The sequence below is a fragment of a genome, unplaced genomic scaffold (genome assembly GCF_019419815.1).
Source record: "Pyrus x bretschneideri cultivar Hongxiangsu unplaced genomic scaffold, Pyrus_bretschneideri_v1 Contig14, whole genome shotgun sequence".
NCBI classification, from domain to species: domain Eukaryota; kingdom Viridiplantae; phylum Streptophyta; class Magnoliopsida; order Rosales; family Rosaceae; genus Pyrus; species Pyrus x bretschneideri.
In genome coordinates, this window is record NW_025999435.1 from 5,472,915 (window position 1) to 5,616,557 (window position 143,643).

At 36.0% G+C, this 143,643-nt stretch overlaps 12 protein-coding genes and 1 long non-coding RNA gene across 18 annotated transcripts; 5 read left to right on the plus strand and 8 right to left on the minus strand.

The window, feature by feature from the left end:
* Window positions 1-27,571: 27,571 nt before the first annotated feature.
* Window positions 27,572-28,716, minus strand: LOC103936081 (ethylene-responsive transcription factor ERF039-like). The gene has a single exon (XM_009345914.3). The coding sequence runs from the start codon at window positions 28,689-28,691 to the stop codon at window positions 27,816-27,818; it is 876 nt and encodes a 291-aa protein (XP_009344189.2). The 5' UTR covers window positions 28,692-28,716; the 3' UTR covers window positions 27,572-27,815.
* Window positions 28,717-37,311: 8,595 nt separating this feature from the next.
* LOC103936085 (peroxisomal acyl-coenzyme A oxidase 1) lies at window positions 37,312-42,062 on the minus strand. Its single transcript, XM_009345916.3, is given in 15 exon segments — window positions 37,312-37,755; window positions 37,845-38,028; window positions 38,237-38,306; window positions 38,603-38,713; window positions 38,857-38,977; window positions 39,197-39,328; window positions 39,505-39,702; window positions 39,823-40,021; window positions 40,143-40,305; window positions 40,390-40,477; window positions 40,704-40,913; window positions 41,064-41,125; window positions 41,217-41,325; window positions 41,909-42,001; window positions 42,003-42,062. Coding segments are annotated over 15 exon segments (1,995 nt in total). The 5' UTR covers window positions 42,048-42,062; the 3' UTR covers window positions 37,312-37,545.
* Window positions 42,063-49,394: 7,332 nt separating this feature from the next.
* LOC103936087 (O-fucosyltransferase 30) lies at window positions 49,395-52,052 on the plus strand. Of its 2 annotated transcripts, XM_048579920.1 has the most exons (3): window positions 49,395-50,088; window positions 50,206-50,279; window positions 50,555-52,052. In XM_048579920.1, exons 1-3 carry the CDS (start codon window positions 49,661-49,663, stop codon window positions 51,496-51,498), a joined length of 1,446 nt encoding a protein of 481 aa, XP_048435877.1. In that variant the 5' UTR covers window positions 49,395-49,660; the 3' UTR covers window positions 51,499-52,052. The 2 variants fall into 2 exon arrangements, with proteins under 2 accessions (XP_048435877.1, XP_009344192.2); XM_009345917.3 differs by lacking the exon at window positions 50,206-50,279 and having other exon boundaries at window positions 49,400-50,088; window positions 50,445-52,052.
* Window positions 52,053-61,154: 9,102 nt separating this feature from the next.
* Window positions 61,155-63,918, minus strand: LOC103936088 (transcription factor KUA1-like). Its single transcript, XM_048579921.1, has 3 exons — window positions 63,477-63,918; window positions 62,199-62,407; window positions 61,155-61,851 (listed from the first exon to the last, which is right to left on the minus strand). Exons 1-3 carry the CDS (start codon window positions 63,751-63,753, stop codon window positions 61,351-61,353), a joined length of 987 nt encoding a protein of 328 aa, XP_048435878.1. The 5' UTR covers window positions 63,754-63,918; the 3' UTR covers window positions 61,155-61,350.
* A 2,387-nt stretch (window positions 63,919-66,305) lies between these two features.
* LOC103936076 (2-oxoglutarate-Fe(II) type oxidoreductase hxnY) lies at window positions 66,306-70,502 on the minus strand. Its single transcript, XM_048579927.1, has 11 exons — window positions 70,317-70,502; window positions 69,979-70,171; window positions 69,392-69,469; window positions 69,220-69,271; window positions 68,769-68,890; window positions 68,521-68,621; window positions 68,356-68,414; window positions 67,923-67,979; window positions 67,762-67,807; window positions 67,541-67,620; window positions 66,306-66,640 (listed from the first exon to the last, which is right to left on the minus strand). The coding sequence occupies exons 1-11, from the start codon at window positions 70,395-70,397 to the stop codon at window positions 66,577-66,579; spliced, it is 933 nt and encodes a 310-aa protein (XP_048435884.1). The 5' UTR covers window positions 70,398-70,502; the 3' UTR covers window positions 66,306-66,576.
* A 2,581-nt stretch (window positions 70,503-73,083) lies between these two features.
* Window positions 73,084-76,630, minus strand: LOC103936075 (2-oxoglutarate-Fe(II) type oxidoreductase hxnY-like). 3 transcript variants are annotated; one of them, XM_048579924.1, is made up of 11 exons: window positions 76,469-76,630; window positions 76,121-76,313; window positions 75,554-75,631; window positions 75,374-75,425; window positions 74,954-75,075; window positions 74,702-74,802; window positions 74,537-74,595; window positions 74,098-74,154; window positions 73,936-73,981; window positions 73,771-73,850; window positions 73,084-73,438 (listed from the first exon to the last, which is right to left on the minus strand). In XM_048579924.1, the coding sequence occupies exons 1-11, from the start codon at window positions 76,547-76,549 to the stop codon at window positions 73,375-73,377; spliced, it is 933 nt and encodes a 310-aa protein (XP_048435881.1). In that variant the 5' UTR covers window positions 76,550-76,630; the 3' UTR covers window positions 73,084-73,374. The 3 variants fall into 3 exon arrangements, with proteins under 3 accessions (XP_048435881.1, XP_048435882.1, XP_048435883.1); XM_048579925.1 differs by lacking the exon at window positions 73,936-73,981; XM_048579926.1 differs by lacking the exons at window positions 73,084-73,438; window positions 73,771-73,850 and having other exon boundaries at window positions 73,959-74,010.
* Window positions 76,631-79,108: 2,478 nt separating this feature from the next.
* Window positions 79,109-82,603, minus strand: LOC125475270 (1-aminocyclopropane-1-carboxylate oxidase-like). Of its 3 annotated transcripts, none has more exons than XM_048579922.1 (11): window positions 82,444-82,603; window positions 82,184-82,379; window positions 81,634-81,711; window positions 81,457-81,508; window positions 81,010-81,131; window positions 80,754-80,854; window positions 80,589-80,647; window positions 80,139-80,195; window positions 79,977-80,022; window positions 79,757-79,836; window positions 79,109-79,417 (listed from the first exon to the last, which is right to left on the minus strand). In XM_048579922.1, the coding sequence occupies exons 1-11, from the start codon at window positions 82,522-82,524 to the stop codon at window positions 79,354-79,356; spliced, it is 936 nt and encodes a 311-aa protein (XP_048435879.1). In that variant the 5' UTR covers window positions 82,525-82,603; the 3' UTR covers window positions 79,109-79,353. The 3 variants fall into 3 exon arrangements, 2 of the variants coding, with proteins under 2 accessions (XP_048435879.1, XP_048435880.1); XR_007256679.1 differs by having other exon boundaries at window positions 79,356-79,417; window positions 79,977-80,051; XM_048579923.1 differs by lacking the exons at window positions 81,010-81,131; window positions 81,457-81,508.
* Window positions 82,604-85,651: 3,048 nt separating this feature from the next.
* LOC103958398 (E3 ubiquitin-protein ligase HOS1) lies at window positions 85,652-92,559 on the minus strand. Its single transcript, XM_009370654.3, has 10 exons — window positions 92,313-92,559; window positions 91,298-91,688; window positions 90,807-90,941; window positions 90,518-90,693; window positions 89,634-90,038; window positions 89,358-89,516; window positions 88,289-88,789; window positions 87,564-87,701; window positions 86,471-87,195; window positions 85,652-86,336 (listed from the first exon to the last, which is right to left on the minus strand). The coding sequence occupies exons 1-10, from the start codon at window positions 92,424-92,426 to the stop codon at window positions 86,162-86,164; spliced, it is 2,919 nt and encodes a 972-aa protein (XP_009368929.3). The 5' UTR covers window positions 92,427-92,559; the 3' UTR covers window positions 85,652-86,161.
* A 3,272-nt stretch (window positions 92,560-95,831) lies between these two features.
* Window positions 95,832-97,153, plus strand: LOC103942426. The gene is made up of 3 exons (XM_048580035.1): window positions 95,832-96,452; window positions 96,595-96,666; window positions 96,751-97,153. Exons 1-3 carry the CDS (start codon window positions 95,832-95,834, stop codon window positions 96,754-96,756), a joined length of 699 nt encoding a protein of 232 aa, XP_048435992.1. The 3' UTR covers window positions 96,757-97,153.
* A 778-nt stretch (window positions 97,154-97,931) lies between these two features.
* Window positions 97,932-98,786, plus strand: LOC125475271. The gene is made up of 2 exons (XR_007256680.1): window positions 97,932-98,417; window positions 98,540-98,786. It is a non-coding gene; the product is annotated as an uncharacterized LOC125475271 (long non-coding RNA).
* A 23,506-nt stretch (window positions 98,787-122,292) lies between these two features.
* Window positions 122,293-124,302, plus strand: LOC103942427 (homeobox-leucine zipper protein HAT4-like). The gene is made up of 4 exons (XM_048579928.1): window positions 122,293-122,601; window positions 122,960-123,276; window positions 123,409-123,488; window positions 123,590-124,302. Exons 1-4 carry the CDS (start codon window positions 122,409-122,411, stop codon window positions 123,933-123,935), a joined length of 936 nt encoding a protein of 311 aa, XP_048435885.1. The 5' UTR covers window positions 122,293-122,408; the 3' UTR covers window positions 123,936-124,302.
* Window positions 124,303-129,301: 4,999 nt separating this feature from the next.
* Window positions 129,302-131,038, minus strand: LOC103927361 (serine/arginine repetitive matrix protein 1). The gene has a single exon (XM_009336278.2). The coding sequence runs from the start codon at window positions 131,036-131,038 to the stop codon at window positions 129,302-129,304; it is 1,737 nt and encodes a 578-aa protein (XP_009334553.2).
* A 3,528-nt stretch (window positions 131,039-134,566) lies between these two features.
* LOC103934114 (pentatricopeptide repeat-containing protein At5g47360-like) lies at window positions 134,567-137,694 on the plus strand. Its single transcript, XM_009343818.3, has 2 exons — window positions 134,567-136,475; window positions 137,266-137,694. The coding sequence occupies exon 1, from the start codon at window positions 134,886-134,888 to the stop codon at window positions 136,314-136,316; it is 1,431 nt and encodes a 476-aa protein (XP_009342093.2). The 5' UTR covers window positions 134,567-134,885; the 3' UTR covers window positions 136,317-136,475; window positions 137,266-137,694.
* Window positions 137,695-143,643: the final 5,949 nt, after the last annotated feature.

Below are 143,643 nucleotides of genomic sequence, written 5' to 3' on the forward strand. Positions count from 1 at the left end.
ATCTTAACATATCTAGGATATTCTTATGGGATTTTGCTATATCTAGACTAGATATTATCCTATTAGAGTTGTAATTCTATTAGGGTAAGGATTTAACATTCCCTACAACTATAAATAAAGGCATAATGGGGTGGAATATAACACACCTCACAATTACGCATTTCTCTCTTCTCTCTCTACGTGTCGCACCCCCTTTCTTTCTAGCCTCCATAATTGTTCAGTAAATTATGCCTACAACAAGTTATCAGCACGCTCTTGACGCTGCACTAAAAAGAGTTTGTTATTCAATCAGGGGAGTATTGCGTTTTAATCATTTTTTTTTATAATTAATTTATTATTTTATTGAATTGATTTACATGCTATTGATTCAATTTAATTTTTTTGTGTTGAACATGATACAACGTATTGAAGATGCAATTATAGCTTTCTGAGATGGATTTTCTACAAATTCAAAGACTTTTGTTGTTTTCAGCCGGTCAGGTATGCTTAAAATAAAGAAGATATTTGAAACGACCATGAAGCAAGAAAACATTGAACCCCCTAAATTATATATATATATATATATATATAGTATATGTTTCATATACTTGTCAATATATATACGTTTCATGCATTACGCAATTTTTGCTATGTAGAATTTGTGAGTGAAAGAATCAAAAGAAATTAGAAGCAATTAAGGTTTTTCAAACCCTAGAATTCGAAAAAAATAAAATAAAAAATTTGGGAATTTATGCCAAACCTGTGAGCCAAGTTGTGCCTAGCTGGCCTGAAGTCAAGCCGAGCCGCGTACCAAACTAAACCACAAATAGCAGCCTTCTTTTGGGCTTTGCTATGTACGAAATCCAAAGCCCAAACATTGGGCTTATGTCATTTGACAAGCCAAAAGTTGAATTGGCTCACCTCGCGTTCCATCTACAAAGCTTTGGCTTTCTATTCTCGTTTTGGACCTGGTCTGATTGCTTGAGTCTTTGGTGATAGGCTTCACACCCGCGTCTTATTCCAAAAGCTAGCGCATCACTAGACTTCTCGCGCACCAGCCCAAAGCCAGATAATGCTGGGCTTTTATTCTCCCACTCTAGTGGTCTGTCTACAGCAGCATATGACCTACTAGGCTTTTCCCATCCATTTGGCCCAAAACTGCAGCAAGTCTGCATCTTGGGTTACCTTGCAACCATGTCCCCAAGCCCAATGGCCTACATTTTTTTTTAATTTGTTGTAGGGTTGTATGTTGCAGCCAGCCAACACGTACTAGGTTGCATTATTTTTTCGACCTGATGCCATATTTTGACATCCCTTACTTCTTAACCATACCTAAATATTTTTGGGACGTTTTTTGTTAACACTAATTAAGTTATAATTCACTTGTCACTTGGCTCGCCCCTAGTTGAAGCTAATAAGACCTGCATGTCATTATTTTGCTTCCACGATCAACCCCATATGGTCCAAATCTATTGAATTAATTAAAAGTGACCAGCAATCCATTAATTTGACAAGACATCCAAAATTATTGGCCTGACGATTACTTTTGGACATTAATGATTCAATAATTTATTTCTCTTCTTTGAACTGTTAACATCCTTTTGTAGTCCCGAAACGCTCACAATTGAGTTCCCGAAGCAACTCAAATCCACTGCACTTAAATCAGCATATTGTATTATGTGTTCTTGTAGGAACCTTTCTCTTACGAACTAAACATTCATAAACTAAATTGAACCTGTAGTTTCAAACTTAGTGCCCATGAACCTAAAGTTTTCATAAAACAATACACCCATTAAAAACCCAAAATTTTCATTTATACCATGTCTTAGAACCCGAATGTTCTAACTTTGATGCTTATTGATATGTTATTTCCTATAGCATTATTCAAAATCTTGTTCCCTTCATTCAATGGATTGTCAAACCGTCACAAGTTTGATCTCACGAATTTGGACGTTTCTAACAAAAACCACTTCATGTGGGTACATGACTTGAATCTCCACTTGACTATCAAGAAGTTGAGAAACCATTGTAGCCAACAATGGCATCGAAGAGTTGAATAAACCTCCGCCATGATCTTCATTCAAAGACTTATGCCGAAGCATTACCCACGGAAGTACCTCCCGAACAAGGATTCCATGGTTCTTTGGCTCGCTCTTATGGACCATCTAATCATGAAAGACATTGCCTGAAGCAAACCATGATTACGTCCATGAATGAGTACGATTATGAAGTTTATAAATCTGATAGAATTCCAACTCGAGAATACTTTTTCTTGTCCTTCCATGTTTTTAACTCGTTCCTGAGACACCAATGTAGAAAGCAGAAGTTTACCAAATTCTTGGTTCTGATTACTACCATAAATATAAGAAAACGGTATAGACTCAGTTTCGGCTAGAGTCTGCTATATAGTGGTGTCCTGCTTCAGCAAAGGTGCAACGAACAGTATTGCTCTCCAACTTCGCCTGGAGCCTACTAAATCCAATTTCGAGTCTATCTCTCTCACAATCTAATTTCGAGTTTGTTTTTACAACGTATGGTAGAATCATGGCTTGTTAAGGTGTGGCATCACATTGAAAGGGTGATCCTTGGCACCTAAGACCTAAAACTTCAAGAATAAGGGATAATATTTCAAACCTTAACCTGCAGAATCTACTTCCGTGTTGATGGAATATATAATTGGTTATGCACCTTTTTGTGCCCTTACCAATGTCGTTAAAGACTACCATTCTCGTAGTCAATATGTGAGACTAATTTTGCTCCACCGAACATCGTTGGAAGAGCATAGTTTTGACATAGAAGGCCTTGTTAGCCAAATCCCCTTAGTAAACCATTTACTTTGTGAACATTTTTCCATGTTCTTGGATTCAAGTTTGGTGTTCGTTTTTCATTATGGATAATCTTATTGATATTGTCCTCGAATATGAGTTAATTGAATCATGTTTCTTAATACATATAACAAAATTCAATTAAACACGTGATCAGGTAAGAATGTGGGAAAGTTAGTTGTCTGGATGAATGCGATAATACACACACTAACTTTATACCTACATCACATCTCTAGCAACGACTGCAGGTCCATCCAACCTAATTAAGAGCATTGTCACGCTCCTTGTTGAATGAATGGTACTAAATTACCATTTAAGAGACCTTATATTCTCCTCGTTCCAAAAGAATGTCGTTGAGTTTTAACGACATTCGAGATGACAATGATCATGAATGAAACCACTAAAGAAAATAAAGTGAAATATTTTTGCACCACCTCCAAAAATGAGCCTGAAGCTTTGCTTCGAGGCCAATGGGCTGTTTCCCAATCAATGTATTAAAAGACGGGGGCGTGGTCGAGGAATCCAATGGATAGCCCATCCTAGGCGTGAGGCTAACCTAAAATTTTAATTTATATTATATATATAAGCAATGTTCTAAAAAATGGACTAGGCGCTAGGCGCTGGACGGTGGTGAGCCGAGGTTTTTTCTTGCAAATTGGTGGGAAAAATTAGATGGGCTCTAGGTCATCGCCTAGGTGGGCTAGGTGGTGCTAGGTGGTTTTTTTTTTTAATGAAATTAAAAAATAAAATAAAAAATCCTATCTAAGTCTAAGTGGTTTAAAATTGTGAACTTGTTGTACATGTGTCATCCTACAATACTCCTCACTATGGTTATATGGCATTTATGCTTAATGTGTTTTTAAGTTTTGGACTTGTTGGATACTCTTTTTTTATTTTATCATTTTTTTATTATCTTATCCATGGATTTCATACAAGTATAATTTTTTGTAAGTGTCAATATGCACTTATTTTCAAGATATACAAAAAATTTACCTAAATCTGCCTAGCCACCAGCCCGCCGCCAACTAGCGCCTAGCGTTTTTTAGAACCTTGTATATAAGTATATTTATAACAATATAATACTTGGTAAAAACAAATATAACTATAACTAAATCAAAGATAATATCATCTTCTTTATTACTAAGTCTAGTTGTACTTGGAAACTATGTCATATAGTCTTAAAATGTTATAATTATTTATTTTCAAGGAAAATAAGGATGAATGGTCACAATTATAGGAAAGTTTCAAGCATAATAAAGGTTGAATGTTGCAATTATAAGTAATTTAAAAGTAAATAAAGGTTGAGTGGAGTAGTTATAGGATATTTAAAATGATATAAAGCAATAATTATCAGAATTTAAAGGAAAATAAAGAGTTGAGTGGAGTATTTATAGGGTACTTAAAATGAAATAAATGGGTGGAACATTTATATGGTATTTAAAATGAAATAAAGGCTAAGGGGGGCAATTATTATGGAAATTTATGGGATTTAGAGAGAGAAAGTCTCTTATTCTTCTTCATTGAAACTAGAACGACAGAAAACATTTCACAAAACCTGGATTTTGAAAGAAAAAAAAACGCCCAGATGAATGCCCGGGACGCCCTGAGGCATGCCTCCACCACCCAGACACACTCCAGCGACGCCTCCACCCACTCCCATGAAACTGAAGCTGCAACTCTCACGCCCAGCCTTGGAGGCGCCCTAGGTGCACCCTGAGGCTAGTTTTTTAAAACACTACTCCCGATTGGGAATAGGCCACATGTGGCACGCCTGGAGCCTAGTGATTAAGCAATTTATTTGCCTTAACATGACCGTTTGGGACACTTAGGTCGAATAATGATGCCATGACGTATCTCCTTACCCGAAGTAAGATATTATGCTTATAAGCACACTTTACCAAAGCCCGCTCGTTTGGAAAATTTGATTTTTATATCATCCCTCGCAAAGATACAAAATCACTTTTTTTCACAGTGGATTCAAGGGAATATATGTGGACTTATCCAATGAAAATGCGGACCATATAAATACTTATGGTTTTGGTTGATGAATCAACAAAATGGTCACATATTTGTCCACACACATTGCTGCTAAACCTCACGGCAGATTTTAAGGGTTCACCACCCTACTTATCCCATAAAGTCTGGAAGACTCGATAATGCCTGAGAGTTTATATCGACGGTTTTCGATAAGTATTGCATATCTTTTGGGTTTATAATTGAACATCGAATTCCCATGTTTACCCCAAAGAGCCTTGCAGAGTGATCATAAAGCACAATTTCAATGATCACCCAGACCTTGGTGAACGCACTACGCTTTCAGTTTCTACCTAGGGCTATGCAATCTTGTACACAGTTATGTTGGTTCGCCCATTGCCACCCAACCTATTCGACGTTATAGTTGGTTACTGGGTACAAACCTAACATTTCTACTATCGCATTTTGGGTGTGCATTCCATGTGCCAAGTTATGCTCCCACAACATACCAATATAGGTCTTCACAAAAAGATATGAATCTTTGTCGATTACGATTCTCCTTCACAATAGCCCTCTTAGAGCCCTTGCATGCGATCTTTTTACCCATAATTTACGGATTGTCACTTTAATGAGATAGTCTTCCCACCGTTAGGAGAAGATAAGAACATCAATGTTCCTGTAAAACGGCGCAAATTTGTGTGGATGTTACCCACTATATCTCATCTCGATCCATGTACCACACAAGTGTGATAAGCAAATGCGATGTATTCTAGCTTTCAAAATGTTGCTCCATACACATTCCTCTGATCTAGCTAAAGTGATGATATCATATATCAGCTGCAAACATGCCCATAAGGATAGGCCTACTTAACGGATGTCAAGTCAACATCCCCGAAGGGTGTGCCATCCTTGTTAGATAGTCTGGTACACCAACGGATAGCTAATCAATATGTCTTAGCCTGAAGCATGATAGATCACTCAGTTAATAGGATTAATTTCCTTAGAAAAGGAAGATCATGGCACAACAATGAATCCATACTCGATTGTTGTCACAAATCATTTTCATCTCATGAGATTAATTTGGATTACTCCTGAGACTTAAAGTTCTTGGTCCGGTATACTAGTTTGGATGAGATAATGGAATTGGACTAAGATTATTATCGATAATGTTTTCACTTATATGTAGCTACTGACATAAATGAAAAACAACGATATAGAACCGTGTTCCGTTGATTAGTGACAACGTAGAACTGATTGGGCAACCAAAATTACAATCCAAGTTAAATTCCTTACCAGAGTGTGTTTGGACATATCATTCCTACACTACCCAAGGTAACCTTATTATGTTATAAGAAGGAAAGGAAGCGTAATTAGATGAATGAAATAGTGCAATATGATGCACGCCTTACAGCGCAAGGTTTCTCTCAAACGCCCTGTGATTAACTACAGCATTACGAATGTGGTTAGTGTTTCTACATGGGGATATTGATATGGAGATTTATATGTAAGTTCCCGAAGAATTACATGGATTGGTTCAAATAGTTTCAAACCACGGAACACCCTCTCAACTCGTTTGAGGCGTTCACTTACGGATTGAAGCAATCTGACGGCTATAGTATACCCGTTTAAGTGATTATTTGATCAGTTAGGAATATGAATTATGCCCTTGCATGTTAAACTATGAAGTCTTATTCTGAATTGCTGGAGTTGGAGTTTATGTCAGTGACATGAAACTCACTAAGACTCTGGAAGAGCTTGAGAAAATTGCCTCGCACCTAAAGACAAAATTTGAGATGAAGAATCTTGGAAAACTTATTTATACCTTGATTTGAAGTTCATGCGTTGTTTTGACGGTACTTTGGCCTACCAGTCAAACTACACCCCGAAGATGTTACTTTTGAGTATACCTATGATCTTCCAACGCTATATGCAAAATGAAACCCTTGAATAGGTTATGAAACTCGAAGTTCCATATCTGAGTTTAACTTTGCGCTTTGTTGTACTTAGCTCATTGCGTTAGATAGGACATCTCCTTTGATTTTGATCTGTTTGTAAAGATGCGGCACCACGCTTACACACAGCCACTAAAATGGTATTAAAGACGTTTTTCCACTACTCTGAAATGTACTACGGATTTAGGCTAATCCCAACACATCTTAAGCGGATTCGACCCCCTGATCCTTAGAATGATGCTTGCCTTGTTGTTATGCTGACGATGGTTACTTATTAAACCCACATAAGGCACATCCCTAAATGGTTATGTCTTTACCATTAGGGATATCGCAATATCTTGGAGGTCCACGATATGACCTTTGTTGCGAAATCGTTGAATCATTCCAAGACTCAATTCACTTCACTACGCCACAAGTGAGACATGGTTAAAAGTTCTTGTTGAGTATATTCTAAGTACTTGTTTTCATCCATCGTTGAGTCCCAACGACGATCCAGGAAGATTATGCTGCATGTATCAACCCGACCAAGACATGATACATCAACGTAGTCAACACCAAGACATATTGCGTCTACATCAGCAAAGCATCAGAAGATTGAAGTCATGCAAGCTTATCCCAGTTACCCTCGCCGACCTCTACACGACGTCACTGCCAAAGTTAACCTTCCAGAAGCTTGTTCAAGGAATTGGTATGTCTAACTATTCATATGCAAATGCTTGTAGTTCTCATTTGGAAGTTCTGTCAAACTTAAGGGGAGAATCCAAAAGTATACTCACTTGATCTTAATGTATTATTTTTCCCTACGATTATGGGCATTTTGGCCTTGGGGCCTTTGTTACCTAACTAGGTTTTGACGAGGCACCCATCCTGGACTGATCATACCCTTGTGAGTTCTTCTACTTATGTCCAGAAGACATTTAGTTTTGACATAATGCAACTTCTCACTTTTCTTCTTAGTATATTGGTTTTTATCCCACCTTGGGTTTTACCATAGCGAGATTTTGTGAGTTTTACCTTTTATGCATTCTTCCATTGATCTGAGACTCACATTCGCTCATTGTGCCGACAACTTCATCAATTGTACTTGCTTCATCACTGAATACCTGATGCACCATTTAGTTAAGTATTTACACACTCAAAGGGTAGTGTTGCATTCCTATTACATTAGGAATGTGATTATGTAAATCCTAACATATCTAGGATATCCTTATGCGATTCTACCATATCTCTTAGACTAGATATTATCCTATCAGAGTTGTAATCCTATTAGGGTAAGGATTTAACCTTCCCTACCACTATAAATAAAGGTACAATGGGGGTGGAATAGAACACACCTCACAATTACACATCTCTCACTTCTCTCTCTATGTGTCGCATCCTCTGTCTCTCTGGCCTCCATACTTGTTCAGTAAATTATGTGTACAACAATGCAAAGTTTGTAGTTCTAATTGGCTAAAAGTCTACAATAAAATTCTTGTCTCTATAAATATGCATGATTTGAGAGTATTCAAATTCGTTTGGGACTAATTGTAGATTTAGTATTGGCCAAAAGTTCAAAATCTCTTGAAGTTGGCTGCAATGGTTAGAAAGTCTAGTATTTTGAATAAGATGAATCATAATGGCCAACTCGTCATAATTACCAAAATACCCCTATTGGATGTAAAAGTTGGGTGTTTTGGTAGAAAGTTGATGTTTTGTCAAATAATATGGCAGGCAGGTTGATCGATTATATATGACATATGAAAAAGGCCCATATTTTAGCAATGCTTTGTAGCCTATAAAAATGTGTAGGGTTTGACGATATGTGCTCCATATAGGGGTGGATTTGTTTGCCAAATTGATGTGCCAACTATGCCATATCGATTTTGTGCCAAATTTTTTGTGTCGATCGGTAATGGTATGGTATTGTACCGTATCAAAATTTTATGGTACAATATTGGTAATAGATATCATTACCACAGTATTACCGTATCCTACCAAAAATATAATATAATATATCATTTATAAATTATATAATATATAATTATACAACACATATTTATAATGGGAAGTGTTATTGGCACTCCAAAAATTTCATTCTACACTCCTCAGAAGTGTATTTTTCTTTCTAAATATAGAAAGTTTGGAATATAGAATGAGAATTTTGGAGTGCCAATAACAATTCCCTTTATAATATATATATATATATATATATATATATATATATATATATATATATATAGGAAGCCTGTAAAGGAAGGGATCCCCATTTTTCAAAAACAAATAGAGGCATCTTCTTAACCGTTAGATTTGGCTTTAATGAAATTCTGTGGTTGAGATTCTGTTGCCTGTGATTTAATCTCAGCTATAGAATTTCATTAAAGTCAAATTTAATAGTCAAGAGGGTGTCCCCTTTTTTCTAAAGAAAATGGGGATTCCTTCCCTTAAAGGGCCAGTATATTTATAATATTCCAATAATTTGAGAATAAAACTCTATGTTATAAACTTTCCTAGTTTAATTGTGATTGTGTAAATCCTGTATTAGATTTGATTCTAGTTATTATTTCCTATATGGACTCATATTCCTTGGGGATGAAGGATTTCTTCTCCCTCTTCTTACTATAAATAAAGGCACTATATATGGGAGAATAACACACACATCCTTCTACACAATTCTACAAACATATATCTCTTCTCTCTTTCTCTGTCACCAGCCCCCTTCCCCCAGAACACACTTTCAATTTGGTTGAGACGTTCACTCTATGGTTTGAAGCAATCTAGAAGAATATGGTATAACCGTCTGAGTGAGTATTTGACTAGTCAGGGCTCTATGAACAACAAACTATGCCCTTCTGTGTTCATTAAGAAGTCACATTCTGGTTTGCGATAGTCACAGTATATGTCGATGACATGAACCTTATTGGAACTTCTGAAGAATTCGCGAAAACTGATGCGCACCTGAAGTCGGAATTTGAGATGAAAGATCTAGGAAAGACACGATACTATCTCAGTTTTGAGATAGAGCACCGTTTGGATGAAATCTTAATATATTAAATGAACTACACCTAGAAGGTGTTGCACCACTTTAACAAGGATAAAGCGAAGCCTTCAAGTACTCATATGGTCGTTTGATCGCTAGATGCAAAACAAGATCCCTTCTGTCTAAAGAACGATAATGAATAGATTTTGGAGTCTGAAGTTCCTAATCTAATTATGATAGGCGCTTTATTGTACTTAGCTCAATGCACTAGACTCGACATCTCCTTCATTGTTAATCTTTGGGCAAGATACAGTAATGCACCAACACGCAAACACTGGATTGGTGTTAAAGACATTTTCTGCTACCATAAGGGTACTACGGATTTTGGCTTGTTTTATCCCTAAGGATCCTCAAGTGATGCCACACGCTACACTTCTCGAGTCAATACTCGCCTTGTTGGTTATGCCGATGTATGATACTTATTTGATCCGCACATAGCGCGTTCTCAAACGGGTTATGTCTTTACCGTTGGAGGAACCACAATCTCTTGGAGGTCAACTAAACAGACCTTAGTTGCCACTTCGTTTAACCATGCTAAAATTCTCGCCTTACATGAAGCAACTCAGGATTGCTTTTGGTTTAGAGCAGTTTGGGCCATATTCGAAGCTCTTACGATCTTTACCTCGTCATTGATGTCCTAACGATGATCTATGAAGGAAATGGAACATGCGTCAAATAGCTCAAGAAGGGTTACATCAAAGGAGACAGCACCACACATATTACGCTGAAGTTCTTCTTCTCATATCAACAACAAAAGCATTAGAAGATTAAAGTCACACAAATCCGTTCACAAAACAATCTAGTCGACCTCTTCACCAAATCACTATCAAAGGCGACGTTTTAGAAGCTTGTTCATGGAATTGGTATGCGTAAACTTTCTGAGTTGTAACATCGTATATAAGATCACGACTGCATTTAGGAGGAGTATCCCGAAGAATACTTGCTTGATCTTAATGTACTCTTTTTCCCTACGATTAGGAGCATTCCCATTGGGTTTTTGCTACCTAACTAGGTTTTAACAAGGCACCTACCTTGGGTTGATTATATCTCTGATAACGTCTCGTAGACTTTTTATTTGACTTTGCATTACTCATGCATTTTTCCTTAGACTATGGATTTTGTCCTTACTCGGGTTTTTGCCATAGCCTTAAGGTTTTTTAGTGAGACTTACTTCTTTATGCAAGTTCCTACCTTATTGAGAATAGTTTTGTTCCCAGAATCAGTGCCAACGAGTCGACTTTCTCAACTTCTACATAATGCTGAATCTACCTTGAGTATTTACACACTCAAGGATGAGTATTGAAAACTTTCCTAGTTTAAGTGTGATTATGTAAATCCTAGATTAGATTTGATTGTAGTTATTTTTTCCTATATGAACTTGTATTCCTTAGGGATGAAGGATTTCTTCTCCATCTTCTTACTATAAATAAAGGAACTATGTAGGGGAGAATAGCACACACATCCCTCCTCTACACAATTCTACAAACACATCTCTCTTCTTTCTCTCTATGTCGCCGGCCCCCTTCCCCTTGTCTTAAAATGGGCTACAACAGTCTACTTATATTAGCATTGTTGTTGGTGACTTTGATCTCTTGAGTTGGTGGAAATCAAACACAAAAGAGTTCCCAATTCTTTCACAAATAGCCAATGATATCTTTGCAATCCCTACTTCTACTGTTACTAATGAAAATGCATTTAGCCTAGGGATGAGGGTTGTGGACCCTTTTAGGGCATCCTTGACTCCCAAAATAGTAGAGGTACTAGTGTGTACCAGTGATTGGCCTAAGGCGGATGAAGTAAACTTCTACAAAGAACCAACGGAAGATATACTACATTTACAAGGAAATGGAAAATGTGGAAACAAGTAAGATGTGCTTTAATTTTGAGAATTGTTATTAGCACTCCAAAAATCTCATTCTACACTCCTCACAAATGCATTTTTCTTACTAATTATAGAAAGTTTGGAGTGCTAAATGAGATTTTTAGAGTGCTAATAACAATTCCAATAAATTTTTTAATAAATTCGTTATTAAATGGTTTTTAACTTTAATTCTCTTGCTACTAATATGTTTTATTTGTTTGTAATGTAGGCTTGACACAAACTCAATCTTCTAGAAGTTCAATGTCTCCTCCAAAAGTTTCGACATCTCAAGCTTGAAGAATTGATCAATGAATTTTACTTTTTGAAGTTTAGTTCCAATTTTCATTTGGTTTGAAACTTCAACTTCTATTTGGATTGTTAATTTCTATTTGGATTGTTAACTTCTATTTGTTTTGGTTCGTAACTTCTATTGGGATTGTAAGCTTAATTTTCATCATGAATCTTGATGCATCATTTGAATTATTTTGTGTGTGAATTGTGAATGATAAATAATAGATGAATTTAGGTTACAATGTATGAGATAAAGGTACAAAAAAAGTTTTTCCATTGAATTGGGTTAAAAAACAAAAACAAATTTTCTCCCAAAACAAAGTGGCAATTACCATTGTCATACCATGCCAACCAAACTATTTGGCAATACCAAACTTCGATATACCAAAAGTTTGGTACAGTAATAGTAATAGATTTTGTCAAATCAAAGGTTTGGTACGGTAATTGGTACGAGGTTTTGGTACGGCATCTGTACTAAACCCACCCCTAGCTCCATATGCCTCCAATGTTAAAGTAGACAGCGACGGAGTCAGATGGTTTCAACAAAGTGGCAGCCGATCTGTAAAATTGTCACTCACAATAGCATATGTGATGTATCGAAAGGTGTTTTACTAAATGAAAAGTCATTGGCTTTTATAAACCATGTCAAAACCACAGACATTATTTGTAGCCTTTATAACTTATGGTCACACGTAATACCAAGTAACCATCACTCAGTACTACGGTCTGGTGGTATTCCTCTTTACTTGGAAGTGAGATGTCTTAGGTTCAAATCTCGTGGATGGCAAATTCGATGCCAAATTAGGTTGCCCGTTGTATGGCTTAACTGAACTCCCCCTCCTCTTAATATAAAAATATCAATGTATTAAAAAAAAAAAAAAAAAACGGGTAGCCCACCTCCCAAAACCTTATTAGACAATCAGAGGCAAAGGGGAAAGGCACTGCTATAAGCTTTGGATTGATGTGGTAATAATGGGATTGCATTCCTGGACTTGTGTCCTCAACTAGAGAGGTTGTTTAGGATTTGTAGAATAATTTAAATTAAAATTAATAAAAAGCCAATTTGGTTCAAATAGTATACACATGTAATAAATAAGAGAATACTAAATATTTGAGCTCTATAATTTCTCAATTTTGACACAAAATACTTACTAGATCTAACAAGTACATTAGATCTAATAGAATTATTTTATTGTATTAGCCTAATACCAACCCAACCAATTTCATAAATAAAATGTGACCAATTAAACAACCAACAAAACTACTTGTTACAAATAACATCTTGTTGTTGCATCGAAACATATAAAATGTTGACTAATCTGACTAACATTGAACTTGGTAAAATGAAATGGTTGAATACTTAAAAAATGAGATTATTCATGAATAACCAATGAATGCTAAGATTGCGCATTAAATTTCTAGTAGTAGATCCATAATCAAATTATTCACATCATTATTTCCTTACTATAGCCTTCATCATTAAGTTGATGGGGTTTCGTCATCTCGCCATGAGGTCACATTGTCAACTTGGTGTTGGCCAGCGCAACGGCCCCATAGCTAGCCGGTCATCGTGTTGGGGTGTGTCACGACCAAACCCCATCCATCTTCACCCTCCGACACCCAATTTCCAGCGGCTCTCCCAACTCCGTTTCCACGGCCAAAAGTTCTCCTCTCTTCGTCTTTCTTTCTCTTATGTCCTCCTCGCGCTGTCGACATGGGAGGTCGTCTAGGTCGTCAACCCTCAAATTCTAGATATGCGACGTCAGATTTAGTAGCCCAGATAAAATTGGATGAGGAATGGGGTCACCGCTGACAAGATTATGGGGAAGCTTCGGTGCTCCAAGAAGCTGAACAAAAATCAAATTGATAAACGCAGCGGAGAAGATGAACGAAAATCAAACAGATACGAGCTTCAATTTCAATTTCCAGTGTAACAAAAATCAACATTCAGATATAGAATGCGATGGAAAAGCCCATATAATTTTTCAAACACAAATAAAAAATTAGTTATGTTCAAATCTGTAAATAAGAGTGGTAGGAGTGCCCAATTTAAATAAAACTATATTTGTTAATTTGCCCTTGAACCTGTATATTTGAAATTGCCAATTTCCCTCTAGAATTTAATTTTCGCCGATTGCCCTTCTAAACTTTTATAATTAACCAATTCTCTTATTGAACTTTATGTTTCACCGAATGCCTCTAAACTTTTGTAAATAGCTAATTTCTCCCATGATGTTAGATTATTTTTCATCCATCTTGATCATGCAAATAATACATGACAATTTTATGAGGGCAAAAAGAATGGAAAATTGGATGGAAGAAAAACTTTAAAACCTAAAGTTAGAGGAAAATTAGCTATTCAGAAAAGTTTATGAGAGTAATCGGCTAAAATTAAAATTCATGAGAGAATTGATTAATTATAAAAATTTAAAAGGATAATTGGCTAAAATTAAAACTCAGGAGGGAATTGACAAGTTTGGAGCGCAAATTGACTAATACCACTTAAATAAAGGGATGATTGACGAGTTTGTGAATATGAACTTCAAACGAAAAAGAATTGAGGTACTGAAGCAAATGGTTTGATTGTCTTTATCTTTTGTTTTTTCTTTAAGTTTTGTCAATTAATTAAAACTCTTTTATTATATTCTAATTAAAAAAATTATAATAATTAGAATTTTTTATTGGTTATGTCCACAAAACATAATTTAACTATCACATCAATCAATTTTTTAACAGATGTATGACATTTCAATTAAAACATAAATTTATGTGGCCACATTGTAATAATTTTAAGGGTAAAGTACAAAAAACTACCTCAACTATTGGGGTTACGACAGTTTCATACCTCATCTTTTAAAATTGATAATGTCATACCACATCTTACGAATTTGTGACAATGTCATACCTCCATCAATTTTTCTGTTAAGTGCTGACGTGACTTAATTCGGGACCTACTTTCTATTAAAAAATTATTAAAAACTAAAAAACAATTATTTAATATTTTTTAAATATTAAAATAATAATAAAAAGTAGGGAAAAAAAACCCTGATTTCGTCCCTCCCTTCCCCCTCCTCCCTCCTCTCTCCTCTCCCCATTTTCATCTTCTTCCCCCTACCTACAAATCCCAAAAAAGAAAAAAAAATATAATTTGTCTTCCCCCACACCCACACTCTTCTCCCTCCAACAACCCAGAAAAAAAAAAAAAAAAAAAAAAAACCCATATCCCGTCGGCGGGAAGATGGGTGTTCAAAGAAGGTAGAGGATGGGTGCGGAAGAGGATGTGGAGAATGGATGAGAGTCGTGAATTTGGGGTTTTATGGGTTTTGAAAAAAAACAAAATTTATTTTTTTTCCTCTTCTTCTTCTTCCGTAGGGAGTTGATGGTTTTCAAATTTTTTTTTTTTTTCCTTCCTCCTTTTTTTCCTATTCTTCTTCTTCTTCCTCCTTCTCCTTCTCCTTCTTCTTCTTCCGCAGGGGGTGTTGATGGGTTTTCAAATTTTTTTTTTTTCTTCCTCTTTTTCTTCTTCCTCCTTCTCCCTTCTTCTTCTTCCGCGCCGACGTGGGGGGGGGGGAATTTTTTTTTTTCCTTCCTCCTATTTTTCCTCTTCTTCTTCTTCCTCCTCCTCCTCCTCCTCCTTCTCCTTCTTGTTCTTTCGCAGGGGGGGGTTGTTGGGTTTTCAAATTTTTTTTGTTTTTTTTTTTTTGGGTTTGCAGGTGGGTGGAATAAAATGAAGATGGGGAGAAGAGAGAGGAGGGGGGAGTGGGAGGGGAGGGACGAACTGATGGTTTTTTTTTTTTTTAACTTTTTATTATTATTTTAATATTTAAATAATATAAAATAATTTTTTTTTAGTTTTTAATAATATTTTAATGATTTTTTAATAGAAAGTGGACCCCGAATCAAGCCACGTCAGCATTTAACTGAAAAGTAAATGGCCAAGTAACGAAAGGTATAATATTGGACCAAATTCTAAAAATGAGGTATGACATTGTCAATTTTAAAAGATGAGGTATGAAAGTATTGTAACACCAATAATTGAGGTAGTTTTTTGTACTTTAATCTAATTTTAAGATAATAGATGCGGTACAAGTGCATTCGAACTTATGAGTGCAAAATGTGTCTTCTTTATGGAAAAAGAGGTTTGGGCTTAACGAAATAAAGTGACATTAACCAATTTCAGAGGTAGCTAGCATCAGCCCAATTAATTGTCAACAAGGGCCCAAAAACTGAGCCCAAGAGTAAGGCTTCATAATGCGAGAGAGAGAGAGAGAGAGAGAGAGAGAGAGAGAGAGCCCTCAAATTCCAGTATTCAAATGTCTCTCTCTGAAATAATATAAAGGATTCTACCTTGTCTTCCAAGTTTGTCTTTGAGAGAGAGAGAGAGAGAGAGAGAGAGAGAGCGACCCCTCAAATTTCAGTATTCAAATGTCTCTCTCTGAAATAATCTAAAGGATTCTACCTTGTCTTCCAAGTTTGTCTTTGACTTTATTTTTCTTGGGTGCCCCTTCCTCCTTCTTTACCCAAATGAATTTTTTTTCCTTTTGTTTTGTCTTTTACCTTTTTTTTTTTTTCCTCTGGTAGGAAGATAAATAGAAGTCATACACCATACCCTATTACCAAGTTTATCTGTGTTTGGAACTGAAAGATTAGAGAATTCAATCCACTTAATTTAAATCTTGTTGCTCTCATTAGTCCATTATATTGTCCCGCTTCACAAAAACAAAGCCCTTAAACAACTTGGATCACTTTTTTTCTCTCTTGAATGGTTTGGATTCTCATATCTATCAACTCCGAACACAGAGATCCATCTGAATTCCCTATTACCTAGGTCTCCATTATAAAAGTATTATTATTTTCTTCTTTCGGATAATTATTGAAGCATCAAACTTTTTTAGGTCAATAAATATTGAAGCATTACTAATGAGGGAGAAGGACATTGCATATACCCTACTTGGTACTTGTCCTTACCCTTCCATATCTACTAAACCACGACAACATTGTTGATCATCATCATTAGCCACCAATTTTGTTCCCACCTAATCCAATAAATCTTTAATCTACAGTTATTTTGTTCCACACACACATAAATATATAGTCACTTAGTGGTTATCCACGAACCAACTTGATAAACTTTAATCATGCTATGATGTTGATTATATATTCATGCAGGATCGTCATTAGAGTCATGATCGATGATCAGTTTGTCTTCGTTGAATGTAGCTTTATTCCATCTGATCCATGAGAATGTAAAGTTACTCTCTTTCGCTCCCTTTCCAGCTAACAGAGATCGCTGTTTCTCTCTTTCGATTGCTTACTATATATGCATGCACGCTTCACGTTTGCAATACAGTGAATTCCAAGAATAGGCACATACCATTTGTGGTGGTGATGATTTCATTGGTAAAAGCCAAAAGGTGTAGGTAAATTTGTAAGTGTGCCAATGCAGCCGAACTTTAGAAACCTAAAATTGATCTGGTTAAAATATTCACGTAGACTTACACACACGAACCTTTTTGGAGCAGAAATTTCATACTGTAGCAGTAAAGTGACGATAGAGCCCTTATAGAGATCGTGTATTTACGGTATAAGACCATTTTTTATAGTAACAAAGAGAAAAACATTGAAATGTATAAGCAGTCCCGTATGGTGAATACATAATCTCTATAATGGTCCTATATATTACACATTTCATTTTCAGTTACAAGACAATTATATCCTTTGGTAACATACTATAAAAACTAAAAAGAAAATAGTTTAGTAGTATTTAGAATTCTTATGTGTAATAGAAACTTAACTCGTACCATCTGCTAGCTGTCACAAAATTATAGTATGTAAATTAAATTTTGAGTGAATTTTATTAGACTCCAAAGTAGAGGGGGTGTGCAAAGGGTAAAGTGGCATAGGTTCTTAATTCCTGAAGGGCCCCAATATTTTTGGCCCTCCTATATATTACATATGAGTATAAATTTTCTAACAAAAAAATTAACTGAAAAGAAAAATCATCATCATATGATTTTATCTATATTACAATTAGTTAAGTGGAGCTTATACATAATATATTAATTTTCCACTTTTCTCTAGCAATAAAAAAAACTTGTGTATTACTTTCTTCTACTTTTCTTTTCAATAAAAAAACTAACTTGTGTGTTACTTTCTTCCACAAACAGAAGCGTATTTCCGTTTATCTCTTTTAGTCGTGCTCCACTTTTTCATGAATGAACCCTAATGGCAATTGCAGATTATTCAATTAGTAAGAGTGAGAAGCTGATTTCAATTGAGTTTAGATACTGGTTGTTGAATTCTATATGAATATAGTGTCCAAAAAATTATTATTCATTAAATAAGGAGGACCTTTTATTAAAATCGCACATGGTCTCCAAAATGTCAGAGACGGCCCTGCTCCAACGCAATTCTTTAAGTGTATATAAAATGTTTTTGTTGTGATATAATTCTGAATATTTTATTCTTAACTAACATCTATTAAATTCCACAAATTCTAAAACCTTTTTGTGAAATAGTGGTAACGAGTAGAGAAGAAGTAGAAACATCAAAAATGAAATGGAACCTGTTCTAACTCTTATTCACTCCCCATTCACCTTTTCTAGCCAAACAGAACCTGACATATACAAAGATTACTTGTGAGTCTATACTTTGTCGAAAGAAAGGAGTTTTCTGCCTTTGCCACCAAGTTTAGATGTTCCATCCGTAATTTGTTTTGATAGACCCGAAATATCTTTGATCTTTGCTTTGTTATTTCTTTCTTGTGGAAATCGAAAGTGAAGCAAAACTTACACTGGAATAATCATTATGCTAAATGATAGTTTGGTATGCCTTATGAAATCTGAGGAAATAAAGGGCTTACCCTACCTAGCTAATATGCATTGGCAATGTCAAAATATTCCTTTAGAAAATCAGACGGACACAACACCATGTCTTTTATGCATATTATGCTAATTGTACCTTCCTAACTAAGCTTTAACTATGTCTTTGTCTCTCACACACAACCGTAAAAGGAAAATATAGAGGGGTAATTTAGAAGCTAATGCATGAATAAACGCAATTGATATATTTACTTGGATTTCAAGTTATCAATCGTAAAAGGAAAATAGTTGATTCTTTAGTTAGTTCTTCTTCGGAGTTGGCGATACTTGTTGTTAAACAGTGTCTTCATGTTCGTTATATTGCTATTTTTGTGCATAGAATTTCTCAAGTTTCAAAACGGTAAGTGTTTTGACTCTTTCACCCATAATAAAGTTAAATTTATTTTGGAGTGTTTTCTCAGTCTTCTAAGTTTGGGTGTAGATGATTTTAAGACTTAGATGCTTTTTAGGTGTAGATGATTTTAAGACTTGGATGATTTCCTTTGCTTATTCTCAGGCATGTCTAGCCCTCAAATCCACTAGTACAGTGGCAACTAGTTTGGCCAAGTTGGTGTTTTATATCTTGTTGAAGTTTCTTTGGATTCAGGTCAACGATGGAGCCACAATTTTGGTTAAGGATGGTCATTTTAAGTGACTATAAAATTATGATAAATTGAACTTATATATGAAAATTATTTAAGAAATGATTGTAAGTAACTTATTTAGCATAAAAAAAATACTAAGTTTCCAACCTTGATATCATTATGAATTAATTATTTACACTATAACAAAATAGGCTTTACAACAATGGTGAAAAGCAGTCATAACTAATGCACATTGGTGCAGATCGAATCAAAGTGAATGGATATGAGTATAAGGACGAAATTAAATATCTTTTATTTGATTAAGAAGCAAGGAATGAATTTGAAATTAAGTGTTGGACCCTCAACTATGTACAAATTACATTTGTATAAGGAGGGTTAACTATAATATAAAAGCCAAGCAATATCAATATAGCATATATAAACACTACAAGAAAACATGGAATAGGTGACCAAATTCTATGTGACGCCCAAAAATTTGTCACATATAAGAAAATTATGTGACGAAATGTTAAACGCGTCACGCATAATTGGTTTGCTAGGTACAAAATTTGGACCAACTTATGTGACGATAAATACGTGACATATTCCAAAATTAAGTGGTGAATACGACAAGCGTCACCTATAATTATTTTATATCTTTTAAGATGAAGAAGTAGTGCCACAAAATTTTCGAAGTCCTTAATAAAATATATGACGGGACAAAATGGCGCCATATGAAATAGGGTATGCGAGGAATTTCAAAGTGGGTTGCATATTTGAATCTTTTGTGAGGAAAGTGGTCATCACATTACAAAGGAGGAATAAAGTTCCAACAAAAAAAAAAAAGAGTGAATCAAAAATTAAATTTTTTTGAGAATTCTCCCCGTCTCTCATTCACTTTCCTCTTTTCCCCTCTCTCCATCACCGTGACCTGTAATCCGTCGGCTGTCTCATCCCTCAATTTTCTTCTGCCTTTACTACAACAGTACCATGATCTTCCGAGCCAATAGCTCAAATCCTCTCTCATCCTTTTGCTGTCTATCACTCTCCATAACCAAAAACCCTAGAGACCCATTCAACCAACAAGCCAAATTCATGCCCCGCACCAACTAGACTACCTCGATATGTCGTCCAATGGTTCTTTTTTTGTTCAATTGTGATTTTTGTGCTGGATTCACAGGTATTTGTCTCCAATATTAAGCTTTGAGTAGCCCTTCACTTCCGCATCCACGGATTCACCCTCCCAGGTCTCTGTTTGGATAAGCAACCTTACCTTGGCAAATCCTACTAATCCCAGTAAACCCTAAAGCTGTGACTCCTTAAATTAAAGGAGTGCAACAAGTAGCTAGCACACAATTATCAACAAGCCATCTAGATGTCAATCTTCTTCAAATTAAGAGATTAGACTTAATAGAGAATCTCATGGAAAGAGGGAACATAAAATCCTGGCAGCATCAGTCACCTTATATCGTCTAATATCCATATGCAACATCAATGGGGTGACTTATGCAGCATTAATCATCCCATATCAATGACTTATGCAGCATCAGTCACCCCATATCAGTGACTTATGCAACATCAGTCATATGCAGCATTAATCACCCCATATCGTCTAATAAATATTAAGACTTATGTTTTAGAATCATTTTGCTATCTAAAGCCTTGAGGACATACCTTTTAGAATCATTAGTAGTGATATCAATTTGATCTTTATAAAAGTTGAATTTTTTTAAATTACAGTGAATAAATAGTTTATGGTATGAAACTAGATATGTTTTTCTTGTTAATTAATGACCTTTTAATGTAGAATGTTTTCAAGCAAAATTTATATAATCGTAAGAAACAAAAGTATTACCACAAGGGAGGGGCAAAACCATTCCATCCAACATGCAAGGAAGGCTCACAAGGTAATGAAATTAAAGTACATATAAAACTCATTGTGTAATTTAGATAGGCTCGTCTATTATGTTTCGTTCTTCTTATTGTAACTATTTCTTCAATTCTTATTTTCGTCTCTTTTGTTGTTACTCAAATGCTCAATGCACCTGCTATTCTTTAGACACCAATGTTTATTTTCTTCTCTTTTATTATGTAAGGATAAGATAAAGAAAAAGAAGGATGGAGTTAAAGGAGAAAGTATTCAAGAAGCACCTGAGATAGTGATGGTGATCTTTCAAATGACAATGATACTTGTGTTGAACTAAAGACCATGATATGGTTGATGACTTATATTATGTATCTTGTTGTTAGTTTTGAACATGCACACGGCATACCTATTTTGTTACCTGACTCAATGCCTTAGAATCTTGTTAGCATCTCAATATGTTTAGAGGTGCTAGGATGCTTATGTTAGCTTTTGGGATATACCCTTAGTGTATGTATTGGATGTAACCTAACTTATTGATTGATCAATGAAATGTGATTAACCAAAGTATTGCCTCATATTTGTTATGAATTCTAATTCTACATGACGAAGCAGGGAATAAGTGGCAATTGGTTCGTCACAAATTGTTCCTAATAGGTATATGATTTTGACACATGTGGCACAAATTGCGCCACATGCCAAAGGAATATGTGACGCTTTCAGTCTCTTATCCTCAGCCATAGCATTCTAGGATCAGATTGGGTGATGATAAATTCCTCACTTATACATTTGTTATGTGACGAACTTATAGGTCACTGACTTTTTTGTTTTGTGATGCTTATTCTGTCACAGTTAAAGATATTAAGTGACGAAGTCGGCGTCACAAATACTAAAAATATGTGGCGAATGTAAAATTCGTCACAAAACTATAGGTGACGCTATATAGATGACAAACATAGTGACGTTGGATTTTCGTCACATATAATCAAATGTGACGAATTTTCATGTTTATGTGACGAATGTCTGTCGCCACCGAAGCCATGTTTTCTTATAGTGAAATACAACATTTCTAAATTGTGAGATGGGTTATATGACCCTCCTAGGCTTTAACTGGCTCCGCCAGTCATTCAAGACCTCTTGGATTTATCCTAAATATCCTAATTAAAGTCTCAAGTTCCAATCATCCTTTATACATATATTTAAAATTTGAAGTGTTTTTTCTACGTAAACAAGTATAACAAATGGTGCTAATGTGAAGTGTTGTAAAACATGAGGACAAAAGGCATTATTGATAGTTTCCACACTACGTACATGGAATAAGGAACATAATGCAAAAAAAAAATGTAAAAGTTTGGCTAACCTAGCATTACCCGGAAATAAAACCCATGACGAATCACAGATGGTTACATGGGAATTTACCTTTTTACCCCCGTCATTAAAGTCCACTATAGGCAAGAATATGGCCCATGCATGGTTTGATTGTCATAGTGATTTTAGACAGTTCATCAAGAAGTCTCTCTCTTTCAAGAGAAGGGGAAATTGAATAAGAAAGAAAGGAGATGTGCATGAAAAGCATACAAGCATCTCAATCATTAAGACAAGGAGGGTTCTTCTTCTTCCACAATTTTATGCTTTTGCTTCTGTTCAGGACTCTATAGTTCTATTCCATAATTTGGATTCTTTCTCTTTTGAACTTTGCCCGGACCAGTAATTGTCCTTTTGGGGGGTGTTTTTTTATTTACGTGGGCCTTTTGTCTCTCTTTCTTTTGGATTCTTCTATTTTTTTATTTTTTATTTTATCTGTTTTTAAGTAAACATGCATTACTATCATAACCTAAGGCTTATCTACTCTCGATTAAACATTTGGGGTTATGGGTGATAGATTCGGCCTAAGATTTCAAAGCGAGAGAGTGAAGTCGCTCACGTTTATTGGTTTCCTACGCAAGTTACAAGGGAGCATCACCGGTTAGAATGAGTGTGCACAAGAGAGATTAAAACTTAGAACTCGTTTGAAAATACATTTAAAATGATTTAAAGTGTTTTTTTTTTTTGTGGTTCAATTGGATTTTTACTAATAAAGAGTGATTTCAAAATATTTTTACAAAAAATACTTCAAAACGAGCCCTTAGATTTTGATAGGGAAAATTTCTTCAAGGTATCACCAAATTGTTGGCATGATTGACCGAACCACAATTTTTTTTTTTTTTTTTTTTGAAACAAAGAAGTAATTTATTGAAGAGGGAAACCCAAATATAATCATTCCCTACATAATCAAACCAAAGAGCATCTAAAGCAAAGGAGGAGGACAGTGATCCTAATTATGACAATCAGTAATAAGGTCATGGCGAGCAAATGCATCGGTGACAAAGTTCGCCTATTTGAAGATATGGCTCCTATTGTGTGTTATTTTTACTTGTGTTTTTGTTTATGGTATGTGTATATATGGCTCCTATTGTGTTGTTATTTTTACTTGTTCTTTTTCTTTAAGATATATGTGTGTGCACACACACACACACACACACCCCAGCATTATGAGAAAAAAGTCAATAATTAGATAATTAACTCAAACACATTTGTTTCTGGCAAATCCAATTTGCTAGTGAATTGCAACATAGGATGCTGCCATCAACATGGCACCCGTCATTTTCAATTGGACATTAAATTTTACAACTTTATAATCAATTGCACAAATTTTTTACTGTTCTGCTATAACATGTCTACTTTTGTAATTTTATCTCTAGATTCTCTACCACTCATTCTTTTCCACAGGAAAAAAAATGCGCCATTTATTTGCTAAGCTAGGGTACACACATAATTGAAGTGGAAGATTCCTATCTCTACCACTCATTCTTTTGGGAACGGATCCACTCCTAAGCTTAGGAGGTTGAGCCTCCTGAGCAAATCACACGAACCGTTGGATTTTGATCCAACGGCTACAATTATTAAATTTTAGATAAGCCTCCTATTTGTAGTCGTTGGAGCCTCCTATTTGTAGTCGTTGGATTAAAATCCAACGTCGTGTGTAATTTGCTCAAAAGGCTCAGCCTCTTAAGCTCAAGAGGGGATCCGTTCCCATTCTTTTTCACTCTTAAAATAGCTTTTCCAGGATTTGTCTAGTGGATGTAAATGGGAGGATAGGGCAATCATCTATGTCATAATTTACAGAAACCTTACTAGGCTTGGCATGTCACTTGTGCGTATTAGTAAATTAAGATGAAATATCAAGTTGAACACAGGTTCTAAGGAATTTGTATCCTCTCCGGGCTTTAGTGTCCGGATCTCAAAGAACATTGGTTTGTGTGAAAGAGAAATAAGAGTTATTGGTTTGTGTTAGGTGAGTCAGCAGAATAAGTTAATGGGAACTATTTGATTTGATTTGAGTGGTCTGGATTGTCTGGTCTCTGAGTTCTAGACAATGAGATTCGGAGTAGGTATCTATCCAGTTCTAGGAATTAAAAAATATCATGTTTATGAAAAAAATACCAAGTTCATCTTGTCTTCAAGTATTATTATTATTATTATTATTGTTGTTGTTGTTGTTGTTTTAGGATTTTAATCTCGGGGTTGACATTGAGGTTTTAAGTTTTAGATGTCCGTCAAGGTTTGGTGTTAATCATTTTGGATTTTAGGTTTTAGAATGTCCTTGAATGAGCTTAGGGTTTAGGTGTAGGTCACTGATTTTGGGCGAATTAGACCTATGCCCTAAGCGATTAACGTGGTGATTTTTTTATGGGCGTTTTCATACAGTTGCCTAACTTTTGAAATTTTGAGATTAAACATTAATGTTTTAGGCGTTTGATTAAATATTTTTCCTACAATTTCGGTGCCTCAATATTAGATATGGCCTTTTTTGTAATGAGAAATTACCCAACTTGCCATTATATTTAGGGTAATAAAAGGGGGACCAATTATTTAGACCAAATTTTGTAAACCATATAACATAGTTATTAATGATTGAATTATCACTTAAATATTGTTTAATGTGCTTATTTATTATTAGTGACACATCACACGATTTACAAATTTGGTCTAAAAGGTCGATCTTTCTAACATTACTGTTATATTTAATATACCTTTTAAAACCTGGATAATATATAAAAACTTCTAAAATCAGGTAGATATATGTTGTAGTATTCAATCTTGAGATAAAAAAAAAAAAAAAAAAAAAAAAAAAACAAACTGAATGATATCTTGAAGAACTGAATTTGTTTACTCAACTCAATGAATAGAATGACTGATGTACATTAGAGTGAGTGGCAAAGAAATCATGAATAATTCTACTTTTGAGAGAGTCTAGCTTGATATGTTTCTTTATATGCAACATCCATCGGCCCTCAAATTGTATTATTATATTCCAAAAGTAGTAATTGTGAAAAGCATACATTGGTAAGAGAGTAGAGAAGGCTTTGATATATGCTATACCAAGAGCAAGTTTAGGGGCTTGCAGAAAGCCAGGGCAAGGGCTGCCCAATTGCGCTTTATACTGAAAAAGCACTTTCATCGGTTCATTTTGTGGACGGCAATTGGTGGGCAAATATATATTCGTATAAAAACCCCAAGCAATTTGAGTTCAACCTTACGCTAGCAGTCAAGATTGATGCCAGCATGACGTTAGTCACATTTTCCTTTTTTTTTTTTTTTTTTTTTTTTTTTTTTTTTTGTGTCTGGCGTGTGTAACACACGAGCAGCTTGAGTGAGTTGGTCGACAGCGTTTGCTGTCGTAAGTAGGGATGGGTCGGTTTCATTTGGTTCGATTTTTTACCAAAATCAAGACCAAACCGAAATTTCTGTTTGGTTCGATTTGATTTTCTTTCACTTCATTTTTTTGTTTGATTTTGTTTGGTTCGGTCTTGGTTTAGTTTCAATTTTTCTATTTTATCAATGTCGCACACTTAAACAACTGACCTTACTAATCCTCTAGAGTCTTGATAGTAATAAAAGCAAACCAACTTTTATCTTATCTCTTCTGTAATTGGGAACGCTGGAATGACTTTTATCTTGTCTTCACTGTACATTAAGGTAGTCTTGTGTAATCTGCCATTCAAATGGGGAATTTTAGCAGAAAGCGTCAGAAGGAAGTTAGATATTATCTACCAATTTCAAGGCCACATGATTGCACATGGTGGCATTTACTTATTATTTAAGAAGAATGTTAAGATCAGTTTAGAGACTTAGGCTTAGGTTTAAATACTAACATAAAACGACATCATTTTAAGTGTAAATGCATTTGGATTGGATCGGTTTTCAGACCTCTAAAACTGAAACTGAACTAATAATTTTTGGCTTGGTTCAGTTTTTCTTTTTTCGGTTTTTGGTTTTTCAGTTTCGGTTTGATGTTCAGTCCAGATTTTTTCAGTTTTCGATTTTTTGAACCCAACCCTAGTTGTGAGCCCTGCTGCTACAGAGCCAAATCACGAGTCACTTGCTAAATGATATGGCACAACAATAGTCGTTGGACTTCCAATAGACTAGTCATCTAGACCGTTGGATTTTAAATAGTAAACGAAAATTGAAATAGTTATTGTTGTGCCACGTGGCACTAGAAAAAATGAATATATATATATATATATATATATATTTCATCCTATAAATATCAAATCATCTTTTTGGTTTGCCTTTTATTTTTAATTAATTATGTTTATTGTAATGCTATGCTTTGTTCTGCATTTGAAATTAAATTATCCGGGTTAAACAAAGAGTTTTCTTTTCAAAGAACAAACTACAAAGTTCACACTTAAATATTCTTACAAGTTATAAAAAAGAAAAATATATATATTTATGTATAGTAGTAACTCTTGTCCTTGCCAAACAGATTGAGTTGCACAAAGGCAATTACTTTTCAAAAGGCGATTAACATGCCCTTGCCCTTGCCTTCAACGAGTGAACTTGCTCTAAATTATCATCATGCTTCACAAAAGCTGCATATATGCTATTTCCCCTTGAAGTTTTATAACAATGAGTGTCCAAATTTTCCACAATGGGAAAATTTAGAGTCAAATATCTCAAGTACCCTTTCTCTTTACTTGTAAGTGATAGGACTTGGTTTTGATCCTCGCCAATAGCGAATTTGAACCACATTATTGCTAGGTCATTATGAGGCTCAGCCCACTCATCCACCCCTTATTATAGATAATATCGTTTATTTAATAAAAAAAAAATAAAAAAACCTCTCAAGTACCCTAACCGAAAACAGAGTAACTTTATAGCATATATGGAACAAGGTCAAGTAACCTTATTATTGTAATTATGAGAGACCCCCAACATTTTTATTTACCTCATATATATTTACATTGTAATATTGACACATTAATTAAAAGGGTACATTATTCATTTTTTTAACAAAAACTAGAAGGCATGGCCAATATTCCATACCCATACAGTAGTAAATTTATTAATTAAGCTGAACTTTTAGCAACATAATCCCAAACCAAACCTGTGGAAATTGAAAAGTTGCGCTTCCTGATTTGAGTAACTACTTGGACTTTGGAGCAGCAGCAAAAGCAAGCAACATATATCAACTTTAAACAATTAAAACTTGCCAATTAAGCCGCTGATTTCTTCAATCCTTCGATGCATGTTTTTGACCCATTGTTTCTGACATCTGAGTCACTGCCACAAGAACTCCGGCTCTTCATCAAGCCATGGCACAGAGAAGCGAAACCCAGGATCACTGTGATGCCCAACATCTAAAAGCAGATCAGGAAGGTCAAAAAACATGTCATCGTTGTAACTGTTTGATGGGGAAGTTGATGATGAATCATGAGTACTGCTGTCATGAACAGCTTGGCTGATCAGCTCTGTTTCGGCTTCCGCTTCTGCTTCAAGGCTGCTGCTTCTGCAGCTTCTAGTTGGGTAGGTACTTGCAGCTGCCTTGGCAGCAGCAACTTGGATGTCCTTTGGCAAGGCGGAAGCCGGAACAGGAAGCTCTTGAGCCAGCTCAGGGAAGTTGAGCACCGCAGAGCGGCCTTTGATAGTAAGAGCGGCGACATCATGTGCGCGAGCGGCCATTTCGGGGGTGGGAAAAGTTCCAAGCCAAATTCTTGACTTCTTTCTTGGCTCTCGGATTTCTGAGACCCATTTGCCCCATTGACGCATTCTCACTCCCCTATACGTTGGTTTATGAGGATGCCTCTGCTGTCTCCCATCACCATTAATACCATTGTTAATCTTTGCTTTCTTCTTACTAATTTGATCATCATCATCATCATCATTAGTACTAGTAGCTTTCTCATGACCATCAAGTAGTTGTATTTGATTTGATGACGACGATGATGATGATCTCTCGCTAATTTTTCGTGCCGGAGATTCTGCAGAAGGAGAGGTGGTAGAATTCGAGTAAGAAGAAGATGTGGTCTGAGCCTCACAATCTATAAAATTGAATTGTTCTTCTTCCATGTTTAAGTGGGTAGAAGAAAGAAGAAGAATGTGGTAGAGAGCTCTCAAAATAGGGGTATGGGTTCTTCTCTTATGATTCTTGCACATGAGAAATGGTATATATCATATATTATATATATATATATATATATATATATATATATACTTAAAGCAGTGGCCAAAGTACAAAAGACTACGAACACTGTTCCATGCTTGACCTCTGACCATTCATTTCTGTTTGCTAACAAATTACAGATATCCATATACGCGTCAGTATGTAATTTATCAATACAAAGAAATGATTCGTAAAATATAAGCAATGCAAATCAAATGACAGAGTGAATTGAAGATCAAGTCGAAAAACAAAGAAAAAAGCTTGCAGATTCAGGCTTCGATGTCCCATTTGACCACGACCCGTCATTTTTAAGAAAACAGCGATGTGCATCAAACTCACTGTCATGATGTGGTATATGGGCATTTTCAATCAAATTACATTTTTTTCTCTTAAGTGTTATAAGATTTAAGCCCTTTCAGTATTTTGTTATTTGCTTAATAATTCTATTTTATTTGGACTCCTAAGGCTTGTAGGGTTAAGTTCCATTATTAGTAGCACGTTTTGGTATTGGGGTTGTTATCTTCTAATTTTTCAATATTGAACGTTGAAACTTTTTGATATTTTTTAAGTGAATTCCGGTGTTCTTGTGCTTTCAAACTAACGTCGTTTATCATTTTCTTCGTCAAGCTGGGTCAAAAGGAGACTGAGTGTTTTCCAAAGAGTAGATTGTTGGTAATTTTGCAGCCCCATGTTAATGTTTGAATGGTGTATGGTTTGCATCATCTTTTATAGTGGCTTTGTATCTTTGGCCTCTCTCCCACATCTTATTAACGAAAGTAGGGCATTTAGATGTGCTATTTATAATTTAATTGGTTGCAACTTTACGCTACTTAAGGAGGTGGGCCGTTCAAATAGTTGCTTATAATTGCTTCCCCAACCCCCAAGAAAACGTTTGTTTTTTATCAAGCCACGAATTTCACATGGAAGCTGGTTTGAGGTGTTTTTGGCTTCATTATTATACCATATGGAGCTTTCTTACAGTTACAATTATCTTAACTTCGATCTGGTTCACTAATTAACACTGATCTCTCTCCGTTGATGTTGAAAGTATGTCAAATTTCGTTTCCTGACCTCAATATATATAGTTCTCTTCGATACATGGAAGCCTAATTTTCCCACATAGACACGTACATATAGGGATAATTCATATATATAAGTCCCTTTCTGTTGAGGCATTCTTCAAATAATTTTATCGATAGTGGTAGAGAAACCAAATTTTTTAAACAAAATTTGCAAACCAAATGATGTGGTTGTTGATGACTGAATTATTACTTAAGCGTTGATCAACGTGCTTATTTCCTATAGATGACACATTATTTGGTTTGTAAATGTGATTTAAATTTTTGGACTCTATAGAATTACCCTAATTTTATTTGAGGGACATCTTGTGGGGCTCGTTTTACATCGTATTTCTACAATCCAACCATCCATCTTTTAGATTTTCTCTCAACGATCATCTTTACAAAAAAATCACTCAAATATAAAATTATTTTACTGTTGATTAAATTGTAGTCATATTAGTCTTTGAGTAAAAGATTTTTCACGAGTCTTAGACTTGGAGTTGGAATAAGGTGGTATTTCAATTATCACAGTGAAAATTTTTGAAAACACTAAGCTTAGAAGATAGCATTTTTTATTGCAATGTTATCAATGAGGATCTAGAACTTTGTCTCGGTCCTCCAATTGTAACTGTATTTAACTCTGCCATTCAAACTCTGAAGTTGGTCTGCTTTGAAAAAATTGTTGGACTAAAACTTTATTTCGTGATACAGGACGCAAATGATGAAAAGTCCCAAGTATTTTACTCTAATAAGTAAATGATTTGAGTAAATAATGCTTAGCAAAAATGTGCAGGCACACATTTATTAACATAGAATAATCGAAGTCTCATGAATAGGGCAAAATGAGCATGCTTTCAGGGCGCAGCTCAAGGGATCGGTGGCCTAAAGTGCAGCATATTCCTTGAACTGTTGCACACAAATCTCCACACAACTGTACATGTTAGATGTGACTAGTTAGCGATTTTGTGTCTCCACAAAGCCTTATCACATAGTGCTACGGGCTATGTAGCTGAAAGGATTAGTGACCTCATTTAATAAGTAAACACATTCCCTGAACTGTTGCTCGTGAAGTTCCATATAACTACACTCATAGTTAGCGTTTTTTCATGACTTCACCGAGCATTATCATGTTTCACTATAGGCCACGCAACTCAAAGGATTGGTGACCTCATATTACAAGTGCAATACAACTTTCTGGCAGCGTATGTGAGACTTCATCATGTCACACGATTTAGCCCTTTGTGAAGTACAAGATCTCACAAGCTCAGTGTGCACTGCCCATATAACCTTGCCTCAATCACACAAATAGGTTCTCATGTTAGAAAACTTTCGTTCGAGCAATTGAAGTCAACAACCAGCTTAGTAGTGTCAGGGCCACACGGTCGAGTGGCAATATCGCACAATGAACTCGTAGCTCTATGTCAACTAAAGTTTCATGGAAATTAAAGGATTTTTAGTCAAAATGATCCCTAAAATTCGTATAACTCCTCACTTTGGTCGTTGAGATTTGAAATCAATAGAAGTGGTTCCTGAGATTGTCCACCATTAATTATTTTGGTCATTCGGTGAAAAATTATGTTAAGTAAGGATGAAATGACAAAACTACCCTCAATTTAATAAAAAATAGGTCAAAGATTTGACAACAATTGAAGGTATTTTGGTCATTTTATCCTTAATTTATGAACATTTTATCCTTATTCAAAAACTCATTAGCGAGTAACACGCCCTTCAGCTCCTCATCCTTGGACTCAAATTCATTGGCAGTCTTCTGAAGACAATTGATCTCATTGGCAGAAGTTAAAATTTCCTATATATCCTTTGCATAACAAGCAGAACGAAGCTCATAGTTGATCTTCCCCATCTTGGATTTTCAACTGGTACAATTCTTTATCTTCTATGCAGCTTCCATTGATGATCGAAAAGTAACAAGCTTGAGCTTCGGATCCTCATTCTCTTGACAATCTGCTTCCAGCTGCGGAATTATTAGGAATTTGTTTATCAGCAGATTTGTATGCACGCTTCAGTTGGAGAATGATTTTTCTAGTATTCTTCTTGTCTCCATTCGAATAACTTTGTTCCTCCTTGGCTTCTTTGTACGCATCACTTTACCTACTTTGTCTGCATTCGAGAGATGATTTTTTATCTCATATTTACTGAGAAGGGAATATGGTTGCGAATATGTAGTTTAGCTAACATGGGTTTGTCTTCCTCAACTTTGGTGTGACATGACTCCTGACTATTGAAGGTTTTCATGTCTTTGCATTCGGATTTTCTTAGGAGCTGTCTGATAACCATTTCGTTTTCACTTTTTTGAAAACTGAAATATTGTTTAGTGACTTTTTTCAGTTTTCAAAAAAACGATAACTAAAACCTACTTTCTTGAGTTTTTAAATTTTGGTCCTTGAGTTTTTACATTTTGATTTTCAGTATTCACTTCTTTTTTTTTTAACTGAAAGTAATTATCAAATAAGATCTTAATTTAAAAAAAAAAAACAAATAAAAAATTAAAAATGAAAACGAAATAATTATCAAATGCCTCTTTAACTTCCTTAAAATCCAAATTCAAACGAGTGTGAGATGCAGCTTATTTTAATGTACCTTTCATTTTCAAGTTCTCTTTATTACGAGGGGGCATGGTTTATGTCATGGCTGACAGCGGCAGAGTTGTCTAAAGGACCAGCTAGGCTATAGTAGATAAAAATTCAAAAGGAGCAAAACAGTCATTCAGTTGGAAGGTTTTGACTCGGCATATATGTCAAAGGGAAGAAAGATTAGTTCAGCCCATCCCACTTTGTAATCCTGGTTTCATCTCTTCTGCTCTTTGGCTACCTGTAACTTTCTTACAATGGTTATTCACTTTTCTCTCTTAAAAAGTTGGTCATTTATTTTATAAGAATCAAAATTATGATAGTTTAATATATTGAACTGGAAAAAGAGAATCTCTCTCATAAAATTTAATTCAAATATTTCAGTCCAATTTGATTCCTATATGTCGGAATCAAATTTATTTTTCGACCCACTATGGAACACCTAAAAATCAATTTGAACATTTTTTTTGTCTAATTATCTTCTTTAAAACTTTTCATTGTCAGAGTTTATTAATAAAAATACATTCAAACCTTACTTTCAACATTTCATCATGAATTATTTGTTCTTGTTTGCCTAATTTGTCTATCATTTGTGTGTCTGCAATACGGTTTCTCACGTCGTTGATTTGATTACAGAGCTTGGCCTAAGTGTTCAAGATCTTGGTCAATAGTATCGGAAGGATAGATATATAAAATTAGGTATTCAACTGGTAGTAATACTGTTTTTGTTTGTAATTGATTTGATTTTTCTAAACAGTCATATTTATTCCTAGGGTTAGATGATAATATAAAGGAATATAGACTCAATTACACCCAAAACTTGAGAAATTTTATGTGTTATCACGTGCTGTATTATTTCACATGATAATTAGTAACATAATCTATATATCCTGCTGTTGGAGTATATTAATAAAAAATAAATACACGTATTATAAATTTAAATGAATTAGTAACACTATATAATAATACTTTTAGTACACCAAAACATATCTCCCCAGACCCTAATCTTGGTCAGCGCTGGCTTTGTGCCAACTTTGCCTAATGAGCGTTACTATTATTCCTGGGATATTGGATCTTCTCTTAACCCATTGTTGACTAAACAGCGGAATGATATAAAAGTATTTCATATCTGTTTATTTTTTCCAATAATATGCTGAAAATGAATGTGTTTCAACATTTTGGCAACAATGCACCTACGTTGGGACCTCTATTCGAAGTTTAAAGAATTTTTATCTAATACACAAACACACTTATATATATATATATATATGTGTGTGTGTGTGTGTGTGTGTGGATTTGGTCAGTTTGTCAGAGCATTGTGCTCGTCCCTTGCACACAAGTTAGAATTGTCCTCCTTTAACTATAATAGTTTTGTCTCGTTAAAAAAAAATTAGGCTTTTTAGCCAAAATGATCTCTGAGATTTGCATAATTTCTTACTTTGGTCCCTAAGATGTGAAATCGATAGAATTAGTTCCTGAGTTTGTCCACAATCAATCATCTTGGTCATTTCTTAAAAAATCTCAATAAAATAAGAATAAAATGACCAAAATACTCTCAATTTTTGTTAAATCATTTTGGCCTATTGTTTATTATATTAAGAGTAATTTTGTCATTGAGATCTTTATTTAACCTAATTTTGCATTGAAAAACCAAAATGATTGATTGTGGACAAACTTATAGACCACTTCTATCAATTTCAAATCTCAACAACCAAAGTGATGAATTATGCAAATCTCAGAGATCATTTTGACTAAAAAGCCAAATATTTAATACATTCAAACTACATGAGTAAATAACTACTAGGGACATTTTTTTTCTTCAGTTAAAAAACATCGAATGTATGGTTGATAACTTCTAGCTCTAAGTCTATTTTGGTTGATAGTTTGGCAGTAAATAGAACATGTTAGATGGTGGCGTGACCAAAAGAGCAGTTTTCCACGTTTCCTCCACACATGAAACATTCCATAATTAATTCGTCAGATGAGAGAGTACTGCAATCATCAAAAGTGGAATGTGAACGAATGCAAAAATTATCCCGGAAAGTGAAAGTTACCAAACATTTCAGGCTTTTAGCCATTTACTAGTTGGGTTTCAGGTTCTTGACAATTATGATTTGTTCGTTTAAGTTATAACATATGTAGATTAAATTTTAAATTCTCTTATAATTATGAAATTTTGTTCGTTCAAGTTGATCCCAAATTTTATATTAATGGGTAATAGAACTTGTCTCCTTACTCGTTAAAGAATATATATTTTACTTCAATAAAATAATCAATTGAAAAATGTTATACTAAATTAGTATCTATATACCACTTTATCACTAAAACACATTTGCCTTTCATGTGTTACATACCCCAAAATAGAAGCCTAATGAAAAAGCATTAGTACATTACTATAAAATTCAAAGAGAAAATTATAGCACTAGTCCATCAACTTTATTCCAATTGGAGTAATTGTCCCTCAACTAAAAATTTATTACCATTGGTCCCTTAACTCATCAAAACGTGCAGTTATGGTCCTTTTCGTTAAAACTCAAGTTAAACTGTGCCTGATTAATGTTTAGAAATTCTCTTTAGCACATTTTTATCACGAGCAAACGGTTAAGATTTAACTAAATGAGCTATAGTTGAATCTAAACCCTTCTTCTTCTTTTTTTTTTTTTTTTTTTCTAAAAATAAATGCAGGGAAGATTTTCTCTAATTCGGAAAGGAAGCTCAACTCTAAATCCCAAGCCTAATGTCAATAGGCCATGGCCCATGGGTTATTATGTCAAATGAGGCCTTTGGTTTTTCGTTTATTTTATTAGGTGGTTGGTGGTTCACTCTCTTCTGTTCTAATTTCGGTAGACATTATTAGCTACAAAAATAGGTTGGACAACAGTGACCATTACAATGCTACAAAAATAGGTTGGACAGTAGTTTTTATAGGGCCGGAGTCCGGACCATTGGCATTATAATGAAGACACGGGGCAGCAGTGGAAGGCCGAATCACTTAACATAGTACTGCACTGCATGTTATTAGTGTTGTACTCAATTTTTTGGCTGATTGTGGAACGTCTTAGTACTGATTTGGTATTGAAGTACTTTTATAAAAAAATAGGTATCAAAATAAATTGAGCTCAAAAAGATGTTTGGTAAACACTTAAAAACAGCTTATTTTCAAAGTTTTGGGTGAAAAAAAGCTGAAAACGTGAAGCAGCAAAGATGAGCTTATTCTCACAAAATAGCAGAAATAGTTTTTTTCAAAGCACAGCATTACCAAACCAGCCCTTAGTACTGGTTTGGTACTGAGGTGTTTTTATAAAAAGTGGGTATAAAAAAAAAAGTTGAGCTCAAAAAGGTGTTTGGTCTCTTAAAAACAACTTATTTTCACAGTTTTGGGTGAAAAAAAAATTAAAAACGGGAAGCAGCAAAAATGAGTTTATTCTCACAGCACAGCAGAAGCAGTTTTTTTTCAAAACACAATAATACCAAATTAGCCCTTAGTTTTATTGTTTGAGGATGTCTGTTGTCTCACATTGGAAAAGTAAAGGATTTTGCATGTGATTGACAATAAGTTTTGGTGCAAAAGCTCAATTTTTTTCGTATATCAGAATAGACATATGAGTTGAGTTGTTCACGTATTTAACTTAAGTTTCTTTATGCGTAAAAAAGCATATGAGGATATGAAGTGTTGTCCACGTGTTTCTAAATATCGTGTTGTCTTGTAACAAAAATAAAGGTTAAAACTCAGGTTAGACTGTGCCTGATTAATGTCTAGAAATTATCTTCCGCACATTTTTTGTCACGAGCAAACGGTTAAGATTTAACTAAATGAGCTATAGTTGAATCTAAACCCTTCTTTTTTTCTAAAATAAGTGCAGGTGAGATTTTCTCTAATTCGGAAAAAGAAGCTCAACTCTAAATCCCAAGCCCAATATCAATAGGCCATGGCCCATGGGTTATTATGTCAAATGAGGCCTTTGTTTTTTCGCTTGTTTTATTAGGTGGTTGGTGGTTCACTCTCTTCAGTTCTAATTGGTAACTTGTATTCGAAGAAAAGAGAAAAAGCAAAACCCTGTAAGTGAACTGAATGGCTTTTGGGAGAGCTCGAGCGGCATCTTCCACCCTCTTCAGTCGTCTCTTTCGCCACTCCGTCAACACCAACGTCACCACTTCCTATCGCACTATCTCCACCGACGTCACCGCCTGCTAAACTCCTCATCCATCAAGCACTAGCAAAGCCAATCAGTTTTTACTTTGACATCAATTTTCCAATTGGGACGTTGCCTGCCGCTTAGTGCTTTTGAACATTAGGACCAAAATACACAACATCGAGATGTACTCGGGGCGAGACGGAAAGTTGGTTGGACCGCCGGAAACTTATGCAACGGTTTGAAAGAACCATCCTGAGCAGGATGCCTAGTGAAGTTGCCTTCCCGTGCTGAGAAGTGGATTGATTCTAAGTTCCTGGCGACAATTGGGACGGTCCCAAGTGAGCCAAATCTAGGGAATAAGGAGAAGCAGTTGTATAATGCTGGGCCAAGCCGGTGGTTGGGGCAGCGGCCCAAGGTTCGAGGAGTTGCGATGAACCCGATTGATTATCCACACGGTGGAGGTGAGGGTAAGAGCAAGGGAAGGCCTTCTGCAACACCTTGGGGTAAGCCTTGTAAGGATGGCTACAAGAGTGGACCCCTCAGGCGAAGAAAATAGACGGCTTGTTTGGGAGAAAGTAAATGGTATGCGTGAATATATCCTTAATGTTGAAATTTGATGACAGGAAGTAACGGGACCTTTTAACAACATTCCGACTCCTCCAATTTACCAAAAACGAGGTTCGAACTCAAGTGCAAGAAGACGTAACTCCTAATGTTTGTGCCTAAAACGCCGCCCTTTTCTTATGCAAGCGACGATGGAAGAGAGGAGAATCAAACAATAAACCTCATGCACAACTAAATGCCCTTGGACCATTTTGCAATCACATATCCATCTTCAGCAGCAAAATTGCCGTCAAAACTTACAACATAACTTTTATTTATACTCTGTTAGCCACATTCATATAGTCAATAAGATTACATTGTCTCCCATATTCAGGAACAAATCATTACAATTACTTAAGAAAAGTTTCACGCTACATAAATACGAGTATTCGATGTTGATCAGCAACCACCTGCTGGTGCTTTTATTGGCGACGACAAAATCCCCCATCACACCATTAATCACAGTCTTGCGTTACGGAGCTGGTTCTTCAGCAGGGGCTGGACATATTCCCGATAGCCATCGGGCACAACTGACTCGTTAAGAGGATCTTTCCAAGCCTCCGCATAGAGACTCGGGTACACATTACCATCATAGCGGCCTAGAATTGAGCCGAGGTAGTGGTCGGTGAAATTAAATGCATCAACGAGGGCAATGGCATTGGGACGGAGCTACCATAAATAAAGATTTACGAGCTATTAGACGAGAGTCACCATTAAAGAACGAAATGTAGACTTTAAGCAAAGATGATTGGGCAAACCTGGGAATAAAGAGATCGAAGTTGATCATTTGCAAGTGAAGCTTGCTTTGCTGTGATGCTTCCAGTGGAGAGGAAATCACCCAAATGCTTGTGAATGGTGTATAAAGCATAGATGTTGCAGAGGATCTCCAGCTGTTTTTTCACCCCCTTCCCTGGTATGTCTTGTTGGACTTTATCGATGAACCTATCATGAAAGAAAAACAAGCAAGATTACCAAAGTGGAAATTAACTACGGGTCTTTCAGAATTAGATCCTGCCCGGCAGTGCCCTCGCTGTCATTTCATTGAATTAGGAAACGAAGGTACATGTGCCACAAACACAGAGGAATTCAGAGTTAAAGAAGTAAATTCAAGGCCAAAACATTTTAAACAAAATGATTGGACGAAACTTACTTGGAAACAACAATTAATTGGCAATGAGCTACTGCTGCCTCAGCTAAATTAGATGAGAGTTCTGCAAAGCCTGAAGCATTGGAAATGCATCAAAATTAATTAATATATCATAACGGAACAGCATGAGCTGTGAATGACCAAGAAGATTCATTTAAGTGAATAATTAGTATCTATCCGAGAGATTAAAATACAAACAACGAACTAAGGTCTCAGAAAGACTATAAAATGTCTACAATGTGTCCCATGTATAAAATTGTTCGTGAAATCTTTCCGTTTTCATCAGGAAAAAAAAACACATGAATAAAACAAGTAACAAACTCAGAATAGAGACAATAAATTTAAAAATAAATAAATAAAAACACAAACCTTCTTCTTGATTTGAAAACTTGCTAAGGTCTTGAGCACAGGCAATCGACATCCTAATAGCCCTTGCTTCAAATACCTCAAGTATCACACTAGGGTTCAACCAATCCTCAGCTGCATGCCAACATAAGTGTATATGCATATTACTAAAACAGAATCTGTGCTTTTATGCAATGTAAAATATAGCAAAGTTGTGCATGACAATGTGAAAGAGGTAAAGAAAGCCAACAGATTGGATATGGAAAAAAAAATACAACCTTTTTGAGCACTAGAACGACATTGGATCAAATGTTGAGCACGGCCCATATAAGTTGTGGTTCCAACAGGCTTTTTACCAGATGGTAGCTGAGCAACAGTCTTCATTAGAAACCTTGCAACCTAAAAGAGAAATTGTCAGAAATACTTCAGCACACAAAATATACATTCTGATAGCAGCATGTTGAATCCACCACTGAATAAACCAAAAGTAGATTCCCCCAAATTACTACAGAATAAGAGATCTTAAACCTATTTCCAGAAAATTCAGGATGTAAAATTTTAAAAAGATGAAAACAAAATCACAAGCACAAGCACATTAGGGTTTCTTAATTCAAGTACCTGTAGAAGTAGAACAATGTTGTCTCCTTCATATGTACATGCTGGTACATAAACGGCAAATAATTCAGGAAGCCCACTGTTAGATAGATAACCATGGCCACCACATAATTTCCGGCATTCTTCAATGCCATCCTGTCAAGAAAATGAATAAATAAATAATGAGAGAGAGAGACAGAGAGAGAGAGAGAGAGAGAGAGTCTGTCAATGAGATAAGAAAGTTCCATATTTGTTGTCAAGTTGAAAAGCTTCACAGGCCTCCCAAAGAAAAAAAAAATGGAAAGGAAGCAAGGGCAGCAATAATCACGTACAGCAGTTGCAGAAGTGGTCAATGATTTCAGACCCGCAGTGCATGCATGAGCCTCAGGCAATGTCGAGAAATCATTAGCTTGCAACTTCTCTGTCACATCCGTGTATAGCCATTTCAACCACTCACCAACAAATCTAAAAGCATAGGCAGAAGCCAGCAAAGGGAAGAGCCTACTTTGCTGAGTCTTGTAATCAATGACCTAAAGCAAAACATGAACCAAAACCAGTAAATAAAACATCTTCATAAGAAACAAATAAAACCAGCATCTCTAAACTCATGGAGAGAATAAGAAAACTAATGAAACAATTTGCCATCATACCTGTGTTTCAAGGCCACCATCTTGTGAACCAAATTGTCGACGAACGGCACTATACCTAGTAGCAATACATACTGCCCGTGATAAAGCAGAGGAAGCATCAGCTACAATCGTTTGCCGCACATAAACCATAGTTCCATACAGCAGCTGTCGTGGAACATTGGATTGTACGTATTTTCCTTCTCTTGTGACCTGTGAGACCCTGGCACATTTGAAAGAAACATCAGGATAGTCTTCCTATCTATCTAACTAAATAAGTAAAATAGGCAGTTATAAATTTAAACATCAGAATGACATTTTGTCTATCATTAAGTATTACATACCTCATCAACATTTGTTCCCTTGGTATACGGACATGATCAAGTCTAAGAACACCATTGTCCATGGAGTTGTATGCCCCACTTCCAAATTTCATCCCAATATCGCCAACTATTATGCCTGGAAGTGGTAAGTGATCATCCAAGCTCCGAAGTTGGACAATGAAACCTAAAATCAGAATTTTATAATTAAATTCAATCAATCATTCATTTCATGAAAGGAGTGTCAAAATAATATAAACTTGGTACTTACCATGCACTCCATGGTCTTGACCATCAGTAATAAGACGGGCATAAACAACAGCATGTGTAGCAGCCTTTCCTAAACCACCAGGCCACCACTATTCAAAACAATAAGGAAGAACAATAAGAACGTAACTTAGTCACTTTGATCATGTATGCATAAAGAACACTCTACATTATGGTTGAATATATAATATATCAATACTAAAGAAATGGTAACAAGAACAATTCTGCACAACAAACTTGTATTATCATAGATACTAAAATTTCACTCAATTCAAAAATAAGAAGATTAAGCAAAACACCATTATAGAAATAACTCACTTTGCTTGATGTGAGAGTAGGACTATTAATAACAAACTCGTCAGTCTTTGGATCAAAAGTTGCAGTGGTCTCCAGCCCTTGAACATTGGAGCCATGACCAAGTTCAGTCTGAGCATAGCAACCAATGATTTGCATTTTGTATGCCAGCGGCAACCACTTCTTTTGCTGCTCCTCAGTACCTGATCCTTTAATAGCAGGCACGAACATTCCCTGAAGAGAAGACAATAAAATTATGTTACACTAAAAACACATAGAGCACTTTATCATACATGAAAGTGCCCAAATCAATGTAAATAAATACCATAAAACAAATTTAATCCAAAAAGTAAAACGGCATGAAGAGGAGGAGTTGGAGCATACCCAGTGAAGATCCGTATACGCTGGTTGATCCACATAATGCCTTAACCAGTATGCCTCTTCCTCTGCAATAATGGTAGCACAGTTGAATTAATAAACCAAAACAAAAAAAAAAATAGTAGTCTACGAAACGAGAACTCCCGTGTGGAGACATACCGGATAGCCGCAGCTCTGTGATCCGTTTCCAAGCATGAGCCGCTTTTTGCAGAGTGTTTTTAAACAAATCCTTCCTACTCAGCAATGTTCTGTTATCCTTTCTAAAGACCTGACAGTACAACAATTCCAATTAAACGAATCTAAATAAATATAAAATAATATTCACGGCCGAATTGCTTTCCGTGTCTTAATCATTGACCCCAGTCCAAGAAATACAACTGAAAACAACAAATCACAATAAATTTTCAACAACTTTTTTGAAAGAAGGAAACTTTCAAACAATTCAACAAATTAACAATTTTTAACCGATCAAAAGAAAAACAATCACTCATCTGTTCATTAATTAATACACATTTACGAGCATTTTCGACGACAAAGTAGAGCTAATGACATCTTTCTCAACAGTCAATTTAGAAAAGAAGAAAAAACTTGGCCTGCTACCTGAGAAGTAACGACTGAAATGCGAAGCACAAACTCTGAACCATTCAAATAATTGAATTTACCACAAATTGGCAATTATGCCTATGCATCCTGGTGCATCCAAGCAATTATGCCTATGCATCCTTGTGCGGCTTCGATCGCCACCAATTTCCCTCTCCACTAACAACTACCAATTCAACCCACTAACGCTATCGATCTATTTAAAAAACAATTGAATTTATTAGAAATGATATGAAATTAGAACCAATTACCGGATCGCTAGCGACGAGGCGAGCAATTCGATCGGACACTTCCAAGGTGTGGCGAGAGCCGGCCCAGATGACTTTCATCTGGTCGACATCGAACATGCGCCTTGCTCCGCTCTTGCGCCAAATGATCCACCCCCTCCATTTTCACAGAAAGAGAAACCCTAGCAACCCAATCACTATGTCAATCGAAAACTCAGATTTCTGCTCTCTCTCCTTAGAGGAACCGATGAGAAGAATCGTCAACGTCCGTGAACAATCCACTGTATATATAAGAAAAACATGGGACGATTTGCTTTGGTTTCTAATTATTAATTCAATAAAAAAAAAAATTAATTTTTTAATTTATTTGTGGTCGCGGAGGATGAGGGTTTCTTGATGTCCCCACCGTTGTGTTTCCCAAAGTTCGTGTTAGAAGATTGACCACTTTCTTTTTCCTTTTCAATTTTGAATTTTTTTCTTTTCATTTTTAACGTGCAATTACATATGAAATCTCAGGTTACCCTTAACCTTGGCATTGAAGTTGATACCTTTTTTACCCAACAGCTTTCACAACCATTAGGTAATGTTTGGACCCGATGTTACGTCATCGTTATAGATAAAAATTTCTTCCTTTTTGCTTTTGAATGAAAATGCATCTACAAAAACAATTAACATTTTAGGTCAAGGCTAAGAGCCTCACGCGCTTACGATGAATGGAGGAGGGTTTTGGCCGAAGAACCTCCGATGTCAAAGTTAGAATTTTAAGAAAAAAAATATTTTGGAGAATTTAGAGAATTTTGCGGTAGGATTCAACTTAGATTTTTGGAGAAATTGAGTAGTATTTATAGGGATGTGACCGACCCCCTTTGAAGAGGTGGGAATCGGCCGCATTTAGTGGTTTTAGGGTGTAATTGCAAGATATTATGTCACCATAATATATTGCAATCAATTAGAAAATCAATTAATTAATTTAAGTAATTAATCCTATTTTGAATGAATATTTTGAGGTTACCTTGTGGTGAGGATTTGATGAGGATGGATGAAATAAATTTTGAATAAATACCTATTTTGATCATTTTTGACCTTGATTGAGTGGGCAAAGCACCTGAAACCATGGATGCAGATATGTGTTATCGCTATGGTTCAAAGGACCATTGGCCCCGTGTTTACTGAGCTCCCCAGAAAGTTGTAATTGAATATCATTCTTGTCGTAAGAAGTTTGAATCAAATTTTACGCAAGTGGACGAATCAGAGAGTACCAAGATTAGAATCTTAGACATAAACTATTTTTTCTAGTTGAAATTTAGACATTGAGGCTAAATTCCATCTAGTGGCCGAACCCTTTTGTGTTTTTGGTTAAATTTGAACAATTTTCATTTATGTTTGGATTATTTGTTGGTGATTTGTTTTTTGGATTTTAAGGTTTGGATATTTGTTTTCAAGAACTTTTATGCATGTGACCAATTCAAATTAATTTTTCATTCTAGGTATGACTAGTGGGGAAGTTAGTTGTCTGGCAAATAGTGCAACCACACACATCGTTTTGCGTGATCTATTTCACTAGCTTCATACCTAAGAATGCACCTCTAACAACCCTCTCAGGCCCATCCAACCTGATTGAAAGATACGGTAAGACACGTATAATGTTGTCCAATGGTGCAATTTTGACCACTGTTGAGGCACTTTATTCTCCAGAACGTTGTTGAATTTCAAGGACATTAGAGATAATAATTACCACGCTGAAACTTATGTAGAAAATGGAGTTGAATTTATATGCATAACTTCCTACGTATATGGTCAAAAGCATATTCTAAAGAAAATGGAGCGTATCCCGAGTGGTTTGTATACTAATGACCATTCGACTTATAGAAAGCCACTATGTGGCCGACCCTACCTCTGGGATTGTGCACGAAATTACATTTGGAATGATCATTTGGGACACCCTGGACGAACAACGATGCGTCGTATTCTTAAATCATCACCCAGGCATCCACTAACTTGCAATTTAGGTTCGATTCAAGGAATCGCATGCCAACCCTGCTCCATGGGAAAACTTATTATTAAGCCTTCTCATGACAAGATTCGCTTGAATCCTCCTATTTTTCTACAAAGGATTTAAGGGGACATTTGTGGATCGATTCACCCTTCATGCGGACCTTCACCTTTCATGCAAACCTTTTCGATATTTTATGGTTTTGGTTTACGCTTCCACTCGTTGGTCACATATGTGCTTGTTGTCCACAAGGAATGTTGTATTCTCCAAACTGTTGACTCAGGTTATCAAGCTCAGGGCTCACCATCCTAATTATCTAATTAAATTTATTTAATTAGATAATGCTAGGAGAATTACATCTAAATTTTTTATGACTATTGCATGTCGGTTGAGGTTGAAGTTAAACATCCAATACCTCATGTTCACACCCAGAACGGCCTAGAAGAGGCATTCATTAAGTGCTTACAAATGATTGCTCGATCGTTGGTCATACGTACCAAGCTCCCGATTGCTGTGTTAGGGCCATGCAATATTGCACGCAACCATGTTTATCCGTTTAAGGCCTGTTGCGACCCAACCATATAGCGTCCTTCAGTTGGTTACCAGATACGAACTCGATATATCGAATTTGTGCGTTTTTGGTTGTGTGGCCTATGTGTTGATTTCGCCGCCCTTACGTACAAAAATAGGGGCCTCAGCAAAGGATGAGAATCTATGTCAGATATGATTCTCCTTCAATCATTCATTACCTAGAACCTTGGATAGCGATATGTTTACCGCTCGTTTCACAGATTATCACCCTATGAGACAGTTTTCTTGTCGTTATGGGGAGATAAGAACGTCAACTTTCCTGATGAACAACGCGAATTATTGTGAACAACTCCTACTTTGTCTCATTTAGATCATAGCATCGCTCAGTCTGAAACTGAAGTGTAACGCATATTAGATTTTTAAAGCATAGCTCAGAGCATGCCAAATGTTTTCATCGATCTAGCAGTAAGTAACAAGATCACATATTCCAGTTGCAAATGTGCTTGCAAAGATGGATGTACTAAATGTACAACGGACTTCCTTTTTGGAGGCCCGGGACGTCACTTTGGCCGATCCACGTACATTAGCGGCTAGCCAATCATCTGCCCCTATATAAAAGCGTGGCAGACCTCTTGGTTGAAATGATTCACACCCCTGGAAGAGGAAACCTATGGCACAGGCCCCTGCTAAGTCTACCATGAATCTAACTGTCACTCACTCATTCTATCCAACTCATGAGGAAATTCTAGATTACGGAAGCGCCCTTGAAGAGACGAATTCTCTTCTTGAGAATCGTGAGATTTTGGTCTATTATGCTAGCTTAGATGATGTGTGGTGTAGAAATGAGATGATCGTCGACGATACATTAGCATATACAGTAGTTACTGAGATTATGTTAAGCGATTACATTGACCCTATTCCATTGATGAATGTCGACATAGAACCAATTGATCAAACTAGAAACAAGCAATCCAAGTTAAACTCGATTCGCTTGTAAAACATAAGGTGTTTGGACCTGTAGTTCATACTCCTCTATATAGGAAGCCCGTTGGTTACAAGTGAATTTTTGTTCGAAAGCCTAATGAGAAGAACAAAATTGTGATTTCAAAGCTCGTCTATTGCACAAGACTTCTCACAACACCCCGAGATTGACTATGATGAAATTTATTCACCTCGTTATGGATGTGATTACTTTCGCTACCTTATCAGTTTGGTAGTTTTCGAAAATTAAGTATACAGCTAATAGACGTAGTAACTGAATATCTCTATGAGGATCTTGATACAGAAATTTACATGAAAGTTCCGAACTGACTTACATTGACTGGATCAAATATTTCCAAACCCCGGAACACTGCTTTCAATTCGGCTGAGGCGTTCACTCTACATTTTGAAGCAATCGAAATAATGTGGTATAATTGTCTGAGTGAGTATTTGACTAGTCAGGGATATGTAACAACTGAACTATGCCCTTATGTGTTTGTTAAGAAGTCATATTCTGATTTTGCGATTATTGCAGTATATGTCGATGATATGAATCTTATCAGAATCCCTAAAGAGCTCGCGAGAACTATCGCGCACCTGAAGTCGAATTTGAGATGAAATATCTAGGAAATACTCGATATTGTCTTGGTTTCGAGATAGAGCACTGTTTGGATGGAATCTTAGTACATCAATCGAATTATACCTAGAAGGTGTTGCACTACTTTAATAAGGATAAACCGAAACCTTCGAGTGCTTCTATAGTCGTTCGATCGCTAGATGCAAAACGAGATCCCTTCCGTTCGAATGAGGATGATGAAGAGATTTTGGAGCCTAAAGTTCCTTATCTAAGTACAATATGTGCTTTATTGCACTTAGCTCAATGCTTTAGACCTGACATCTTAGTCGCTGTTAATCTTTTGGCAAGATACAGTAATGCACCAACACAAAGACACTGGACTGGTGTTAAAGACATCTTCCGTTACCTTAAGGGTATTATTGGGCTTGTTCTATCCCTACAAATCCTTAAGTGATGCCAAACCCCCGTATCTCAAGTCGATTCTCACCTTGTTGTTTCTGTCGACGCAAGATACTTATCTGATCTGCACAAGGAGCGTTCTCAAACGGATTATGTTTTTACCGTTAGAGGCACCACAATTTCTTGGAGGTCAACTAAACAGACCTTAGTTGCCACTTTGTCTAACCATGCTAAAATTCTTGCCTTATACGAAGCAACTTGGAAATGCTCTTGGTTGAGAGTAGTTATGGGCCATATTCGAAGCTCATGCAATCTTTACCCCGTCATTGATGTCCCGACGACGATCTATGAAGACAACACAACATGCATCGAACAGCTTAAGAAGGGTTACATCAAAGGAGACAACACCAAACACATTACGTCGAAATTCTTCTTCTCACATCAACAACAAGAGCATCAGAAGATTGAAGTCACGCAAATCCATTCACAAGACAATCTGGCCGACCTTTTCACCAAATCACTACCAAATGTGACGTTTCAGAAGCTTGTTTAAGGAATTGGTATGCGTAAACTTTCTGAGTTGTAACATTGTTAGTTCTCTTTGGAATTGTGTCAAACTCAAGGGGAGTATCCTGAAGTATACTTATTTGATCTTAATGTACTATTTTTCCCTACGATTAGGAGCATTTTCCCACTAGGTTTTAACGAGGCACCCACCTTGGGTTGATCATATCCCTAATGACGTCATGTAGACGTTTCGTTTGACTTTGCATTTCTCACGTATTTTTCCTTAAACTATGGATTTTGTCCCTACTCGAGTTTTTACCACATCCATAGGGTTTTTTGTGAGACTTACTTCCTTACGCAAGTTCCTACCTTATTTGAGAATAACGTGTTCCCAAAATCAGTGTCGACGAGTCAACTTCCTCAATTACTACATGATGCTTAATCAACTTGAGTATTTACACACTTAAGGGGAAGTGTTGTAAACTTCTAGTTTAAGTGTAATTGTGTAAATCCTAGATTATATTTTATTATAGTTATTCTTTCCTATATGGACTTGTATTCCTTGGGGATGAAGGATTTCTTTCTCTCTTATTACTATAAATAAAGGCGCTACATAGGGGTGAATAACACATACGTTCCTCTACATAATTCTATAAACACATCTTTCTCTGTGCCGCCAGCCCCCTTCCCCTGTTAGTTAAATATAGGCTACAACATTAATAACTTTATTGGTTAGACTTCAATTTTAAAATCGAAAACTGGAAACTTGTTAAGTTATTTTGGTTAAAATTCAATTTTTTTTTTGAACAAACAATATCATCTACACTAAGGGAAGGGGTGAGCTTAGCCTCACAATGGGCTAGCAATAATGTGGTTCAAATTCGCCTTTGGTAAGAATCAAATCTAAGACCTCTCACTTACAAGTGAAGATGAATACCACTAGACTGTAATACTAAGTAGCGGTTAAAATTAAATTTTAAATTTTAAATTGAAAACTAGAAACTCGTTAAGTTATTTTGGTTGGGCCATGTTGATTAGACTGATTTAAGTTGGGCTTTATCCTAACCATTAAATAAAGTTATTACATATTTTTTGTAAAAATTCAAAATTTTGAAACCCTTATCATTAATTTTCCTTTTAAATTAGGGGTTTTTTTTAGCTAAAATGGTCTCTAAGATTTGCATAACTCATCATTTTGGTCCCTGAAATTTGAAATCAATAGAAGTGGTCCTTGAGATCGTCTACTATCAATCATTTGGTCCTTCCGTGAAACTTTAATGAAAATCAAAATAACAAAAATACCCTCAATTTAATAAACAATAGACCAAAATAATTTGACAAAAATTGAGGATATTTTTATCATTTTATTCTTATTTTATGGATATTTTTCATGGAATGATAAAAAATGATGATAGATAATTTCAGGGACCAATTCTATCGATTTCAAATCTCAGGGACCAAAGTGAGGAGTTATGCAAATCAAAGTGAGGAGTTATGCAAATCTCAAAGACTATTTTGGCTAAAAGCCTAAATTGGGGTGTGCACCCTACACCCTACGGAGTTCCTGCACGCACCTAGAACATGTAATGGTGTTGCACATAGATTGGCTAGGTTTGCCCTTTTAATTGGCAATGAATTAGTTTGGTTTAAGGAGCTCCTAATATTATGGGAAGTTTTATTTGAACCCATCTAATCTATCTCTACACCCAACTTAAATTTTAAATGTGACTTGTCTTTTTATCCTAGTGCATAATTACCATTAAGTACAAAATGAAATTAACAATAAAACTAAAATTTATCAACAAGCCCATACCAATAACAAACCTATTATCACCAAATCTTTATTTTTTGTTCATTCTAGCTAAAACTCTAAGCCGTTCTCATAGAGAAAGATAAGTTCTTTTTGAATGATGGAGAATTGGAGATGATGATTTTGAAGTTTTAAATCCTCCAATTAAGGTATGAATCGATTTATTCAAATTTTTTTTTCGTTTGATTTCACAACCAACCCCCCTTTTCAAAGAATTATTACTAGCAAACATATATAGGATTTAAAATTTTAAAGTCTAGCTACTTGTGTGACTATCACGCTTTCTTATTATTTCATTCGTGAAGGGTGGAGGCTATATTTTGCTTGTAGTTCTAATAGTTGTGCATAGTAGCAATGTAGCAACTATCCTTAAATTTGAAGGTGTTCAGTTCCTTCTATCTAGTGAAACAAATGTATGTATGTAGTCTCCAAAAGCTTCCCCATCTTCTTCTTGTTTCAATCAATCATAATTGAATTCAGCTGTTGGATGTCGAAAATGTTTCAAATTCATGAAAATATGGGAACGTGATTTTCAAGTAGGTTCGTAGCATAGTAAAACATGCCTTCAATTTCAGAGTTGAATTTTTAATCTTGAGTATGATATTAAAGCATAATCTTATTTTAATTATGAGATTATTAAGTACCCTAAATTAAGTATAAAAAAAGATTGTATGAATTCAAATAAAACTTTTCTAATATTATTCAGGATCTATAGCCCAAAATTTGATGTAATCTTCCCTACTCAGTTAGCAATATATCGATTTTTCATTAAAAAAAAAAAAACAAATTATAGCAATTTTGTATTGTTTTGTTAAATACAAGAAGATCAATAACAAATGCGTAAATTGCTCTCTGTTTGATGTCACGGTGCTTCACCAAATTGTGAAGTGGCGGGGATGAGCCAGATCCAAATCGGCTTCCCCAGGAAGTGAAGAACCAACTTCCGATTTGGTAGTTATTAGTTGCAGAAAAGCAGCCATGAATCTCTTCACCAGAAACAGACCCACAACGCGACCATGGCCTCTCAGAAGACACTCCTCCTCCGCCTCCCCTCTCCTCTACCTGACCCTCCTCTTCTCCCTCCTTTTCTTCCTCTCCTACTTCTTCTCTCTCACTCCCGATTCTCTCTTCCTCAAGACCTCGCTTTCCATTTCGCCAAATTGCCCCTCCTTTGGAGGACAAAAGTTCATCTGGTACGCTCCCCACAGTGGCTTCAGCAACCAGCTTACTGAGTTCAAGAACGCCCTTCTCATGGCCGCCATTCTGAACCGGACCTTGGTCGTCCCTCCGGTTCTCGATCACCACGCGGTTGCTCTTGGCAGTTGCCCAAAGTTTCGGGTTTTGAGCCCTGATGAGATCAGGATTTCGGTCTGGAATCATACGGTTGATCTCATTCGTAGTGGGAGGTATGTGCCTGTTTCTCTTCCTTTTGGTCTAATTTGGGGCAAAATTGTAGAATTTTGGTGGAATTGGAATGTGGGTTTAATTGGGTTTCCTTTTATTTGTATGTTGATGGCTCCAAGCTTTGGATTTTGCTTGATCCATTATCTGGTTTGTAATATGATGCTGGAAAGGTATTCGATTCGATTTGATATTGGTAGGATTTCCATGTGGGTTTATTGGGTTTGGTTTAGTTTTCTGTTAATGGTTGAGCAGAGATTTTGAGACTCAAAAAATATAATGCACCTCATTTGATATACGATGGCTGGATACTTCTTATGATTTGTTAAATAATTACGACTATGTTTCTCTCTTGTTTCAGGTATGTTTCCATGGCTGACATTGTTGATATATCATCATTAGTTTCTTCTTCGTTAGTTCGAGTCGTAGATTTCAGGGTTTTCTTATCCTCATGGTGCAATGTGAATGTAGATTTTACTTGCTACAATGAGTTGGATGCACGGGCCTCTGTGTTTGATAGACTACAGCAATGTAGGTCTCTGCTATCTGGGATGGATGGCGACGCAAAGTGTTCATATGCTGTTAACGAAGACTGCAGAACTACCGTTTGGACATACCAAAATGGTAATGAGGACGGGGCATTGGATTCTTTCCAGCCGGATGAACAACTAAAGAGGAAAAAGAAAATTTCATATGTTAGGAAGCAGCGAGATGTATATAACGCTCTTGGACCTGGTTCCGAAGCTGAATCGGCTATTCTGCTGGCATTTGGGAGTCTTTTCACTGCTCCTTACAAAGGTTCGCAGTTACACATTAGTATCCCTGAAGCTTCGAGTGATCGAAGGATACAAACGTTGATTGACAAGATTGAATTCCTTCGATTTGCCCCAGAAATCATAAGTGCAGGAAAGAAGTATGCTTATGATACTATAAAGGCTCCTTTTCTTTGTGCACAGCTCAGATTGCTAGACGGGCAGTTCAAGAACCACTGGAATGCTACTTTTTTTAAGCTAAAACAAACACTGGATGCTTTGACACGGAGCCCTCCCCCTATTCATATTTTTGTGATGACTGATCTTCCTGAAAGTAACTGGACAGGAACTTATTTGGGGGAATTGGTTGAAGACTTGCGTCAGTTTAAACTGTTCTTTCTGAAAGAAAAAGACGAGTTGATAATACAAACTGCTAAACAAATTGTGTATGCAAGTCATGGCTTGAAGCTTGGGACTGTCCCAAAGAATCAAGATGGAACTGGTCAGTTTAAGAAGGTTTGCCCTCCAGGATTGCCTGATGTTCTTCTATACATAGAGCAAACAATTTGTAGTTGTGCTTCTCTTGGATTTGTTGGGACTGCAGGGTCAACTATTGCAGACATTATAGAGTCGATGAGGAAGTTTGGTGTATGTTCTAGCTAATTCTGATTACGTTGTGAAATGCCTAACGACATGAGAAATTCTAATTCAATGAGCTGTACGAAAGCAACTATGGTTCAGAAGCATGCCTGAAACTGGTCCTTTTCTTCCACTATGAAAGCTTGAATTCTGAGCATGTACCTGAATCATAACCTAACGGCACCAGCAGGCTGTCTCGACAGTCTAGGCAGGGTGCTGGAGAGCAAGGGATTTGTTGAACATGGTGGAATTCAGAAACGGTTGCAGTCTTGATGAAGGTAGTACGCATCTCACGCTTCGGTTTTGAGAAGCAATTTGGAATCGTCACATCCCTATTCAGTTCAGTTTTGACTCGATAACTTTCTTCTTTTGGCTTGTCGATTGGTGCGTGGTGGTTCTTTGAGTCCAATTTTTTGGTCATGCCATTAATTATAAAGACTCTTGTTGACTTTAGATGCATATTTGAAGTTCTTTTACCACAATTCAATTTTTCTTCTGTAATGTATAAATTTCTTGGAACATTATTGTTATCTGTATATCAACTCCAAAGTGCCAAAAAGAGCAGTACTTCTTTCTTCTCTCGTTTGTAATTTTATTTACAAACGTCCATTGCCTGATACATGTCATACATGGGGATTATAATATTTCGCGTGAGCAGCAATCCAAGTTGAAGTTGCCCATCTTTGGCAAGAGCCAAATTCGTAACAAAATATGGACAGAACTTTTCCACCCTTGACAAGTTTCAGTTGATTCAAAGGTGTGAACGCTTACCTACTGACCAGAATGTAACGCACGAAATTGTTTCTTATTCTTTTGGTTAATAATATAAAACTTTCTGGGTGCCTTGTACAAATTTCCTTGTTCTTATTATTTTGACTGAGAAGCCGTGACCTTTGGTTTATTTGGTTAATAATATAAAACTTTCTGGGTGCCTTGTACAAATTTCCTTGTTCTTATTAATTTTATTGAGAAGCTGTGACCTTTGGTTTATATTTTTTCTCTGAGGAAACACAAGAATTAACAAGTTGTAGTATACTTAAACACAATAGGCGGTTTATTTGCACATAGTTTACTAATTCATGTGCTATAATACGCACACTTAAGTAAAATTTATTTGCACGTAGTTTCACTAAATATATGCACTTACTATAGCATGAGCAGATTAATAATGCCATGCATTTTTGTGAAAGTCGCACTGAAAAATTAATCCTTCGAAGTTGCACTTTTCACCAGTTTTATATTAATAATAAAATATCCAAAACCAAATATCTAGGGTGGTGAATTTACTAAATTGTCCTTCAGCTTCAAAGTTTTATAAAATCTACATCGTAGCTCCAAATTCGATTCCTTGCGCCCATGCGTCAATAGCAACAAATACTGCAAAAATACACTAAGAGACTGGGTCAAATGTGTCACGATACGACGGTCAACGAAAGTCAAAATTCTCGCCTCTATGAGCATTTGGGTATAACTTTTTATATTAAAGTATAGTACAACAGGGACGGAGCCTAACAGACTCCAGTATACAATTTTTCTCAAAAAAAATCTTATATGATTTTGTTTTTTTTTGTTTTATGTATTTTGCATACATAATGTTAATGACCTCTGTTTTTCTTTTATATTCTTGTTTTGTGGAAAGAAATAATGAGCCGTAATAATTTGGTCTAACCTGGTAGGTCAAATTTTGACCCAAAAAAAAAGAAGGGAGTTTTAACGAAACATTTTCGGTACTATTCACTTTTAACGAAAAACCATAATTTTGTCTTTTCTAGTACTATTCACTACACCTTTATTTGTCATTTTTCATTAAAACTAAAGTTTTTTTTTAAACTTTTCGTTAGTTTTCCTAAAAAAAAAAAAAAGGCAAGTTGGATTTGCAAGATTACTGTCGAGTCTGATTCAAAGGAAACTATCCTTTGTTTGACAGGTTTCATTTTTAATGGCAGATGGGAGACTTTCCCTATTTTCCATGAAGTTATCAAAATGGAGGAAGAATTCCAAGTCTATTGCTGGTCATGGGTTTCTAGATCGGCTAATAGGGCGGCAAATTGGATGGTGTCCTTTAAAAATATGGAGATGAGCGTTTTTACTTGGGTCAACAGACATCCATCTTTGTTAGTGGATGTCCTCAACAAAGATGGCCTGCCCTGTCCACATTGAGCTTGTGTTTTACTTTGGTATTGGTGGGGTGTTGCTGCTGGAGTTGTTGCATTAACCCCTTCTCTGTATCCTCCCAAATACCTTGTTTCAGTTGTTGCTTGCCTTGTTTATGCTTTGTTAGCCTGTCGTGGGCTTTCCCTGTAATCTTTGGCTTTTGTCCTAGTAATGTTATTTCTATTTAACCAAAAAAAAAAAAAAAAAAAACAGCAGGCAGGTCAAATCGTTTCCTCTGCCACTGGTAATATTTAATATCAGCTACGACTACAAGAAAAATAACATCCCAAGGCATGGACCAAAACTTTTCGATACACTCAACTACTAATACTATGAAGAGGATTCTTTCTGGATCCACTTTATGAGAATTCTAGAGATTCTCATATCCTAATCGTTCATCGTACATTTTACGGTCAGTTTTTATTAGATATTATTTGTGTTTAATTTTAAATATCAAATAATTTATGACTGTAAGATGCACGATAAATGATTAAGATATAAGAATCTCTAAGATCCTTACAATTTGAATCCGGATGAAATTCAAATCCCAAATACTATATCTGCTAATTACTAAAGCTTGCCAAAAATCCTTGACCTTGACTAAACACAATCAACAAGTTTTGGTCAAACTTTCAAAATATGGACAAATACATTTTGGATGCCGTTTGATTCCCTAAATTAAAAAAGTTGGAAACGAATATAAAATCGTTGTTTTCATGTTGGATAAGTACATTCTTTTTAGAGAAATTGGTGAGTGCAATGTTGAGAATGTGGCACCTATTACATGAATATGCTTTTGCCATGGAGAGTGGGTGAAATAATTTGCTTTTTCTCAACCATTGAGAAAGCACTTATGACATTTCTTCATGACATACCAAACCTCATTAAAGTTGTGTTGACTCTAAAAATTACTAAATCTATATGGCGTGCATGATGAGTAACAAAGAGCTAATTACGTCTTCTGGTGAATGTAGGCGTGCCAACTTACGACTGAGCTCGGTTGGCGAATAGAATGAATGTGATGGTCGTGTTGGACGCGCTGCTAATTTATGCGTACAAATGATCACGGCCGAGAAACTTCTCGCCTTGGTATGTGTTAGACACTTTTGGTGACAACTCACTCAGTTGAAAAGACTAATGAAATGATCTCTTTAATGAGAAGACCAAAGATGCTCCTCGGCCTTGAATAGATAACGAGCCGAATTCAAACCAGTGTTGTTGCTCTAAAGTAAAAATGCTCTACGATCACTTGTAAAAATATTTGATTGCCTGATTCATTCGAATTCAACACAGTACTGTTGATTTAAATTGAAGATGTGTTAAGGAAGTTAGAATATTTAATGATTTCTTAGAATACAGGAGATTTGCGCAGAGCGAGATTTGGACGGCTTTTTTTTATTCAACAAAAAGTCTTGTATTTATAGGGTTGGATATTCACTTGGACCCGATGTTGTTCCAACCGTGGATCTTTAAATCAACTTCTGATGATAAAAGCAAAAATGGCCTTCTGACATATCACACAGGTGGTTTAAGTGAATATTCCAAAAAGATCCGCAATTGGAAGCTGTCTTTATTAATCCTTGCTTGCTGACCAACCGATTTTATCCTCCATTCAAAGGATAATCACCAAATCCCCAACGGCAGCATGCATGACCTTATGCTCCTTTTTAGGTGGCCTGACATTGCAAATGGAATTCTTGGCCGATTTGCTATCTATCCCAAACATGGAGAGGACCATTATAACCAATTCACCATGTTATCATGTTAATCCCACCTTGCTAATACAAATTCTAGTCTAGCAACGGAAGGTGAATCACAATATTATCTCTCAATAATAACCACAAATTATCCTAATCGAACGGTCTAGAACACCATTTATTCAACGGTCTCGATTACACATGATGATTGTTGAGCCAAAAATAATCAAGAAAACTATGGAGGCGATATGTGGATTTTTGGGTAAAAAATACAAGATTACCCTCAAGGCATATCAGGAACTCTTATGCGCGAGTAGCGGACAATCATCGCTTATGGGCTTTGTTTCCTCCCTTAGGTAGGCCTTGGCTTTGTTGACCTTGACAGGGTGGCTTCTGGCCACCCCTACCATGCCTATTTTGGCGTTTTGGGCGTTTGTTTGCTTCAGGCACATGAGTCACCCCAGTAGGTCAAGCTTGATGATTCTTCATCAACAGTTGATTCTGCTTTTCAGCAAGAAGTAAAATAGAGATCAAATCTGAAAACTTAGTGAACTTCTGAGCCCTATATTGTTGATGCAGGACAATATTAGTAGCAGAGAAGGTCGAATAGGTCTTCTTTAGAAGATCATCTTTGGTCAAGGTCTCGTTACAGAACTTGAGAAATGATCGGACTCAACAAACTTCAGAATTATATTCATTTACAGACTTAAAGTCTTGGAAGTGCAAATGATGCCAGTCATGTCTTGCTTCAGGCAAGAAGGTGTCATTTTGGTGATCAAAACGATCAGCCAAAGCGATCCATAATGCACGTAGATCCTCTTCAGCAAGGTACTCGGTTTCCAGGGCGTCATGAATATGTTTTCAGATGAAGATCATAGTAGTGGCTTTCTCAGCTTCGCCAACCGAGTTATCCGTCTCATCTTCAATGGCGGGATGCAAATTCTTTGTAGTGAGGTGGAGCTTCACATCTTGGACCCACTTGAGGTAGTTCCTTCCAAAGACCTCCAAAGCGGTAAAGTCGAGTTTGTTCAAATTTGACATGTTCCTATCACAAAGTAGATGGACAATATGTGGTTAGTATAATGGAGAAAAAATCAATCCATTCACATAGGAGTAGAACATTCAGGTTCTAATAGATATGTATTGGTTTAAATTTGCATGAAAAAACTTTAGGTTTTCATGGGTGATGTTTTGAAGGAAAACTTTAGGTTTTCAAACAAGACATATTTTTAGAAACTTCAGGTTTTGAAATAATTAAGCAGGTTCATATGTTCCTACAAACAAACACAAATATATATACAGAAAAATGCAACAAGAAAAATATGCAAATAGAGCTTCAGGTGTATGATTATAATTGAATTAATTATTTGGACTTAGGGCCAAATTTAAAGTGTGGGTGAAAAAATATAAAACCCAAAATTGTCTAAAAAATTAAACAATTAAACTCGAGGCCCAAAAAACATGGGGCAAAGCCCACTGGTGGGCTGAGCAAATTTGGAGCTATGCGGCCTAGGCCCTAAAATTGGGTGGAATAGGAAACGGGCCAAGTTAGGGCAAAGCCCTTATGCACATAATTGGGCTGCAAGCGCAGGCCTAGATGGCAGAGGCCCAAATAGGGCGTCAATCGTGTGCATCGTGTACACTGATGCACCAACACAGAGGCTGGGATCAAGTGTGGTATGATGTAGGGAAAACACAGCAGCCACGCGGGCTGGGTTCTGTTGCAGCGTGGGACACGGGAACATCGTGGCAAATGAGGGTTGGTGTTTGGGCCAATAAGAGCTCCAAAGCCCGAAGGGCTGATGCTTACCAAGAACAGGCCAAGCCCAAGTGGGTTGGGATTCAGACCAGACACCCTAGCACAAGCTGGGTGAATTCGCTGGAGAATGAGACAGATGTCACCGCTTCAGACGGCCGTGTTATGGTGCAAAAATCACGGCAAAGAACCTTGGGTTCGACGACGACCCCTAAAATGAAACGGAGAGTAGAAACTCTCAACGTTTTTAGAAACCTTAGGAAAATTAACTCGGATATTCGAAGAAAAATCGATGAGATTCAAACGAATCTCAGTAAAAGAAAACTTATCGAGGGATGATCTGCAGGTCGTCGTGGTGATGATTCGAGGGCAAGGGTGGACTGCAGGCCATCCTGCAAGGGAGAATACGCCATGGGAGGCGTCGGGTTTTCTGGGTTTCAGGCTAGGAGCCCATGGCTCCGGTTTTGTTGTCTTGTCGGGTCATGGGTTCGAAGAACCCAGATTGCGTTTTCATTTTTTTTTTTTTCCTTTTTTTTTTTCAATTAATTCAAGGCATAAATGATATATAATTTAATGCATAAACGGTTTTTTTTTTTTTTTAATACATCAATATTTTTACACTAAGAGGAAGGGGAGTGCGGCTAAGCCACACAAAGGGCAATCTAATTTGGCATCAAATTCGCTATCCACGAGATTCGAACCTAAGACCTCTCATTTCCAAGTGAAGAGGAATACCACCAAACTGTAGTACTAAATGGCAATGCATGAGCAGTTATTTGACTCAATTCATGGCAATATCAAATTCACATAATTCAACAATTATGAATATAATGCATACACAGTTTATGTAGAATCTAAAATTCGAAAAAGTTGGATCGTGCATTATGGTGAGTGTTCATGCTATCAGGGCTGTAAAAATATCGAGATAAAAATTATTGTTTTGGAAGAACCTGATTGCGCGATGATATGGATGAACTGGTTTGATGCAAAAAGCTTCCACGTCAAATTCCTAAGCGCAGTGGTAGGAGCGTGCTGATTACATGTTGTGGCCTATATTTAACTGACAGGGGAAAGGGGCCGGCGGCACAGAGAGAGAATAAAGAGAGATAAGTTTGTAGAATTGTGTAGAAGAATGTGTGTGTTATTCCCCCACTATGTAGTACCTTTATTTATAGTAATAAGGGAGAGAATAAATCCTTATTCCTTTATCCCTAAGAAAGGACTACAAGTCCATATAGGAAAAAATAACTAGAATCAAATCTAATCTAGGATTTACACAATCACCTTTAAACTTGAAGTTTACAACAATTACATGGTTTTCGGTTAAATTCAAAATTTTGAAACCCTTATCATTAGTTTTTCTTAATTTAAATTCAATCTTTAAACTTATATCATGATTTAGATTTGCTCCTTAAACACATATTTAGAATTTAATGTGGGACCTATATGTGTTGCATATCATCAGACTAACATAATTTTTAACAAAAGTTAACCATGGAGACCCAATGGTGCACACTTGGTTAAATTTGAGGACCTCAATTAATAAATTTTTAGTTGCAAGTGACAATTTACCAGTATTAGAATGATGTTGAATTCTTGCATAACGGCGTGAGTTCAAACTCCGTCGATCGCTAATCTAACATTTAACCTAACAAAATCTATTATTTGACAACAAAAAAAATTAATAAATTTCTAGTTCAATGATGAATCATAAATTAAGATGAAGGTTTAGTGTAACCCCGTCAAAAAATATAAATTGGGGGTGCCGCCTCCTTTTCTTAGAAACAAAATCAATTTCCGATCACAAACCAACACAAGCTTAAGAGCAAGTTCACCCATGGGCTTTTATCATGGCTAGATCCCAAATCCAACCTAATAGTCACCTTCATCCATTTCCTCAAGCCATGATTGATGGAGCCTTGGGTGCAGCCATGTCGATTCTAGCCTAAGTCTGATCCATGGCAGTTATTATTCACAACGGATGAAGAGTTGCATAACCACAACAACTTATTCTAAATTAATCTCATCCGTTGAATAATTAGTGAATAGTAACTGTTATGACAGTTAGTATTCACAATTAGTGGAGAGTGGTAAGAAAAGCCCAAACAGTTTACTATTAGGTAATGGTAACTACCACAAATCCACTCTTAGGCCCAAATCCTCCAAATTGGTGAGAATGCTTAAAAAACCATTGGACTTTATTTTGAATATTATACTCGAATCATAAATAAGAAAATAATTCAAATTAAATGGACAAGCCAAACTTAGTAGGAAGTTTCTGAAAATAAAAGTTTCAAATAAAAGGAAGGAGCCAATCTACGACACAAGTGTTGATAAGTGCAGTGGTTGTCGAGGTGTGGGTGCGGTGGTGAGACAGTTATGAAAATGCGGTGGGTTCATATGCGATGGATGCTCCCAAGTCCAATTTCTGTTTTGGCAGCTGAGTTGTACCCAATGAAAGTGGGCCTCGAGCATGCGGTGGATGCTAGTCAGGTGAGTCGCTATAATCTTAATTATCGAGATGTATCTTTTTGGAGCAATGTCATTTTCTCATGATTAATGAGTTGTTTGTCTGATGATTGTATTGTAATTATCCATTTTTTTCTAGCATGGGTGGCTGTTTTTCCTCCCTCAAGATTTTTCCTACGTGGTTTACCTGAGACGCGGTTTTGTTGGAGCCACCTTCTTTTCCATGCTCTTTGAACTAGTTCTTTTGATCTGTTATGAATGAAAGTTTTTATTACCTTAAAAAAAAGAAAGTATTATTGGCACTCCAAAAATTTCATTCTACACTCCTCACAAGTGTATTTTTCTTTCTAAATATAGAAAGTCAAAAGTGTAGAATGAGAAATTTGGAGTGCCAATTACAATTCCTAAAAAAAATTGTGACAAAATGTTAGAAGTATGCCCTTAAAGCCATCCATTCGATGTCATAGATTTTGGAATATTTATTTTGTCAAACTCTTATTTAGTTTAATGGAAAGGAAATGTTTGTTTTGAATCACTGTTTAAAGTATGGTGTGCTTAATCAATAATAGAATCTAGGGAATACAATAAACCTAAGAGAGAAGTGATCTAAGTGAGTTAGATCAGCTAGACATTATTCGTATGTTCATTCTTAAAACATTCCTAACCATAGGATTATCAACTGAGCATTAACAATCAGCTAAGTTACTATGTGTCATGTCAACTCAACCAGGAGTATGACTAGTCTCAAGTCATTATTGTTAAACACTAAGATAAACACATAAGTGCTCAAATGGTTGTTGGGTACACTGAATAACAATCAAGGAGAGTTCTCACATACATTTCGTGTAGGAACTCACAAGTTGCAATAATGCAAAGTAATATTTTGACTTGAGACAACACATTTGCTTTGTAACTACATCTTTGATCATTTGACAATGTAACCAAGTACATGCCTCATCTTGTGCATGTTCCTAGCACTGTTGGGGTCAATGGTTTACTCATAGAGACATGTAAGTGTACAACAAGGGATCTTTATCCTTTTATGGTGAAAGGAAAATACTCTAAGATATGGTTCAAGACTCCTTTGGCCCAAACATATAGATATAACTTAGGAAGAATGTTCCTAATCATGTTCACTAGAATCATAGTGTTGTAGTTATAACTGAATATAAGATATGAAATAAATTTCAACAACTCATGAGTATTGAATAGAGGGACCTAATTGTGTCATGGTTGTAACTGAATATGTCCTCTAATCACTTCTACATAGTTTGGGTGGCCATGACATACTATTAAATGTCATTCATGGTTTATGAAAGTCCTAAAGATTAGCAATCAATAACCTTCATCATAGAAAGAATTGAAAGTGAGTTTTAAATTATGATCGACTAGCAAGAGTTACAGTTGCCCATTGCCTCGCTCATTGGAATCTAATGGCTCGTACACCATGTAAGGATGAGATTGAAGAAATGTAAATGAGATGGATATATACAATTAAATAGTTTAATTGGTATGGTTGATATTAATTGTGAAACACTATGCTATACGCAAGGGTTAACTTTCGAATGTCTACATGATCAAACATTAAGAGGACGAAAACAAAATATGCCAAAGATTTAATTAATTTTGACAAAAGATAATACAGCCCTAAAACCTAAGACCAAATTATAAATTAAAATTACAAAAAAGACATTATTAAGGTAAATCCCAGACAGAGTTAGAACTCAAATCCAAACCAGACTGCACATTTCCAGTCTTGTATTAACATTAACCTGTAAAACCCCAAGGCACGGCGGCCCTCTAAACTGCGTGGATAGGGCTACTACCTGAATTCATGCTTGAATTGCCGGAACCTGGATTTGCATGGAAAGCAGACTGCCTAGACGACCCTTCAACCATTTTTAGCGTAAGCGAGGACGGACCAGAATGACCTAGAGGCTCCCCTAAACTCAGTTTTGACATGCCTACTAGCTCATCAACATTTATCGGGCTCTTTGAATGTATTGCCGTTGGCTTCAGAACCTCATGTTTATCCGTCATAGTGGTCTCGGCAGTGTATCCAGACCACAAGGGATAAGGAATCGGGAAAGGTGAGAAATAAGCAGGACATACCATTGGGTAATATGACTGTGAGGTATCAGGATTTGGAGCGGCCGGTTCTCCATCTGAGTTGGTGGAATCCATTGATTCGCATTCTTCATCCAAAGGTGGAGGAGCAGGCAATGGATTATTGCTTTGAGTTTCAGCTTCTGGATAGTTACCAGGTAAGAGGTCCAGTGGTTCCATTTGGGTTTCAACTGACTGCACAAATTTTTTCAAGATAGCATATGTAAATATCGTATCAACAAAAAACGAGAGAATTATGCATTGTGATGCAGATTAATTAAAGTATGGACCTTCTAACCAAACAAATACTGCACTCAAATATCAAGAGACTCAAGACAGAAGTATAGGTTCTTTCTACACACAATGGACATGACCTTTTAAGTGTAAAGAATCAAAATAAACAGTCAACACAAATTGGTGAGCACACCATACAGTGTTAACCATAGGATAGAAGAAGCTCAAAACAGTAAATAGTTCATGTTGCATGCTTGAATGTGAAACACATACGCTTACTGGTTATGCAAGACGGAAAAAATACTTACATCATCTGCTACAATATCAAAGAGGCTGGAACGTCTTTTTCTCCTTGACACATTAGTCTGCCTAATAAAATATTTCTGAGCATGGCTAGCCACTTGAGTAGGCGTTCTTGATATGACGTAATTGCGAGCTATTCCACGCCAATCACCTTTACCAAGCTTCTGCAGTCCGAGCAAAAACATCCTATGTTCCTCTTCAGTCCATGGAGTGCCTAAAAGAGAAAAAAGGAAAAACCAAATCAGTCAAGACAAAAAGGAAAACTTCGTTCAACTCCTTACATAAGATCCTTAGGTTTTCTTGAAAACATATAACGTTGATAATGACGCAAATATAAGAACAACTAACGAAGAATTTTTGTGTAACAAACAGACCATCTTCGAAGAAGAACAAATAAATAGTACATAAATAACCGTATGTTTAGTCAAATGCTGGTTCAGACCACATGATCGAACATTCTGGAAAATATATTGCACTAAATCTGAAAGTTTCCAACGCCCCTATTGCATATCAAGTGACCTCTCATACTGAATGAGATGATTAATCAGGCATCCTATTAAATGAAGTCCAAAATACCTGCGAAATATCTGCGAGAGGAGGGTCACGTATCTAAAGCCCTTAAACTTATGACTAACATTTGGCTATGGTAGCACCCTCGTAGTTGGGAGAACTTCTTAAAAAGATGCCCTTGGTTTCTGTTGCTGTTGCAAACTTGCACAATACTTAACTATTAACTGCCATAGTTCCTTCACCTACCAAAACTAGAATAGCTTCACCGGCGTTTGGCCCCCTCTAGAGAACCAAAATTCAGAGAGCTAATTATGCAGATGACATTTTACCGCATTGGCGGAAAGCATTAATATCTATTCAACCTGGTGCAGGTACGACCCCGATCCCCCTCCCACCTAACATTTAATAATTTAACCTACTATAATTAGCAAAAAAATTAATCCATTTTTGCTAATTGCAAAGCACCCTACTTTAAGTTAAACAGTAATAATAAAACAGTAAACTCCAAAACTATAATTACACTAATGCCAAAAATAATCAAACATAATATACAGAATCCAAATCAAATGTTTCCCCGAAAAGCATACCTTTTATGTTTAAACTAATTCAATTCCAACTCTAAACCCCATATAATTAATCAAAACATATATAAAAACAGAATCCAAGCATAAAACCACAAACCCAAATGATTTAAATCTAAAATTAAGCAAAATGAAAAAGGAAATTAATTCAAAGATTAAGATCAGAAAATAAAAGTGAAAGTGAAAAATGAACCTTTTTGCGTTCGCGGCTCGAAGACGATCCGGGCACGAAGTCCTCAGAGGCATAGCCGTCGGCAGTGGCATGGTCGTTGGTGGTGTCGCCGGGAGAATCCGGATTGTTGGGGAGGAGACCCGAACCCGACCCGGCATAGTGAGTCAGATTGCCCATACTAGCGCTCTTTCTGATGGAGCCGTCGGTCAATCGTACACCGAAGAGCTTGACCCCACGGTTCGGACACGTCCGCGAGTTGTGGCCATTGTGGCTGCAATGCGAGCACCTCCGAGTCATCGGTAATGCAGAAAATGGAATCGGATCGCGAGAGTTGGGTTGGTCGGATCGGAGGATCCGGATCACTTGATCCGAAAACAGAGAGGTGGGTTGGGGTCTGCGCGAGGATTGGGAGTTGGGTTTTGCGTCGATTTGCTGTTTCGTTTTGTGAATTCGTTTGTTTGTTCTTCTCTTTCGGACCCTCGAGTTTCGCAGAGCAGAGGAGAGAGAGAGAGAGAGAGATAGAGAGAGCAAGTAGTTTGATGAGTAAAACACTATCTATGTACCGTGGCGTGGATCGAGAGGAGACTATATGCTGTGTCGCAGGATGGTTTTGGAAAAAAATTTCGAAATATCAATGGTTAGAGATCTAACTGATTTTTTCAACCTTGAAATCTAATATAAAATTCGTACCACTGTGTTTTAAAATAATTTCTAGTTTAATTTTCAGTTTATTATTATAATTTATGATAGTATGAAATCTTATCATTTTTTTATCTTGTCATTAACATAAAATACTTACATAAAATTAATATAAATTGACGATCAGATGTTATTTATGTCTAAATTATCAACTAATACAAGATTTTACAAAAAATTATCTACCCTTACATATAGATGTTACTTTTGTCACAAAAAATTTCGACGTGTTAATACAAAACTTTACAAGAGATTGTCTACTCATGCATCTACACAAGACTTTGAAACGTGAAGTTCACACGTATATTTTACCACTTTACATTTAATATAGGACAAATTAATTGGGAGACTATTTAGGAAAGAAGAACTCCATTGAGAATCCGCCGATTGCATACATCAAATCTTGTTTTTTTCTTATCTAATCCTTTTTGTCATTGTTGGCAATTTCGATGGCCCACCCAACTTGAGATAAGTTTTTTTCAGACCAGTTTGACTTTTGACACATCAAAACGAAAGGTTCCAATGGTATCAAATCCTTTAGTTGATTTGATTTTTTCCTTTTTTTTTTTTTAATAATCGATAATATTTACATTAAAAAAATTAAGAAAAAGAATAAACATCACCATGAACAAGTCATAATAATGTTGTTTCAATTCACTTTTAGAGAGAGTCGAACCTAAAATTTATCACGTAGAAGTGAAGAACAATACCAAAGGTAAAAATCACATATATTTTGTTTTATATGTGCTAAAATGAAGCGAAAAGTCAAAAAATAAAATAATTTTTCATGGTTTAGTAATATCAAGAAAACTAATAACAAATACTATAAGTTTTTTCTTAAAGTCTCTTTTAATGTTTTTTTAGGTCTTCTTCCACCCCTTCAGCCCTGAACCTCTGTCCAAACCATCGGAGCGTCGCTAGGCATTCGTTTCACATGTCCAAACCACCGTAACTGATTTTCTTTCATCTTTCTTTCAATTTCGACTACTCCTACTTTACCTCGGATATCCTTGTTCCTAATCTTATCCTTTCTTGTAGGTCTACACATCCAACGAAACATTCTAATATCCACTATTCTCATTTTATGTACATATTGATTCGTTACCGTCCAAAATTCGATGCCATAAAACATTACCGGCCTATAAAAAATTTCCGTAAACTTCAGTGGTATATAGTACAAATTTGCCATCTTATTAGAGTAAGATACTCTTCTTTTTAACCGGATTGAAATCCTAGTAAAAAAATTATTGATGCCTGCAATAATTGGACGCTATCCTCTGTACTTTTTCATTTATCTACTTTATTGATATTTTCATTTTTCTACTTTGTCGGTGAATATCGTACTTTTTTTAACTAAAACAAAACATTAAATGAATGAATTAACGTCTTATCCTAACCATCCTACGAAGCTAGTAATGGAGCCTTGGAAGTTGGAATCAAGTGTATGCAAACGAAAAAGGACCAAGATCCAAACGCCACGTGGAACGCGAGGGAGTCGGTGTTTGGTGGCATATTCTTCTCTTGCGTCTATCGTTCATTAAAATAAAACCTTATCCAAAACCCATCATTCACAATTATCTTCGCCCACTTTTAATTCTATATAAAATAAATGGGATCCCCATTGAGTCTAAACTTTTAATCAACGGCTCTGATCTATCCCGCCGAAATGGACCATCCGGCGACCTAGCAGCATGTCATGCTCATTAGATTTCCAACCAACAAGCGCCAAAAATAGGTAGACAATTCACAAATTTTCATACTCCCCAACCATGTTCATTACCTCCAAGCTCCAACCCAATATCAGTTGAAACTTGTACTACTAAATTTAATAATAATATCAATTCGTACCAATCAGTATTGGACACTGTATCATATGAATCAAACAAATTGACAATTCATTAACGATTTTGATTATGACATTTGTCCAGTAAAATATTTTGACATAATCATATAAGAGACACCAAGTATCAGTACTCCTGTTTCTATTAATTAAAAAAGTTTTAAATTCAAATCCCCGCAAAACTACTAAAATGAAAATGAAAAGTTTCATGTTTAGCAGAACCCAACTCCTCTTTTAGAGGATATGATGGTTTTGAATTTCATCAGCTAGATGGTTGAATTACTCGAAATCACTTAACATGTTGGGATCGAAATTCAGTCTCCAAATTCCTTCAATGTATTCTTCTCAATCCATGAAAAAAAGTATAAAGAACTTCAACATGTTAATAATAAAAGCACTTCTGCCACAAGCGCTTATGAGCTGAAGTGCTTTTTAGAGATACAATCCCAATACAAACAATACCAATTTGTTTCCAGTGGAATTATAAAACCAGGATTTGTACTAGACCTATTTGATTATGAGAGCCGTTTATCATCACACAATAAAATCATCATCACGTACTGCAACTGTAAAAGACAGACCTTTTAAGTTGCATATGTAAGCCGAAAACGCTCTTCCAGGTAGTCCCCACTGCGGACGGGAGGAAATCTGCAAGCAGAATTGGTAAATATTATCTACAGGGTAACCTGATCAAAGCGAAATACGAGAAGTAAAAAAACATGAAATTTTGAGGAAAGCTTTACTCGTGTTCTAAACAAAATTTCACTCAAACATCCAAATAATACTCGTATTCGATGTTTTATGATTCTGCTCTCTAGAACATTGTTCCTTTACAGGAACATTTGCCTGAATAAAGATGGAGGACATGCCACGAGAAAATATCAGTGAGCCTTCCAACCTTTTCTACAAGGTGTTTTTATGGTATCGTGGAACCAACTCGCCCCGACACCTTTCAACCTATCCGACATTTAGTTTTTACACGGTACCATGAAATGAACTTGGTTGATATCATCACATTTCATTGCAATAGATATTTAGCATACGAAAATAAGGCATGAATTATACTTAACGGTCATACTGAAAAGGTAAAACATTGGTCTAGTATATGAGCTTGTGGATACCCTCCCCTTGCAAGTCGATCTTGTAAGCGCAAGTGTTTCCCGTGGGACATAACATTGGGAAAGCAGGTTTCACTAGGAAACTGGACTAGACTCCACAGGAGGAGTAAACAATAGGTTGGGTTAGAAAGCATTAGTAGCATGCACTCATCAAAAAGGGAAATGACTACCATCGAGCAACCAAACTAGCGTGTATAGAGTGGACCAACAAGGACATTAGACCACCGATGTTTCTTATGTATAACATACAAAATCTTGTAGTATATGAGCTGTTGGACACCCTTCCCTTTCAAAAAGATTTTCTGTTTTGTAAGGGCAAGTTCTACGTCATGACATTTAGCAAAACCAACACTATAACAGAGATAAGCTAAAGCATTGTGTTAGAAATAAAATATGAGACACGAGAGGACAGTCAAATGGGGGTTTATACCTTGGTGGTGATGCTTCACTGCAACAACTTTTCAGACATTCCACCACACAATCGGCATTGGGATCCATGAAGAAAGCCACCTGAAAATATTGAGATGCTGTTATTCAGCACTCTCAATTTGTCTTTTTCAATAGATCGTGAAGTAATAATACCATTTCATTGTGAAGTACAGTCAGTATTATGAAAAGCAAATAAAAATGGACCAATAGGCAAATGATTACAGAGTAGCGTTCTTGTCCTGTTGGCATCACTCTATGCAGTGTTGACCTACAAAAAAATGACAGAAGAGAAAATGTCTGCAGTCTCAGAGTCCTAGATTTTAAAACATGTATAACCACTGTAAGAAGAAAACAGACCTTAAAGTTAATAAATTAGAAATTACCTGAACAAACAATTAGTCCACCTCTCCATCATGTCCCCAATGTTTACAATGAATGCCCTAGAGATTCAAATTTGAACACCATCAGACGGACAAAGTTACCATCCAGTTGTACACAAATGCACTCTAGTAAACATGTAAGATGCCGGTAGGAAAACCAAAACAAAATACTGTTTCTTATGAATGGCCTAAAAGTAATAAAGCTATAACAAGCTCTGAACTTTTAACCGCATGATCTAAATGCTCCCTATCTAACAAAGTGAATGGAACTCCATATCCATAATTTGTTTTTAGGAAGCATATCCATATTTAAACATCATATTGCATTACATTGTTATATAGGGTATTCCGCATAAATGATTGAAGAACATAAGGGCACACAAATTATTTAGCAATCATACCATTATTTCATGAAAATTCAAGATCTTGAACTTACCCATCTATGTGAAGAACATCTTCCCAGATTCGAGGTTGCTTAGATTTGTCCCTACAAACCTGTTGAGTGTTAACAATAAGTCACAGAAAAGAATATCATAATTGAGCTTGAAAGGGAACCACTAGGTGTTCGGTGCTGAGAAAATCCAACAAACAAAAAGCATGCCTGAAGTCCAGGAACTCCATTGGATGCAAGGAGTGTGACCATGCCATAATCTGAATGAGCAGAAGCACCATATATTTCTTCATCGGTTGATCCCAGCTCACCTGAAATCATGCATACCGAAACCATGAAAGCAAGAGAAAAAAAAATAAAATACAGAAGACCAAACATACAAAAAATATTATTCAAAATTTTACAAAAACCAGAAAAGAAATGGAGTACTATGTTTTAGCTGAAGAGTGCTACTACACCTGGATAGTGCAAAAGTCGAAGAAAACCCCTTGGGTTATCCATTGCCCCCACTTTCTCAAAAAAGTCCTCATCCAGGTTTAAAGCCAGGGCAATAAGAGAGATTAATCTTTTTCCAGTAGACCTGAGACAGCATATCCAACAAAATTCATATATGGGTGGTGCTATCCACAACCCCATTTTTACTTCTCACACACCCCTCTCAATTTCCGGCAGTTGGATCGAATGAATTGAAGAAGATCAATAGAGAAAAATTAACAAAGGTGTGTGGGAGGTAAAAGAGGGTATGTGAATAGCACTACCCTTCATACACACACACACACACACACACATAAACGTTTATAATGAAAAGCTCCTGAACAACTATCAATTATCATTCCTGAACAACAGTTCATACTTTACTAAGTGCAGAATGCTGGGAAGTAAATCGTTACAAAGGAGAATATAACTTACATTACTTTTCTATAGTACGATTCCATTGTAGGCCTCCAAGATGGAAGGATATCTGTATATTTCCTCAACGAAAAATAGAAATGATCACACAATCAAATGTAGTACAGTACTCAACATCAAAAACTTCATTGTCAGGCAGGCTACCATAAACATTCGAAAATAGCTCCCATACCTTCTGGAGGCCATTGGTTCAAATTACTTTGAGTTGGGTCATCTAAAGGGCCGACATAAAAACTCTCTTTCGAGTCACCTATTTCACAAACAACCCAAAAGAGATAAAATCAACATCCTTTCTCGTTTTTCCATTCAGCTTTTTCCATTCAGCACAACTTGAAAACTAAAGTAACGCAAACAAGCACAACAGTTCAATAGATAGTACCTGAAACATTTTTTGAATATCACAAATATATTAACACTATTCAAAATGTTAACAAGAACATTAGCGCAACAAATTGTAACTTCAACCAAAATGTTATGTTCATTATAATGAATTCATCAATGAACTACATAATTATATTGAAAAATAAAAAAAAAACCTAGTAAATAAAAATGAAATATCCAACATATTACTTATCCTGATAATTTCAAAACAATTTCAGTACGCAGGCATGGTATGATCATTGTATACTAACCCATTTTTTAGTTTAACGTCCCTCCACTTGGTTTCTTGTATTTACACTTTAATCACCAAATTTTCAGTTTTTAACTTTCTACGCAAAAAGATTAAGGAAAAGATGAAATGGTAGGATGATTAGCAACCTTTGGCGCTGGAAGCGAAGTCGAGATTCTCCGAAAATAGTGGGGTGTAGCCTCTGTGGTGCTTGCGAGTCAATTTCAACTTATCTTCCAAAGGAAGCGAAAAGAAGTTGCTGCTCCGATCGAACACCTCTGCAAACAGCTCTTCCTTGACGCCATGATTCACCAGGTAGAAGAAACCACACTCTATGCATGCCTGTGTAAATACAAATATGCAATAATTATAGGGACATATACATACAACACAAATATAATTCAAGCTAATTAAATAAAAGAAAAACTAATTTTCAGAGAAATTTGAGGTTTTGGTGTAATATTGGAAGAAGGGAGAGAGAGAGAACCTGACGGATTGCATTGGCGGAGGAGATGGAATCTGATGAGGACAAGTCAATGATCGGCAGGTTCACCGCCGTCGTCGTCATCTGCTTCCTTACTTTTAGTCCTCCTGCTTTTCAAATCTCACGACAAAGAAAATAGTCACCGGCTCGGTCAACACTCGACCCTCGCGGCATTATATTTTGAAAGGGAAAAATTGGTGAGTACTTGGCTTTTTATTTTGTCTAATGATATTTTAATATAGGTTGTATTATTTTTGAAAATAATATACAATGTTATTTAATTTATTTTTTTTTTTTAGTTTTTGTGTCATTTCATTATTGTGCCAAATCAGAAAACGTGTACGTGTATTAGTGAGTACTAAGCATTACTCATTCTAAATTACTCTAATTGTGCTAAGGAAATTCGAATCAAATGCAGAATCTATCCGCCACATATTATTGGCAAAATAATTGTTCCATCATACAACTTTGGTACCACATATAGTGACAAATCACTTTTCGCTGGCGAATTAACAATACACAAAAACAAAATCAGGAACCTAAAAATATGTGTGTGTAACTGGTGAGTTCGAAATTAAGTTGAACGTTTCAAATCTTTGCGCTCTATTAAACCAACCACTTCATTTCTTTGTTAAATTCTCATATTTCTTTCTTGTTGTCATTTTTTCTATTTTGGCGTAAAAAAATAATGTTAGGAAGACCGTCTATTTAAACTATATTTTGTAAATTATATGAATACTCAACTATTGATTAAAATGCTTATTTATGAGTACTAGTGTTAGACAAATAAGGAATATGGTTGGAGTCCTTGTGTAATTGTATATAATATTATTATTGGAAGAATAAGCCGTCCTACAGCCGTCCTACCTTGTCCTACCTACACATTAGCCGTCCTACCTTGTCCTACCTACACACTAGGACGGCTACCTTGTCCTCTACAGCCGTCCTACCTTGTCCTACCTACACACTAGGACGGCTACCTTGTCCTACCTACACATTTGTATCATGTATATATATCCTTGTAATCTTGTAGAGAAAGATAATGAAAAAATAAGCATTCTCTTCCATTTGTATTCTCTTCCATAAGCATTCTCTTTCATTTGCATTCTCTTCCATTTTTCCACATTCATGTATCAATAACAAATATAATTTTTAGCCTACATACTTTTTTCGACAACTAGTCTCTCCAAATACTCATATAATTTTAAAATGTGATTTAAATAATTGGTCCACCTAGCATTACTTTTCTGAATACCAGATACTCAGTCGCTGATGCCTTGGTATTAGCGTCTATTAAATTAGAGAGAATACATCGAGGACAAACTAAAAATTATTTATTCTGTCAAGTGAGCATTTACAATTCAGATAAAACAAACGTATTTAATGTTAAACTAGAGCTCCAAAATGTTGAAACTACAAAGCCCTTCTTGCCTCAAGCTCTCGGCAATCGAAGTACGTCGACAAGGATTCAAAAAATCTCCCCACTCGTGCACCATGTTTTTAACTTGTATAGAATAATAATAAAATAATACATATTTAACATACAATATAGACACCATAGCTATTGTATTTTATATAAGTTTTTTAGTAGTTTAACTTTAAAATCGTCAAAATATTTTTTCTTTTTAGACCAACTTCAATGGTGGGCTAAAAGCCAAATTTTCCTTCAAATCCACTCTAACCCAAGGAGAAATTTTGGGCTAAATGCTAAATGCTAAATCAATGCCAAATTCCCCCCAAAATTTAGCCCAGAAATCGGAGCAGACTCCATCCAATATTTATCGGAATTTAAATTTTTTTAGATTAAAATGTTTATAAAATTAAATTACAATGGTCTACATATATTTTTTTTAAACATTTAATTTAACAAAAAAGCAGAAAAGCTCATCCTTTAATAATCTCGGGCTAAAATTTTAGGCTAGAACAGTTGGAGCAGAAAAGCTATTTCTGGGATAAAAGCTAAATTTTTTGGGCTAAAAAATTTGACTTTTAGCCCAACCATCGGAGATGATCTTACGTGGTCAAATCTGGTTACTCGTGTGTAAATTCGTTATTAACTAGCGATCCGATAACAACCCGATTAGTCATTGCAAGAATGTTACTTAATATTACTTAATATTATAAACATTGATTTGCTTAACAAATTTGAGTGACTAAACGATTTTGAAATTGAAAATATTTTAAACGTTGATTTGTTCGACACATCTAGGTGACTAAACAATTTTCAAATCGAATGAATATTCTAAAGATGATCTTTAAAATAATAATAAAGATAATGAACAATTCTGATGATAATGTTCATGCAGTAAAACATTGTGACATCGCCATATAAAGTATTAGTACTCCTGTTTCTACTATTGAAAAAGGTTGCATGTTCAAATCCCCGTCAAACCACTAAACAGAAAATTAATATTCATCTTTAAGTAAAAAATAATATTATCGTTTAGTACTATAGTCTAGTAGTATTCCTTTTCACTTGTAAATGAAGGGTCTTAGGTTCGATTCTCGCGAAAAGAGAATTTGAACCACATTATTACTAACTCATTGTGAGGTTTAACTCATTCCCCTACCCCTTCATGTAGATAATATTGTTTATTAAAAAAAACATATATATATATATATATATATAATATTAAATCTGATTGTGTTTCCATTGACGATTTGATCTAGCATAAACCCATCTCCTCTTTGTTAGAGGAGATGATGGTTTTAAATTTCATCTGCCACATGGTTGAATCACTCGGTATCACTAAACATGGTGCAACCAAAATTCAGTTTCCAAATTCCTAAGATATATTCTTCCCAATCCACGGAAAAAAGTACACAAAACTTTAACATGTTTATAATAAAAGCGCTTCTGCCACAAGCGCTTATGAGCTGAAGTGCTTTTTATAGATACAATCCCAAACGGGCCCTTGGTCACCAACTCAATATAAACAATAGCAATTTGTTTCCAGTGGAATTATGAAACCAGGATTTGTGAGCTATTTGATTATAAAAGCAGTTTATCATCACACCATAAAAGCATCATCATGTACTGCAACTGCAAAAGGCAAACCTTTTAAGTTGCATATGTAAGCCGAAAACGCTCTTCCAGGTAGTCGCCGCCGCGGACGGGAGGAAATCTGCAAGCAGAATTGGTAAACATTATCTACAGGGTAAATTGATCGAGCTACCAAACCAGTGTTTATAGAGTGGACCAACAAGGACGTTGGGCACGAAAAGATGGTGATTTTCAGGCACCAATGTTTCTCATGTATAACATACAAAATCTTGTAGCATGTGTGCTGGTGGACACCCTTCCCTTCCAAGAAGATTTTCGGTTTTGTAAGCACAAGTTCTACGTCATGACATTTAGCAAAACCGAAACTATGACAGAGGTAAGCTAAAGCACTGTGTTAGGGTAACTGGAAATCAAATATGACACCCAAGAGGATAGTCATATTGCGGTTTATACCTTGCCGGTGATTCTTCACTGCAACAACTTTTCAGACATTCCACCACACAATCTTCATTGGGATCCATGAAGAAAGCCACCTGAAAATATTGAGACGTTTTTATTGTGAAGTACAGTCAGTATTATGAAAACCAAATAAAAATGGAACAATAGGTAAATGATTACGGAGTAGCGTTCTTGTCCTGTTGGCATCACTCTATGCAGTGTTGACCTACAAATAAATGACAGAAGGGAAAATGTCTGCAGTCCTCAGAGTCCTAAATTTTAAAAGATGTATAACCACTGTAAGAAGAAAATAACCTCAAAGTTATTAAAATGCAAAATTACCTGAACAAACAATTAGTCCACCTCTCCATCAGGTCCCCAATGTTGACAATGAATGCCCTAGATATTCAAATTTTTGAATACCATCAGACGGACAAAGTTACCATTTGGTTATTCACAAACGCACTCTAGTAAACATGTAAGATGCCCATAGGAAAACCAAAACAAAACACTGTTTCCAATGAATGGTCTAAAAGTAACACAGCTATAACGAGCTCTGAATTTTTAACCTCATGACCTAAATGTTCTCTATCTAACAAAGTGAATGGAACTCCGTATCCATACTTTTCTTTTTTAAGGAAGCGTATCCATATTTAAACATCATATTGCATTACACTGTTGTATGGAGTATTCCGCGTAAATGATTGAAGAATATAAGGGCACAAAATTATTTTAGCAATCATATCATCGTTTTTATGAAAATTCAAGATCTTGAACTTACCCATCTATGTGAAGAACATCTTCCCAGATTCGAGGTTGCTTAGATTTGTCCCTACAAACCTGCCAAGTGTTAACAAGAAGTCACAGAAAAGAATATCATAATTGAGCTTGAAAGGGGACCACTAGGTGTTCGATGCTGACAAAATCTAACAAACAAAAACCATGCCTGAAGTCCAGGAACTCCATTGGATGCAAGGAGTGTGACCATGCCATAATCTGAATGAGCAGAAGCACCATATATTTCTTCGTCAGTTGATCCCAGCTCACCTGAAATCATGCATACCAAAACCATGAAAGCAAAAGAAAAAAAAAACAATAAAATACAGAAGATCAAACATACAAGACATATTATTCAATAAATTACAAAAACAACAAAAGAAATGGAGTGCTATATTTTAGCTGAAGAATGCTACTACACCTGGATAGTGCAAAAGTCGAAGAAGACCCCTTGGTTTATTCATTGCCCCCACTTTCTCAAAAAAGTCCTCATCCAGGTTTAAAGCCAGGGCAATCAGAGAGATTAATCTTTTTCCAGCAGACCTGAGACAGCATATCCAACACCAGAAATTCATAGATGGGTGGTGCTATCCACACACCCCTCTCAATTTCCGGCCGTTGGATCGAATGAATTGAAGAAGATCAATGGACAAAAATTGACAAGGGTATATGGGAGGTAAAAAAGGGTGTGTGAATAGCACTACCCTTCATATGTATACATATACGTTTATAATGAAAAGCTCCTAAAAAACTATCAATTATCATTCCTGAACAACAGTTCTTACTTTACTAAATGCAGAATGCTGGGAAGTAAATTGCTACAACGGAGAATAGAACTTACAGGACTTTTCTATAGTACGATTCCATTGCAGGCCTCCAAGATGGCAGGATATCTGTATATTTTCTCCTCAACGAAAAATTAAGAAATTATCACGTAATCAAATGTAATACAGTACTCAACATCAAAAATTTCATTGTCAGGCAGGCTACCACACTTAACATTTGAAAATAGCTCCCATACCTTCCGGAGGCCATTGGTTCAAATTAACCAGAGTTGGGTCATCTAAAGAACCGACATAAAAGCTCTCTTTCGAGTCACCTATTTCACAAACATCCCAAAAGAGATAAAATCAACATCCTTTCCCCTTTTCCATTCAGCACAACTTGAAAATTAAAGTAAGGCAACCGAGCACAGCAGTTTAATAGATAGTACCTGAAACATTTTTCGAATATCACAAATGAATTAATACTATTCAGAATGTTAACAAGAACATTAGCGCAACAAATTGTAACTTCGACCAACATGTTATGTACATTATAATGAATTCATCAATGAACTACATATTTTATTTATTAAAAAAAAAACCAGTAAATAAAAATGGAATATCCAACTTATTACTTATCCTGATCATTTCAAAACAATTTCAGAAACCAGGCATGGTATCATCATTGTACACTAAGCCATTTTTAGTTTAACCTCCCTCCATTTGGTTTCTTATATTTACACTTAAATCACGAAATTTTAAGTTTTCAACTTTGTAAGCCAAAAGATATAAAGAAAAGATGAAATGGTAGGATGATTAGCAACCTTTGGAGCTGGAAGCGAAGTCGAGATTCTCCATAAATAGTGGGGTGTAGCCTCTGTGGTGCTTGCGAGTCAATTTCAACTTATCTTCCAAAGGAAGCGAAAAGAAGTTGCTGCTCCGATCGAACACCTCTGCAAACAGCTCTTCCTCGACGCCATGATTCACCAGGTAGAAGAAACCATACTCTATGCATGCCTGTGCAAATACAAATAAGCAATAACTATAGGGATATATACACACACAAATATAATTCAAGCTATATTAGATGAATGAAAAATAAATTTTCAGTGAAATTTAAGGTTTTGGTGTAATATTGGAAGAAGGAGGACAGAGAGAGAGAGAGAGAGAACCTGACGGATTGAATTGGCAGAGGAGATGGAATCTGATGAGGACAAATCAATGATCGGCAGGTTCACCGCCTCCGTCGTCATCTGCTTCCCTTACTTTTAGTGCCCCTGCTTTTCAAAACTCGGTCGACACTCGACCCTAATAGCATCTTATATAATAGTAAAAAATAGCAGCAAATTCTTTCCAACCAAACTTTCAATTTCTTAGATGATGCCGAGTCATTTGATTTTGCTATCAAATTTATTAAATAATATTTTAATAGATTAATATAATATATAATAAATGTTATTATCATTGAACTCTACAAAAAGATAAAAAGTTTATTTTAAATATTTGATTGGTTACTTTAATCATTGGACTCCACGAAAAGATAAAAAGTTTATTAAATAACATTATTATTTAACATAGCGGGTGGGACAAAATATTGTATAAAATGTCAAATTACCACATAAGCTATCAACTATCATTTTGATGTTTAAAATTTGACATCTCCTTTAAAAATGCTCTAACGGCCATTATATTTTTGAAAGAGAAAAATCAACATTTAAATCATATTCTAGATGGATAATACTTGGGTGGTCAGTATTTTGAAAGAGAAAAATCAACATTTAAATCATATTCTAAATGGATAATACTTGGGTGGTGAGTAAGTACTCGCCTTTTTATTTTATCCAATAATATTTTAACATATGTTTTTTTTGGACTTTTGATGTCACTTTTTGATTGGGACAAATCTAAAAGTAAGTACATAGAGTGCACTAGCGAGTAGTATTACATATTCTAAATTACTCTAATTACTCAGGAAATTCAAATAGAGTGCAAGATCTATCCATCTCTGTCTCATATTGTTGGCAGAATCATTTCTCTCCTCATAAAACTCTGGTACCACATACGGTGACAAATGCACTTTTTTACTTATGGATTAAACAATACGCAAAATCAAAGTCAGTTACCCCAAAAATATGTCTGTGTGACTGGAGAGTTCGAATTGGAGTTCAAGGTTTCAAATCTTTGCTAGCTCTCTACTAAACCAACCCTTTGAGTTCATTTTCTTTTTCTTTTTTTTTTGTTAAATTCTCATATTTCATTCTTATTGTTATTTTTTTGTAAACAGTAACACTAAAAAGACTGTCTATTTAAATTATATCGAATGATCATCTGCTGATGCATTAGTATTAACATCTATTAAACTAGAGATAGTACAACAAGGACAGACTAAACATTATTTCTTCTGTCGAGTGAGCATTATCATTCTGATAAAACAAAAGTATTTAATGTTAAACCAGAGGTCCAAAGTGTTGAAACTACAAAGCCTTTTTGCCTCAACCTCTCAGCAATCGAAGTACGTCGACAAGGATTAAAAAAATTCTCCCCACCCGTGCACAATTTTTTTAACTTATATAGAATAATAATACAATAAAACATATTAACATACAATATAGACATTATGACTATTGTAATTTATAAAAAGTTTTTTTAGTAGTTTAACTTTAAAATCGTCAATTTTTTTTTTTTTCCTTACAGGGTTGAAACGGATTACGCGTGTATAAATCCATTATCGACGAGTTCTTAAAGACGACCCGATTAGTTAGCGTATAGATCCAAAATCCAATATTTTCGTATCGTATAAGAAACTGCCAAGTTTATTCGTTACCTCCAACTAAATATTAGTTGAATTTTTACTATTAAATTTAAGAAGTTTAATCATAAGCAATGGTAAAGTCACTTAGTACTGCAATTTAGTAATATTCTTTCACTTGTAAGTGAAAAGTCATAGGTTCGATTATCGTTAAAGGCAAGTTTGAACCACATTATTGCTAGCCTATTGTGAGGCTTAGCCCACTTCCCAACTCTCTTAGTGTAAATAATATCGCTTGTTCATAAAAAAAATTCATACAAATCAACATTAAACACTGCATCATATGAATAAAATAAATTGACGATTCATTGCAAAGATGTTACTTAATATTGTAAACATTGATTTGCTCAACACATCTGGATGACTAAATGATTTTCAAATTGAAAATATTTAAAACGTTGACTTGTTTGACATATCTAGATGACTAAACAATTTTCAAATCGAATGCATTTTCTAGAGATGGTCTTTAAAATAATGATAAAGATAATGAGCAACTTTGATGATAATGTTCATACGGTGAAACATTGTGACATCGCCACATGAGAAGGAACGAGTATTAGTACTCCTGTTTCTACTATTGAAAAAGGTTGCAAGTTCAAATCCCCGTTAAACCACTAAACAAAAAATCAATATTCATGTTTAAGTAAAATATATTGCCACTTAGTACTACGGTCCAGTGATATTTCTCTTCACTTGTAAGTGAGAGGTCTTATGTTCGATTCTTGCCAAAAACGAATTTGAACCACATTATTGCTAATTCATTATAAGGCTTATAACTCATTTTCCTACCCCTTAGTATAGATAATATCGTTCTTTAAAAAAAAGTAAAATATATTATTAAATCTGATTGTGTTCTCAATGACCATTTCCTCTTTGTTAGAGGAGATTATGATTTTAAACTTCATCTGCCACATGGTTGAATTACTCGAAATCCCTTAACATGTTGCAACCAAAACCCAGTCTCCAAATTCCTTCACTATATTCTTCTCAATCCATGAAAAAGTATTCAAAACTTCAACATGTTTATAATAAAAGCAGTTTTGCCACAAGCGCTTATGAGCTATAGTGTTCTCTAGAGAATCAATCCCAAACGGAGCCTTAGTCACCAGCTCAATACAAACAATAGCAATTTGTTTCCAGTGGAATTATGAGACCAGGATTTATAATAGAGATATTTGATTACAAAAGCCGTTTATAACCAAACAATAAAATCATAATCATGTACTGCAACTGCAAAAGACAGACCTTTTAAGTTGCACGTGTAAGCCGAAAACGCTCATCCAGGTAGTCCCTGCTGCGGACGGGAGGAAATCTGCAAGCAGAATTGGTCAATATTATCTACAGGATAACTTGATCGAGCTACCAAGCCGGTGTTTATATAGTGGACCATCAAGGACTTTAGGCACGAAAGCATGGTGCTTTCCAGACCCCCAATGTTTCTTATATATAACATACAAAATATTTAGTATATGAGCCGTTGGACACCCTTCCCCTTCCAAGAAGATTTTCGGTCTTGTAAGCACAAGTTCTACGTCATGACATTTAGCAAAACCGAACCTCTAACGGAGGTAAGCTAAAGCATTGTGTTAGGGTAACTGGAAATAAAATATGACACCCAAGGCCAAGAGGACAGTCAAAGTGGGGTTTATACCTTGGCGGTGATTCTTCACTGCAACAACTTTTCAGACATTCCACCACACAATCTTCACTGGGACTCATGAAGAGAGCCACCTGAAAATATTGATACGTTTTTATACAGCACTCTCAGTTTGTCTTTTTCAATAGATCGGGAAGTAATAGTACCATTTCATTGTGAAGTACGGTCAGTATTATGAAAAGCAAATAAAATGGACCAAGAGGTAAATGATTACGGAGTAGCGTTCTTGTCCTGCTGGCATCACTCTATGCAGTGTTGACCTACAAATAAATGATAGAAGAGAAAATGTCTGCAGTCCTCAGAGTCCTAGATTTCAAAACATGTACAACCACTGTAAGAAGAAAATAGACCTTAAAGTAAATAAATTAGAAATTACCTGAACAAACAATTAGTCCACCTCTCCATCATGTCCCCAATGTTAACAATGAATGCCCTAGAGATTCAAATTTGAACACCATCAGACGGACAAAGTTACAATTTGGTTATACACAAATGCACTCTAGTAAACATGTAAGATGCTGGTAGGAAAACCTACCAAAACAAAATACCGTTTCTTATGAATGGTCTAACAAAGCTATAACAAGCTCTGAACTTTTAACCACATGATCCAAATGTTCCCTATCTAACAAAGTGAATGGAGCTCCATATCCATATCCATATTTTTTTTTTTTTTTTTTTTTGAGGAAGCGTATCCATATTTAAACATCATATTGCATTACATTGTTGTATGGAGTATTCCACGTAAATGATTGAAGAATATAAGGGCACAAAATTATTTTAGCAATCATATCATCATTTTTATGAAAATTCAAGATCTTGAACTTACCCATCCATGTGAAGAACATCTTCCCAGATTCGAGGTTGCTTAGATTTGTCCCTACAAACCTGCCAAGTGTTAACAGGAAGTCAAAGAAAAGAATATCATAATTGAGCTTGAAAGGGGACCACTAGGTGTTCGATGCTGACAAAATCTAACAAACAAAAAGCATGCCTGAAGTCCAGGAACTCCATTGGATGCAAGGAGTGTGACCATGCCATAATCTGAATGAGCAGAAGCACCATATATTTCTTCACCAGTTGATCCCAGCTCACCTGAAATAATGCATACCGAAACCATGAAAGTGAAAGAAAGAAAGAAAAAACAATGAAATACAGAAGGCCGAACCTACAAGAAATATTATTCAAAAAATTACAAAAACAAGAAAAGAAATGGAGTGATATATTTTAGCTGAAGAGTGCTACTACACCTGGATAGTGCAAAAGTCGAAGAAAACCCCTTGGTTTATTCATTGCCCCCACTTTCTCGAAAAAGTCCTCATCCAGGTTTAAAGCCAGGGCAATCAGAGAGATTAATCTTTTTCCAGCAGACCTGAGACAGCATATATAACATCAGAAATTCATATATGGGTGGTGCTATCCACCCACCCATTTTTACTTCTCACACACCCCTCTCAATTTCCAGTCATTGGATCGAATGAATTGAAGAAGATCAATGGACAAAAATTAAGAAGGGTGTGTGGGAGGTAAAAGAGGGCGTGTGAATAGCACTACCCTTCATGTACACACGACACATACATTTACATTTATGATGAAAAGCTCCTAAAAAAACTATCAATTTATCATTCCTGAACAACAGTTCTTACTTAGTGCAGAATGCTGGGAAGTAAATTTTTTCAAAGGCGAATATAACTTACACTACTTTTCTGAAGTAGGATTCCACTGCAGGCCTCCAAGATGGAAGGATGTCTATATATTTCCCCAACGAAAAATTAAGAAATTATCACGTAATCAAATGTAATACAGTACTCAACATAAAAAACTTCATTGTCAGGCAGGCTACCACACTTCAAATTTGAAAATAGCTCCCATACCTTCTGAAGGCCATTGGTTCAAATTACTCAGAGTTGGGTCATCTAATGGGCCGACATTAAAACTCTCTTTCGAGTCACCTATTTCACAAACGACCCAAAAGAGATAAAATCAACATCCTTTCCTTTTCCATTCAGCACAACTTGAAAACTAAAGTAAGGCAACCCAGCACAACAGTTTAATAGATAGTACCTGAAACATTTTTCGAATATCACAATTGAATTAACACTATTCCAAATGATAACAAGAACATTAGCGCAACAAATTGTAACTTCGACCAACATGTTATGCACATTATAATGAATTCATCAATGAACTACATTATTTGAAAATAAAATGGAATATCCAACTTATTACTTATCCTGATCATTTCAAAACAATTTCAGAAACCAGGCATCGTATCATCATTGTATGGTATACTAACCCATTTTCTAGTTTAACGTCCCTCCATTTGGTTTCTTATATTTACACTTTAATCACCGAATTTTCAGTTTTGAACTTTCTAAGCAAAAAGATTTAAAGAAGAGATGAAATGGTAGGATGATTAGCAACCTTTGGAGCTGGAAGCGAAGTCGAGATTCTCTGAAAATAGTGGCCTGTAGCCTCCTCTCTGGTGCTTGGGAGTCAATTTCAACTTATCTTCCAAAGGAAGCGAAAAGAAGTTGCTGCTCTGATCGAACACCTCTGCAAACAGCTCTTCCTCGACGCCATGATTCACCAGGTAGAAGAAACCACACTCCATGCATGCCTGTGTAAATACAGCTATGCAATAGTTATAGGGACATACAGAGAGAGAGAGAGAGAGAGAGAACCTGACGGATTGAATTGGCGGAGGAGATCGAATCCGATGAGGACAAGTCTATGATCGGCAGGTTCACCGCCTCCGTCGTCATCCGCTTCCTTACTTTTTAGTCCTCCTGCTTTTCAAAACTCAGTCGACACTCGACCCTAACGATATTTTGACACATGTTTCAAATTACCTATATACTAAAACCCGGTTGAAAAGCACTGTTCACGAGCTTAAATGTCCTTTGGTGTCTTCTTTGTTTCATGTTGTCTTACATGCTTGGTACAGTGAACTGACTGAAATGCCCCTCATGTTAGTCTTTGCAATGTCCTTTTTTCCATTTCGTGCGCGGTTGGCCTCCACTGTTCATCATGCAAGAGGGGCGACTGTTCACCAGCAGTGAACTCCCCAAGCTACCCTTCCATTCCTTCCTTGCGGGTCTTTTTTCCCCCTCTGCTGCAAGAAAATGACCACCTTGCCCTAAATGTTGATCATCTTGTGTATATTTTTTTCTCATTCTGACCCCTCTTCGATTCCAGCGTTTTTTCCTTACCTAAGCCACATGTGGCAGCAATGGTACATACATTTCCACCAAAAAATAATTAAAAAATCTTACTGATCCACACCTGGCAGCATGATGCATGCCTTTCCACCAAAAAATAATTAAAAAAACCAAAAATCTTAACATGCATGCCTATCACCAGAAAAAAATAATTAAAAAACGCAACATCATGGCATCTGAAACAGCTCCCCATCACTGTTCATCACGTCTTTCTTTTCTTCCGCACATCGTTCCTCGCAATCCCTCCAATTTTTACCCACATGTCGTCCACTGTTTTGCCACGCGTCAATCATCATGAATGGGTTTTCTTCAATTGCATCTCTCCAAATCTCCTTCAGTTTCCAAAATCTCCTTGACTTCCCTTATATATATATATATATATATATGGGAATTTTAGATTTTGTGGGAATTATATATATTAGATTTTTGTGTCTTTTAGGGTTTTATTCTGAAGCTTACAAACCATTTTTGGATCAGGTATATATTTTATCTCTTTGCTGTTAAATTTATTTTTTATTTGTGTTTTTTGTTTGTTTGTGGTTCAATTTTCTCCTGAAAATTTAAAAAAAGAGGAATGGTCATGATTAAAATTAGTGAGAAATGCATATGCCTAGAAGAGTAGTCGGTGCAGTATCTTTGTCACTGTGGTAGAAGGTGTGCTAGGTTCATTTCATAGCTTGAGGACCATAGCTTTACATGTTATTCAAAAAGGTCAAAAAGGGGGATAATTTGAACAGTATAAATACACGAAAATGGAGATCATTTTTAATTTAGAAGCTTTTGTTTGTGTGTTTGGATCCTAGGTGTAACTAGATAACGTGGTTCTCTTTTCGTTTTGAGGAAATAGCGGTTTTTTAGGGTTCTGTGTGCCGCCTTTAGAGTTTAGTGGTGCTTGCATTCAATCTGTTTTCAAAAATATTGTTTTGTGAAGTGATGAGGCAATCGGATTTCTGGGGTTGATGAAATTGTTTGGTGTGATGCTCTTTCTTTGTTTGTATTAATTGATTTTATAATGTATTTTAAAACCTAAATTATAGATTTGTTTTCTGTATTGAATCTCAAATTATCAATGTATAGATACAAAAAATGATTTTAGCATGTATTTTTTTGAGTTTATAATGGTATAATAATTTGTATAAAAAAAATACGAGTGACAAATTGTGACAAAATTATGTTTGGCAAGATAAAATTTCTATGTCAAATGGTGAAGTATCACGACTTGGTTTCCAGTTTTAATGTTCTTTTTATGTGATGTCTTTGCTTTCATAAATTGATGCTTTATTGTTGATACAACTGATTTGGTTTTGCAGACCATAATTTTTAAGCGACAAAATTGAGCTGGAAATTCAATTGAGGTATGAATGCTTCCACTTATTCAAGTTATTCAATTGATCTTTTCCTTTACTGGATTTTATTTTTGAATGTTGTTTGATAAAACTAATTTGGTTTTGTAGATTAAGATTTTTAAGCGAGAAAATCAAGTTGGAAATTCAATTGAAATTGTAATGAATTTGCAAATTTGTCAAGTATATCTTACATTTGTGGTTCCATTTTCACTTCACCCATAACTATTGAATTTTGTCTCTTGGATGGATTTTTATAATTTCCAGGATCTACAATTGCAATGCCTTTGATGGATAAAACAAAGAGGACCTAGCTACTCTTATAGAGCTCCTTTCGCATCGTAAGTTAAAATTGCATATCATTTTTTTGCTTCATGGAATTCATTATGTTTAATAGCATACTAATTATGTGATACCAATTGTTATCTTGGCAGTTTCTAATCATTTGTAAAGTACGGATAAATGTTTAGAAGTTTGAATTATACATATGAAAGTTTCATCTATTATACTCTTTTACTAATTTTTGTTACCCAATCAATAATTCATAGGTAATGCTACTCAGAGTGGTTCAAAGAATTTCAAGAGCTTCATTCATCCAATTTATGCTCTTCATGTAAAAATTCTTTCAATAAGTTCAAACGTCTTTCGGTGTTGATAACATTAACATTCTATAACAATTTATTATAAGCTTTGAAACATTTTTTCATACGATTTTTAATCTCGCAGCAACGCGCGGGCAATATTTCTAGTCATGTTCTTAATTGATTATACTTGGTTGGTCACTGAGCACTCCTCTTTTTATTTTGTCCAAATGATATATTATTTAATTTTTTTTGGGTTTTTGGTGTCATTTTTTTTTATTTGGACAAATTAGAAAGTGAATATATAAAGTACACAAGTGAGTGGTATTACGCATTCTAAATTGCTCTAATTACGCTAAGAAAATTCAAATTGAATGCAAGGATCTATCCATCACATGTTGTTGGCGGAATAATTTCTCCCCTCATACAACTCCAATACCACATGTATGTGGTGACAGACACACTTTTACCTACGAATTAAAAAGTACACAAAAACAAAGTTAGTGACTCCAGAAATACGTCTGTGTGACTAGCGAGTTCGAATTTGAGTTCAAGGTTTCAAATCTTTGCTAGCTCTCTATTAAACCAACCCATTGTGTTCATTTCTTTGTTAAATTCTCATATTTCATTCTTATAGTCATTTTTTCGTAAACAGTAATGCTAAGGAGACCGTCTATTTAAACCATACCGAATGCTCATCTGCTGATGCATTGGTATTAGCATCTATTAAACTAGAGATTATACACATCAAGGACGCACCAAACATTATTTCTTCTGTCAAGTGAGCATTTATCATTCTGATAAAACGAAAGTATTTAATGTTAAACTAGAGCTCCAAAATGTTGAAACTACAAGGCCTTTTTTGCCTCAATCTCTCAGCAATCAAACTACTTCAACAAGGATTCAAAAATCCCCCCACTCCTGCACAATTCGTAGCCGCTAAAAAACCACAACTTCATCTCTGATCAACTTAGATGCACACAATTGCAGGAAGGAAGAGAAAATGGCCCCTCGAATTAGACAATCCGATTAAATGCATCTTAGCCGCACGGCACAGCTATAAAACAGTTTTGTCTACACTATAGTTACTTGCCCTCCGAAGGGAACCCCTTCAACTCAACCGGCACCTACAAGAAAGCCGCTCTTGTTTCTCTATATCCCTTCAAGGTTACCTCCTACCCAGACCATACTGAGGAAGGACCATGGCTGGACAAGAGTTCATTTTAAGTTAAAAGAAAAAGTGCATCTGGAATATCTTCATCGCTTGGAAAATCTTGTTCTTCGTAATGCCCTCGCAGTAGAAGCACGATGAGTGATCCCAATGGCTTTCTGTGGACTCTGCTCCTCTTCCTCGTCACTAGCTTCGTCAGACCTCCATCTCGGTCCATTGTTTAAGTTTTCGTCCTCAATCACATGACTCTTTTCTCCATATCTGAAGATTAGAAAAATAATTTGTATTAATGGAGATTAACAAAACATTCTCCAACGGTGGTTAACCACACAGGCAACAAAGCAAGAAAAGCAACTTTAATGGGGCAAGAGGTGCAAAAATCGTTGAATTCTCACCTCAAAGAAATGTCCATTGGGTCATCCTTGGAAGCCATATTCCAAGTTCTATTGTCCCTATCTCGTTGGAACCCCTTACTGTTCACACTCCGACGCAGGTCTGTTGCGGAATCTTTAAACAGGCCACGGTTGCTGCTGGGTGTAGTTACTGGATTAGAATCAGCGCTGTAAAAGTTCGAAGGACTTGAATTTTGGAATGGGTTGAACCTCTTGTTCCGTTCCGTTTCTGGTGACATTCTAGCATATTGATTGTCTTGGAGAGGGCTATTTGAAAGTACTCTTGATGAACTCTTTTTCCTGTCCTTGACGGATGAGGGGGGAGTAGCCCAATGAATTCCAGGAGTTGATGCATCTTCAAAGTTGAAAGCCTTGTTTACGCTATCATCAGGCTTCCATTGTGTTTCAGAATTGCTAAGTAACTTCTCATGAAGAATTGAACCATTGTTACCAAGTTCAGAGCGATAACTGTCAACCAACCCAACTCTTTTTTTTGGTGTTTCAGATATTGACGGTTTCCAGGAAGGATTCACACAATCCGACCATAAACCAAGGGAAGAATCAATGGTTGAAGGAATCAGCATACTAATTGATTGTGACTTTTGCACTTCAGGAAGTGATGCTGCTGCCATTTCAACTTCACTAGAGGTGGTAACAGCTACCTCAGGAAACTTTCCCGACTTTATTTCTTGTCGTTGGACTTCTGGTAGCAACTCCATGCATTTATCCTGTCCATCAAAAGCAAAGCATTACAAAAGAAAAACAAGGAGAGCACCATGCACCCACAAATAGAACTCCACCATGCTTCAAGCAATGGAAACACGTTTTCCTAGAAAGACAATCAGTATCAACACAAATGCAGAAATGTTTAACCACAAAAAGACTAGTAGGCTTCTGATTGTCATATAGCAACATTGGCTCAAATAAACTCCTTTTGTTTAGCTCGATCATACATTGCATTACAAGATACCGCTAAGTATCAAAATAAGAATATAAGCAAAGGAATTCACAAAACTGATGACCATATACTCCACCAATTAGGGTATACTCAGAGACCAAAATGTCCTCATACAGTCTTAACACTTAAACCACTTACGATTAATCCAGCTCTCCATCCGCTCATAGATCTCATTCGAGATAAAACTTCTTCACTGACAGACTTCTTTGAAGTGAACTCCTTCTCCAGGTTTTTAAGTATTTGATCAACTTGGTAAGCTTCAGAGTACCGGTACCGCTTAGAAGGGGGGAAAATGGGCAACTTATGTCAGCACATCTGATCACAAAGCTTGCTTTTTCAACAGAATTAAGTACTGACATATAGCTTGGATAAATAAGTAAATAAAATAATCTACAAACTAATAATATAAGAAGGGTGCTGATTTTCACATGCCCTTTTTAGTCTCTCACACACCCCTCTTTATTTCAGGCAATCGGGTTGAATAAATCATACAAAAACAATGAACATGATCAATCAGGGGTGTGTTAGAGAAGAAAAGGGTGTGCGTTTATCATTTCCCTATAAGAAAACCAGATGAATACTTTCGAAAATAGTAAGTGAGACTCCTGCTAAAATGCCACATGGCTAATAAAAAAGGCCTGTGATCCCTTCATTTGCAGGTCATCTTCAACTCTCACGTCATCACAGGCCCCAGAGGAAATAAGCTACTAATCTCAAGCTTCGGATGCATTCTGAGCTACAGAACTACCAACAAATTCATGATGATTTCCCTCAAGATGCACATGAACATAGCAATAGCAAGATGCTTACCACAACTACTCCAATTTGAACCGAAGTCAACAGTAAACATAGACAATAATTACCTGAATGTAGAATACAACAAGAAGGCTTCCAATAGTTGAGGAAGGATAATCAATGGTATAATCTAACAGGCACTTGTGGAGATGTTTCTCTTCATCAGAGTTCCAAGGCAACTCTATCACTCGGTCTAGCATGCTCCGTCGTATACAGAGGACACAAATTTCAGTGACCAATATCTCCACCCAGTCTTCCCAACTCCTATATTTGCTTTTTGAATCATCAGTTGCATCCCCCAATTCTCCAACCTTCAACATCTTCTCCTTGACTTTGGTACACAGCATTCTTTGATGTATAAATGCTTCGGTGAAAAGTCCACACTCTACCCTCACCCGAACTGCAGTAACAGCCTCAACAAGTGATATTGACGACTTTGATGTACCATCACGCCCGGACCACCGTAAAACCAAAAGAGCGGTATCAGGATTACCCCTTTCTAATAGTACTTGTGCAATCTTAGGATGAGTTGCTGGACCAGAGATCTCCGGAAGAAGGTGACAAGCTTCCTGAGAAATTTATTATGAAGAATAATTATTTAAAATTATATTTCAAGACTAAATAATCAAATACCAATATAACAAAATGCAAAACTAAATATTTTGTGGTTTTTCCCCAGTCAAGATGCAACTAGTTTCACATATAATCTACTACTATTTCAAAGTTTTCGTATATTCTTGGATCATAAACATCATACCATGAACCAATTCATCTAATTATCCTAACGACAAAATTAAAAAGTGGTTTACTTGGAACTTGAACAAGCAGCACAACAACAGCTATAGTCAAATAAATCCGTCTTTTTATTTTATTTTTAAACAAGTCGATTCATTTGACACAAAGCTTATTGAGATTTCTCAAGTTGGAACCTGGCCTTCTAGAGTAGCAAGGACTGGAGAGAACCCTTTTTTTAGAAGCCAGTCTTACCATAGACATGTGAACCATGCCTAAAATATAAATATAAATAGCATTAAGAACCTTGATACAATTGGTTAAACATGAAACTAACAGCACTAAATAAAAGAAAAATAGGCATTCAAAAGCATTAACCATCTGAAAAAATTAAAATGAACTTGCCTGCAGAGCTTTATCTGTGTGATCATCCAAAAGATAAAAGATTAAGGATTCCAGTAGTAATTGCCTGGGTATGCCAAAAGTAGCTCCAAAATCGTCTAGAAGGTGTCTCCATTGCTCATCAGGCATTGTCCAATGCCGATCAAATAGGTAATATAGAAACTGTTATAAATAAAGGAAATACAGGTATCCCTGGAGGTAGGGGAGGCAGAATTTATGCCCAGTGCAGGATATGCAGAATTAAGAAATATCCAAAATTTAAAGAAAAACAAAGGATACAATAGCTTGCTTCGCAACCACCAAATCTGAACTACCACATAGAAAAAGTATATCAACAGCAGCTCGAACATTTTCAAATGGATAGCATCCTGCAACCCCTTCTATCTTAGACCTGAGAACTGATGAAACTCCATCCTTCTGCAAAGATCCTAGTTTTAATCCCTCCACCAATTTCTCTGTATTTCCCTGCCCAACCTCCAGATTTACCAGGGCATCTTCAATAAATAGGGTACCTTCCTGTCCACTGGACTCTTCAGAGTTATTTACAGAATCAGGCCAAGAACGCTTAATTGCAGCAGATTTCCTTTCACGGACAAGAGAATGCCATGATGAGAAATCAGTATAACGAGGCCTCACTTTCTCAAGGAACTCATGTCTTACACACCATATCATAACCTCCATATGCTAAAATCAAAAACCAAATTTCAAAGAACAATTAGAAATTGTTTGCAGACACATAAAAAAATTTATTGGAAACCCAGTCTCTTTGGAAATCCATAATTGAGAACAGTTCAGAAGAAACATGTAAAACTTGACTAAACTGATAAGGTAGTAGTGATATATTACAGGTAGTGATTTTGCTGCAAGAAAGTTTTAGGCACGAGTGAAAAGATGCACAAAGGAAACAGTTAAAGTTCCATGAAATAAAGTCCAAAAGAATGTCACTTCTTGTGTTTCCAAAGCTTCAGAACTTCAGGCCTTAAAATAGTAGGTAAATAAATTATTAGTTCTTCGAGAGTTTAAATAAGTATAGAATACAAACTATTAGTTCTTTAGAGAACTAAAGCATGTATAATATGTTATCAGTCACAGAAAATATTCACAAATAAAAATCAGGCAACACTATCATGATAAACCAAAAATTAAACCATCATAGCAACAACCTGCTTTGTCTTTAATATGCTTTCTTGAAGCTGGTGAAAGTCATGAAGCTGAGCTGAAAAAGACCCTTTCAAAGATGAATCCAAAACTTCAATCACACTGGATATGCCAGCCAACTGTACTGAGAACTTAAGAAGTAAACTCAACATAGACTTCATCGGTTCCGCTTCAAGATTATCTTAGGATGGTAGATTAGGAAATAAAAATTATTCAAATAATGCAAAGTACAAATGAACAGAAAATAACTACGGGATTTATATTTGAAAATATCTGAGAAAGAAAAAAGGATACAAATGCCTTGAAGTTCTGTGATGATGTTCTGGAATGTTCGCTTGCACCAATCCTTCACAACCACTTCATCCAACAAAAAAGCAATAACGGGATCACTGGATACTGCACTTTCATCCAAACAAACATCTGTAACATCTGTTTATTCTATGTCAAAGAAAACATGAAATGATCAACATAAATATGAACAATTAACAGAAGTTGCAGTTAAGTTTCAAGAAAGACAAAAGGTCCTATAACGCACGAATAGCACTATCAAGAGGACATTAATCCTAGTTATCTGTTTAGCAGTTGATTCAAATTACTCCCTAGAATAATGAGTTTTTACCCTGAGGAACAAGAATTTTTATCTTTTTTTACGTACTCCCCTTTCCATATAATTGGAAGATATTAAAAGTTGTGGTCATTTTCTAAAACTGAACTCTCTATCACGTGAACAAATAATACAAAACAAAAACGAAAAGGTAAAGAATCGAAAGATCATTAAAGGATACAGTGGCATATCAAAGAAACTAAGTTATTCTCCAGGGCAACATCAAATAAAGAATAAAGGCGTTGGACATCAGCAGATATTTGCTCCTCCCCATCTTCTTTCTCTTGAAATCTCTTATCACATCTTTTGGGTATAAGATGAGCTTCTAGACACTGATCATAAAGGCGTCGGCATAATTTTGCGCCATTCTTTGGTATTTGAATTCTACAAATGGGACACACATCACAGCGCTGGCTACACTCTGCACATAATGAAGCATGTCCACACGAGATGAGCACATCCTTTACTTGTCGTCCACAACTCCTCAAGTCTCGTGTTGCCCGACAGCACTCAACTTTAGATTCATTGCATAAGTCAATTAGATCAATCGATGCCAACTGTTCCAATGCTTCCTGAAATTAAAATTATAAAGCAAAATACAAATGACTTCTGATCTTCTTTAACTACAAAGTACTAAATATAACTCCAGATATTACAGATCGTTCGATAAGGTGAATATTAAGAATAACCAAACCTAATAAATCAAATATTTGTCTGAAATTGAAGTAAATAAGTGCTTTAAACATAACACCTTTACTTCAACTCCCAATTTTGTGCTAAGTTGCTAGCCTAAAACCGAACATTTCCGGTACACCACGCCTCAATCCACTTCTCCACACACTCTCTTTTAACATTTCTAAAACCCTATATACTAACTTTGAATGCACAAGTTCATATGATTCAACTACATGCATCAGGGTGTACCTTTCAAAACAATTTCCCATTGCACTCAGTAGTAAAACAACATAAACAATAATTCCCAAAATCTGCCTACCCAAACTCCCTGTACAATTCACAAATAAAATTCTCCAAAACCCACCAAAACGTCATCGTAATAGTCCCATACAAATACCGCTACGGACGGATTTTGAACAAAAACGCAGACAAGTGGAACCAAACCGTGGCTATAGAGACAGCAAGGGTTTTAGGCAGTATCTATTTTAAAGGACGGAAAAGGAAAATAAATAGAGATGAACCTGAACAGCTCGACTATTGTAGTTAGGTTGCGGAGCATGAGAACCCGATCTTGTGGCTGGGCCGCCATTGACGGAGCTCGAAGGTCCAGTTGGTCCATTTAATCTCCTATCCATTTCTCCGAGAGTGCGAGAGGTGATTCCCCACGAAACGCTGGAGAGATGAATTGCTGAAGTGAGGTCGAAGCCGGTGGGTTTTAGGGAAGCTTCAGAGGTGGGGGAGAGAGAGTAAGAGAAGGGGAGAGAGCGACGGTTTTTTGGGAAAGGATAAAAAAAATTGGGAACAAGAGAAAAATTGACCCAAAGTGGGCCCACAAATCCTAGCCCAACTCAATGCTAGTTGGACCCAACCTCCAACTCAATGCTAGAAGAAGAAGAAAAAGCTTGAATTATTAATAAAATATTATTAGATGTGTATTAAATAATATAATATTGCAGTTGTTAATTATTCTTTTTTTAATCCAATACTACATCAAATGTTTTACTAAGTTAGTATATCTTAATCTATTATAAACCAGTCCAACTTGAAGCTAGTTTAATCCAATACAACAAACGCATCCTTAAAATCCTTTTAATAGGCTGGAGGGATTGGACCTTAAGAATAACAGTGGATCGGCAGGAATTGGCTAGGCTAGGCTTTGAATACAGTCTATTGTTTGGTGTTCGAGATGATAGGTATCATCATTTCACCACCCCTACTCCCTTGCCCATCAGTGATTGTTCGAGATGATACTCCTCATTTTTTATTTCTTCCTTAACTCTGCCTCTTGTAAGTCTTGCATTACAGTCGTCTCCATTGCGTAAATCAATTATTTTCGGGCCATTTCTTTCCTTTGGCCTTGCAGATGACCTTGGTACTGATTGGTTTGGCGGAAGGTTTATCTTTGTATCGATTCAAAACAATGTGCCATTCACGAGGGGCCGATTGAATTGACGAAAGGTCGTATTTGTCTTTGTTTGGTGGATCTTTGAACTTCTTAGAATGCTTGGGACTCAAGAATCTCACCTCATCCCGGAGATTAGTAGCACTTTTATGATACCTAGCTGCTTTTATCAAAGACCCGTGTCGCATGTTGACAACATATCTACACTAGTAGGTGAGATTCTTTTTGTTATTTGACCTCTTTCAATTTTACCATCATTTATCTTTCTTCCTTTGATGAACAAGTCATGGAGAAAAATTTGACAACTTGTATATGTGTCGTCTTTCAATTGGCTTGCAAGGAGCTCTTCTGCTCATGTTTGTTTCTTTTTTTGCTTAATTTTAAGCCAGTCTCACGTTGTTTAAGGCTTGGGTTAGGGCCACTTTGCCTCATAATTCAATTGATTAGGCTAAATTCTTGGGCTAAAAGGGCCAAGTTTTATTTCGGGAAATTCGCCACTTTAAACATGTTTTGACGATTGGTTGTACTATTGATCACACTTTTACAAAATTACCCTTTTGAACAATTTTGCTATGAAAGTCGAAACTGACCTTCATTAATCAGAAACCACTCAAAAACGCAGCAACATCATAACGACACACAATGACACTCTCCTTTTCCGATGTTGAACCACCACAAAGACATTGAGTTCGTGGCAAGGTTGATTTCAACAGTGTGAAAGTCAAATAAAGCTACATAACTCAAATAAGCTACCAAACTAGGAGTACTCTTTTATTATCTAAAAGCAACAAAAACTACAAAAATTGTCAATAAAGCTACATAACTCAAATAAGCTAAATCTTGCCACAAAAATTATCCCAATCGAGTTACAATCATTCTATTTATAAAGACTTAATTCTAATAGGCAGGAACCTAAATCCCCATCTTACAAGAAAACACAGAGACATGAATGCTAAAAATACCATTACACATTAATAAACTAAATTAGTAACTAAGAATGTGTTTAGAAGTGCTTTTAAAATGATCCAAACCATTTTTGGAATCAATCTTTAATAAAAATGCAAGTGAATCCTAGAAAAACGCTTGAAGTGTTTCTTGCAAAAAACATATAAATGATAACCGGTGCTTTTTCCAAAATATACACTTGCCCAAGTAACTTTTCAATCATTTTAAAATCATTCAAAGTTGACTTTTTAAATAGATCTCAATAAGACGGATTAGGATTGTCTCATCTCCTCTTTTCATCCACTTCCCTCTCCTCCTCTCACATTATCTATTTTGTCTTTGTCTTCTATATAAATTAATATAAAATATTGATATAGTTTAACCGTGACCGTTCAAATAAAAGGAATGGAAGAGGAGTGAAAAAAAAAAAAAAGGGGGAAATAGAATCACATTCCGAATAAGACACTAAATATAGGTTTCAGTCACGTTACTACGAAAGCCCAACATGAACTGGAGCAAAATATACAACTCGCAGACAGATAGTGACCCATCATCACCTTCAATTATATTCTCAGATGATCATATATACCGTCCGATTAACCGTCGACCTTTTTTACGCTTAAAGATGTTGTACACTGACTGCGAAACCCACCTCCCCAAGGACCCCAACCCAATAGGTCAAAACGTACAACAAAAAGAAGCAGGATATTAAATGGTCCAACCTGGCCCACAATCAGAAACAAAAGAAATAAAAGAAATAAAGAACATTTGTCAGCTATCAATTTCTCTTATTACTTTAATTTTAATCAATTACTCTACTGAAATTTTGTAATTAGTTAAATTTTCTCTAAAATTAACTTTAACTGATTATCTTTTTAAAATTTATAAATACCCAATTATCCCTAGTTAGATTTTAAAATTTTCATCCATCCAATTTTCATTCTTCTTTACCCCTAAAATTTATTATGTGTTATTCAAGTGATCAAAATTGATGAAAAATTAGATAAAAAAGTTTAAAATCTAGCAACATAAGAAAATTTGTTATTTATAAAAGTTTAAAGGGTAATCAGGTAAAATTAAAATTCAAAGAAAATATTAGCTAATAAAAATTTCAAAAGGTAATTAGCTAAAGTTCAAGTTCATGAAAAATTGGCAGCTCTGTACGCATTCCCAAAGCAAATCAATAAAGGGATGTGATATCCACACACCACTTTTTACTTCTCCCATACCTTTTTGGTTTTTAACCATCAGATCGGATGAATTGAAGAAAATCAACGGACAGAAATTAATAAAGATGTATAAGAAATAAAAAAGGGGACATCCCCTCAACAAATATGCCATAAATAAATAAATTAAAAAGAAAGGGTAAAATAGTAATTAAAAACCGTAACGCCGTAGAGTCGTAGGCGTAGAGGGTAGAAAGACCACAGCCCCTTGGTTTTCCGTCTCCCTACTGTATTTGTAGTAGTACAACCATTAAAAGGAAAGCCCCCCACCTCTCTTCTCCTCACATCACAAATAACCTACTCTCGCTCACTCTCTCCTCCTTCACTTTCTCTCTCTAAAAACTTGAAGCACAAGCATAAACTGATAAAGGATTGACGGATAGATAGATACAGTTTGGTGTATATGTATAGCCGGCTTGTTGGTTTGAAACTCTGAAGGCTTTAGCTCTGCGTGTTGATCAGGAATAATGGCGACAGCGCCAGTGAAGCCGCCGCTGCACAACTTCCCGCTCACATTCTTGAAATGGGGGACTAAGAACGCCACCGCCAACAACCACAACCGCTACCGCCGACCCGCCTCCGCTGAACCGGCCTCCGAGCACGACTCCGAATCCGACCGCCACAACCGGGTCGGGTCCTCCCGGGCCGATCGCCGCCGATTATCGCTGATCTCGTGCTCGGAAAACAAGCGCCGTAGGAGCGAGGAGAGGGAGAGCGATCAAGAGGAGGAGGAAGCTGAGGTGCTACTTCAGAAGCCCTGGAATTTGAGGCCCAGGAGACCTCCCGCGACGGCGTCGTTTCAAAAGGCAAGTGGCCCTAACGCCGCGGTTGGTGCGAACCGGGAAGGGCAGGAACCTGAAGGGCCGAACAGAAGTCAGAGCGAGATGATGCAGCAGCAGCAGCCGAAGTCGATGAGGTTGAGGGGTTTGGCGGAGGGGCAAAGTGTGGAGAAGAAGAAGAAGGAGAAGAGCAAGTTCTGGATCGCTTTGTCGAAGGAGGAGATTGAAGAGGACGTGTTCGTGATGACCGGGTCGAGGCCCTCCAGAAGGCCCAAGAAGCGACCCAAGAATGTTCAGAAGCAGCTCGATGTACGTCCACTTTGCTCTTTCCTCCTTTTTTTTTTTTTTTTTTTTTCTGTGTTTTTTTTTTTTTTTTTTTTTTTAATTTAACATGAATTTTGTTTTATTTTATGAAATTTTGTAATTTATTTGGGGTTGCATGAATTTGCAGAGTATCTTTCCTGGGTTGTGGCTGGTTGGTGTTACTGCTGATGCTTATAAGTCTGCTGATTCTCCATGTAAGGTTATCTCTTTCTCTCTGAGTTTCTGCAAATTCATGTTTTTGTGGGGTTTTTGTTGCTAATGGATGGTTGGGTTTTTGTTGCAGAGGTAGATTTGTATGGTGACCGGAAGATTATGATTGTCTCGAAACTTCGTAAATGGAAATTGCTGCTGCAGCTGTAGACTGGAAGCCTCAATCTTTGAGGTATCATGCGCTCAACTTTTACAGAAGAAGAATTGGAATTTACCCTATACAAGGCAGAACAAAAATCCATGAGAGGAAAAAAGGAGAGAGGATATCTAATTTCCTTTTTTAATGTCTAGTTTTATTTTTTTTGGCCTTATTGTATTGCTCATTAGGGGCAGGATGCAGGGTAAATCTAGTTGCTTTATATGGAAGTAGGTCTAATATGTAAAAATATATGGAGTTTCTATATATGTACATGATATAGCGTCAAGTTCAGACCTTTCTCTTGTTAATGGTATTAATCGATTAGGCTTGTCGGAGATTCGTTGTGCTTTCGTTCATTTTTTGAATGATTCTGATTGTTTGATTTGTAAAGTTTGACAGGCTCCCCTACATCGTTGGGGGGGGGCAGGTTTTGCATTGTCTTGCAAACTGTTTTTCAATACAGGGTTTATTGACTGCATGCTTCCTTGTTCTGGAAGAGCTCCAGTTCAACTGACCGACAAGGCAAACCTTTTCTGAGGTTGAATGTAGTGTTTCCCTGCATCTGCATGTTTCGTCCATTTAACTTTTCTTTTCCATGTTAATCATACTGATGCTTGTGCCCGTGGTAAGTTTTGCATAAGGCATGTAAATAGGTTATACATATAGGTTTGCACATTTAATATTTAGGCATGTGGGATACTATAGATGTTCCTATTGTGCATGAATATATATTTTGTGCGTGTATGGGTAATTTGATAATTCGATTCCTTCTTTAATGGTATTAATGAATTTAAAGATATATCTTATTTTGCTTCAAGGTTAGGATATTTTTTAGTCTATCCAAACCAGATTAATTAGTTAATGCTAATCATTCTCGACTTCCTATAGATGTCAGTCTCACATTTTCTGTCTGATGGTAAATCTCTGGTGTTCATGATTTCTGCCACTTTTCTTGGCCATAATCTGTTCTCTCTAGCTTCCTGGCTGTTAATAGGTCAGAATAGTCAAAGTGTTAACGCCCATGTTATTCCTTCCCTCCTTCAAGTACAAAAGGAATTTAGGGGAATTTGATCAGTTGCACATAAAAGCGGTGTTTAAATAGGCTTTGGGTTCAACTGTTTGACATAATAATGTTACCTTTATTCTTCTTTTATGTAGCTTGTCTTCTATCCTTTGTTATATTCTCATGTTACAAAAGCATTGCCTTTTATAGTTGCTGCTCTTTCATAATTTCAGTCTGGTTGGTGCTTGAAGTCCAATTTCGTATTCTCTCTTTTATTTTTCCTTGTGCTATTTTCAATTTGTTCTTAAAGTTCCCTTGTCATAAAGACTGTTGGTAAAACCAATTTCTGAACGGTAAAGGCACTTGTGTTTTATTTACTTGTTTTCTGTCATTTGATATGCTATTCCTACTGATTAGCAACGGCGTCGTATTAATACTTCTTCTATGACTACCAAGTGTTTGACATTTATTTTCTGCTTCACAGTCAGGATGGAAGTCAGCTTTAGCTGCTTCTTCAAGTTGAAATTGGTACAAATTGTTTTGCTGTGTGTGACAGGTTTCACATCATAACAATTCCATCAAACCTTCGGAATCAAATGTTTTCCTTTGCTGTTGTTCTTTGTGGCTGAAGCCTCACAGGGTGTTTGTCGATTGTTAAAATAGCTGAACAAGTGTTCGTATTCCTGTGCCAGCTCTGGTAAGCTTGCCTTCATTTCAAAGGTAGTATGATCGAAAAGTTAATCAGGTAGCAAATTATGCAAATCTTTTAAGCAGCTTGCTGTTTATTGTGTGAATTGTTGGCTTGAGCTCTGTTCTGGAATAGCAGGAGTTGTTCTTCGAGGAAGATAGTAGATGTCGAAACTCCACGATCTTGGATAACTTGATCTTTTGTTTCCTTTCCCTTTTCAACTACTCCTTTATGTGTCAAACTGTGATTTGCATATAAAGAGAGTATGATTCGGTTTTATTGGGTGTTTTCTTCGGTTCGTTTTTAAGACAAATATGAACATTGAATTCCTGGTTGCTATTTTCTGAGTTCTCTTGGTTATTGATGGCCCAATAGAGGAAGAGGTTGCTTGCTTGCCTATCTATGGCTGTGCCTGAAACGTGACGATCCCAACTTGAATGGAACAAAAGGATGCATGATGATAAACATGTCTGAGTAGAGGCATAATTTTTTTTTATATTCACCAAATGATGCGTCCGAGTCGTAGTTAAATGTAAACGAGGTCTAAGGATGCCCCAGATATTAATAAATGATACAGTGTGGACGTTATTTGGTGAACAAATTTAGTGTTGCGTAATATTACTCCTAGAGAAATTTTGGGCCATTGTTAGAAGAAAATCAAGTTGCGGCTTTTAACGGTACAACGTAAAGTGGCACTTTAGAGTTTAGGACGTTTCAAATTGGAGGAACAACCGAACAAGTCACCAGGAGTTCATTGCAAGTAATGCAACTTGACCACGGCCCTAACAGGTTTACCTCCCATACATTTATTTGACTCATATCATTCCCTAGCAAATTGTAGAATAATATACTTATATGTATTTAATATAATTACCATTTTGATAGTTATATGGTAATTATATTAATACATATATTTAACTTGTATTATATTTGACAGGTAGACTGTAACTGTAGTAAATATATGTAAAGTATTGTAGCCAATCTTGCAATTGATATTAGGAAGCTCAAAACTAGGATTAAACACACGATTGAGTTGTAGAATGCAATACCACCTCGGCAACTTGACATAATATAGTGCTACTTATAAATAAATGGTTCCATTACTAATAACACTATTATCTTTTGTAATAGAAGCCAACATTGCCAAGCTATTGAGGTAGTTAAGTTGAGACGATATTGGAATGATTCACGTGGAGCGCTAATCCGACTTTGAAATCTTGAGAGATTGTACCTCCATTTCCAACATTCCCAAGGCAATTTATGGAGGAAAATACGCTTGCTTTTCAGATTGAATAAAATCCAACCATGAAAGAAAGAGCATAGGAAAATAGTGCGCAATGCTGCGTGGAGGTAGAAGGTCTACGGCAATACCTCTATTGTGGATTCATAACTCATCATGTCTAATCATGCCCATTTCATATTTTGACACAACAAATAATGAACTGGACTCAGGTCCATTTTAATTGGTTATAACCTATCCCAACCAACCCACTAAGGGGTAGTGGTATTTTGATTCATGAAGAAACAACTAATTAAGACATTGTTTAATAGACATGACTATTTAGACAGGACTATCCACTATATTGAAGGCATTTTGAAATAAGAAGTGGGAGAGAATTGCCACTCAGTACTACGATCTGGTGATATTCCTCTTCATTTGGAAGTGAGAGGTCTTAGGTTGGAATCTTGTGGATGGCGAATTCGATACCAAATTAGATTGCTCATAATGTAGCTTAGCTGGAAAAAAAAACTCGCAAAGAAAAAATATTCCTACTAGGCCCCACCAAAATAATAGGATTAACCCTTATTATATTTTCAAGTGTGGTTTCGATATATCAAGTGCCTTCATAACATAATAAATTTGTAGCCTAGTTCGTTAAAAATTTTCACTATACATAAAATGTTTATGTGCTCAATTTTTTTTCCTCCAGTATCACTTATAAAAAAAAGTGCATTTGAAATAATTCCATGACTTGTCTTGCACTCAATCAAAAATGATATTGAAAAGTTCCAATGAAAGACTTTTTGGGTTTTTTAAAAAGAACAAATAACTTCATAAATTAAGAAGAAGAGCAATACATCAATATGATTAGGCAAAATAGTTAATCAATTGAAACATTACTCATAACCCGAATCATAATATTCTGCTTTGGGCCTGGCTTAATCAATATTGAACTAAGAGGTCATACATTTCAGGTTGCTCCAGCTCGACACCGGCCTAAAATTTTGGCCAGAAGTTAAAAACTTCCCCTAAAATCTCAACCAAACGTAACCTAACTCTTTCTTCGGCATGGAAGAGTTGAAGTTAGGACTCCAAGCTTGTGTGGATGATGCCACAAAACCTTTTTATATTTTACATGTAATGGATAAGTAAAATTCTTCATGGATAAATTATTGTTAATTTGACTAATGTGGAACTAGCGATTCACTCGAAACTTGGTGTTTTCTTTATTTTGGCTCTACTTCTACAACAGAAAATTCACGATTTTCCTGACCCATTTAATGATAAAATGACATAAGAATGAAGACAAAAATTGAAAGAAAATCGGGAAAAGTCGCACAGTTGCAAGTTCAAGAGGAAAGTGAGATTTTTTTTCCAAACGCGTACCATATAAACGAAAACAAAATCAAATGTTCTACACCCGGGCCGAAAACTAAATTTACAAGGACCCAAAGGCCCAGTTATATTGGATCTTCAACAGAATTAGGGCTAATTGGCTGTAGCTCATTAGCATATAGCAACCATTTTTCTCTACATAAAGCGTGTTTGACATAAAAGCGCTTCCATAAATAAAAGTGCTTTTATACTAAAATGATTCTACAATTTATCATGAATGATAAGTTTAGCAAAGTAAGAATTTTATGCATAAAGAAGTAATGAATAATGTAAAGCTTAGGTAAATTAAGAAAAAATCGTGCAAGAGAAATGTTAATGAGACTCTCAAAGACTCTTCATGAACTCTCCGTCGTTTCATATTTTTTGCACATTGTTTTATAATGTTAGCATCTGAATTATGCCAAAAAATATGAGGTATCGGAGAATCCATAAATAGTCAAACTTTTGAAAGTTGCTTTAGCATTTGTCATCATGCAATGTAAGGAGCAGGAGGCTTAGTGATCAAGGTTAAATTATGCTATTTTGTTCATATGAGAAAAGCTCATCATGCCAGCTTAAGATTGATTAATTAGTTATAATAATGCAAGTAGACCACGTTTATGCTGAGATTAAAGCTCATTAACTCGACGTTTTAGGAAACATGCTTACAAGGACGGAGGAACCCTAGAATTTAAAAAAAAGGGCCAAATTCCATTTGTTTATTCCACTTGGTCGCTCTCATGCTTCCAACCAAGCAAAATTAGGTTGTTTCCTAATCATTATTACCATTTTTTAACTAAATCTAATCCCATTAATAATTAACTTCGATGTGGGACTTCTTCCAGAGATTTCCAATCTCTCTTATATATTAATAATATAATTCTCTAACTAAAAATGCTAAGCAGATTGTTTTAGAAGTGAAATTCTCTATACACTTTTTGTCATTTCATGTTTTTAGCATAATATCTATATTAATATTATAAAACATTGTGCCACAAATATGATATGACGAAAAGTACATAGAAATGTCACTTTGAGATAATCTCCTTGACGTCCCTCTTCTTTGATTGAACGCTTTCATCATTTGAAGTATTGACATAATTAAGTTGGAGAGAAAATTATATTTCATCAAAAGATTAATTAGTCTCAACTCAATCTAGTACCAAAAATAAAATAAAATAAAAATAAAATAGATATAAATTTCAAATGATTAAACTATGATAGCCTAATATCCTCTGTAATTCCCAATTATCATATAAACCCCACCAACAAAACATGCTTTTCCAAACACAATCCTTGATAAAATCATACCCACTTTTCACTTTTCCAAAAGTGCCCTTTATTTATGCACCGGGACCACCATTCAATCAAGTTAAACATGGGTATATTAGTCAATGCATCACTTTAATAGCACTTTAGACTATGAAATTTGGATGCACGTGAAACGAAAAAATCGAATTAAGCAACGATTCGTCCAACAGCTTAATCACATGCTGACCAGCTCAGCAGGTCAGAGAACCAGACACATGAGACCCACCCCAAAATGCCCATCAAAGTTAGGCCACCTTTATCGGCCGCGGTCGCACGTGCAACATCTGACGGCTAGGAAGAGTCTGTGCGCGTAGGGGAACCGGCACGGCCGGTCAAGAAGGTGAGAGGAAAGCATGAGGGGCATAGTTGGGATATTAAAAAATTTGAGGGCAAATCATTTGGGGGGTGAGGAGGTATTTGACCGTTAACTAGATCCAGCAAAGACATGGTAAGTTTGACCGGGAGTACACGTGTGGGTTGGACAGGATACACGTGTGCTTTGCTGTCCGTCGGCTCCATAGAAAACGGTGTGCCACGGAGGATCCGCAAGAGAGGTAATAATAGAAGAGCAAGTTGGTTAGAAAGGAAGGAGGATTAGGAAGCTCCAAGCCTCCAAGTGAAATAGTATCATCCAATTGTTCTTTGATAGGCAAATTAAAATTAATCAATACAAATTTCAGCGTAATGCATCACGGATAATATTTCGAGAACGTGCGTAAAGCTTAAACGATCTATGCTAAAAAATAAACATAACTTGACTAGTCTATACGCTACAACATTTGTTAATTGTTAAGCATGAGTCATATAAGAGTTGGAGAAAGATCTTAAGCAGATAGTGATTTGATCAAAAGACTACAAACAACCTGAACTAGCCCGAGAGAATCGCTTTCTCGGATACTGTGATCCAAAACCTTTTTTCCTTTGAAACTTTTTCTCAATATACAAATTTACATTTTGCACGAATAATGGCCTAAGTAGGCCTTGTAATTGCTAAACTATGTGTGTGAAAGTGCATGTGTATGTGTGTTGGTGTGTTCATTCATAAAATGCACATTAATTTAATTGCAAAATTAAATCAGCTGAAAATTCCTACAGAAAAGACCAGTTCAATTTTCATAATAATTCATTGTTGTTGTAAGCATAATTTACTGAACAATTATGGAATTCAGAATGAGAGAGGGGTGCGGCATAGAGAGAGATGTGTAATTGCGAGGTGTGTTCTATTCCACCCCATTGTGCCTTTATTTATAGTAGTAGAGAAGGTTAATTCCTTACCCCAATAGGATTACAACACTAATAGGATAATATTTAGTCTAAGAGATATGGTAGAATCCCATAAGGATGTCCTAGACATGTTAGGATTTACACAATCACATTCCTAATCTAATAGGATTGCAACACTCCCCATTGAGTGTGTAAATACTCAAACAAATGGCACATCAGGTCTTCATCGATGAAGTAAGTACAGTTGATGAAGTCGTCAGCACAATGAGCAAATGTGAGTCTCAGATTAACGGAAGAATGCATAAAAAGGTAAAACTCACAAAACCTTGCTATGGTAAAACCCAAGGTGGGAGAAAAACCCATAGGCTAAGGAGAAAAGTGAGAAGTTGTATAAAGTCAAAACTATACGTCTTCTGGACTCAAGTAGAAGAGCTCACAAGGGTATGATCAGCTCAGGATGGGTGCATCATTAAAACCTAGTTAGGTAGCAAAAACCGAGTGGGAAAAATGCTCCTAATCATAGGAAAAAAGAGTACATTAAGATTAAGTGAGTATACTTCTGGATACTCCCCCTGAGTTTGACAGAACTTCTAAATGAGAACTACAAGCATTGCATACCAATAGTTAGGCATACCAATTTCTCGGACAAGCTTCTGGAAGGTTGACTTCGGCAGTGACGTCGTGTTAAGGTCGACAAGGTTGTATGGGATCGGCTTGCATGCCTTCAATCTCCTGATGCTTTGCTGAAGTGATGTAGACGCAATATGTCTTGGCGTTGACTTCGTTGATGTATCATGGTAGAATCCCATAAGGATATCTTATATATGTTAGGATTTACACAATTACATTCTTAATCTAATAGAACTGCAACAATTGTTTATTTATTTATTCTTATCAAAGTTGACAAGCTTTCTTGTTTTCGTTGGCAGTTAATCAAAATGTTTGTTTGATTCATTGGTAGGAGCATGACTGCTTAAACAAAAAAAGAAAAAGATAGCTAGGAATCCATGAAGAAAGGGCTTGCAAGTTGTACATCATTGTTTATGTTAATTCCGTCTAAAAACCATCAAATATGTTGAGGTGGGTTAAAATATAGTAGCATATGGGCACAAACAGTGTGTGAGATAATTTTTTATTTTTGTTTTTGAAATAGGAGCGAGGAAGGGAGTGATAAAGAACGTGGGAGTGGGATTTTTTTTTTTTTTTTTTTTTATATAACTAGATATATGTTATGATTACATATAAGTGTGGCTTTGAAAAAAAACAAAAACAAAATTTGGTTGTGTGAAATTACATTTCTATCTCATAGTTCTTATTCATGTTCTATTTTAATTAGAAAGTTAAACTTGTAATTTCATAGGGTTTTAATTGACAATAAATGTTTTATTAATTAGTAGAGATAATAGACTGAATGACAACGCAACATGAGGGGACTGAGTGCAATTGTTGGATTTTTTTTCAACAATCAGGATTATAAGATCCGAATGCTCCGGGTAGAGTTGATTGGTAGGATCTTGGTCAGGATTGACGGGCTTTTCTAATGGCACATGTCACATATGCTTATTGAGTGGTAGATCCTACACACATTCAAAGAAATATAAGCAAATTTAACAAATGTCTAATGAATTAATGAAAACAAGGTAAGGTTGGGCGTATTTTGAATTTTAAAAAGTAAAGCAACGATTTTTTAATTTTAAGTGACAAAGTAAAATCAAAATCGAGTTTTCTATTTATTTGGATGTTACTCCTTTTGGTTCTTTTTTTTCCTATTATTAAAAGGAGTTATTATTCATTCGTGCAAATCACATTTTTACACTTATATCTCATGAAACAAGCGATTATTTATTTTTTTTGAAGTAGAGGGATCAAATCATTGAAGAGGCAGATGGGTCCAGACCCCGGTTGCGTCATAAACATTTGAAGGGCAATATGGTCATCTTGCAGATATTAAATTATTAATCATGCAGATAAAACCAAAGGGTAAATGGAGGTGGGATAATTTGAAACGTCCAATTATTTAAGGACTCATTTGACTACTATTTCGGTTTTAGTATTTAATTTTTTTTCCTTTGAAATATGCAAAAAATATATGAGAAAAATTGAGAGATGAAAAAAGGAAAACTAATTAAAAAGGTTTGAAAATTTTGAGTTTTAATGATAAGGACAGAATAAAGTGTAAAGTGAATAATATCATAATTGACTTTTTAGTGTAAAAATGTGATTTTTCGTTAAAGTGAACAGTACTGTAGATTTTTCGTTAAAACTCTGGATAAAAAAAGACGGTGAAAGGGAGAAAAAGAATAAAAAATGAATAAAAAAAAAATCTAAACACACTTCAAAAGGTAAACACGAAATGATTGATCATGATTTTTGCAACGTTAGAAAATGAAGTTATGTAAATTTTTCCTTGGATGATGGCTTCCTCGTCAGAATTCAGAAACTTGTATTTGCAATTATAATGCAAAGTTGCAAAAGGTTTTTCCAAATTCATGCATACAAAAAAGTTCGTTTGACAAGTTTCCCTCGCCAAGATAGAATATTGCCCCAAAAAAGGTTTATCCATTACCTGTCGTTATACACCGTCCAGACGTACCAACTTAGTTATGTTGGAGTTGTATGGTTTAATACAGGTCATGATGGACTTAATTTCACATTGAGAAATGTCACAACAACCTACAATATAAAAGTGGTTCAAAGCAGTGGAAACTTTTAAGATAAAACTTCACACTTCATCAATATTAGCATCGGATTGAATGGATAACAAGTTAGACATAAGTCTTTAGTCAATGATTTGATTCACAAACCCCGCGTCCGGTGCACCAATAAAAATCAAATAAAAATGAATAAACGAAATACGTGAAGAAGTTGGAAGGCTACAAAGTTCCATCTGTTTCATTTTTACTTCTTTTTCGTAGTCTAAATCCAATATATGTCTTTACTCAAGGATTTGATTAATCTAAGTTGGATTTTATGTGTTTGGCTTTATGAGGCGTGCGTACGTGAATTCGAGTGATGATTATCAATTTGCGAACTAATAAAATTTTTATCACTTGTAAAAGTAGGGATACAAACACTTAAAAATACTTGCAAAAAAACAATGTAGTTGTAGTATAAATAGCTTAAGTAATATCGTTTTCTATAGAAATTAAATGAATAATTTGTATTTAAACTAATTATGAACTAATTCATTGGTAGGAGCATGACTGCTTAAACCAAAAAAGAAAATGATATTTAGGAATCCATGAAGAAAGGGCTTGATACATCATTGTTTATGTTAATTCCGTCTAAAAACCGTCAAGTATGTTGAGGTGGAAAAATGTATAAAATGACAATGCAACATGAGGGGACTGATTGCAATAGTTGGATTTTCTTCAACAATCACGACTATAAGATCCGGATGCTCCGGAGAGAGTTGATTGGTAGGATCTTGGTCAGGGTTGACGGGCCTTTTTAGTGGCACAAGTGGCATATGCTTATTGAGTGGTGGATCCTACTCATATCTCCACATACACACATTCAAAGAAATGGAAGCAAATTTAACAAATGTCTAACGAATTTAATGAAAACAAGGTAATACGAAGCGTATATTGAGCTTTAAGAAGCAAAATAATGATTTTTTAATTTTAAATGATAAAGTGGAATCAAAATTGAATTTTTTATTTATTTAGGTGTTACTTCTTTTAGTCACTGTTTTTCTCATTATTAAAAGGAATCATAATAGCTGTTCTTTCTTCATGCAAATCACATTTTTACACGTATATTTCATAAAAGAACGATTATTATTATTATTATTATTATTATTATTATTTTATTTTTTTTGAAGTAGAGGCATCAAATCATTGAAGAGGCAGATGGGTCCATACCCCCGGTTGAATCGTAAACATTAAATGGACAATATGGTCATCTTGCTGATATTAAATTATTAATCAAGGGAAGCACTCAAAGGAAGGAGGGGTCTTGCTTCACGTGCCATTCACATGGGGGGGGGGGGATAGAACATTGTACGGGCAAAAGTTGGGTGGACCGTGGATGAGGGAAGTAGGCTCCATCATGCGTGTCGGATAATATGAACAAAATTGACCCGACGTAACCCACCTATGATTCTTCCATCATTTCCCGACCTCATAACACTTTTTCCTAAACATAATTTAACGAATGACAAACATTTCTGATTTATTTTGGTGATTGTATTTTGTTAGATTTCTCTTTGCCCAATTTCTCTTTCATGATAATTTTTCAAGATAAAACGATAGTAATTTTATCGATAGATTTAAAAGTTTGCATCATGAATTAAATTCGGAAGCTTCATTGAGCTAACAAAAAATTAAGATTATAAAATAAGGTCAACTTGACCATTTTATATGCTATCATATTAGCATATCGACGTACAGGACAAATTCAAGATGCATCAAAGCCACGAAGTTCGAATTGGATGTTATTAACTAGTAAATCCTGTGGGGAAGAGCCGTCCCCATAAGATGTAAAAAATTCCACTACAGCAGGGCATTTTGTATGAAATAATTTTTTGAATTGAGTGAGAGCGTTAATAAATTAAATGTTAGATTAGTCACCGACGAGATTCGAACTTGTGCCGTTACGCAAGGGCACAACACCTTTCCATCACTATGGTAAAGGGCCACTTGTTGCATGAAATATTTTGCAAGCAAAATCTCGAGCATAGTCAGAACCCACCCTCACTTTTTATTTTGTTATTGTATTTTATTTATATTCTTAAAAACTGAAGCAATTCAATACTTCATAATAACCACGAGTTGGTGGTCCAGTAGTAAGTGACGGATTACGAGGCTTCCTTCAAATTAAAAACTGGATATCTTGGGGCGAAACTCGCTGCTGGTGTGGAAGCCAGACTTGTGGCCAGAGAGAGGTTGAAATGCCTTTGTAAGTCTTCTTGGCCCCCGGAAGGGATGGATAAATGTGACTCCACCAGTTGTCCCCTTAAAAAAAATTAAATAAAATAAACTTCATAATATTGTTTTGGTGGATAATGATTTCTAGAAGATTTCTAAAGCTAATTAAGCACATTAGTATGTGCCCATACACAAAATGTGTGATTTTTTTTTTAAAAAATTGAAGGAGAGAGGAAGAAAGTGAGAAAGAACGTGGAACTGGAGAGAGCGGGAGACAAGTTTATTTTTTTTTTTAATTTTTAAAATTAGAAATGTTAAAATTATCTGTAGGTGATACTTAAACAAAAAAAAAAAGTTTTGTAATTACGTTATTGCCTTTAACTTTTTTATTGTGATAGAAAACTAAATAATCTTTTCACACTCTTTTAGTTGACAAAGATGATTCTATTAATATGTAATTTAGATTATTTGCTAGAGTAACAAAATGATTATTTATCCTATAGTTTATTTAGCAATTAATAAAATATAAAATAATGTGCATATACTCCAAACTGAAATTACACACGTTTATTTTGCATATTGCAAATGTTTTTTTTTTTAAAAGTAGTCTTCACAAATGTTTTTTTTTTATATTTTAAATAGAAAGTTTGTAGTGCATAATGAATTTTTTTTAGAGTTGATAAGAATTTCCAAAGTAATTGGTGAGGATGAAGGTTTATGTAGTAATCAAAGCATGAAAGAAGTATGGTGAAGATGATAAGTGATACGAATTTAGTCATAGCATCTTAACATGTGCAACTTTTTGATTCACTATTTTCAGCTTTTTTTTTTCTTCCAATAGATGAAATGAAAAAAAAAAAGAAAAAGAAAACATATAACAAAAATAGGATTTTTCTAACTCCTCTTGTCCGAGAGGCTTTTTTTTTGGTATATTCCAATTTCATCTAAAAAAAGTTAGGCTTTTAAAAGTTAAAAAATAATAATAATAAATAAAAATAAAAATAAAAAAGAAAAAAAGAATATTTTGATGGAACAAGAGGGAGGGAGGGAGGGAGTCGAGGGACCTGGTTCACGTGAGTATCACATGCAGAAGGGTGAGGGGCCTCGTACGGGCAAAGACTCTCCCAAATTCCAATCACACCCAATCCACACCCCAAAGGATATGGTGGGGATTTTGTCGGCTAGTGGGCAATGCCAAATTAAACAAATGACTCAGAAATCAAAATCATGAGGTTGGCTTTTAGGCTCAGCGGAGATGATGATGAGGAGGAGGAAGATGATCATGCGTGTGGGGCCCCACATTGAGAAATATCGTGTGTGGTGTAGGGGACACGTGGGACAGCTAGCACGCACCTGTGGGGACAGTTAATCATCACCCGACATGCTGTCGGTCTCCAATTATTATATTATCCTCCCCTATTTATTACCCATCACTTCACACGCCCTACTCATTTGTTGTCTACTCACCCTCCTCAGTCACCTTCTTCTCAAATTCACCGCTTTTCTTTTAATAAAAAATTAAATGCCAAACTATTTTTGTTGGATCGAGTGCGTGAGTTCCTTTAGATGTTGACTCAGCTGCAACAGTAGGGAATTAACAGAGCAATTTTATACGAATAAGAATTAGGAATTTCTCTTCCAATTTGTTCCGGAATGGACGTTATGGCAAAGAATAATCGGTAGGAATCAAAATCACATTAGACATTAGAGTGCATGCACATAATTACTTTTTGTCAATGAGTTAACTCTATTAATTCGAAAAGTTATAAAATGGTTAGTAAGCCTTGTGATAACTTAACTAGTTTCTATTTTTGCATTTATTTATAAAAATGATTTTCACACAATTATTTTAATTTTTTGGAAATCAGATTAAATAAATTAAACGAAATAAAAAAGATAGAATTTATCGTATAATACATGTACGAGAATGAGAATTTTGAGTAGCTAGTTTTGCATATGTTAGCCTTCCATAAGAAAACTGGCACATATGACTACGAAAATAAATAATATTTTAACTCATAAATCATTGGAATATGATTCTTTTTCCTCTTTTTTTCTCTTTCCTTCTCTCCCCTCATATTTAAACGATTACGGTTAAATCATATCAACATCTTATATTAATTTTTTATATAAAAAGAAAAAAAAAATAGAGAATGAAAGAGGAAGAGATGAAAAGAAGAATGTAGATAATCTTAGTCCAAAATCATTTGGTAATACATGATATTATTCGTTCATTAATGAATAATGAATGATTTTGAATTGAAGGCAAGAAAGTGACTTTCCTCGGAAACATAATCTGATTATTTGCACAAGCACTCAATTATTTTTATTTGATTCGTTCGTGCATATATTTATAGATTTTATTTTATTTTATTTTATTTATAGAACACAATCATTTCAGACTGCCACAATATTTATTTCTATTTTACCAAAATTGAGGTAGTTGAATTCAAACCCTCTTCCAATATTAAAAAGGAAAAAAAACCACCGAGACCAAAATCTTTACAAGCGTGAAGAGATCTTAGGTTGTTGAAGAGATCTTCTAATATTCAAAATCTTTACAAGTTATTTAGTACTAATATTTAGTGGTATTCCTCTTTACTTGTAAGTGAGAGGTCTTATGTTCGATTTTCGTTAAAGGTGAATTTGAACCACATTATTATTAACTTATTGTGAGATTTAACCCACTCTCCACCCCTTGGTGTAGGTAATATCGTTGGTTCAGAAGAGATAGCCTTGGTCCCTCCCCTTTAAACCCTTTAAAATACAAATTGAAAAGGAATCCCCATAATTTTTACTTACCAACCCCCCCCCCCTTTAAAAAAAAAATCTCTCCCAAGTTGACTGGAAATTTTTATTTATTAATTATGCTGAATTATGTATTTACACTAAAGATGAGGATTTAGGCTAGCCTCATAACTAACCAATTATAATAAAGAGGCTTTTAGATCTAGGTCCAAAAACATAGAGTGTTTTTAGGAGTGAGTCCAATTATTTAATTATATGTTTTTATTTCTTTTATACTCATTTTATATTTTATAACAATATTAAAAATCAAATAAAATCTTCTAATACCTATACTGAGATATGAAACCTAACTAAAAGGTAAAAAAAACACCTACAAGCAAGACATATTAATTTGTGACAAGTTGATTATAAAAAAAAAAATTGTCATATAGGTAGATAAATGCAATTAACTTGTGATATAGGTTGATTATAAAAATTAAAAATAAAATCCATAAATAAGGTTTAAAGTAAGAGGAATGACAAGAAATAACAAAATAAAAAAAAATAAAAAAAATAATCAAAAAGATAATTAGAAAGAAATTTAATTTTTATAATATATCTTATCATTGAAGAAATAATTATTGATATTAAAGTTTTGCATAGCGTCTGCGTTTTACATGGTATAAGTTTGTGGGAGTTTGATGTGGATTCCAGTTGACATTGAAGTTTGCAAATAAAAAAGTGAATTAAAACTAGGTGTGTGTATTGTCATGCTCATGATTAGATTAATCGATCCAGCTATCTCACATTTTTAAATTACAAGAATATAGAAATAATGATTGGCTCATTATCTTGGGACTGTTTTGTCATTTCCTGAGCTTGAAGTTAAACGGTCCTCATCTCATCAGGACCAAGTTGCATGAGAGATGTGTTGTGTGGGAGAACCTGGAGATGGAGATTTGAACAAAACACAGCCACACGCTCGACTGTATCCCACGACTCCTCTTAGTGGCGAAGCCACAACAGAGCAAGAGATTCGCCCCTCTGATAGCTAGATATTTCATAACGAGTGAGGATCTGTCCCTCTAAATTTGTATGGGAGGTGTGCGACGAAATACTTTAATGAAACTAAAGCCTGCTTTTGCTTACTTGGGGTGTTAACATAGACAATGGCATTCCTACATAAGAGTAAGACCGATCTTAATTGAATATAAACGACATTAAGATCGACCTTAATTGAATATAAACAACATTAATATGTCTATTATTTAAAAGAGACAAGATGACCACATGATTTTTGGTAGCCTAAACTTTTTTGGAATTTTTTTACCCATTTTTCCAATAATTCTTGGCTTCATCATTAACTCTAATAATTGAAGGATGGTCATTCAGTACTACGGTCTGGTGATATTTCTCTTCATTTTCATTTGAAAGTGAGATGTTTTAGATTCGAATATCGTGAATGGTGAATTCAATACCAAATTAAATTGTTCATTATGTGATTTAGCCGAATTTATCTTCTTCCTAGTGTTAGCATAACTTCCCCTCCTCGATGGAGGGATTTGTTGTGCACGCGCGAAGGATAGTGGTGGGGAAAATGCAGGAGGGGTGTGGAGTGATGAGTTCAAATGATTGTGATGAGGAGGGTGTCGGGAAGTGGAGGGACAAGATGACACGCACGATTGTGTGAAGTTGTGTGGGTGGGGGGCCCAAAGGTTGTAACAGAAAAAGAGAGAAGCGTGTGAGAGCACGTGTCCTGAATGGGCCAGGCAGGACATGTTGGTCCACGTGAGTTCGGGGTAGGCATGCTCATTTCTTCCACACTTCCCTTAATTTTGCAGCCCCTCCGTGACCCTTCCCACGTGAACTCCTCTCTCCTGTGTCCCCTTCATCTTCTCTCTCTTGTCCAACTTTGGCTTGGCTGCATGGCTACTTGGCTCAATCAGCTTCGAACTCTCTTTAACTTGAACGTTCCATTTGTTTATGATCATGCATGTTGAAGAAGGATAATAAATCTTTGGGTAATGTTAAAGAAATTAAATTATTAAATTAAATTTTGTAAATTAAATGATGGAATGTTAATTATTAGAGTATTGCTTAAGTGTTTACTAACATGTTTATTTTATATTGATGATACATCATTTAGTTTAAAATTTCCTTATTGTCTCACATGTTCGTCTTAGTTAGATACAGTAATTTCAATGATGACATGGAAAGAAAAAAGTAGTAAACTTAGGGAGGTGTAATAAGTTGGAAATTTAAGAGATTTTAATGAATTTATAAATTTATAGATTTTGATGAAGTTTAATTGATTTATAAATATTCTATGTAAAGTTTTGAGGGAATATCTTCAAATTCTTAAGATAGAGGTGAGATTTAAGAATGTTTATAATACATTATGAAATTTCTTTAATTTTCTCGAATTCCTCAACTTTTCTAATTGAATACACTTGAAATGTTATAAATTCTTTTAAAATCCTGATTAAATACACTTAAACTTTCAGAAAATCACTTAAAATCTTAATTAAATACATCTAGAAATCCAGATGTAATTGTTCAAAAATATTGGGAGTTAGTTGGAAACTTAGTTCTAACCACACGATGTTGTTGTAAAGCATGCTCCAAATTCGTTGGGTTGATTGAGAAACTAGTACATGCAAGTGAAAGTAGGAAGGTCAAAACCCACATTAAATTGCACATACATTTCGAAACTTAATATTCAGGAGGTGGCATTTACAATTGCATTTAAAACATTTATAACTCATATTCCCACAGCACGTTTCTCTCATGGCCAAGTTAAAAGTCAAATACGCAACCTCATGTAATTAGTGGTCGAAATTGGCCAAGTTAATGCACTTTGACCCCAATAAATAAAAAGTGGTGGTGAATCTGGTAAAGCAGCCGCAAGCCGCCTTCTATTACAATGGTGTCGAGGAGTTTTGCTCTTGTATTATGACGTGAGTTTTAATTTCGTCGACTTTTTAATCTAACAAATTTATCGTTAAAAAAAAAATCTGTTAATGCAGCCATAAGATCCTAGCCGTCCGTAAAGACTCGGCTCTCAGCCATCTGAGAAGTTTAGTCACACAATTATTAGTCCTCTTTGAAACGCAGCGTATTGATCAAAGGAAAAAGGGTGAGAAGCGACGTTTTTGGTTGAAAGCAGAGGCCCCGTGCCCCCACTCCCCTCGTGGGAATCGAACGGGGATGTTACGAAAAAGGATTTTCCGCAAAAGGAAGGCTTATCTGTTGGGTATCCAATCAAGGCCGTCCGTTCCAAATGTTTTATGGTTGATGGTTGTTCAGCTTCGTTATAAAGCGTACAGGATCTCATACGGGGCTTATCAATGGGAGATTCACCTCAACCGTCCATCTTACCAGTATTCCTCTTATCCTCAAGAGTAAATTGTCGTGTGACAACTCGTATTATCATCTTAGTTGAAATTGAATCCCTAAATTATATTTTAGTAAATTAAGACTTAACTTTTGAGTAGCGGCCAATTAACACTTTACTGTTAGATTGCATCGCATTTTCGTCAAAATTTTGAGCGAGTTCGTTTTTTCATCATTTATTCTTACATGTCATCTAGGACAACCAATAAAAATAGGACACATAAACAAGAATAATTGAAAACTTGTGAACACATAATTAAAATTCCTAAATTCCAAATTAATAAAATTATGAAACTTATAATATTTGTCTTCATTATAAAAATGTTAAAAAAACAAAACAAAAACCTATTAACTTGTTGCCCACCTGCAATGGATAGGATTCTCATATCTTATCCGTTCATCATATATTGTGCGCTTAAAAAATTATTTTGAATTTTTTATTTAAAATTAAACACAAAAAATACTTAACAAAAACTAATTCTATAATATACAATAAATAGATCCTCACAAAAAGAATACGAGAGAATCCTCGTCCACCAATGACCCCCCCTTACTCTCCCTCGCCAATGGTGGGATGTGTGGCCCCCGACATTAATGGTCAAGATTCGGTGTGATTTTGCATCTGGATTTGATGATTTTGCTTGCGGATGCCCATTTGCATGGCATATAATAGATATGAGTGCCACCAAAACTTGCATTAATTTTGTTCCGAGCGCAGAAGGAAAAAATTGCATTAACTTTGGGTTGGTATTTCCTCATTAATCTTCTCAACATCTGCTTCCTTCACTTCTTTACAGCAATGTAGTTTGTTTTTTTCTTAAAAATAAAATATTTCAAAAGTTTTCAAATCTTTTATCATCTATTGAATATAATTGGAATAATATTAACCAAAAAAAATGTGTTCAGAAATACAGGATCAATTACCTCTATTAATCAATTAAAGTTTATTTTTCAGTATTGTGAAGCAAAAAATAATCAAGAAAAATATGGAGGCGACACATGATTTTTTGGGTGAAAACCCTCGAGGCACATCGGAACTCCTATGCGCGAGTAGCAGACAATCATCACTCAATTAAGGTCAAAAATGATCAAAATAGGTATTTATTCAAAACCTATTTTATCCATCCTCATCAAATCTTCCCCACAAGCTAACTCCCAAATTATTTCTTTCAAATTATATTGATTAGCTAATTAATTGATTTGTTACTTAATTAATTCATTAATTAGCTAATTGATGGTGATTAACACCAAAAAACCACTAAAGTGGCCAATTCCCATCTCTCCCAAAGGGGCCGGTCACACCCCTATATTTACCACCCCATTTTCTCCAAAAACCTAAGTTCAACACTCTTACAAACAACCCCCTTCATTCATCATGGGCGCATAAGGCTCTTGGCATTGACCAAATGTGTTAATTGTTTTGTAGGTGCAATTTTGTTAAGAAGAACAAGAAGAAGAAGGCAGAAATTTGCATCCACAATTATCACAACGTGTAATGTGAGATATACATTTTGTTACTATGTATGTATTAGTAAAAGCTTTGGAAGTCAGAATCCAAACTGTTGTTATGCTGATGCATCAACTTACTGATGAAAACTTAGAAGTCAAATAAACACAAGGGAAGTTAAGAATCAGAATAAATTCAAATCTGTCTTTAATTTGAGTTACTAAACTCACCCCTCTCTTGACAAAGATATTATAAAATGGGCTTATTTTATTTTTCTATAATTACCTGATGAAAGAGAAATATAATTGAGTCCAAGTGACAAATATAAGTCAGCCAAAATTGGTAAATATTGTCAAACAAGTTTTTTCTTTTTCAAACGATAGCGCATTTATTAAATATGCAAGAAAATTTTTACATGCCTAACGAGGGTATTAAAAAGCCATTTAGAGAATTTTGTCTAGGGTTTGATGCTTCAATCTGGAGAGTCTGTTTGACTGTGGCTACGGACAGGGTAAAATTCCTAATAGCTTCTCCGGGTCCGTAAAAAGTAGATAAACGTGGCTTACCACCAATTGTCTCTCTTTATATATATATAAGGATAGATTACATTTACCCCCTCAAGTTTGGGGTCAATTGCAACCTCATACAACATCTTTAAAACATTTCAATTCCATATATTTACTTATCATTTTATTTCAATTTCATACATCCACTAGAAAATTTGTTAAGTGATGATGTGGCAAATATGGGATCCACATTTGTGCCACGTGGCAGTATTTATTTATTTATTTTATGCATTTAAAAGACAATAATTTACCCTATTTAAAATATTAAAAAAAACCTAAAACCCATCTTCCTCGACCCACAACCCACCCGCAACCCAAAAACACTCCCCTCCCCCAACCGACCCCATCCCGCAACCCAAATGCCCGCATCTCACCGCACCCCCACCTCCCCCACAACCCCCCAACCGACCCATTCCTTGCAACCTCAGATTCAATCCAGAATTCAAAACCCAAAACCCTTCATCTCCCTCGGCATCTTCACCATGGCGACCAACGGAGTCGTACATCCTCCAAACTGCACCACCACAGCACTAACCCACCGCTATTCTTCCACACCAGCACTCATTCGATTGTCAAATACCAAAATCCCCTTCCGATGTCGTTGCCGACTGCATCTTGTGGGTCTAATCAACGTCAATTCAAGGTTAGAATGAGAGAATGAGGAAGAGAAAGATATGAAAGAGGTCGTCATAAATAGGTGGGAGGGCGGCATAGGGGGCAATAGGTTCCAACCTTTCCTTTATTTTATTTTTCTTCTAGGTAATCTGTTTTAGAACACACACACACATATTTTTTGGTTGATTACAAATCTAAGTTTTTTGGTTGATTACAAATAATCTAGGTTTTTTGGGTTGGGGGGGGGGTTGTGGGGGAGGTGAGGGTGGAGTGGGATGGGGGAGGGGGGGTTTAGGTTGCGGGGAAAGGGTCGGTTAGGGGAGAGAAGTGTTTTTGAGTTGCGGGTGAATTATTGGATGGGAGGGGAGGTGAAGAGAGTGGAGGAGAGGGAGAAGGTGGGTCGGGGAAGATGGGTTTTAGGGTTTTTATTTTATTTATTTATATATATATATTTTTTAATTTTTTAATTTTTAAAAGGGTAAATTATTGTCTTTTAAATGCATAATTTTTTTTTGCCACGTGACACAAATTTGGCAGCCACGTTAGCACAAATGTCGATCCCATATTTTACACGTCATCACTTAACGGATATATGAAATTGAAATAAAATGATAAGTAAATGTATGAAATTGAAATGTTTTAAAGATGTTGTATGAGTTTGCAATCGACCCCAAACTTGAGGGGGTAAAATGTAATTTACCCAAAAAAAAAACTACACAACATTTAAACATTTCAAATTCTTCTTCAAAACAATAAAAATATCACAAAAAAGAAAACAAAATGGCAGATATGAATCTCCGAATGAATTTAATTATATGTCAAAAAATAAACAAATAATGAATGAATTAGTAAAGAGGTATTTGTTGATTTGCCTCTTGAACTTGTATGCAGCTGCCAATTTCCTCCTTGAACTTTAATTTTAGCTGATTACCCTCTTAAACTTTTTAAATTAGTCAATTTCCCACTTGAACTTTTATTTTAGCTGATTAACCCCCTGAACTTTTATAAATAGCCAATTCTCCCCTTGGCATTATGACACACCCTGACCTCGGAAGGTCAAAGCATGCTAGCCATCATCGTGAGGTGACGTAACCATAAGGATAAGTGATGTGAAAAGTGAAAATTTTAAAACTAATTAGAGCTAATAATACTGAAACGTGAAAGAGTGCACAATCGTGAGAATGACCCATTACAAATATTCAGAGCTTAAAAGACAGTACTACCAAAAAGTAGGCAAAGCAGCTAAAGTACACTTATTACACAACAGTGATAAGTTCGTACGTCTAAATCGAAGATAATGTCAGAACTGCTAAATGATCCTCAAGTGTCACAAAGAAATCAGCTATCTAGGTCCTGGAGGGGGGAAAAACAAAGTTGAGTGGGTCAGCAAAACAATGCTTATAAGAAAACCTTTATTTTCGAAATATACTAACCCCTCGCCGTAAAACAAGTATAGTTTCCTTAAAACCAAACATACTACAATATAAGTACGAAGAATCAAGTGCATGCCAACAGTATATATATATCACATAAATGTGCCACAACATGAATAATTCAGCAAAATAGAATATAGGCGTGTGTTTGACTATATAATAACACTCAAGTATATACTAACATCAGTCTATGCTAATACACAAGTCGGAATCACCTAATGTGACATGCACAATAAGCTGGATGTATAATATACACTCTAGTGCTATGATCACGTGAAGCTTGCGCTAAGCATAGTCACCTACAAGTTGGAGTCACCTAATGTGACATGTACGACAGGCTAACACCTAACTTGGATCCAAGACGAGCATACGATGCGGGAGGTGAACATACACATAAAGGCTGGCCCTGGCCCCGGACGGGAGCATTAACACTTGGGTGTAGTAATGATAAGCTAACTATATAAATATATGTATGCTGCACAATTCAAATCAATACTGAACTCACCTGAATTTACTTGCACGTCCTGTAGAATCATTTTAGTATTCTACCACAATACCATAATTATAAGCAAGTAGATATGCGTATGAACATGCCATAACCTTTTTATAATTCCAAGCACAAAGCACATTTACCAAATTAAACTAAAATTAACATAATAGGCATAAAACATTTAAATGCATTTTATGTAAACTATAAGCCATATATATATATATATATATATATATATATATATATATAAATAAACTGTCCACTAACAAGTACGTCGCTGGGTCGTAGCCCTCAAGACTAGCCTAGCCCTTCAATTCCTCAGGATATGTTTCCCTATATGTGAAATAACTATAATAGAATTAATTAAAGCACATATGTGGAAACCTAAATAAAAAACCCCATAGTTTGCTCAAACCTAGGGTTTAAATACATGAAATCGATCTACTCGACGTCATGAACATCCCTAAATTTTTAGAAATAATTTTGGACCATGCATGCGCCCCTACGCGCCGGCTAAGGCACGGCCAGACATGCCCCCACGCACGGCTGAATCCTAATAAAGGCCTAATGGCCGTTAGGAATATTCCACTAAATATTCCGTTAAATCCTTAACAGAGGTTAACTGCGTTACTTGACACCATTAGAATATTCCGTTAACTTTGACGGAATATTCTCATGCTTCTCCAGCGAGTCCTATCGTTCGCCGTGGTCCTTCGCCGCCAGCGCCGCCGTCTGCAACTCAAATCTCGCCGGTTTCTGGAAAATTTTCAAACTTGCATAACTTCTTCATTTCTCAACCATTTTCAACCTACTTTATGTGGATTTGAAGCTCATGAAGAGTAGAATCACGTTATACCTATTTGGAGTGGACGGAGATTGATGGAAAACACCTCGAAAGTTCCAGCCAAAAGCGAACTTTTCGAAACTCGATCGTTTCACTTCCAAACTTCTTCCAAATTATTGAATGAGCCTCGAGGAGTTGTGTAGAAACTTCCCCAAGCTTCAAAACTTCCTAACTCGTTTGAAAATACGTTGAACTCAAAACTCGGCCGATTCGGACCTTCCGAGTCAACGAATCAAATCTCGTCTAAACTGAGTTCTAAGGGTATGGTTGTGCTCGTAGAATTGAGATGAGCGTGAAAATGAGATTCTTGGGTTCGATCTATGACATTTGAAGCTTATATAGGGTTGTTACAGAGGGAATGGTATACGGGAAAGAGAGAGAGAAGAAAGAGAAAAGAGAGTTCATTTTTTTGATTTCTGATTGGGTGCCGTGTAGAGGGAAAGGATGGGATTGGTGAATATCATAAAGGAAAGCACGAGATGGGTTAAAAGGGTAGGTAGGGATAGAGAAAAGGGAATCGAAATCTATCTGAAATAGTGTTTTCACACTGATAAAAATTCATGTACACTTGCAACAATGTGTACAAATTTATTACAGAAGCGACAAAATAAATTAAGAGAGAAATAAACACGTCCACGTCACTTGCCTCTAAGGGCATAATAGACAATTCACATAGTTGGGGGAGAAATTACATAGGAAAATTAGGGACGGGTCGTCGCAATCTTACCCCTTATAAAAATTTCGTCCCCGAAATTTCATCACATATTACAAATCAAAGCCATAGAACAGATGTGGATACATATCTCGCATGCGCTTTCTGTTTCCCAAGTAGCTTCCTCAAATGAGTCGTTCCTCCACAAAACTTTCACCATCTGCACGGTCTTGTTCTAAGAACTTTATCCTTCCAATCAAGAATACTCACTGGAATTTCATCGTAGGTCAAATCTGGATTGATCTCTAGTGGTTAAGGAGGGATCACATGTGACAGATCAGAGACATATCTTCGTAACATTGACACATGAAACACATTATGCACTCTCGCCAACTCTGGTGGCAAAGCGAGTCGATAGGCAACTTCATCAACTCGTTTAACTGATTTGGTACAGTCCGATGTACCTAGGGTTGAGATTCCATTTATTTACGAAACGTACAATGCCTTTCCACGACGATAACTTCAAGAATACCTAATCACCAACCTTATAAACTCTGTCGGTGGTATGTCTGTCGGCAATACTCTTCTGCTAATCCTGGGCTGCTTTCAGGTTAGCCTTTATCACCTTAATGTTCCGTGTCGTCTCATCTACTATTTCCGAGCCTACCAAAACTCATTCACCAACTTTGGACCAACATAGTGGAGTACGGCATCATTTCCTATACAACGCTTCAAATGGTGCCATAACAATGCTAGAATGGAAACTGTTGTTGTAGGTGAACTCTATCAACGGTAAGCCCTTGTGCCAAGCGTCTCCAAATTGTAGGACCGCCGATCTCAAAATATCATCCAAAGTCTGGATAGTTCTCTCTGACTGCCCATCGGTTTGAGGATGGAAAATTGGATCTCAACATATCATATAGTTGTCATGTGTTATTTACGTGATCAAGATGGATAGAAAATTGGATGTAAATTTTAAAATCTAATGCAGGAGGGAAATTTACTATTTATAAAAGTTCAGAGAGTAATCGGTTAAAATTAAATTCAAGAAAGAAATTAATTAATTATAAAATTTATGAAGATAATCGGTTAAAATTAAAATTTATAAGAAAATTAATAATTTTATACAAGTTTAAAAGGTACATCAACAAATATAGCATTAGTAAAAGGTCTGATTTTCTTCTTCTGCATCTGTTTCTGTTTCCGTTTTGTGTGTTTGGCACGGTCAAAGTTCAAAACACCACAATTATTAGAGCTTACCAAGACCATAACAGCAACGGGTATAAAAATTTACTATTAAAGTATTTTTTTATTGGCAAGGTACAACAAAAGTTGGGCAAAACGCAGTTAAAAGGCGGGCCCCCTCCTCCATTTACCATGGTTAAAAAAGTAGAGAGAGAAAATAAGAGGACAAATGTGGGTTAGAGAGAGAGAGAGTGGGGCACATTATTTTGGGGAACAAGAACCATGATTGAGATTATGGGGGCTTCCCTTCCTGACACCTTAGTCATGATTGAACTTACACACTAACTCCCTCCCCCCACCCATTTCTTTTTCTCTCTCTATAAAGCCCCCCACACCCTCCCCACCACTCTTCTCCATAACATCCCCCTTCCCCTCTCTCTCTCTCTCTCTCTCTCTCTCTCTCTCTACCTTCAAGCTCTCTCTCAACTCTTTTGTTCTGAAACTGAACCAGGACTCAGAGTGAAATTCCCACAAAAGGAAGGAGGTAAGCATGATGGTTGAAAGAGAAGATTTGGGTCTGAGTCTCAGCTTGAATTTTCCTCAGACCCATAACAATCACAGCAACAGCAGCAGCAGCGGCTTTCGGCTCAATCTGATGCCTTCTCTGCTCCCAACTTCAGCTTCTTCTACTTCTGGCTTTCTTCCCCAAAAGCCCCTCTGGAATGACCCCTTGCCTTCTTCAGGTTTGTGCTTTTTTGTCTTCCTGTCTTGCATGTGGGTTTCTAGTTTCAGATCTGGCTTTCCCACCCCTTTTCAACAATTTTCTCACCTCTTTTTCCTGAGAAACAAACGCCCTGGAAATTGCCCTTTTCTTATTTCTTTCCTCCTTTTTTTTTTTTCCTTTTGGGTTGCCCCTCTTTTAATTTTTGACATTTTTGCAGAAAAAAACAGAGCTTTTATGATTTCTCAATATCTGTCTTTCAGATCTGTAACTCTACAACAAACTTTTCACCAATTTCAAACCAAACCCACTAACTTTTTTTTCCTTTTACAAATTGGTTGGATTTTTGTTTTCTTATTTCATCGCGATCCGATATGCAGATCTAAACTCCAACTCCGAGACATACCGGGCCGGGCCCCGATCGTTCCTTCGGGGCATCGACGTGAACCGGCCGCCTTCGACGGGCGATTGCGAAGACGAAGCGGGGGTGTCCTCCCCCAACAGCACCGTGTCGAGTGTGAGCGGCAAGCGGAGCGAGAGAGATGCCAACGGCGAGGATCTCGATCTCGAGAGGGACGGCTCTCGAGGCATCAGCGACGAAGAGGATGGCGAGGCGTGCAGGAAGAAGCTCAGGCTCTCCAAGGACCAGTCCGCCATTCTCGAAGAGAGCTTCAAGGAGCACAACACTCTCAACCCTGTAAGTGCTACTTGTCTTCCTAGACAATCCCTGCGACTAGTTCTGTTTGGATGCCGAGAAAATAGACAAATTTCCGTTTAGTTGCTGAGAAAGTCCACTTAACACGTACGGTTTCATTTGTTTTGGGTGCAGAAGCAAAAATTGGCGTTGGCCAAACAGCTTGGGCTTCGGCCTAGACAAGTGGAAGTCTGGTTTCAGAACAGAAGAGCAAGGTGGGTATTTTCGGAAAACCAAAAAACATATACCCAATTTACGCTTATACCCCTGCGGGGTGCAGGCTTATTTACAGATTTAATTCTTGTGTGATTTGCAGAACAAAGTTGAAGCAAACAGAGGTGGACTGTGAGTTCTTGAAGAGATGCTGTGAGAATCTGACAGAGGAGAACAGGCGGTTGCAAAAAGAGGTTCAGGAGCTGAGAGCACTGAAACTTTCCCCGCAGTTCTACATGCAGATGACCCCACCCACAACACTCACCATGTGCCCCTCGTGTGAGCGTGTCGGGGTCCCACCCAACTCATCATCGTCCGCTGCTGATCCCCGGCCCCATCTTCAGATGGGGCCAGTTCAACCACGGCCTGGGCCCATCAACCCCTGGGCCTCCGCCACCACCATCCCGCACCGGCCGTTGCCGTTCGACGCCTTTCACGCCCGGTCGTAATTTTAAACGAGAGAGGGCATTTTGGAGAAAATTTGCAAAAACCTTTTTAGAATCCCCTTTATATATTTTAGATGTGTACGGAGGATGAGCAAAAAAGAAGCGGTTGTAAATTTTTCCAAAACCTTATTATGTTGGTCACTCTTTGAGATATGGTGGTTGGGAATATGTGATTTGGTGGGCCTGCATGTTTTATAGTATCTGGCCCATCACTTTCATGATCTTCTTTCTTTTGTAGATTAGGGTTTGGTGGTGGCACTACTATTTCTTCCCTAATTCCCTTGTTAGACCCAACAATTTGTTGGTGGGGAAAGGGAAGGAGGACTTTGAATGTAAAGTGTAATGTCTAATTAAAATTTTCATTTTAACATCTCTTAACATTGGAGGATTGTGCAATTTCTTTTCGATTCGAGTAATATTCTAATGTAATCTAAGTGACGAGAAGGTGCCTGACGTCATATCACCCTTGTAAGTCTTTGAGTTCACTCAAAGTAATACTAGTTAGACCAATTTTTTAGACCATTTAATCTAGTTATCAATCACGTCAGATAGTTTAAATAGATGGTCTCGCTAGCTAAGCGTTACCCTTTTACTCATAGACTTGTCATTAGAACAACCAATTTCCCTTTAATTAATTATGGTTAATAAACCTTTTATTGTCTACCTTTTGTTCAATATTTAATAATCTAAGTTACCAGGACGCGATTCAAACTTTTGAGTGTGGAGAATGAAGACACGGCTCTAATTAATATGGCTATACTCAAATCGCTTAAAATTAGGAGATATGTTTAATTAATTAAGATTACATAGGAACCCCTCCTTGTCTCCCCCTCAGTTGTTTAATATTTAAAGATCCTTAATTTATGGGGAACGAATGCCTGATTCTAAGTGGGGATTACGATCATGATTAGGATTTAAGGGGATTTGGTTTTGAATGGTGACTGGTGGGTGTGAATATGTAGAAATTTCTGAGGGGATTTGAGGATTTCGCAGTTGAATATTAAGATTTGTGATGGACCCAGAGAAATGTAAGTTTTTAGTCACGGAGACCGGTTCCTAATTCCCGGGGTTTTTCTAGTGTTTTGACAACAAAAAAACGTGTTCCTCAATTGTGGCTAATCTTTTCTTTTTAAAGTCAAGGCATATATATTATGATCAATGACTTTGATGATTGCTAATCACAAAGGAAACTAGAGTGGTTCATACTTCATACACAGTTTGGTCACTTGACCACTCATTTCAAATGTTTATAGGTTTCTAGTATATTTTTTCTCAAAAAAAAAAAAAAAAAAAAAAATCATGACGGTTTTATTATAATAATAAAATAAAAAAAAGCTGTTACAAATATCAAAGAGGACATTCTAGATAACATCCAACACATTCTTAATTTTAAAGAGACTTAAAAAAACATAAAAAGTTAATTTGGCCAAATTAATTGTCACTGTATCGTGTATTTAAGAGTAAGACGTATACGAGAATAAGTAAAGTAACGCATCCAAGTTTGAATCGTTCACACTCAAACTCAAAAGGACTGATATGACACTCCTAGTCAGAACTCCATTCTTGAGTTATTGGGTTGTTAGACTGAAGTATTAGATAATGAATTAATGGGTTGTTAGATTGAAGTGGTTATTCATGCATCTTGCATCTACTTTTTTTTTTTTTCCACAAACACTAGAAGATCTACAAAGACTTTCTCAATGTACCCTCAATGTCGCCAAAGTTATACCACTGCAACGGGGATAACCACAAATATATATAGTTCTCATCATTTATGTGAGTCGGTTTTAAAATATCTTTTAATCAAGCGAAGTTAAATATCTACTAAACCAAAAGGCTAGTTGGTAGATGCATGATGCATGCTTATTTGAAGATTTGGGTAAATTCAAATTGTAATGTTTTTGGAACGAATATCAAAGGTTGAAGACAGCAAATGAAACTGCCGATTCTGATTCTTTAGGCCATGATATATTTTTTTTCATGGATTTTTTTTTCTTCTGAAAATTAGAGCCTGTTTATTTGAAATTTTTTATCATTTTCAAAACATTTCTTAAGAACATTTCTTGAAAATAATTTTCTTTAAGACTAAAAAACTTGATTGGTTTGCGATTTAAATTTTTAAATCTTACGACTTAAACTAGATAAAAAGATCTAAAAAAAGGGGGTTGCAGAAGAGGAAGAAAGAGGAGAGATGAGGAAATAAAGTAAGAGATGATTGAAGAAAAGAGAAAGAAGAGAGACGATCGAACGAGATAGAAAGGAATGAGTGAGAGAAAGAACCAAGAGAATGAAGAGAGCGGATTGAAGGAGAGACGAAAAAGGTAATAAAAAAAAAGAGGAGAGAGAAAGAAGAAAATAGAGAGAGATTTGGAATGAGAGGGCAGAAGGGAGAGAAAAGAAAAGAGTGAGTTTAAATTTAAAAACTCAATTTTTATGTTTTTAGATAATATACTATATTTTTTAGTTAGTCTTCAGTTTAGTTTTTTAAAATAGTTCTACCAAACAAATTTTTAAGGCTTAAAACTTGGAAATTGTTTTTGAGTTTAAAAAGTTGGATTTAAATAGAATACCAAACAAGCTCTTAAGCTTCTTCCTCCTCCTTTTTTTGTTTTTCCTTGTTCGAAAGAATACTAAATTCCTTTCAGCGAATTGCATAATATTCTTGCTGTAAGCCACCAAGTTAGGCACATTACCAAAATCCATAACTCAAATTGTGTAGGCAAACGTAAGTGGCCCTTTAGAACAGTGGTGGAAAGATGTTGAGCCTTCGTATAAAGATGTGAATTTAAATCTTGTTAGTGGCTAATCTAATATCTAATTAACAAAAACTATCATTTGACAAAAATAAAAAATAAAAAATAATTGTGTAGGCAGGCAATTTTGTTGATAACTCTTGATGCAAAACTCAATTTCTGCTTAAAGATGAAGAGTATTGAATTTTAAAGCCCAATGTTATTTTCGTCCAGAAAAGCCCAACATCCCAAGTTTCCTCTTGCAAAGCCTAACTTTCTTCCTTGGATGAGTTTTCTCTAATGCACATTGATTTAAGTTACACAGCAGAACAAAAATTGTTAGATCACGTTAAATTAAACAATCTATTGAATTTTGTTATATTGTTAACGTAAATGATGTGCATTGGAAAAATCCTTGCATAAAGCATTAACCCAAATTGATTCTCATGGATAGTTCAAGTGGTGTCACCAGTCCCTTAAGGGTGCGTTTGTTGCACCAGATTATCTCGAATTAGACTAGATTCAAGGACTAAGCTGGACTAGCTTAGACTAGACTAAGTTGGACTGATTTAGTAAAGCGTTTGGTGCAGTGTCGGATTAAGATAATTAATAAATTTTAATATTATATTGTTTAATTCATAAAATTTATATTATATTATTAATTTATCTTTTTCTTTTTGAAAATCTCTTCCTATCTCGAAACTTCTACCATTCTTTTTTTTCTTCCTTCCCACTCTCTCACTCCCCTCTCCTCGTTTTCTTCCCTTTTTTTTTCTCTGGCCCATCGTTTCTTCTTTCTTCCCACTCTCTCACTCCCCTCTCCTTCATTTTCTTCCTTCTTTTCTCAGGCCAACCATCTCCCTCCTCTCTTTCTTTTTCTCCCCCATTTCTCCCAATTTTCTTCCTCAAATGAGGATCTGTGCATTTTGTTCCTCAAAGCAGAGAGAGCACTGCAAATTCGAAATCACATATCAAATTTCTACTATAATTTATGTTTTACAACTACAATTTGATTTCGTTTTTTCCTACAAATTTCTGGAGAAGAGCACTGCAACCCAAGGTAATATATTTATGGGTTTATCACAGATTTTGATATTTTCTATGATTGGGATTTTGATATTTTCTGTAATTCGAAATTGCATATCACAGATTTCTGGGTTTATCACATATTTTGATATTTTATGGGTTTATCGCAAATTTTGATTTCGTTTTTCCTACAAATTTCTGGATAAGAACAACCTTTAATTGGGGTTGGATTCGTGGGACAGAGAAGGAACCGAAATCTCGTACCCGGTTTTTGATGCTCCTCTTATCGCAAAGCCATGGCGACTCCATTGTTCTCTTTTTTTTATCTCTCTGATAGATGTTTCTAACTTTTCTGGGAGAGGAAATACGGCGAAGTTCAATTGGATTTCTGGGAAGGGAAGGACGGCGAAGCAGGGAGGGGTGAAGCGAAGCACAAATGGGGGGAAGCGGGAAGGGGTGAAACGAAGCAGAGATGGGGCGAAGCAGGGACTAGCAGTCCGCTCCTTTTCGGGGGGTCTCGCTAAGACCCCTAGCGAGCGTTTTTGTCGGAGCGAGTGAGACTTAGAGGCTCATTAAACCTAGTCCCGAACAAACATGGGACCGGACTAACCCTTAGTCCAGTCCAGTACTCTTTAGTGAGGGCAAACAAACGCCCCCTAAATATGTACTTGTATTAGACAAATAAAAACCGGTAGATCTCGTTAGCCTTGTGACATAATTTTTAAGAGAAAAACAAGAACTTAAAAAATATGTACTTGTATTATGGTTTCTAAACTTTATTTTAGTTTGTATACAACAATATACTAAAAGAGTGCAAAGAATAAATTGGTATTGAACTCGTTACAATTAAGTATGTTATATGTTGTGTTTAAGATATTGGAGGCAATTAAAAGGATGGTCTTGGTGGTAAATGTGGAATTTTATGCTTGTGTTCTTATTTCAAATATGTTGTGCTTAAGACATTTATTATGATTAAGGCTTAGAAAAACTACAACGCAGAGTCTGGATCTGTCGAACTATAGAATGGAAACTGCGATGCATAACTTGAAGCTATTGACTTATTCCAAAATAACAAAAATTTGAGAAAAGGGCTTTATAAGTAATACGACACTAGTTTGTAATATTTGTTTATTTTGGTTGCACTAATGTACCTCATGTTAATTAGAATAAATATGATTGATATATTGTCAATAGTGTAAGTTTTGATTGATCTAAAATCAAACATCCCCATGTCGTATTTGATAGTAATTGTATAACGAGGTTCAATATGATTGATATATTGTCAATATTACAAGTTTTGATTAAATTTTTTTCTCTTCTCGCCTCTAGTTTCTTGGCTAGTTTCTTCTCAACCGGGAACCTAAGTTCAATATGCATATCTACATAAAATTTCTTGAACAAAACTTTGCTTTTGTAGCTTTTGTGAGTGTAAAGTTTAACAAGGTGAATACTTGTCCACTGCAAGCAATTGGTGTACTGTCCATACAAAAACATGTAAAATCTTTGTATACCAATGATCATAATATTGGAACAGAAGCTACAATACCAAGTCAATTACAACATAAACCCCAAGAAGGGAAACTTAAAACACCAAGTTTAATTCATTCTGCATTACTTTGACAAGTTTCTACTAATTTGAGCACTCGATCGCTTGATCGAATCTATTCTCTGAAGCCTAATCTGCTCCCTGAATTTCGCTATGAATTCATCGGCCTTCTTATCCACATCAGGCCCTTCATCACTCACACTGGCTGAAACAGACACATAACTGTTTGGAGTTGGCTTTGGCGTCTCCCCAATGTCTTTTCGGATCAAACTTTCTTCAAAGCTCTCATCTTCACTTTCGGTTTCTTCATCCGATTCCATCACTACCTTGTTGTGAAAATATTCCTTCTGTTCCTCAGAAAATTCATCGAAAGAAGCTGAATTTGGCATGCTGTGGATGCCTTCATGTCCCATTTTCTCAGCCCTGAAAGAAGTTTCATCATACCCTACTCTCTTTCGTGCTGCTTTCTCCACCAAGCTTGTTTCAACTTCCTTAGAGCTTTTCTCCATTACCTTCCAAGGCCCTGCCACGCTCTCACCAGCTCTGGTTGTTCTGACTGGCCCCCCCATTGATGAACCATCAACGTAGCTTCTTCGCTTGGTTTCAGTCCCTGAATTCACTCTGCCCATCACAAATTCTCCGTTGCTCCTGTTCACGTTGTTTGTTTCACTACTGAAACTTCTCCTCAATGCCTTCTCATACGAAACCCCATCTCTAATCGGCCTCACTGATGATGACTTGTAAAACATTGGTGGGGGCGGTGGAGGTGGGGGAGGAGAAGACTTGTACAAGCTCTTCTTCCTCCCCAAATCCTCTGCATTCTTCGTTTGAGATTCCGATGATGACATTAAAGGAGAAGACTTCTTTGGAGATGAAATTGATGGCGAAGGAGACAGTTTTGAGGACGAAGAAATGGAATTCGATCGAGAAGAACGAGAACCCTGAGACCTCGAACTCCACGCCTCTTGGCGGCTAAACTCAGATTCCTCCATTGGAGTACTATTGTCAACTTCTTCCTTCACATCCAACCTTCCTGATCTTGATCTCCATGGAATTGGAGAAGGAAGCACAACACTTTCCTTCAATTTCTCCTCCAATTCTAGATAATCCAACCCTCCAAATTCACCACCTCTAGCCTTACTCGATTTGCTTGAAAACCTTCTTGAACCTGACCTTGAATTAGACCTGCTTAATGAGCCAGAATCCCCACTAGACTCTTTAACAGACTCTATGCCATCCGGGTTTTCGGGAACACGTTGTTTCAAGCTCCTAACCGGCAAAAGCAATGGTTTTTCAACGATTGGTGAAGCGGTACCTCTCTGTTCATCAACAGCAGAGTGCTCCTGAGCCACAATCACCACCGGCTCGTTACGATAATACTGACTGCTCCATGTTTGGACCTTGTTCCCATCAGAACCAGGTGAGGGTTCAGTCTCATCATCAAAAACTGAGGACACCTGAAGAAATCTAGAGACATATGAATGAGCATTATCAAATTTTGTGTGATTGTTGTTGCTGTTGTCCTCGTCTATTTTCTCATTTCGTTTGCTAAAAAGGCCATAAGAGACTGCTATGCCAACAAGGAGAAGGTGCAGAAGCTCCCAGCTTCTGGTGACTACACTTCGGTTGAAGAACTCAGGAGCTTGTGATGGAAAAAGTGGGAGAATAACAAAGAAAACTACAACTAGAGCAATTTTGTAAAGAAAATGATTGTAAAACTTACATGGCTTTTCATGGTTTTGTTGTTCTTGAACCAACTTTTGGTGTTTGGTGTAATTAGACTCTGTTTCAGTCTCTGCCATTGAAGAACACATAGAGGGGGGAGAGAGAGAGAGAGAGAGAGAATGAAACCCTAGCAATGTTGTATTGGGGTTAACAGAACAAGATGGAAGGAGGGAAGGAAGGAAGGAAGAAGAAGAAGAAGATAAAGAAGACAAAGAAGACTTGCGGATTAAGGAAAAGTGTAGAGAGAGGAAAGTAGAGAGGCAGTGGAGAGGAAAGTTATCGAGCGAGGCGTGAGAGGAATTTTGAGTCTTTTTTGCCTTTAACCTTTCTTTCCATTGACATATATAGCCTTTTTTTTAATTCAATTTCCCCTAAATTTTTGTTTTCAAATAAATATTTTCTCCACAATTGGTGAAGAGGGTTTTGTTCAACTGGTGTACAACTCAGATACCTATCTAATGAAAGAATTCTTCAAGAACTAACCAGTTAAAAAGGAGTCAAGCTTAAGCTTACATTTGGCTACGGAACTATATAATATATGGATTCCCATTATTCCCTTTTCTTCAAGAACAAGATACTTCTTAACCTTCTAGTGAGAACATAATACCACTTAGTCTACTTGGAATCCACAATTTGTTGAATATAGTTGTGAAAAAGCAGTCTTTGCACATTATGCTGGGGAAAAGTGATAATGGTTTTTTTTTTTTCTTGTCTAGCTATTGCTATTTTCAATTCCAAATTACGCTCTAAAATGACAAACTGAGAGTGCGAATAACATGTTCCCTTCTCGTTTTTCAGTTCACTGAATTACTAAGGAACGGGGGAGTCAAGCTAATAGTAATAGTAATAGCTAGTTGGTCTTTTTGCAGTTTACCTCATGCATTAGGAAATAACAGAAAAAAAAACTTCTGCGGTGTATCCAACTTTTTATTGTGTGCATGCATGCAGCCGCTTCTTAATTTGTTTAGAGAAAAGGAAAACAAAGGTCAAAAGAATTGAGTCAGATAATCGTAATACTAACGTGAAGATTGAAGATAAGGTTTTGCTCAGCTGGAAGTCGCTCTTTGTACATCAAAAACTTGTTTTTTTTTAAGAATTGGATAAAGGAATGAAGTGGAAAGGTAACCACTGCGAGTCACTGTGAGTATATTAGGGTTTGTTAATATGATAACCATTCGACATAAGAGAGAGCACAAGGGCCTTTTGGGCATGAGGTAAAAATGGAGGGGGGAAATAGGTTGCGTGGATGTGGTGGGATTCTTCTTTTGGAGTGCCTACGCTAGCTTTTTTGTGGGGGTAATAATATATTCAGCAAAATATTTGTATTTATCTGCAACTTTTGGTGGGAATGCTTTTCTTGTATATTTTGCTTCTGTATTCTCCTTCCAACTGCTATACTCGGATGAAGATGTTCCTAGATGCTCTTAAGAAGCACGCAGTCGGACTTCAGTTGGGTTATTCTTTAATTTAAAGGAAAACTAGCGTTTGCTAGGGTTTTCTGTGTCGATGTAGAGGCGGAAGAGTGAGATTCTGATCCAAGAAAAAAGAAACATTGGTTCACTGAGAAAGTTTCTAGATCTTGTGCAATGCATGGAGTTTGTTGGGAATATTTACTTAGAAAATTGGACTTTTGTGCATGATTTTGTTCCATAACAAAGGGACTTTTCAAATCAAACTACGTAACTGACTTGCATTGACCAGCATTCACCATTCAGCTCAGTGTTCTAGACTTCTAGTCACCAAATCTAGAGAGAGAGCAAGAGAGAGAGAGAGAGAGAGTACATATTGTCAATGATTTAGTTTTGCATTGTTGTTGAAAGATTTAGGAAACAGAACAGATCATGAAAAATACAAAATAAAAACGAGAAGTTTTGAGGTGGGAAAATGCTTAAGATGATGTACATTTCGTCTAGATTTTAGAGACATGTTAGCGACCTGCTACTAATGATATGTTATTATTTTCCAATGAGTGTCTTATCACCTGCACAACACAACAAGCGTAAAGAATTGTATCATAAGAGATCTCAGTGTAATTAGATGTAAACTCACTCAATATAAGTCATATTTGATTTTGTCAGTTTTTCAATTTGTATTCTTCAACACATTTTGTTTTATCTAACAGTTTGAAGATTATGTAAATACTAAATCTATTTACTTTATTTTAATTCACCATGGATAATCTCATGAATATATATCTAATGTGGATGTAAATTTCGTACACGACTAGTTTGACTAAATTTCACCTACAAAAGAACAAACACTGTTAGCCTATATGAACACCTTGAAAAAGGGGGAGGGTGTTTCCCAAAGGGCCTCTGATGTCTAAGTCAAAAAAGTAGTGAGAAGACAAAGAATTTGAGAGAGTTCGAGTAATAAGTAACAATTACTGTTTCCTCTGTTTGATAGGATTGTTTATAAAGACTAGACCCTAGCAAGCAGCTGGGCGTGGAGGCTGCAAACCATACTAGGCAATCCTTAATGGTGCAGGCCAGTCGCTACAGTCCTTCCATCTAGAATTCCTAAAGGGAGACTCTGAAAATCAGCTTCTTGCCACCATTGAGCCTGGTATGGCCCAGTGGCAGGAAACATGTGAGTTGTCCAAAGAGTACATAATATATGTGATGTGCAGCCCGGACAACCCCTGATTTGTTGGTGGCTCAAAGGCCCATTACTGTAGATTAGACTAACGTCTTTTTCCCTTAATGTAATATGTGGTTTGCTCACGAAGTCAAGGCAAAATCGTCATATTAAGCATATAATCCACGTGTCCTTTTCCAATTGGATGCAGTTAATTTAAACCTCCACATCTAGTACACGCCAATCAAGCATGGTAGTAGTGCTTATTGCAGTAATCATTCATGGCAGCAGGAAGCTTTAGGAATGTAAAAGCGAAACTAAGAAGATAATCCTCACAAGATGATTGAGAAGGATGGGGAAGGGTGATAAGGTATCCTTCTCCGTCTTCAATTCTCTTCTCCTGTTTCACATTTGTGGCCGAAAGTACATTGGAAAGATCCGTAGACAATGCATCTGATTCCTCATGCTTTGGAATGTCCAAAATTTAAAATTTGTGTTTGTGCGTAACTTTGGAACCTAAAACAACATAGGACCATCTTAAGAAAAGTTAGCATGTACACAATGCTCTCTTATTTTATACACTCATTCGATATTTTAGGATATGGGAACGGCTCTCCTCTATTCAAAATTCAAAGTAATGGGAAAAGTGAGTCGAACTTTCCCATGCCTTGGACGGAGGTTGACGGAGGCACTTCATTTGCTCACTAGAGTTATAAAACCTTGGTTGGGATACCGTCAACGGAGGTATTATAATCCATTAGGTACTAAGTTTCTAAATGGATGACTGAAACTTTTTTATTTTATCAAGTTTTGTCTTGTGCAAATGAGTAGATTGATTTTGGGAGGAATTGATTTGTGCATTGTTAGTTTAACACTTAATTATTTACCAGTTGAACCGATATTGTAACATTCCTTTATTTTTCTTGTTTTCATATTCGAACTTAAGATCTCTCACTTCTAAACGAAGAAGAATATTAGCAGCAGACCGTAGTATTGAGTGGCTATTGTTTGTTAAAAGCCCTCAATTTTATGTATGAGGTGTGAGGTTTGTAAATGAACACCTACATGGTGGAACAGCTCTGAGCCACCATTCCCCCCATCGATCATTAAGAACACGCATATGCCTCCCCACGACTCTCTCAGTCAATTTCCCAAACACAAACCGGTAATTCGACGACGTAACTCAAATTGGAGCTTGAACCAGTTGGGCATAAAAGAGTTTCTGTTCCACCTGAACCAAGTTCGATCATTGCAGGTCTTCATTTCTCCATTGCACGTCTTCATTTCTCCTTTTCAGCATTAGGGTTTAATCTTATTTGGATCAAAACCCTAAAAATTTTCATCCAAATGATGAACCTTTCTTCAATACATCGGTTCTCCTCCTCCTCAGTCGGCCTGAAAAATCACACATTATCAATCCTGAACTTATCTATGGCGGCGGCGGCCGAAACAGTGTACAATCACCTGCAGAAAAATGGTGGCAACGTAGAGGAAATGCTTGCCTCGGTTCAGGAGAAATTGGACTCCAAATATGTAAGTCAGGTTTTACAGAGATGCTATGGTAGCCGTTCCCAAATGGGTCTTAGGTTTTTCATATGGGCAGGTCTTCAATCCACTTATAGGCACAGCTATTTTATGTATAGCAAAGCTTGTGAATTGTGTGAGATTAGGATAAAACCGACTGTGATTTTCGATGTTTTGGAGGCTTATAGAGTTGAAGGGTGCTCTGTTAATCTGAAGACGTTTAAGGTTGTTTTTAATTTGTGTAAAGAAGCTAAGCTTGCTGATGAAGCTTTAAGGGTATTAAGGAAAATGCCGGAATTTGGTTTGCGTCCGGATACTACGGTGTATAATGTCGTTATAAGATTGTTTTGTGATAATGGTGATATGGATGTGGCTGAATGTTTGGTGAAGGAGATGCAGTTGGTGGATCTTTATCCCGATTTGATCACGTACATGGTACTGATCAAAGGGTTTTGTAATGTGGGTCGGTTAGATAATGCTTGTGGCTTGTTTAAGGTTATGAAGGAACATGGTTGTTTGCCGAATGCTGTGGTGTACTCGGCACTTCTTGATGGATTTTGTAGGTGTGATAATATGGAGAGAGCTTTGGAGTTATTGAAGGAAATGGAGAAGGAAGGTGGGGATTGTAGTCCTAATGTAGTAACATATACATCTGTGATTCAAAGGCTTTGTGACAAGGGACGGTCCACTAATGCCTTGGTTATTTTGGACCGAATGGAAGCTTGTGGATGTGCCCCAAGTCGCGTTACAGTTAGTTCTCTGATTAAGGGTTTGTGTGTCGAGGATCGAGTTGAAGAGGCTTGTAAGTTGATTGATAGAGTTGTTGCTGGACGTAGTGTCACGTATAGTGATTGCTATAGCTCTCTTGTTGTGTCATTGGCAAGAGGTGGGAAAAGTGAGGAGGCAGAGAAGGTCTTTAGGATGATGGTTGATGGCAGGGTCAAACCAAATAGTTTGGCCTCTAGCATTATTTTGAAAAAATGTTGTTTGGAGGGTCGGGTGGTAGAAGCGTTGTGCTTGTTTGATGAACTTGAGAAAATGCAATGCTTGTCTTCCATCGACTCTGATGTGTATTTTATCCTCTTAGTGGGGCTTTGTCAACAAAAGCATTTAGTGGAGGCTGCAAAGCTGGCAAGAGCAATGCTCAATAAAGGAATTAAACTGAAAGCTCCTTATGTTGACACAATAGCTGAGATATTGAAGAAATCCGGAGATGAGGAGTTAATTAAGAATTTGACGAGAATTGCAAGGTGAAGTTGAGCAAAAGAAAACCTTCATCTGTCTTGGTGGTTCTCATGTGTTTATCTGGAATTGTATTCTACTAAGATCAATATCTCCGACCAAGAAGAAAACAGTTTGTGAGTTGAGTTGGTAGTATCTAACACAATAGCTGAGATACTGAAGAAAGTCCTGGTAAATTACTAATTACTTTGGCTTTATGTTATTCTGAATGTATCAAGCTGCTACCTGAAATATTTGCGAATGTTATATTGAATGGTGTTCATATTTTCTAGGATTGGTTAGATAATTCTAGTTGAAGATATCAATCTTTAGGGCACAGGAAAGCATGTCAATAAGCAAATTGCACTGCTCCTTTTCTTTTCTTTTTTTCTCTTTTAATAGCTTTCGGTTTGCATGTCTGTATTAAGGGAGGCAGGTAGAGGATTATTACTGGTGATGTTCAGATGGGATTATAAATGTTTCTACTTTTCCTTATGCCGTACATGTAAGAACATAAGTTTTTTGCTAGCATAGATAAGGGAACTTAGGGAAGTATAATTTTTGGAGGTCTTTGATTGTATGTCTCTTCTCGGTTACATGCATTCTTGAATATGTGGAATTCAGGTTAGGAAAATTCTGTTCCTTTCAACAATTGAAAGCAAGGTCAAGAATTTTTTGCACCTCTTGGTGTTGAATGCCTTATTGGCATTTCTAACGCTCACTTCATGTACACATTTATCTCTCTCCTTGTGGTTAAAAGGAAACAATTATATGGTATTGTTTAGACTCGAATGTTTCCTAAATCAGTGTTCCCTTATTTAAGGTTGAGCAAGTTAGAATTCAGCTACTCCTTCTCATCCCTCCTTAAATAATCCTCAAGGAGCACACAAACATAGCATGTAACCATGTTATCTAGTCATCATTGATTGTTTTTATGGTTAGCGTAAAGCGGCTCATGGTTCTTGCACTTGTTTCTTGGCAGATCAACCTTTATACTGAGGACAGGATAAGTTGGAAACCTTAAAAGAAACGAAAATGGTTGACAAGTGAGGGCGACAACAGAGGTATGTCAGGTTCGTGATAGGACGACGAGGATCGAGTTCTACATCAATTTGATAGCAAAGCACCAACAGTTGTACTTGATGTTCATCCTATACAATATCAAGTGCCTTTAGTCAACCAGAAAGCGTAACTGATTAGCTTTCTGGGTTCACAGGGGAATTGTAATTGCCTTAAGATTATTATTGGAAGTTGTCTATGGCCATTGGGAATCCGGGATCATTGTTTCCAATAATTGGTATTTAATATTTTTTTTCTTCAAATGATGTAGCCTGCGGCTTATCATACTTGAGTGTTTGCATTAGAGCTTTAAGTCAATAATTAAATTATTAATCACCTAAACATTTACAAATCTGGCAGTTGACATGACAGGTGAGGTTGTTTGAAAATAGTGAGGATTCTCGCCCGATCCTCTTTGTGAGATCCCAGGATTCTTAAAGCACATCCGTTCATCATACATTGTGCGGTTAGAAATGATTATAAATTCTTTTATTTAAAATTGAATATAAATAGTACCTGATGAAAATTGATTGTACAATGTACGATGAATGGATGTAATTGGAGGATCTTCAGGATATTCACAAAGAGGATTCGGCGAAAATTGATTGCACAATGTACGATGAATGGATTTAATTGGAGGATCTTCGGGATATTCACAAAGAGGATTCGGCGAGGATCCTCACTCGTTTGGATATGTGTTTTTGGAAAACACTAATGCTCATAATAAAATGGGAGCCTTACTTATAGAGACATAAATATATATCATATTTCAAACAACTCCACACCTTTTAAAACATTACAAGGAGGGACAAAAAACCCAATAATAGAAAACCAAGCCCAACCCAAAAAGAAACGGACCGACTAAATTACAGTTCATGCCACTCGACTATAACCGTTAATAAACAGCCACGTTAACCACTACACGACAAAAATCATAAAAACTAACCAATTCTGACACTCTCAAGCTGGATTTTCAGTAAAGTGATTCACAAAGTTTAGCCGGATTTCCAGAAAGATCAGTGTTTCAAAGGTTTTTCTACTACTCGAAATCGTCATTTTGCATGATTATATTTCAATTATGTAAAAAACGAATACATTATCAAAGTTTTGAATGCATTATCAAGTGTTTTTGTACTTGTTTTTGCAAAAGAAAACTGTAAAAAACGCATGCATTATCAAATGTTTTTTCCACTTGATTTTACAAAAAATTCAGTATTCTAGTTCATGAAAAAACAATTTCAGTGTTTTAGATGTTTCAATTTCACCTTTTTAGTTTATATGTATACTGATTCATAAACATCTGAAAAAGAAAATGAATATGGATCTAAATTTTGTGAGTAAAAACATTAACCGTCTAGCTTCAATGCTGCACTTTGAACTAATGCTGCACTTTGTAAATTAATTATGGTTCTACTTTCTGTTTGTAAATTGATTCTTAAACATTTGAAAAAGAAAATGAATATGCGTCTAAATTTTGTGAGTAAAAATATTAACCATCTAGCTTCGATTTTGCACTTTGAACTGATACTACACTTTGTAAATTAATTATGGTTCTACTTTCTGTTTATAAATTGGTTCTACACAATTATGCATCTACATTGTGCGTTAACAACCAATTCTGCATTTACCTTGTTTGCTAAGTGATGCTGCATCTACTTATGCCAATTGATTCTGCACAATTCTATGAACTGATGCTGCATAAATATTAATAACATTTGCTAAATACTAAACTAACTTATAATACATTCCAATTCTAACAAATATATATGATAACTATACTGCAAAAAATAAAAGGAACTTCAATGAAAAACAAAAGCAGCACAACGAAAAAATCATCTTCGCCAAACACTCGATCAAATAAGGTCAAATCGAATCAAAATCTTCAAAACTAAAATACCGTGACTGCAAAAAACAAGAACAGTCCAAAAAAACTCAATGAGACCAACAAAAAACTGAAAAATCAGAGACTCTTTCAAAATCTAAACCGAAATAAAAAACGCACAACACTTAGAAAATCTAAATCGGAACACATGAAATTTAGAAAGATAAACTTGAGAGAAACACTTATCTTCGAAGAAAACTTGAATGATTTGAATAGAAATTATGGCGATAGATAATTGAGGGAGATGATGAAATATAAATTGGAAAAGATAAACTTCAGAGAGAAAGAAAAACAGCAGAGAAACGAAAATATAATTTGAATGATTCGAATCACCGCCGATTGCTATTTAACAGAATACGTAACTTCGTTTCCAACGGAAAAACCGGACATGATGTCATCTTACGTGGATTTAAAAAATGTCTTTCTTGAACTGTTTAATAAAGTTACCCTAAGTGTAATTTTTTCTAATAATAATAATAATGCAAGTTCTTCTTCTTAGGAAAAAAAAAAAACTTTTTTAGGTTTTTTTCCTAACGAACAGGGTTAAAAGTGCTTTAGTTGATTATGTGAAAAAATGGTTGGCTTCTGATGTTGACTAAAAAGAGACTTACTTTTAACTTGTTTCTTATAAAGGTGCATCTATAATGTCCTAGGTGAATACTGGTGGTAGATTTATTTATTTATTTATACGAAATTAAAAGCATTAAACAGTGAATTCGTTCCGATTGGGTAAAGTGTGGAATAATTCACATCGGAACAAGGGTGTTTTACACACCCGCTTCACCCTCCCCCTCCTCCTATTACATTTTGTGACTTCTCTTGCAGGTGTGGCTGTGGAGACTTTGGTTCTTGGTGGATTGATTATGTGCAATACTCTTAGATCTAGGTTTTGGTTCAGGTGCATTTTAAAGTTTCGTGATGTCTTCCTTAACATTGGTAGCGGCGATGGCGACTGATTTTTAGCTACTAGGAAGTAGGGTTTTGCTGTTTATATTTTCTTTTGTTGCCTACGAGCCTAATTCTGTGTAGGCCTCCTTTGTTGCTTGGGTTGTAGCTCTCCTTTTGGGCCTGTCTTCTGTTTTATATTGCTTTGTTGTGTAGGATTTTGTGTTTTATTTAAGTTTAGACCTTTCTAGCACAAATTGTATTTCTCTTTTCATGAATGAAGCTTTATTCACGAAGGAAGGAAGAAAAAAAAAAAGGGAAAGCGTTTCTAGCAACATTTGGAAATGAGTATCCTAAATTGTCCTAAGTTTGAAGTTGCAGTAGTTATACCATTTCAAAATTCCTTAAATTTTTAACTACTTTTATATCATAATAATGACCTAAAAAAATTACTTAGTAAAAAGTAATTTTTTTTCCTTCAGGCAAATGGTAAATGATGATGTGGACGAATGAGTCATACAAAGAGTCAACAATACATCAATGGTTTGAGACTCGAGAGTGACCCATCAAGCTTAAGCCACTGAGTAAGTGATTGTTCATATCATTAAAGGTGGTAAGCAATCAACACATAACCTAATCTTGTTCCCTTTTCTTTCGCTAGGAGTTATCTTTAGGATTTGGATCATCTCCTGAGCTCAAGGAGAGGATCCTCCTGACTAAGACACGTGGACCGTTAAATTTTTATCCAACGGCTACAAATAAGGAGGTTCCTTTAAAGTTATAATAATTATAGCTGTTGAATTTTCATTTAACAGCTCACGTGTCTTGATCAGGAGGATTCTCTCTTGGGCTCAGGAGAGGATCCAATCCTTATCTTTACCATTTACACTAGGATTAGGGTAGTTGTGTAATCCGTTCATACGAACGATTGTTTTTAACATTATTTCTGCTTTTAGTAGATCTAAAATTTGCATAAAAATTTACCATTTTCTCATGATTCCATCTTTCTTTCCTTATGGGTTCTCCTTACCTTACTAGGAATAGGTAGCCGATGTACCCGTAATGACTCAACATATAAATGCGTTGCATTTTTCTTTTTTTTTTTTGGTGAAATTGAAAGGTAGAAAGTGTAGTGAATCTTTCACAAAAAAAGAAAGAAAGAAAATGTATGGAATGAAAGTCATTAAATGCATGAGACTAATCATTCTGGATTTTAGTAGTTATAAGATTAGATTTTAGTTTTAGTTTTCGACTGATTTGGTACGAATCGCTATTCTTAGGGTTTAAATATTATGACCAAACTACAAAATTGTTGCAAGTGGTTTTTTACCAGTAGTGGAAAAGTGTTGAGCCATTGCATGACGGTGTGAGTTTAAATCTCGTCAGTTGCAAATCTAACTAAATCTATCTTTTTGACAAAAAAAAAAAACTACGAAATTGTTTTTTTCTTGTTCAAACTACCAAAAAATGAAAAATAATTCGATTTAAATTGCCTTTTTTCTGTTTTTAAAATACTGTTCCAATTGCAATTTTTAGAGTTTCACAAGTGCAACGCCTTTCTAATTGGATAAGGATATACTTACACCTATTGTGGCATTCTAAACTGATTACATGTCGTCAAGTTTTAATCATATCGCTAACTAATTTAAAATAATTTTATTTTTGTATACTCGTTTTATGTAAGTCTTTTTCGCCGTCAGGCTTTACGAGTCAATGATGCTAGTAGCCTAATACCATTGTTGCACCTCATAACCGTTGCCATTGTTGACTAGCCTTTTTTTTTTTCTTCCCAAATTTTTTTTTAGTAATTTCAGAAGAGGATTAGATTTTAATTAATTTTCTTTGTTTTGAATGGTACAAGCGTTTGTTTAAAAACATTATGACAAGACCAAAGTACATGCGATGCAATGGATATTATAATATTTTTGTATATAAATAGAACCCATATATATTGTTTGAGCTGTCAATTCTTCTTTTGGTTTTTTCCTATCAATTATCCAAATCTTTTTGTTTCTTTTTCCCCTAGTCAAGCAACTTAAATTATCATTTAAATTAAATTTCTGTTTGCATCTAAGAACTAAAAGTTTTCATGCAACTTTCGAGCTTCAACGCTGAAAGTGAGATATCTTACATTCCTTTAGGATGAGGATCATCCTCCTTGTGAGAATCCTAAAGATCAATTCATCTTAGTCATTGATCATATATCGTGTTGTCAGCTTTTATTAAGTACTGTTTGTATTCAATTTTAAATAAAAAAAATTATGACCGCAAGATGATTGATAACTGGATATGATGAATTGATCTGTAGGATCTTCACAAAGAAGATCTAAATAAGATCTTGTTCCATTCTTTTATGTAATTTTAGTTAGGCAACTGTTTGGGCCAATAACATTCATCTAGAATCTTGTCATGAGCTGTCCAGTCAAGGTTGGGCGAATCCTATTGTGAAGAGGATTGGTTTAGATAAGGGTGAGGTAGTCGAACCCTAGTGCAATAAGGAGTCTTAAAGCTAAGGATACTTAGAATTAGGGGATGAATCTGGTTCATTAAGGAGATTGGTTCAAAGTCCTATAGGGGTTAGGATTGGCCGAAACCTTATCAGATTGGGTTGAGGAGTTCTAATCCAAGTAAATTTCTAGTTCGGCCATAAGGGGGTTCGCTACTATAAATAGAGAAGGGAGTGCATCATGCAAAGCCCTTTCAAATCAATAAACAAATTGCCCTGCGCAATGCTTCTCAACAACCCTGAGATTTTTTCCTGTCCTCCTTTCTTCTGGCTAACACATCTTCAGTTTGGATAAACAGCAATGTGAAGGCAACCGGCGACATCTTCAATTTGGATAGACAACATTGCTTCAAGACCAACTGGTTATTTATCCAAGTCTCGGTCAACAAGGATTTTTGAGTCCTTATTGGTAGAGGTTATCTCATCAGCCTTCTCGGCGAAGTGAGGTGTTATCAAGTTGCTAGGCTCGACACATTGAAAGCCGAGTTTTATTTTATGATTGGGTACTCGCAAGTACATTTTTGAGTTCGGCATTCAGACGGCCAAATCACATTTACAATCAAGAAATTTATCTCTTTCGAGTATTTGTGTCCGTACAGTGGCACCAATTCAGCTTACTTATACTCTCGCGAATATAATTACAGAGACCGAACTCGGCGCCAACGATTTGTGAACTTCAAAGAAACTAGCAGCCTTGTCTTTAGGCTCTAGAACCCGAAGGCTGAGACGTGTTCCTTCCTCGACCGCAGTTGCAAGATTGAGAAGTCAGCAGCACGCCCAACGCCACATCAACATATTTTACTCCCTGGCGGAACTCGACCGACGAGTTGGCACACCTTGCACACAACCGAAAGATGTAGTTAACTTATTAATTACTCGGCCTACACACCATATAGGCTTGGTAGTTTTTAGGGTCAACAGTAACATTTAAATATAATCTCACCTAATAAAGAATATTTGAGTTTAAAGATCTCATCATGTAAATGTGACCATAAACTTATTTCTATGTGCAAACCTGGAAAGGTTTA

Bases quoted from the DNA above. Each gene is read 5' to 3' on its own strand.
- LOC103936075 (XM_048579924.1), bottom strand. From the start codon at position 76,549: ATGACGACGGAGGCGGTGAACCTGCCGATCATTGATTTGTCCTCATCA. The intron at 73,851-73,935 runs GTAATCATTTAC...CAATATTTTCAG, and splicing joins CAGGACAAGAACGCTACTCC to GTGGCTTTCTTCATGGATCC. The intron at 73,439-73,770 runs GTATAAACCGCA...TTCTGCTTGCAG, and splicing joins AGTGAAGAATCACCGGCAAG to ATTTCCTCCCGTCCGCGGCG.
- LOC103936081 (XM_009345914.3), bottom strand. From the start codon at position 28,691: ATGTGCAAGAATCATAAGAGAAGAACCCATACCCCTATTTTGAGAGCT.
- LOC125475270 (XM_048579922.1), bottom strand. From the start codon at position 82,524: ATGACGACGGAGGCGGTGAACCTGCCGATCATAGACTTGTCCTCATCG. The intron at 82,380-82,443 runs GTTCTCTCTCTC...GTATTTACACAG, and splicing joins CCGCCAATTCAATCCGTCAG to GCATGCATGGAGTGTGGTTT. The intron at 80,855-81,009 runs GTGTAGTAGCAC...GCATTATTTCAG, and splicing joins TCGACTTTTGCACTATCCAG to GTGAGCTGGGATCAACTGGT.
- LOC103958398 (XM_009370654.3), bottom strand. From the start codon at position 92,426: ATGGATAGGAGATTAAATGGACCAACTGGACCTTCGAGCTCCGTCAAT. The intron at 89,517-89,633 runs GTATCCTTTGTT...TATTTATAACAG, and splicing joins TGGTTGCGAAGCAAGCTATT to TTTCTATATTACCTATTTGA. The intron at 87,702-88,288 runs GTAATTATTGTC...CCCCCTTCTAAG, and splicing joins TTGTTGTATTCTACATTCAG to CGGTACCGGTACTCTGAAGC.
- LOC103927361 (XM_009336278.2), bottom strand. From the start codon at position 131,038: ATGGCAGAGACTGAAACAGAGTCTAATTACACCAAACACCAAAAGTTG.
- LOC103942426 (XM_048580035.1), top strand. From the start codon at position 95,832: ATGGCGACAGCGCCAGTGAAGCCGCCGCTGCACAACTTCCCGCTCACA. The intron at 96,453-96,594 runs GTACGTCCACTT...ATGAATTTGCAG, and splicing joins ATGTTCAGAAGCAGCTCGAT to AGTATCTTTCCTGGGTTGTG.
- LOC103936087 (XM_009345917.3), top strand. From the start codon at position 49,661: ATGAATCTCTTCACCAGAAACAGACCCACAACGCGACCATGGCCTCTC. The intron at 50,089-50,444 runs GTATGTGCCTGT...CTCTTGTTTCAG, and splicing joins GATCTCATTCGTAGTGGGAG to GTATGTTTCCATGGCTGACA.
- LOC103934114 (XM_009343818.3), top strand. From the start codon at position 134,886: ATGATGAACCTTTCTTCAATACATCGGTTCTCCTCCTCCTCAGTCGGC.
- LOC103936076 (XM_048579927.1), bottom strand. From the start codon at position 70,397: ATGACGACGACGGCGGTGAACCTGCCGATCATTGACTTGTCCTCATCA. The intron at 69,470-69,978 runs GTTGCTAATCAT...TTTGTGAAATAG, and splicing joins CTTCGCTTCCAGCGCCAAAG to GTGACTCGAAAGAGAGTTTT. The intron at 67,621-67,761 runs GTAATCATTTGC...CAATATTTTCAG, and splicing joins CAGGACAAGAACGCTACTCT to GTGGCTTTCTTCATGGATCC.
- LOC103942427 (XM_048579928.1), top strand. From the start codon at position 122,409: ATGATGGTTGAAAGAGAAGATTTGGGTCTGAGTCTCAGCTTGAATTTT. The intron at 123,277-123,408 runs GTAAGTGCTACT...TTTTGGGTGCAG, and splicing joins AGCACAACACTCTCAACCCT to AAGCAAAAATTGGCGTTGGC. The intron at 123,489-123,589 runs GTGGGTATTTTC...TGTGATTTGCAG, and splicing joins TTTCAGAACAGAAGAGCAAG to AACAAAGTTGAAGCAAACAG.
- LOC103936088 (XM_048579921.1), bottom strand. From the start codon at position 63,753: ATGACTCGGAGGTGCTCGCATTGCAGCCACAATGGCCACAACTCGCGG. The intron at 62,408-63,476 runs TTCATTTTTCAC...TTTCTCTTTTAG, and splicing joins GAGCCGCGAACGCAAAAAGG to GCACTCCATGGACTGAAGAG. The intron at 61,852-62,198 runs GTAAGTATTTTT...AAATTTGTGCAG, and splicing joins TTGATATTGTAGCAGATGAT to TCAGTTGAAACCCAAATGGA.